Raw genomic sequence first — 144,179 nt, 5'->3', positions numbered from 1 at the left:
TAACCAACCAGTTCAGGAATGCACTGGATCTTGAACAATGTCACCCCTTCCAACACTCTCACTCCTACCACCCAACCCACCCTGTTACCTGGTAGTAAGTATTGTATATCGTGAGTGTGTGTGTGTGTGTGTGTGTGTGGGTGCGTATGCCTCTACTTTGCAATATACACAATGCCTTCTTAACTGACTTCTCTCCCCATTTCTCCCCTTCATTCGTCTATCTCTATACATGGAATGCTTCATGAACGTGTCATCTTATACAGTGGCCAGGCTAGTCTAGTCAGTCTCCTTCCAATTTCAGTTATATGCTGCCCACACTAGCACCAGAATAAGTTTTATTCTGAAGGTAATTTGGTAACTCAGGTAGTGGGTGCATTGCTTTTGGAACAATGATAGCCCTTCCATGCCTTTGTCCCACCTTCCCTTCCCCCACCACCTCATGTCAAAATTTCAAATAAGAAAAATCCCTATTGTCTTAGCAATTACTTTTTTTCATTTATTTTCATTGTAATTAATAGAAGGGTTACATTATATTCACCAGACAGAAGGTGCATTACTACACAAACATTGATACCCTTTCTCATGTCTTGGTCCCAATATCCCTCCCCACCACTGTCTCTTATCTTGTTTTCTCCCCTTACCTATGCGATTTCAAATAACCAAATAAATATATATATACAATATATCATATAACAAGGTAAAATACTGTAACAGTATGAGATAACCAAGGGACAGCAAAAGAGATGAGATATAATATAGTACATTAAGGACAACAATCACTCATTATATGGCTTTTGTTTCTATATCATGGAGGTCTTTTCATTTAGGGTCAGACTATATGACTTTATGGATCAAGGTTTTGTTCTATTGTAAATCTCTGCTAGGAGAGCCCAAGGTTTCTACTGATTATGACGAATGAGGGAAACCATTGAGCCTAAGTTCCTTTGAGTCTGGCTTACTTCACTTAATGTAATTTTTTCTCAGTCTTTCCATTTCCTAACAAATGGGGCAATGTCGTTCTTTCTGACAGCAGCATAGAATTCCATTGTGTATAAATACCACATCTTGTTGATCCACTCATCAACTGAGGGGCATCAGGGTTGGTTCCATATCTTTGCCTTGGTAGATAGTGCTGCGATGAACGTCATTGTGCTAGTAGATTAAGTATGTCCTTGTTTCTGGACAATTGGATAAATGCCAAGTATTGGAATTGCTGGGTGATAGAGGAGCTCTGTGTTTAGTCTTTTGAGGAACTGCCATATTGCTTTCCATAGTGGTTGAAAGAATTTGCACTCCCACCAATAGTGTAGCAGTGATCCCTCCTGGCCATATCCCTGCCAGCCCAGCATCTTTTGTTATTGGATTTCTTGATCCTGGCCATTCTAACTGGAGTGAGGTGGAATCTTAGAGTTGTTTTGATTTGCATTTCTTTTATGGCCAGAGATGTTGGGCATTTCTTCATGTGTCTATAGGCCATTCCTATTCCTTCTTCAGAGCAGATTGTCTTTAAGTCTTTGGCCCATCTTTTAATGGGAAAGTTGTTACTTTGGAGATTAGTTTTGGATTGATTCAATTTTTTGAGCTGTTGATACATTTTAGATATGAGGCCTTTGTCTGTTGTATGGTTGGTGAAGATCTTCTCCCACTCTGTAGGCTTTCTGGTTAGTTTGCTAGCTATTCCTTTGCCATCCAGAAGCTCTGCAGTTTAATGCAGTCCCACTTATCCAGACTTTCTCTGATTTGTTGTGATTCTTGGTCCTTATTAAGAAAGTTTCGATCTGTGCCAAGGAGGCCTACTGAATCCTCTATTCCTTCTTGTAAAGTTTTCAGAGTGTCGGCTTTTACCTCCAGGTCTTTGATCCATTTGGAGTTAATTCTAGTACAGGGTGGCAAAGAAGGATCCAACTTTAGTTTTCTGCAGGTGCTTAACCAGTTCTGCCAGCACCACTTGTTGAAGAGGCTGCCTTTCTTCGATCCTATTTTTTTGGCTCCTTATCAAAGATTAGTTAGCCATAGGTTTGTGGGTTAATATCTACAGGTCCTCAGTTCTGTTCCATTGGTCCTCAGGCATTTTCTTGTGCCAGTACCAAGCTGTTTTGGTTACCATAGCTCTGTAATTGTGTCTAAAGTTTGGTATTGAAATTCCTCCTGCACTCTTCTTTCTGCTGAGAATTGTTTTTGCTATACAGGGTCTTTTATTATTCCATATGAAATTTTGGATTGCTTCTTTTATTTCTTTAAAGAGTGTCATTGGAATATTGATGGGTATTGCGTTGAATTTGTTGATAGCCCTTGGCAAGATTGCCTTTTTCATGATGTTAATTCTTCCAATCCTGGATCCTGGGAGTTTTTTCCATTTCCCCAGGTTTTGCTTTAATTGCCTTTTTTTAGTGTTTTAAAGATTTCATCAAAAAGGTCCTTTATATTCTTAGTTAAGTTAATTCCTTGGTCCTTTATTTTCTTTGAGGCTGTTGCCAAAGGAGTTGATTTCCAGATTTTTGCCTTGTTCCTCACATTGTTGGCATATAGGAAGGCAGTTGATTTTGATGGTTAATTTTATACTCTGCTACCTTGCCAAAGTTTCAAATCATGTCCTAGCAATTTCTCTTTTTAGAATCTATACTCTAAAAAAATCACATACTTATGAATATATTTTGTAAGGGTATTTTATCAAAAAGTTTTTATACATTAAAATACTAAAAACCATCTGAATTTCCTACAGTGTGGAGTTTGATTGAGTTAGCATGACATATGTCATCACAGAGTATCATATTGAGTATTAAATATGGAACATGTGCATATTCTACTGCTATAGAGAAGAGTTCATAGCACTAAGGGAAAGGTCATGTATTAATATTTTTAAAAGCTCTACCAAAATATGAGTGTAGTGTCTAAAAGTATATATCTACATCTATATCAATACATGAAGAAAATTTAAAAGTACATACAGCAGATCACCAAAGTTGTCATTAATTTGTAATGTGCTTTCAGGTAACTTTAAGTAGTTTTGTATGTATTTTTCAGCTTTTTCCACTAACATGTATTTCTTCTGTTATGAAAATTATGTGAATTATCTAATAAACCAAGAAAAAGTTAAGCAAGTCCTTTAAATGAGTTTTTATGGAATATGAAATTTGACAACTCTGTAGTTATGGATTTCTTTTAACTTCACTGTTTTTCCTCCCATACTGGATTCTCCCACTCTCTCTTGGAGTCCTTTTTCAAAGCTGGTGCTCTACAACTTGAGTTTCCCCCTCGACTTACAGCTTTTGCTGATTAACTGGTGATAACATTCAGGGACTTTTCTGCCGAGGCTTGCTTCAAGCTGTGAATCTCAGATCTCAACCTCCTGAGTCTCCAAGATTACAAGTGTGAGCCACCTGTGCCAGGATCTTTATTTTTCACTTAATAATTACTTTCCTTAGCATATAAGGAAAACAATATATTACAATAACTGAGTACATTAACTGAAAAGTACATATCAAATTCAATACAGAGAAGCTACTCAACAAATCTACAATGGCAGATGGGTCAGTGTAAGATTCCAGAAAAGATGCACAATCAGGTCAAAAGAAAAGATAGATCTTACACTGCCATGTAATTAAAAATGAAATGTCTTAAAAGGTATGAATGGGTAGAATACTTTAAAATTTGAACTTTTCTTCCAACTCTCTTGGGAACCAAGGGATAATTTATGGTCAGCAAACAGCTACTATTCCATATAGAAATGAATTCATCCTCTTGGTCTGTCCTGAAAGGAAGTGATATGTCTGGAGACCTGGTGAAAGGCTGGAAATCTTGTGAGAGTTTACAGAAATTGAGCTTCAATTGTTCCCTTACAGCTGTTCATGAAACAAACAAGGTGAAGAATAGTCTATCTTACTCTTCCCCATGTAAGGTCCTAGTGAGAAATTATTTTTTGATAGGAGGAGAATCCTGACATAACCCATATCTAGTGGTACCTCGACCTTGGACTCATTCAGCCATCACAGTGGTGATAAATGAATGCTTATTGCTTAGGCCACCTAACATAAGGCATTTTATGATAGCAACTTGAGTGGATAGATAATCACTGGATGTAAGCAATATAGATTAAAATACCGAATATATAAAGAGTTTAACTAATCCTTCAATTACATACAGGCAATTCACAGAATCAAAAATCTCACAAAATGTCAGTAAAGAAATAAAAGATGGCCAGGGAAAAGGGATCAGTAACCTATAAAGGAAAACAAATCAGAATAACCCCAGATTTCTCAGCAGAGACCATGCAAGCAAGAAGTGACTGGAAGCATATATGTCATACCCTGAAGTCAAATAACTACCAACCAAGAATACTGTACCCAGCTAAGCTCTCATTCATAACTGAGGGAACAATAAAAACATTCCATTCCAGGGAAAAGCTGCAACAATATGTAGCAACAAAACCAACACAACAGAGAATTCTCAAAGATTTCTATACATAGAAATCCAAAATAAATGCAATATAGGGAAAGAAATGGCACCTAAACAGCATACCATCTAAGGACCACAAGAACTGTCAAGACGCAGGCCCTAATAAAAGCTTTTAAAAATGGTAGGAACTAATAAATATCTCTCAATCCTAACTCTCAATATCAATGGACTTAACTCTCCAATTAAATGGCATGGGCTGTCTAGTTGCAGCAAAAAGCAACAGCCATCGTTCTGCTGTCTTCAAGAGACACATCTTACCCAAAAAACAATCATCTTTTGAAAGTGAGAGGTTGGAATAAACTATCAAGCTAACGGCCCCCATAAACAGGCTGGAGTTGCCATTCTCATATCAGATAAAATAGACTTCAAACTAAAATTAGTAAGAAAAGACAAAGAAGGTTACTACATACTACTAAAGGGATCTTTCCTCCAGGAAGACATAACGATCCTAAATATTTACACACCCAATCCCGGAGCTCCAAACTTCATCAAGCAAACTTTACTTACACTGAAACCATACATAGATCGAAATACAGTGATTGTCGGTGACTTTTACACACCACTCTCACCTATGGACAGATCAACAAGGCAAAAACTCAACAGAGAAACCTTAGAACTGAACAACTATATAGACCAACTAGATCTAACAGACATCTGCAGACTATTCCACCCAGCAACAACACAATATATGTTTTTCTCAGCAGCACATGGAACATTTTCCAAAAGAGATCACATCTTAGGCCATAAAACAAACCTGGTCAGATTCAGAAACACTGAAATTATTCCATGCACACTCTCAGACCACAAAGGCATCAAATTGGAACTGAACACACATCTCCACCAATGAAAACCCTGTAACTCATGGAGACTGAACAACACAGTGTTGAATCACCAATGGGTCATCGAAGAAATCAGAACAGAAATCCAACAGTTTATGAAATTTAACAATAAGGAGCACACAAACTACCAACTCCTTCGGGACACAGCAAAGGCAGTACTCAGAGGAAAATTTATAGCACTGAGTGCCTACAACAACAAGTTGGAAAAATTGCAAACCAACAAGTTAATGTCTCACCTTAAACTCCTGGAAAAAGAGCAACAGACCAACCCTAATCCCAGTAGAAGAAAGCAAATTATTAAAATCAAAGCAGAATTAAATGATTTGGAATCCAAAAAAACTATAGAAAGGATCAACAAAACAAGGAGTTGGTTCTTTGAAAGAATTAACAAAATTGACAAGCCCTTTGCAAATCTTTCCAAAAAAAGAAGAGAGCATATCGAAATAAACAAAATCGCAGATGAAAACGATAATATCACGACAGAAATTACCAAGATCCAGAATATCATGAGGGAATATTTCTCAAACCTTTACGCCAACAAATTTGAGAATCTAGATGAAATGGATGAATTCCTAGCCAATATTAACATACCCACACTGAAGAACTAAGCCAACTCAACAGGCCTATTTCAAGCTCTGAAATAGAAATGGCAATTAGAGAACTTCCACCTAGGAAAAGCCCAGGGCCAGATGGATTCACAGCTGAATTCTATAATGTCTTCAAAGCAAAGCTCACACCAATACTCCTCAAGCTCTTCAACGAAATTGAAAATGAAGGTTCTTTACCAAACTCATTCTATGAAGCCAGTATAACCCTCATCCCCAAACCAGACAGAGATTCATCAAAGAAAGAGAACTATAGACCTATTTCTTTGATGAACATCGATGTAAAACTTCTCAACAAAATACTGGCCAACCGTCTACAACAACTCATCAAAAAATTATACACTATGATCAAACAGGATTCATCACAGGGAGGCAAAGCTGGTTCAACATACGCAAATCAATTAATATAATTCAACACATCAACAGGAGCAAGGACAAAAATCACATGATTGTCTCAATAGAGGCAGAAAAGGCATTTGACAAGATCCAACACCCCTTTATGTTAAAAGCTCTGGAGAAACTAGGAATCCATGGAACATTCCTCAATGTAATAAAGGCTGTGTATGAGAAACCCACTGCTAGTATTACACTTAATGGTGAAAATCTAAAGCCATTCCCTCTAAAATCAGGAAGGAGACAAGGATGCCCACTCTCTCCACTACTCTTTAACATAGTACTAGAATTCCTAGCCAGTGCAATAAGGCAAGAAGCAAGCATAAAGGGGATCCAAGTAGGGAAAGAGGAAATAAAACTATCCCTCTTTGCAGATGAGATGATTCTGTATTTAAAGAATCCTATAGACTCTACTCCCAAGCTCCTTGAGCTGATCCAAAGCTTTGGAAGAGTAGCAGGCTATAAAATCAACCCTCAAAAATCAACTGCCTTCCTTTTCGCCAACAGTGAGAGGAATGAGGCAATAATTAGGAAAGAAACTCCTTTCACAATAGCCTCAAAGAAAATAAAGTGCCTAGGAATTAGCTTAACTAAGAATGTAAAAGACCTTTTTGATGAAAACCTTAAAACCCTAAAAAAGGAAATTAAAGCAGAACTAAGGAAATGGAAAAACCTCCCATGCTCCTGGATTGAAAGAACCAACATTGTGAAAATGACAATCTTGCCAAGGGCTATCTACAAATTCAACGCAATACCCATCAATATCCCAATGGCATTCTTTAAAGAAATAGAAGAGGCAATTCAAAATTTCATATGGAATAATAAAAGACCCCGTATAGCAAAAACACTTCTTAGCAGAAAGAACAGCGCTGGAGGAATTTCAATACCAAACTTTAGACTCTATTACAGAGCTATAATTCTCAAAATAGCTTGGTACTGGCACAGGAACAGGCCTGAAGACCAATGGAATAGAACTGAGGACCCAGATATTAAACCACAGACCTATGGCCACCTAATCTTTGACAGAGAGCCAAAAAAATAGAATGGAAGAAAGACAGCCTCTTCAACAAGTTGTGCTGGCAGAACTGGTTAAGCACCTGCAGAAAACTAAAGTTGGATCCTTCTTTGTCACCTTGCACTAGAATTAACTCCAAATGGGTCAAAGACCTGGATGTAAAAGCTGACAGAAAACTTTACAGGAAGGAATAGGAGATACACTAGGCCTCCTTGGCACAGGTCGAAACTTTCTTAATAAGGACCAAGTAACACAACAAATCAGAGAAAGGCTGGGTAAGTGGGACTGCATTAAACTGCGGAGCTTTTGTATGGCAAAGGACATAGCTAGTAAATTAATTAGGAAGCCTACAGAGTGGGAGAAGATCTTCACCAACCAAGCAACGGACAAAGGCCTCATATCTAAAATATATCAACAACTCAAAAAATTGAATCACTCCAAAACTAATCTCCAAAGTAACAACCATCCCATTAAAAATTGTTTCTTCTCTGAAGAAGAAACAAAAATGGCCTATAGACACATGAAGAAATGCTCCACATCTCTGGCCATAAAAGAAATGCAAATCACGGGACCGGGAGTTTGGCCTAGTGGTTAAGGTGCTTGCCTAGCATGCATGAAGACCCGGGTTCGATTCCTCGGTACCACATACATAGAAAAAAGCCGGAAGTGGTGCTGAGGCTCAAGTGGTAGAGCTCTAGCCTTGAGAAAATCCAAGGACAGTGCTCAGGCCCTGAGCTCAAGCCCAGGACTGGCAAAAAAAAAAAATTGCAAATCAAAACAACTCTAAGATTCCACCTCACTCCAGTTAGAATGGCCAGGATCAGGAAAACTAATAACAACAGATGCTTGAGGGGATGTGGCCAGGAGGGATCACTACTACACTGTTGGTGGGAGTGCAAACTCATTCAACCAGTATGGAAAGCAGTGTGGCAGTACCTCAAAAGGCTAAACATAGAACTCCCTTATGACCCAGCAATTCCACTACTTGGCATTTCCCCAACCATCCAGAAACAAGAGCATACTAAATCCACTAGCACAACAATGTTCATTGCAGCACTATTCACCATAGCAAAGATATGCAACCAACCTAGATGTCCCTCAGTTGATGAGTGGATCAACAAGATGTGGTATTTATACACAATGGAATTCTATGCTGCTGTCAGAAAGAATGACATCGCCCCATTTGTTAGGAAATGGAAAGACTTAGAAAAAATCATATTAAGTGAAGTAAGCCAGACTCAAAGGAACATAGGCTCAGTGGTTTCCCTCATTTGTCATAATCAGTAGAAACCTTGGGCTCTACTAGCAGAGATCTGCAGTAGAGCAAAATCTTGATACATAAGGCCAGATAGTATGAAGCTAATTGAAAGGAACTCCAGGATATTGAAACAAAAGCCATATAACGAATGATTGTTGTCCTTAATGTACTATGTTGTCTCTCATCTCCTTTGCTGTCCCTTGGTTATCTCATATTGTTATAGTATCTCACTTTGTTATCTGATATATTGAATTTATTTATATTTGATTATTTGAAATTTGATAGGGAAGGGGGGAAAACCAAGACGAGTGGGGGGTGTGGAGGGGAGGGTAATGGGTACCCAGACATGTGAAAGGGTATCAATGTATGTGAATTAATGCACCTTCTATCTGGCAAATATCATGTAACCCTTTTACTAATTACAATAAAAAAAGAAATAAAAGATGACTTCCTCTTGTTATTACTGGTTGATGCACCTGAAAATCACACTGAGATGCTGTTTTATTGACATCAGTTTGGCAAAGATAGTTTGACTATGTAGATATTGGTTTGAATCTATAGATATGTAGCACATATGGGCTTTCGTACATTGCCGGTAGAAAGGTAAATTGCATTAGTCATCTCCAAAGGAATTAGGCAAAAATCTACTTGCACACACATATTCAAAAGATTTACGTGATGGGGCTGGAAGTTTGGCCTAGGGATAGAGTGTTTGCCTAGCATGCATGACACTCTGGGTTCAATTCCTCTGTACCATATACACTGAAAAAAGTCAGAAGTGATGCTGTGGCTCAAGTGGTAGAATGCTGGCCTCGAAGAAAGCCCAAGGACAGTGCTCAGGCCCTGCATTCAAGCCCCAGGACTGGCAAAAAAAAGACGTACGTGATTACCTAAGGAGGATCAGTAAAAAAACCTAAAATCTAAACAGTTTAAATGATCAGGAATAATTAAGCCATAGCATGTCATTTAATATAAGAACATTGTGCAGAAATTTAAAATGAATGTGTTAGACGTAGATGTATTATTAACATAACACAAAAGATAAAAGCAAATTACATAAATGAAAAATGTTTGCAAGCCTATTTTTAGTATGCACTCTTCTATTGTATTTTGTATGTTCATCAACAAATATGTTACAAGTGCATGGAAATAATAAACCTCAGTGCAGAGAAGTGGTGCTGAAATGTGGATCTGGATCTAACTGGTGCCATATTGGCATCTTGGTAGATGAAGGACTTTCTGAAAACTTCTAGCAGTGAAGTTATTATGGGTTTTTTTGTTTATTCATTTGCTTCCTTGTTTGTTGTGTTAGACACAGTCATGTGACATAACGGAGGTTGGCCTTGAACTATGGTCTTCCTGATTCATTTTCTCAAGAGCTAGCACAGGGGCACACCAATAAACATGGTTACAGCTCATTGCAGAGAAAGGCCACAAATTAAAGTCAACAGAGAGAACAGGCACGTGGCCTGTGGAGTTTCTTTCCTTTGGAGGCCCATGTTTAATATTGATCTCATTTATTCTTTGGTAGGTGTCAGAGCACCTGCCTAAATGACTTCAGCTGCTCTGTGTCCCTCGATCAACACCACGTCCTTACCATGAATCATAATTTCAGTGTGCCTTACCTGTCCAAACAGAAAATTTGGCTCACATCACCGGAATACAAACATACTCTTAACCAGGTATAATAATGCGACGCCCAGAACTTAACTTTCAAAAGACCCGAAACTAAAGCAAGGCTTACCTGAGTGTGTTCAGGATATCAGCAATTCAAGTCTGCTGAGTTAACCATTCCCTGCACGGCTGGAGAGTCGTGGGAGTGCAACATGGAGTAGCCCTAAGTCCACAAAGGACTTCGATGTGAAATGCAATTAAATTATGGACAGGCAAGTGTATGGGTGTCTATTAGGTAGTCCTCTAGACACTTCTGTGCTTAATTGAATACATGCACCAAAAAAAGCAGGGTTTTTGGGAAATGCAACTTCAATCAGATTTCTCTGAAAACAGTTCAGTGTAACAATTGTACTAATCATGAAAATGACTTTCAAAAATTAACTGCACAATCTATGAAAGAACAAATTTTCTTAATAGTAGAAATCTAGAACTAACACCTGTCTCTCCTGGGGTGTTATGCAAACCTAGATTACTTTGCATTGTCCAAATAGTTCCTGGTCTTTGTGTCTCCGTTCTCTCCATAATCACGTCTCCAATCGCTTTGGTTGGGATAAAGCCTTCAGCCCCTGTGTAAAGCCTTGCCGACCCAAATCCAGCCTTCACTGAAGAACACTAGCAATTCGGTGTGTGCCTGATGCCTTCTCGACTTGGGAGCCTGGCCTCCAGTGAGGCGTTGCTGACACCTTTAAAAGATGGGACCTCGTGGGAGGATCTTAGGTCACTAGACAACCCTGACTTGCGAAAAGAAGAAGGAGACTCAAGAGACCCCCACGCTCTCTGGAGATCTACCAGTGTTAGGAACGGGCCCAGTCCCGCGTGGGTTTCTGGCCCTCTGTGTGGAGATGTGCTGTCTTGCTCTTGACCCTGGAGAGGGGGCCTTCGCTAGAGTCAGCATTATGCCTCCTACATGAAGACTTTCTGTTCACAGACGGTCAGCTTTGGGCACGCTGTTACAGCAATGAAAAACGAATGGCTATAGGCAAACTTGGTTGATTATAAGGTAGTATTTACCGAGCAGCAGGAAGCTCTGTGAAGATACTTCACACTCCATTGCTGCATGGGGGTTGGCTGGGTCGTCCCCCTTATACCAGGCAGGGGATTTGAAGACTGCCTGACATTTGCGTGTTAAGTAAGTATGGAGAAGTCTACATGTCTGCCCAAGGTGCTTTTCCACTGCTCAGGGATGCCCATTGCAGTGAGGGCAAAACCCCGCATTTCTCTGAGCCCCAGGATGGAGGGCCTTGTTGGTGACTGGCTCGCTCCCAGGCTGTGCATGTTCCTTGAGGTCCTAAGGTCTTAGCAGAGGGCTCAGGAGACAACCGGGATTAAGAATGTCCCTTAAATAAATTAACCGTGAGGTTGTTGAATAGAGATTCAGTTCTTAAAGAGAAAAAGAATGTATGAGTCAATTTCCATCTAGATACACTATAAAAATACTGTGGAGGAAAGGACAAAACAACCTTTAAGAAGACATGGGTTGGGAGGGATGGGTGAGAAGCTCGAAGGGGATGGTATTAAGATGGCTGTGTTCATCAGCTGCTTATTGATTGGTTGATTTTGATTTTATTGTTGGGGGATGTCCAGAGGGGTTACAGTTACATTCCTCAGGTAGTGGGTACATTACTTCTTGAACAGTGTTACCCCTTCCCATGTTTTTCTCTCGCTCCCTCCACCCCGACCTGCTCGTCTTGTTTCCCTTTCCGTTTTTCAAATAAACAAATAAACATATACACAATATAACAGGTACCAAAGTCAGATATAGTAACAACATGAGATAAACCCTAGGGGAAAAGAAGAAAAAAGAAACCGCTTCATCTAGTCCATTAAGAACAAAGATAAATCTCTTGTTTCCATAACCCAGAGTTCATTTCCCTGTAGACTTATCCCATATGGCCATGTGTATATAGCTTTTGAGCTATTGTGATCCTCTGTTAGGAGAATCCTACACATATATTAATTGTTACAAATGAAGTAAACTGTTTCTTTGAGTTTGGCTTACTTCACTTAATATGATTTTTTTTTCCAAGTCTTCCCATTTCCTTTTGAATGGGGCGATGTCCTTCTTTCTGATGACAGCATAGAATTCCACAGTGTATACATACCACGTCTTGTTGATCCATTCCTCTACTGAGGGACATCTGGGGCGGTTCTATAGCTTAGATATGGTGAATAACGCTGCAGTGAATATGGTTGTGCTGATAAGTTTAATATGGCCTTGTTTCTGGACATTTGGGTAAATGCCCAGGAGTGAGATTGCTGGGTTTAGGGGAGCTGTGTGTTTAGTCTTTTGAGGAGCCTCGATATTGCCTTCCAGAGAGATTGAATGAGTTTACGCTCCCACCAACAGTGTAATGGCGTTCCCTTCTGGCCACATCTCTGTCTGCAGCTGTGGTTATTAGATTTCTTGATCATGGCCATTCTAACTGGGGTTAGATGAAATCTCAAAGTTGTTTGATTTGTATTTCTTTTATGGCCAGCGATGTCAAGCATTTCTTCATGCATGGATATAGGCCATTTTGATTTCCTCTTCATCGAAGTCTCTCCTTCAGTCTTTAGCCCACATTTTAAGGGGATGTTTGTTTTTTTAGGCTTTATTTTTGAGAAATTTAATTTCTTGAGCTGTGAGTTTATTTTAGATATCAGATCCTTGTCTGTTGTGTGGCAATTGAAGATCTTTTTCCACACTGTGAGCTTCCTATTTATCTTGCAGGCTCTGGCCTTTGCCATACAGAAGCTATGTAGTGTAGTGCAATCCCATTTGTCCAAAAAATTTTCCATATATTATGTTTATGAGCCTTTATTACAAAAGTTTGACCCTTTCCAAGGAGTCCAAGTGTGTCTCCTATTTCTTCCGGTAAAATTTTCAGGGTATCTGCCTTTACCTAAAGGTCTTTGATCTATGTGGAGTTGATTCTGGTTCAGTGAGACAGATAAGGATGCTACTTTAGTTTTCTACATGTGTTTAGCCAGTTCTGCCAGCACCATTTGTTGAAAGGGCTATCTTTCTTCCAGCCAGTATTCTTGGCTCCTTTATCAATGATTAGATAGCCATAGGTCTGTGGGTGGATTTCTGGGTCTTCAGTTCTATTCCATTGCTCCTTGGGCCTTTTCATGTGTCAGCACCAAGCTGTTTTTTTTATTACTGTAACTTTGTAGTAAAGTTTGAAATTTGGTATTTATATTCTTACAGTGCTGTTCTTTCTGTTAAGGATTGTTTTTTCTTTTGGGGGGTCATCTGAATTTTTGGATTGCTTCTTCTGTTGGTTAAAGAATATCTTGGGATATTGAAGGGTATTGCACTGAATTTGTAGACAGCTTTTGGCACAATTGATATTTTCATGATGTCAATTCTTCCAATCCAGGAGAAGGGGAAGTTATTTCACTTCTTCAGATCTGTTTTAATTTCCTTTTTCAGGTTTTTAAAGTTTTCATCAGAGAGGTCGTTTTAAAACTGCAGTCTTTTGTACGATTACTTCAAGATAATAAGTAAAAGACGGAGGGGAGGAGGTTTTAAGTTATTTTGTTCTATTTGTATTTGTTTTATTTGTATTTCAGTAAGAACAAATTTATTGAGTAAAAATATCTCAACCACATTTGTGCATTCATTTAATTACATATCAGATTATTTTCATAAAAATATCTGTATTTTTATATAAATATTCCAGTAGTAAATTAAAAATTCAGAATTGTATTTTCATTTAAATTTTTGAGACTAGGGAAATAACCCTTAGCTTCATTCAATCTTGGGCAATGGTGGCTTATATGAACAAAACCATTTCCAAGCAGATCTGAAGCTTCTCATGAATCAGAACAATACAACCTGAACTACCCACTCTTACTTGCTGGTAGATACAATGCTGCAATGGAAAGTGCAATTCTGAGCCCTTGGTACCAAAATTAGTCCTCACAATAGAAATGTCCCAGGGTGTTGGAGCCTGGGATTAGTGCATCCCTTCTCCAAAAGGAAGTCTTGCTTTTCGTTCTAGTGAACCCCCAAATGCCTTCATAAAGGAAGCCCACATCATTTTCTATCAGCCCACCCAGAATGGAAGGAAGAAAGCAAGCTGAAAATTGGTAGAAGAGTTGATTTCGCTACATGTTTATGTTAATAGGGTATTTGACTTTTGAATGCTTCATAAACCTTGTTATGTTCTGCGCTATTTGAGGAGCGAAACAGCTGGAACCCTGCCAGAAGCCTTAATTGGAATCAGCTTAGCAGGGGCTGACAAGGTTTCCCAGCGTTTAGTTTCAAACTTATTATAAAAATGCAAAATGATGTGCTATTTATTTTCTATTCCTCTTTGGTTTATACCCATGAAGGTAAGATGTAGCTGCATTAGGAAACAAACTCATTTTTCCCTTTTCTGCCCCCAGGCGAGCGCTGTGCACTGAGCAGCCTGGGTCTCGTGTCTTCTCATTAACTGTGGTCTCACTTTTCATGCCACAGTGCAGGGGCATGGGGACTGGTCTCCCATGCATTCTGATTATTAGTTAAATGATTGCTCAAATGGCCAGCCTAGGCTGGAATGGCAGAACTGTATGGTCAATCTGTCACTGATACGATGAGAAAGGCCACGGAAATAGGCTCAGAAATAGCATTTGGGCTTTCTTAATGTCTCTTCTACCAAAAGGTCACAGTTATCTTTGGTCAGATACCACAAGCAGCCTCTTAGTTAATTCCAACCAATAAGTAGATTGTTTTTCTGCTTGCTGTCAAATTTTAGTGAACTACTGCTTTTAATTTTACTTTTCAGTTGGGCCTTTCAGCTTCAGTTGGCTTTTGTGCTTCAACCTGCCTATGTTGCTTAGTGTACTGGTGCCTGAAATTGACAAAATAATTTGGTTCCTTAAACATGTATTAAGTGACTACTATTTGCCAGGCAATGTGTTGGATACTAATGACACTGATCGATGTGTGAGACACAGCTTCTGTCTTGACATTATTGCAGGCTGGGTTTGGGATGAAAGAGAAACTTGAACACATAGTTTAGATTTAATGATGAGTGAATTTGGATTCAAAATGTTCTCTGGTGAATGGGGAGCTGGCCAAGAAGGAAACTGCTTCAGATTTTTTTTTTGCTACAGTATCTGTGAGGACACATAAAAAGGATGAAAGCAAAAACCTAAAGCCAGTGCTAAATTTGGAAAAGAATGAAATGCCAAATTAAATTTAAAATTCCTTCCAGAGATTAGAATTTTAGATCAAAAAGTACACACGCTTCACACACAGAAAAGAACATGTGAAACTAGAGCCATCCACTTCACTTCCTCCTCAGCATCTCTCCATGTCTGTGGAATGCTGGGCACAATTGGACCTCCTGGCTTTGCTGCTAAGTTAATGCACCGTATGATTCAATCCAATCGTCATGCTCATATGCACCATTCGATGGCCCTGCCTAACTGCAAGAAGGCTGGGGTATGTGAGAGAGTCCACGGATGCTCAACGAGTCCCTGAAAACCACCACAGCAGAGAGCAGGTTAAGCCATGCTTATCAGAGCGACAAAATGTCCATATATCCAGTTCCATCTTCATAACTATCTCCCTCAGGAATGAAAACTGCATTTGTTTGGATTCACACTTTGTCTTTTTCTGCAATGTTTGTTTCATGGGTGAACATATATATGTATACTGCCTTTGTAATAAAAAAAAACGTTAACTTTGATTCGATACCTAAAAATGCATGTGTGTGCATGTAGTTCAGATGGATCTACTATAGAGCACCGTGAGGCTTAAGGAGAGGGAAGAGGAAGGGAGGAGGCTGGGGGACTCGAGGTAGCATGAACTAAGTGTACAGAAGAGATTTACCAGAGAAACAAATGAGAAACATTCGTGAGGGGAAATTTTGAGAGAGTAATTAATTTGGAAAAGAATCTTTAGACTTTCTAAAGAAGATCCAGGGGAGAAACAAAACAAAGAAACTGGAAGGTAGATTTGGGGGCCTAGCTGAGGTGAAGCTTGCTTCCCGGGGGATGGCTAGAGAAACAAATATAAAGAAATGGCTCGTAGAAATGAGGGAAAAGATATAAAAGGAAAATGGTGGTTATAAAGATGAGGCTACAGAGACCAGCCAAGAGTGTATCATGCAGAAGATAAAATGTCCTGAGCTGATAGTTTATACAGTAGGGAAAGCTGGAAATGGATAGGATCTCAGTATTGCTAAGAAACAAATATTTGTATTGTGTACATATGGGGCAATCCTACAAAGTATGGTATTTTTAAGAGTAGAGCTATATAAGTAGTTTGAAAGTAAATGGGTCTTAGGATGGCTATTTTCTCTATATGCAGAGGGGAAATATAGATACCATTTGAATTGATTTTTGTTGCCAGAAACAATGGTTGTCTACGTCAAAACTAAGATGAGATGTTGGTTACTGACGTTGACAGCCTGAAAAAAGACTGCCTTTACTGAAAAGAGATCCAACTTATCCAAACTGGGACGAATGGCATTTGATGGACCATAACAGGTTCTTGAAGAAACGTATTGCCATTGCTTGTTTATGAAGTTCTCTGTATTCTTTGCTATGTATTCTTTGCTAACCTAAAGCAATTGCTAAAAGGGCTATATTGTACTCAAAAACCAAACAGCTCTTTGCATTTAGCAATTTAGAAATGAGGCAGGATAAGTTAGGAAAAATGAGGCATGGAAAACAGGGCCTGACATTTTGAAATGAATGAATAATTTAATTTAGGAATGGATTAATTATTAAAAACACATAGACACAACTTCGCTTTGCTGTAAGCATCACATTCTCTCACGAAACAGCAACAGACAGTAAAACAATAAAATGAATACAACCATTTTTCTATGACCTTGTATACTTCCTCAAATACTCAGTATCCTGGGGAATGATGAATGATATCTTACAGAAAGACAGTGGTTCTAGACAAAATTTTGATAAAATGACTTATTTAATCACAAAGGTACAAAGAAAATACATTTATGTCAAGGATGGTCACTTGTCTTAAAAGGAAAATCTGATAAAACATATCTTTTATTTAAGTTGTGTTTCCTATGCCTTCCTTCCAACTACCCTGAATTGTCTGATTCTTCCTGGTGAGTTGTTTGTCCTCATCTCATTATGCTCACTGTGAGCTTTTGCTCTGTATATAGATATCTAAACTTCTAAAAAAGGAATATTTCACTTATAGCATTCATTCTTTAGATTACGGGATTAAGGTTAAGTTTATATTCCATCATACATCTACTCCTGATACTGCATTTTCTAATTTCTTATTTTCCCAGGAATGTGAAGATCAGATGATAAGCAGACTGAGCTGGATGCATGGCTAGGCAACAATGAAATTCGAGATCTACTGATTCCAGTCACCTTGCTGATAGTAGCTACAAGACTACAGATAAATGATCAAGCTGCATCCACAAAGCATGGGGAAACTCTATAGTAAACCAGAGGATATTTTTTTTCATCTGGCAAGAACTTGAGAAGAAAGATTAGGAAAATATCCAAATGTTTCTAACTATAGGAATCAAGAAAAGAAAACAAAAATATCCATGAGAACAAAAGGAAGACAGAAGTTGGAAGATTATTTTCTTCTTTCTCTGAAAACTATTTTGTTGTTGGTTTTCTTTTTGCCCTTTTAAAAAACAGAAGCTAAAGGCTTCCTTACCAAGACCTTTGCCTGACATTGCCATTACAGAAATGGATTATGAAAGGAGCAGGAACGCCAGCCCTGAAGGTTCTGTGAAAATACTAGTCACAGGGAGTAGGAATTGGAAGGCAAAGAGTGTGCACAATGAATTTATCTTCTCTGGTGCATAGGCTTTTTTTTTTCTCTTCTCTCCCCCTCAAGCCCATGGGTGGATGCAATGAAATTCACTGACATAACTGGGCCAGTTGCTTTTTATTTCAAGTATGCTGTGAGGAATACTTGAAAGCAATCATCTGTGTGCAGTAATTGGCTGATAAAGCTCAATATCCTCAGCAATTACAGTCACTGTTCATTCAGGAAATCCTCCATATATCATTTGAAAGGAGGGCAAAATTGTAAATTATTACAATACCAATCTGCGCAGTGCTGGTAGAACACGCTGTTACAGGGCTAGAAACGAAGATTTAGATACTACATGGAAGACTCTAGGCAGAGAAATCACAGGTTTTCCTGCAGTTTCAGGAGAAACTGTGAAGGAGAGGGGCTCAGGGAGGAGAGATAGCGTGATGACTCTGAATTATATCCAAAGGAAATTTTATACTCAGACAAAGTCAGCCAAGAAAGAGACTACAGAGGGTCACGATGTGATTTATAAGGACAAATTACAATAGATATCAACTTACCTGAGAGTATAATAGTAAAAGGATGTAGATATTGTCTCTAAAATGCCTATTTAGTCACAGGACAGGAGAAAGAAAGATTACTAATGATTGATCTGAAAATTAAGTGTTAAATGATCTAGTGTCTTCGAAGCAATGAGTATCTGTACACACACACACACACACACACACACACACACACACACACACACACATATTTAACACAGGAATAAGAAGCCCTTAATTTAACTTGGGGTAACAGAACAAAATGATATTCCTTATGTTTAGTTTATAATCCATGAGCCTAAGGCGAGAGAATCTACATGATTTATCCAAGTTAACGCCACTGACAGGCAAAGAGCTGAAATTAAAATTTAGATTCTGACCTCGAGTTCAATTGCTTTTTTCAATGTAAGATATAGTCTTTCTTTACATTGCTCCCTGACTCATTTACTAGTTCAGATTTTTTTCAGTAAACATGTGCTGATTTGAGTTTATGGTCACTGGAGATTTTGCAGAACATCCTAGCAGGTTTTTCATGTACTTTTTTCCCTATAGCTCTCTGATTGTTTAGCTGCATTAAAGATCATTGCACTTTGAAGCATGAAGAATATGATTTTGTCACTCATTCTTTTTTGATCTTTGGCATTCAGGAGCCAGTCTTCTGAATTACTCTTCCCTTTCTTCATCACATCTGACTTACAGGAGGCAGAGAGCAGTAAGATTTGTAGAAACGCTTTATTCCTTCACTAAAATATCTTATGGTGCATTAAGAAAGAGAGCGTATTCTGGGATCTGTAGCAAGTGTGTGTGTGTGTGTGTGTGTGTGTGTGTGTAGTTGGATCTATCACTTCAATCTTATTAAATTTAACTGTGCAGTAAGTCCATATTTCAGCAAACCAGCCAGGAGAACTGTCGCAACCAGCTCACTCAATCTTTAGAGCCTACAGGTGTGCACATATCAATAAATTTGTTGAATTAATATTCTGTTTTTCTAATTCTCTAAGTTTTGTTTGTATGTATAGTTCCTGTGAATAGATCCTTTTAATGTACACATTGTGAAAAGATATTGATGTCCTTTGAGTAAGTCTTGTAATTCTCTTGGTGTATAAATTATTTATTCCTTGATAAGTAACCAGATGTCCTACCCTGAAGCATGCTGATGCCTAATGATGGTCATGGGCCTAATGGAAGAATGGGGCCGATTTCAGGAGTGATTCCTGAAATGAGTCAAATATCCACTTGCCCATCAGACAATTAACCCGAGAGGTAAGTACAACATGTTCAAATGAAGAATTACCATATGGAGGACTGAGTAGGAGGAGCTACTTTTACTGATGAGTCCCATATTTTGTTTTCCCTTGGTCCACCTTTTCTGGTCTTAGAGTTAAAAGGTCATGGTGAGAGAGATCAAAGAAATTAGAGTTTGTGTATGCATGTACCTTAAGTACTAGGCTAATCTTTGAGTACAAGATTTACATGTAATTTAATCAGCCATTCAGTGCCTAGAAGATAAAAGGCACTCAATAATAATGAAATTGAGGAGATCTATTTGACTTCTAAGTACTTTGGCAAACATCTGCTGTTTGTTATTCTGCAAATGTCTTCTTTTATACAGTGTGGGATACCAGTCACTAATCTGTCTTGTCTTTGTTTGTCTTATATGGGTCATTGATCTGTGGTTTGCTGATACAGACATATTTACAGTCTAACCACTGTTGGAAGAACTAACTCTCCGAAGAAGTTCAACTTGGGGACAAAGGGTATACCACCATGGGGAGATATTATTGCTCAGGAGCTTCCAGTTTGGAGAGTCAGGATACTCTGCAGACACACACAAGTGTGTGTTTAGTTGTTTAGCATCTCTGATTTGTGCTACAGTGCGCTAGATCCATGGTAGACAGGATGAGCAAAGGCTGCAAGTGGGGATCCTTTGAGGGGTATTTCCCATCGAGGAGTTCTACTGAGGGTCTATTTGAATTTAATATCAATGAGTAACGCTGAGCTCCCATTTGAAGTCTCTGGGAGGAACATGAGAACCTGTTCTCCCAAATGCCAGGGGGATCTTCAATGACAAGGAGTTCTAGCTTCTGTCAAGGAGAGGAGTTTTAGCTAGCAAAACATGAGGCAGGATGGAGAAAGAAGATATTTAATAAGGAACATGTTTAACAAGGAACAAATGGTGGAAAGAAATAAGGTCAAATGTAAGGGATGAGATGAGAAGAAGAAAAGGAAGAACCATCTAGATGCAATGTCACAAGCCTGTAGCGTCAGTTACTCAGGAGGTTGAGGTTGAAGAACCATGGGCTCCAGGTGAGCTGGGGTGATGTAGTGAGACCTTGTCACAAAAAATGAGAAAGAAGAATGAGTGCCATACCGTGATACCATTCTCAGTGCCATGCTCTCCTGATTATGTGTTAGTATGAAACTATTTTTGATCACAAAAGAGATTTAAAAAAAAAAGGATAAAAAGTTACATTCACAGCTAGGATCCAAATTCCAAGTGCATTTGTGTAAGGAGTTGAACCCTAATGGAGCTCATAAGAGCTTCATTTCATGACTGGCTGACTGCTCTCACATGAAGGGTAAAGGCCGGAGTCCATTTCTTCCTGTTCTTCTATCCCTGCCATGCAAGGAACTACATTCTTCTTCCTGGAAGACAAAGTGTTCAGGGCCACAGGCTCGATAGATGTTCTAGTCATGGACTTCTCGATCTTCAGAAGTGGAAAAAAGAGAAATGCCTGTTCTTTATAAATTACCCATTCTGTCACAGCATCAGAAAAGGACTGAGATATTCATCTTTCACATCTCCCTTATAGTATTAGGAAATCTTTAGAGGATTTTCTGTTCTGCCCAAATAGATATAAAAGGTTGTCGCAGCGAAGCTTCTGGGAAATATTTTATTTTCTCTCTGACTAAAAGCAAAAAGCTCTAATCTTTGATTCTTCTGCCAGCCTCCCTTCTCCATTTCCTGTCTTTGAATGTAGTCATGTTGCTTGGAACTGCAGCTTTGCTGTCAGATCATGAGGTAAGAAGCGTAAGTAATAGATGAAATATTGAAGATGATAGAACTGGACGATGTGAGGTATATATTATTAACTTCACTAACAATAGCCTAACTCTGGTAATTACTTGTATCCGCATATCATCTTTCCTTCCTCCTTCCTCTTCTTTCCTTGCCTTTCTCCCTCTCTTTCCTCTCCCTCTTTCCCTTCTTCTTTCCTTATACTATAAGTAGCAGTAAATATTATATGCTACATGCTGTATTTGCAAGAGCTTTTGCAGAAACATGCAAATGCTCTCAATCTCTCTAACGATGAAATGGAAACAATGTCTTCTCTATAAATACAGAACAGACTAAATAGTCAAATAAAATGTTAGATGAATCTAATTGACTTCACAAGAGGATAAAATTTATTTGACATGAATATACCAATTTTGAAGCACAGATTTCTTCATTAATAAGAGAATGACATTCACTTTTAGGAAGCAGGAGGCATTAATTATTATACCTGTTCTTTCCACAGACTCACTTTGTAACCTTTAGCAAATCATTTAACCTCTTTGACTTCTGTTTCTTTGTTCCCTAGCAAAATTAAAAGCAGTACTTTTCCTACTGGTGTAATGAGCTTGTTCTGAAAATCAAAGTTGGTTGAATATTCACAAACTTCTCCAAAAACCTTGTGATATGCAAAAGTGTATAATATGAGTCTGCCATTAGGGATGTTTGCACAGGAAGTTTGGCTGTCTCCACATATGTCTACTCTGAAGGACTAATACTTCCTCCTAAGCATGTGAGGAAGTAAGTGCACCTTAAATGTCAAGATAGTTAGTGCTTGTGTTAAAGTTAGTCCTTCATATTATTATATAATAATCATTATTCTTACTGTTTTAACATTACTATTCAGTGCCATAGTAGAATAAATAAGATCTTGGGAGAATTTGAGACATGGAAATACAAAGATTTAGGGAGATTCATCACAGAATAAAGCACAATGAATATTTGAGAGCATTAATTAGCTATGTGTCATGAAAAAACCCTCACACAAGTTTTAAGCATTCTATTAAGAAACTATTTAATGTGTTACTTTATGAAGGAAAACTAACAGCCCTCTAGTTTCCTGACGGTACAAAATGTATATAGTTACATATTTCTGTACAGATTATTCATCAGTAGATACTGTGCAGTATTTGCTTATATTAGAACTATACACACATATTATACACATAGTATATAAATGTGCTTATATGTATATGTGTATATATGTATATATACTTACATATATATGTATATCTATATAAATCTATAAAGTATGGTCTTCAATAGGCGTATTTATGATGGTACAGATGTTATCAGCTGACTGAGTTTCCAGATGTTTGGTTTTACTCTTGAGATCACTTTCTGAACTGTGTTTAACTATTGCATGAAACCTGATTGAATGACCACTACTTTCTCAGGTGCGACAGGATCCTGGCAGGTGTTATCTCCACACTCAAGGAGGCAGGCAGCCCAGCCCTATAACTCATGCCGTTCATTCACCCTGGTTCTCAGTGTGAGCAGACAGTATTCTCTAAGAGAACCGAACCTCCCTTTCCTTCTCTGCTCCCAAGCACCAACATTTTCCAGATGGAGCTACCTCTCTGGATTTAGCTGCCCTTCGCATTTCACAGTGACGATGTGCTCTGACCACAAACGTTCCCCGTCCCCTGACTCATTCCCACGAGTTCTGTGAGGGTCCTGACTGCTAGGACAAATTTCTGAGTGCTGTGATCCATCTTCCTTCATATCAGATTGTTTCTAGGAAGCTTTTCTACCTTTCTCATTACCTTCTATCTGCCTTATACCCAGAACGTTGTCATTGTTGGGGACAAGAAGTTATGAGACAGGAAAAAAAAAAGTTCACTTATCCTATCTGGAATCAAACCTAATCCAACTCTTAAAGAATGATTGTTACTACTGTTATGAGAACTGCAAGAAGCAGATTTAAGACGTGAATCTGAACTCTGCCAGTCCATTCGACACCCTTTAGCTCCGGTATGAGATGACTGCCTTTCTCCTGGAAGAGAGAAGCATGTCTGACTCTTCCCCATGACCCCGTCGCTAGGTGAAGGCGCCGTCGTCCTTCCCTCTTCTAAACCATCTTGTTGCCTTGGATGATTGTTACTTTGGAAGATTATACTCAATTGCTTGGTTTTCCATTCCAATTCAATTCAAGCTCCCAAAGAGAGCAATTCAGAGCTTAAGCGCAGGTGCAGCTAGCAGCCATCAACTATTCTTCAATTCACACAGAACACATCCTTTCTTCATGTTGACCTTTCAGCCCTCCCAGAACAGGAGATAGAAGTAAGGATCAAGCAGTGTTCAAATTGCACACAATGATTTGCTGCTGTCTTGAGGTCAGCACTATTTATTTAAATCGGGGGAAATGCTCCTTTTGAAACCCTGTTCTATGCGTTCCTCACTTTTCTTACCGTTATTTGTCACACTCATCCCCTTGATTTACAAGATCTCTTGACTAAAAATAGGCAGGAGAACACGATGATGAATTAGGAGACATAAATTGGTTGTACAGAGTGTTTTAAAGTCTGTTAATCTCAGGGAGGGAGGGAGGGATTATCCTGAACAACTGTCACAAATGCTGAAAGGAATTGTACATAAAGAATCCATCAGTGTTAAGGGGATGAGTAAGCCTGGCATTTTGTTAAGTAAAATAACATCTATTTGGGAAAAGCAAGACGGCTAATATGTGTTTTAGGCTTGAAATTTACCTGAATCAAACCTCTAAATGGACTACCTCTTTATGTTTGGTACTTCTGAATATTCTCATTCTCAGTCTATCCATCCTTAAGCAAACCAAATTACTTCTTGGCACCATTTGAAGATTGATAGAAAATACTCTCTGCTAAACCTCAAAAGTGTTTTTGTTGTCATCATGAAAACAACTCCAAACTGGAATGAAAAGCATTTTTCTTTATTAATAGAACTGAGAAGTGCACCTGGAAAAAAGCCAAGTTTAGATGTGCTGTATTAATTTTATAACTGAAGGCAATGTGTATAAGAAGCAGCAACAGGGCCACATATTAGTGATTATTGCTGTTAATTTTGTGGTTTATGAAGCTTAGTTTTAATTTTTATATTCTGTCCAGTGGTGCACACCAGACATCCAGATCGTACTCCTTACAAGAAATACAAAATTTCCTTGGAATGCACCATTTGTGTCCTAAAAGAAAATTATAAGCAAGATTTCTAAACTTCTTTAGTGGTAATAGAAGTTAAGTTTCCCAAATGAACACGCCCCTTAGTTTCTCATCTCAGTGCTATTGTATTGTAATTATAGATTTCTGTTTGGGCACACTGGCTATTTTTTTCATGTCTGGTTGTAAAAGAACATAACACAGTGGAAACGACTTTCCTTTGAGGAAATTAGCTCCCGAGCGAAATGTGCTACTGCCGCTTTTAATACCAGCTTCCCTGAGAGCTTTGGATATTAACAGCTGAATTTAAACCCAATTTCTCACAAAGAGGAAATTGTTCCAGTCAATGCAATTTTCTCAGAGAGTGGAAGAAATATCTTGAACAAAAGGCACAAGAAAAAGCGAGTAGTATTTCTGTTTTACTTGATGAACAGACCTTGGTTTAGCGAAAGGAATTCCAAACGAGAGCAACATGAGTCATCCTTTTCTTCCTTTTCTTTTTGTAATTCCTTGAAAAATGATGAAGAGAAAAAAAGAAAGCCATGTGTATTACCTTGAAGATATCTGCAACCCCAATAAAATTCTGAGAGAAAGTTGGCAAAGAAACAGTGAACAACTCACCAAGAGGTAGAGAGTTGTCACCTCAATATGTGAATGATTCACCAGCATCTTCACGTGGAGATGGCTGAGGGGTCAAAGTGTGTTTACTCTCCTGTATTGAGGGAAATAATGGAAGTGCTACTTAGCATAGATAAGGTGTCAGAAAGAGGGAAACAGGATTGTGTTGACATTTTGGCCTGACAAATACCTAAAACCCTACAAATGCACCCCCCTGTGTTTAAACCCCTGTCAGAACATTCAAAGCCTGTTCATTATTTCAACAACATATTTTCTGGATTACAGGAAATCTAGAAAGAGAGTGAGAAAACAGGGGGAATGAAACAATGTATATGAAATTTCAATTAAATTATTGGAAATGAGAATATTCATTCTGTGAGAAAAAGATTCTCACAATGCTGGTGAAATTAATGGATAGAGATACATACCAAATATTATGGTGAAATTGAAAAATATGTAGAAATAAGTAATATTAAAATGATAAGTAACAATAAAAGCAAACACCTAACAACTGGACCAACAATAAAACAAAAGCATTCCCCTCCCCAACCCTTAATTGTGTTAAGAAAAGATATGGTTGACATTGTCAAAAGGGAATGAAAAAATAGAATATTGTTTATGATTTATATCACCAAGAACTTACCATCTCTTTTACATGAGACACTCTTAGAGATAATAAAGGAAAGCCTGGGAATGTTGCCCAGTGATAGTTTGCTTAGAATGCACTGGACCCTGGCTTTGATTTTCAACATTGAAAAAGGAAAAGCTTGCCGTGCAATTAAAAATCAGGGTCTAAGCAGATTGATCACAGAAAATCCAAATCGTTTTTAAAAAACTAAAACTCAGTTCTGAATTATTAATTTAAACAAGTTGGCCAAAGAAAAACCTTGACAACTCAATTTGGCTATTGTTGGGTAACAGATCACTCCTCTACATGAGACTGGCTGTTAACTGTAGCAGTCTTTATAGAAGGGATTATCCTGCTGCCTTTCTGCAAAGCAATGTGTACTGAAAATCCGGAGAACCTTCCCCACTGAAAGTATACCTACAGGCAGAAATCACTGTATCTTCTGTTTAACCAACAATCAAATTGAGTTATCTACCCACCCTCCTCCCCACTTCCCTTCATTTTATGAAGATAATGGTTTCTTCATGTTGGTTCCAGAGTATAAACAGTGCAGGAAAAATATCCAACTTGAATGTTCAGTTGCACGTACCTCTCTTTCCCAGGGCTCTGAAACCACTGCCCCACCCCTTGACCCTCCCTTTCTTCTTGCATGACTGAGTCAGGCAGGAAAGAAAATGGTTCCTGAAGCTGTTCAAACCCAACCTCAGAAGACTGTCTACAAGTAAGACATCTTCATTCCAAGAGCAGAAGTACACCTTCACTGCAGCCTGGGGTGCCTCAAAAGGAGTCACCAACTGTGGACGTGCAGCACATGAGAACTTCACCAAATTGTGGCAGACAGCAGTGTTTGGAGGGCAAGAAGGACGACAGAGCTTCCTGAGAGGAGATATTCACGTGGCGTGGGGAGGGAGGCTCTTGGTGAGTGGATCAACGTTTGACAGTGTGTAGCCAGGAGGAGGAGGTGATTTCAAGTCCAGTGACCCTGTCAAAGCATATAAAGACAGGATGGGGAGAAGACCGAGGGATATAACCCTCCTCCATTATTTGTACATGTATAATATGAAAATGTGGAGAATCCTCTATGTGTACAGTGATGGGGAAAAATGTAGAAATAACTCAAATACCAGTTCTGGAGAATTTACTAAATATCACAGATCCATGGTACAATTTATAAAGGCTCCCAAGTCATGTTCCGTGGGGAAATCTTTATTAAGTAGAGTCTGCTTAATAATATATTTTGGTGTCTTTTACAGCTCCCTTGTTGAAACTAAAAAGGAGTAGAAAAGATTCTGATAAAACCATAGCAAAGAAGGGAATTTATTCCTGAACTACGAAGAGGCTCATATAATTAAAGGAAAACTTCCGAGAAAGCAAGAACAGGGCAGCTGAGGGCACCTCGACTGGAGGAGAGGAGAGTGGCTTTTCAGGGACATTGTCAGGATAAATCACCTCTGGCCAATACACAGCCTTGTGGATGGCAACTAATTTGTATTCCAGGAAGAAGTCCTTTCTGGTAAAATTGCAATTGAAGCAAACTTTCAACTAGATGAAGAAGAGGGCAGGGTCCTGTAAGCTGCATACAAGAGTAAGAATAGATATCCAAAGGAAAATTGGAATATTGGTCATAAAAGAAGAAAGAAGTGCATATGGTGTGTGTGTGTGTGTGTGTGTGTGTGTGTGTGTGTGAGAGAGAGAGAGAGAGAGAGAGAGAGAGAGAGAGAGAGAGAGAGAGAGAGAGAGAGAGAGAGAGAGAGTTGTTACCTAGTTGAATGAAATCCCAGTGACACTAGCTGTGTCATGACCTTGGAAAATGTTTTGCCAAGATTCTCCAAAGAAACAGAACCAACAGGATGTGTTACACAGAGAAGGAGATTTATTTTCAGGACTTGGCTCGTACAGTTAAGGAGGCTGCCAAGTCCAAAATTCGCAATGCAAGCTGGAGACCAAGGAAAGAGCCAATGCTGCAGTTCAAGTTCAAGGGCCACGTGCTGGCAGAATTTCTTCTTTCTTTCAGTTAGAACAGATGTTTTTCTTTTTAGGTGATAAGATGAGGCTTGTTCACATTACCGATGCCAGTCCACTTTACTCATTCCATAAATTAAAGATTAACATTACTCTAAGGCAACCATCCAGAATAATATCTGATCATATTTCTGGATATCATGAACCAGCGAAGTTGTCACATAGACTTAATCTTGACCCTAGTATGTTTCCCATCTTTCATCTGTAAATGCTGGTTTCAAGATACCTATTGTAAGGACCTGTGTAGCAGAGGAACCCCATTTTTAGTAACCAAACCAGTCCATGAAGAAGTTACCTCAGAACATAAAGCAGGTATGCAATTTCCTGATAATAGAGCTCAGGTTACCAGGTGGAGACATCCTACCAGAAGGAAGCACAGAAGAATGAAAGCTTCTCCTCTCCTTCCCCCTTTGTCTGCCAGAGTAAGGAAGGCTACTTCCCTTTCTTTTGTCCTTCAGGGCAGCTCACGCCAAAACCCTGCTGAGATGATAGGTCTGCTCAAACAGCAAAGGTATCAGTGGTCAGATCAGTGGTCACTCAAGTAGGTTGAGATTCTGTTGGCCACCTGTGTGTGGCCAAACCCAGCCACATGGCTGGTGACCTACAAAAGTAGCCTGTGAGATTAGCTTCTCAAAAACTTTCCAAAGTTTACTTTTTTTAAAGTGAGGAGTGTGGATCTTAGCTTTTGCACTTCTCAGTTCTTCCCTTCCTGTCGCCTTCTCCAATCTCTCCTCATGAGTGAACATCTCTACCATATGCCAACAGTTCTTTCCAAGGTCATACTAGTACTCAACTTGTAAAAAGTTACTCTATGTCAATTATATGCAGAGGTATAACTTGCTGTATTTTATACATGCATATGATAAAGTTTGCACACATTTCGTCTATTTTCTCCCCCCATTTATTTTCTATAATTGTCATAGGTGTCATACATACTTGTTACCATGTTCTTTGTTTACATGTCCATTCCTGTCATCCTCCGCTCCCCTCACCATGCCAGCAGATTCCACCTTCCTTATTTCCCCTTTTACATTCATGTCTCTTTTTATATATTTCATGTAAGAAAACATATGATAATTAATTTGCCAGGATGAATCTGGCTCATTTCATTTAACATCATGATCTTTAGTTCTATGTTTTCATCTAAAAATGAAATCATGTAATTGATATTGATGGCTACATAATACTCTATTGTGTTCATATACTGTTTTCTTTATTCTATACTTATGTTAATGAGGACCTAGACTAATTCTAAAACTTGGCTGTTGTAATTAGTGATTTTATAAACATGAGGGTCTATTGAATACTGACATAAACTCCTTTGTGTTTATGCCCAGGAGTGAAATAGTAGAATTAAATTGTTGTGTTAATTTTGATATTTTTAATAATTTCCATACTGGCGTCACTAATTTACATTCCCATGAATAGTGTGAAAGATGACCCGCTGCCCTGGATTCTCAACAGTACTTGTTTCGGTTACCTTGCTGGATGATGAACATTCTGAGTGGGTTAGATGGATTTTCAATCATTTTCAACTGGTACGATGAAAACATCTTTTGAAGGTTGTTATCTTTTTAACACAGACAATTTACATTGAGATATTATATAACATACATTAACAAATATATCTTTCAAAAGTGTTATACAATATAAATCATTATCCCATTGTAAACTTAGGTCTTACAGAAAGGCTCAAAATTATAAACCTCCTTATAAGGTAAATGAAGCAGCCATATCATGACTTGAACTTTGTGTTGTCTGACTCCAATGCTAGAAATACTAATACGTTATATGGCCTGTGGTTTACTCTTAAAGTGCTCATTTTGTAGCAAGAAGATGAAAATATGTATACATATTTAAGGAGAAAGATTACTAGAGCCGAGAGAAGAGATAGTTTGCCATGTTCTAGGTTGATTAGCAACTGATCTCTACATGTTTGCTGGACTTTGGGCTTGACTTTGCAGGACTGACAAATTTTCAACAGGTGAAAAATAAAAACAGAAGAGGATTTGAGGCAAATGAAGTGTAGGAAGCATCATGAAGAATATCATAAGCTCCTGTCATACACAGTCGTTGATTCTTTGTGGTCTCATTTGGAGGCTAGATGTCCAGAAGTCTGAAAGGGAAAACAGTGGAATCTTCAGTTCCAGATGATGGAATTTTTTCAGTTACTTGAAATACAAATAAATATCCCTTGTGATATTTGTTTCAGTAAATGACATGTGCCTTTGAAGAAGCTGATCTGTTTAAGGTGTGAAGAATAGAAAGGGGGAGAGAAGGGGCCGTTTGGTTAGGAGCCAAGCTGAGGAGCAGCTGCAGTAATTTTGATGAAATGAAAAAAGAATAAACATTGTTAAACACCTGCTAGGAAAGTCACCGTGCTTGACTGACCAAATTCCATTTTTGCTACTAACCATTTAATGAGGAGGACACACACTCAGTGGAATAAATAAAGCGAGGGCGCGTTAGGGAGAGAGTAGTCACTGATTAGGTACAAAGTTAGATTGGGAAGCTCAGGACTTCTCACTCCAAAAATCCTTAGGAAGTACTGTGTTTCCATGGAGCAATAGGAAGCTCTGACACCAAGAGCTGAGATTCTGACAGATAATCTGTGCCTCTGTTGATAATGTAGGGGTCACTTCCTCTTGTTGGAAAGCCATAATCCAACTTCCTACAAGTCATAATCATCCAGAGGCCACATCGTTCATGTCTAATTTTACCAGCCTATAGAAAAATCATTGAGTGGGTAATGTCTTTCACAAGAAAATCCATCTTATCAGAAAAAAATGATAATGATCTAGTTTGGGCAAAGGATTCATGTCTAGACTAGTGAACTCTACTGAAACAAGATGAGATGGCATGAGAAGAAAACTTTTGTCAGGCCCATTTCTGGCTGGACAGTATTGTTCACGCCTACTAAAAGGGGGTCCCTGTAATAATGGCAAGGAGGATTGTAAGTATAGGAAGAAAAAGTGTTCTCAGGGCTCATCTTCCATTGTTGGCTACTATTTGCATATTTCCTTTTTAATAAAAAATTCCTTAGGTCTAAACTATGTAGCATATTTATCTAGCCACCAGTTGGATAATGATACAGAAGGCAGAGCCAGAGACTGAAATCAATCTGATTACACAACCATAAATGTTTCTGAAATATTTCTGTGAAAGTCTTGCTTAACTATGTTGTACTAATATTAAAATGGCCCTCTCCCCATGGTATTGAAATTCTTGCTTTCAATTCACTACCTGTATCATTGCATTACCTTTTGCAAGTAATACATGTTACACTAGTTTTTTTTCCCCTGTGTTCTTCCTATTTTTCTTTTTTTATTATCTTGAAGTTGTTGTACAAAGTAGTTGCCATTTAACAAAGTATTCAATAAATATAATCTATATTGGTCAATGTCATCCATTTCACCTTTTCCACCCATCCCTCCCCTCCCTTCTCCTTCTGTCGCTATTCCTAATTTTGTAGGGTATATTAATTACACTAAGGAATTTCTGGTTTCTAAGAACACTGGAATGCTTAGTAGTGCTTCACACACCAGCTGCAATGGGTATCAAGATTGAAGTTTCTACACACTTCAAAAACTCAATCAGTACTCAACTTTACCAGGTTACCCAAAACAAACAAACAAAAAATGCAGACTACATAGACATGATGAGTTATCTAGTTTTCACTAAAATGTGTAAATCAAAGCTTAATGTACCAGATGAAAAACATGACTTTGTTGAAGTCTTTGCTCCTCTAGTCAATAAAGTTTGAGGCAACTTGATGTCAGTAAGTGGTCCACAATTGGCCATGAGCTGCAAACCAGTTTAATCACAATTTATGTGTGGCTTCCAGGATAGAATTATATATTCCTAAACAGACTACCTCTCTGTTTTACCTTGCCCCTTGTAGTGAACGAAACTAAAAGAGGCAGGATGAATGACCTCAATATGTGGAGAAGAATAGAGTTGAAGGCAAAGAAAGAGAGGAGAGAGAGAGAGAGAGAGAGAGAGAGAGAGAGAGAGAGAGAGAGAGAGAGAGAGAGAGAGAGAGAGAGAGAGAGAGAACATTGAGCAAGAGAGAACTGGCAATATCCTTTGAGTTCCTGGAAGGATCTTATATTCTAGCATATCAAGTATAATTTCACAGTAACGTTCCTTTTTGTTTAATATAGTATTGGTAAGCTTGCCAGTCCCTAAAATCAAGAAACCACCTATTTCCAGGATGAATTTTCTTCCAAGGTTTTATGCTAAAATCCTGTGAAGGCCAGTTGCATATACACATTGCCAAAGTATGTAACTCTGGGAAAAAATTAAAATTGACAATAGCTTTGAATATCTTAAAAAGCAAGCTCACAATGCACATAATTACCATTCTTAAAAATACACTTCCACGTTTAATTTATTCCTAATTTAATTGTATTTCTGTCAGTCTAAATAATACGTATTCTATTTTCTAAATACTTTTGTGTGTTTGCTTCTCTCTTGCAAATTAAAGTATCAAATACTGTTTGGAATTTCTTGCATCATTTATTAACACATACATTTCATTAATATTTGTTGTATAGGGATTTTCTGATTAAAATATGTTTTTTTAAATTGGGCACCAAATGCCAACAGTTTAATTAATATCTCATTTGCTATCCAAATCTCCAAGCTCTTATATTTTTTGGTGCTCTCGCATTGCTTGATTTGCATTCAAGATTGAGAAATAAAAGGTTTTCTTTAGTTTTCAAGTATTGGAAAATAGAAACAAGGAAATGTAGTAAATTTTGTTAACGAATACTTGTGTTGTGTACTTAAATTCTATGCTCAAATATTAAGGTTAATTTTCCAAGGATAACATGAGTCTGTGGAAAGATACTTCCCCTCTAGTTATAACAGGGGCTGATGGTACACTTAAGTTGTCCTGGTCAGACTACCCATGACTACGAGTTCCCAGATGTTAACTACTCTGACTTCAAACCACTTCAAATCTCACAGAATGTCATTGTCATAATCTCCAACAGAATACAGTACTTCATAGAAATCTTTAGTGACGTTCAAAGGTCCTAGAAACCAAGTCATTGCTCCTAAAACATGTGGGAAAAGGGAAACAATAAATCAGTAATTGTATATTATATTGATTACAATCAATATAATATTCTACCCAAAATGTGATTGATTATAGTAATCTTAGCATCATGACAAAGTTTCAGATAAACTTTTGTTGTACTATGAAAAAGGCAGCTATTAGCAGATTAATGATAAAAAATGGGTCGAAGCAATGCTTCACCATGTAAGATACTTCTGGATTTCTTTTGTAGTGCATAAATTACGTTGAAAATTTTTCACTGTTAATTCTTTACCTTAGCAGATGATAGTATATTCCTTGGCATGTGTGGTTCAACTGAAAACAAACAACACTATTTTTATGACATCTTTTTTTAAAAAACAGACAAGTAAACATAAAATGTCACTGTAGCAAAAGTATCAGAAAACTGTAAAAATTAGAAACTAAAATGACAAACCTTGCACATTTTTCAATAACTAAATCTGAAGGAAAGTAATCTTGTAGTTGAAATTTTCTGATCTATAATGTGGGATGCATCTTAATCAAAAGTATTCTGTCATTACCCCACTTCTGTAACTGTAACTAGACCTCTGTATATAACTATTATCATAACAATACAAAAATTAAAATAAAATATTCAGGCTCAATCAAGTTTATACTAAGGAAAACTGAAACCAGAAGAAAGCACAAAACAATTTACAGGAGAGAGATTTTTTTTTGGAAGAGCTGATAATCAATAGTTCCAAAACAGAAGATGACTTTTGCTTTCATATAGCATCCACATAAATCTCTTTATAAAAGTGACAGGTGTAACATTGTGAATTAAAGCATCCTTTATTTATTCCTTACCAAATGAAAATTGCTGTTACTTATTTCTACCAAATGAAACACAAACATTCAACCTCACTTTCAAATTCACCCATTGGATAAAAATAGCCAGCTGTCCACGGTTTTGGCTTCTGCTTCTTTCTTTTCATTTCTTAGGAAATCTATTCTTTTCTTACCTCACTCATCCATCCACATGGATGTGCACCCTTTCATCTCTACATGACCCAAACTTATTGCTTGTGAAAGTTATCACCTTTACTGAAAAACTTTCTCAAAATCCTTCAGAAGATAATAGTATCGCTCGCTTTAGAACTTTCCTCTCTTAGGAATCATCTCTTTTTTCTTTTTTTCCTTTTCATAACACTGCCTTTTATCTGTAGTGTGTCACATATTCTATTTCTCATTGTCCTAGCTTCTCATGGCTGGACCTTTTTTATTATTCATACTCTCATTCTCCATAGTATAATAATAGTGATTTTCGGGATGTTTTTAAATAACTTTTGAAGGTATAAATAAGTGTGTTCCAAAGAGTACAAAAGATGAAAAAAGTGTATATTACTTTAACAGCTGTATATTTGAAACGCAAATAGGTACCCGAGACCTGATATCACCACTGTCAGAACACAGGCAAGACTACCAAAGAACTTAATCCACATGACTTAGTTGCTTGCTCGTAGAGTCATTTGCAAGATATACTTCAAATCATCAAATATTTTCTTCAAATAATTTGTACAGACCAGTTGATTGGTAACTTGGGCAAACAGCTTACTTGGCAAACACCTTTTCAACATTTTCTTGCTTTGCCTTGTACCAACTGGCTATCGACTCTTCCATCACAACTTTTATCTACTTCTAACCAATTTCCACATTGAAAGACCTAAGTTAAGATTATTTGAGTTTACTTCACGAGTTGCTGCTGTGAAAAAAATACATCATCTATGTTCACAAAACTGACTCCAGCAGCCAGTTACACTCTTAACAAAAGTCAATCCAAAATGGATCTAGTACCTCAATGAAAACCCCCAAATCTGAAAGTTCTTCAGGGATGTATATAGAAGACTTGGTAATCCCAGTACAGGAAAACAGTCAAGAGGCAACCCACAGACGGGAAAAATACTTGCTAGTTCTCCAGTGGATAAATGATTCATATCTAGATATATGAAGGAGTTTTTAAAAATAATTCCTAGTAATAAACTGGTAAAGGAATTAAACATAATTCTCATGAGCCAGGTAAACATTTACCAAGTACATGAAGAAATGGTCAGTATTTCACCTTGTTATCTGATAGTATATATGCGTATTTAGTTATTTGAAATCGGATTGGGAAGGGGAGAAAACAAGATGAGGGGCGGGGTGGTGGGAGGGAAATGGGGACCAAGACATGAGAAAGGGTATCAATGTATGTGAAGTAATGCACCCTCTATCTGGTGAATACAATGTAACAATAAAATGTTACAATAAAAATATATGAAAAACAAAAAAAATGGTCAACATCCTTTGCCATAAAGGAATGACAAATGACAACTGAGTTGATAGTTTTGTCTCAATCAGAATGGCTGTCATGATGAACACATACGTCATATGCTAATGAGAACATGGGGAGAAAGGAATGCTCATGCCCTGTTGGTGGGAATGATAATTCATTCAGTCAATATGCAAACAAGGAATTTAGCCCAGGAACTAAAAGTAGACTAGTCTAAATTCCTGACATCATACCGTACTTGGGGTACATATCCAAAAGAGTGTAAACCAACATACAAGAAATAGCAACTGCACACCTATGTTTCTAGCAGTAGCATTCATAATAGCCAAGATTTATATGGAACCAGTCTAGATGCCCAACAACTGATGATTGAATATAAGAAACATTTTGCTAGAAATTTGTTTGGGATTTGGTTATCACATTGAGTTTAATAAGCTAAACTTCAGAAGCAAAACATTGCACATTTTCACTCATGCAGAATCTAGATCTGAAGTTATAATAAAACAATAGTAAAAAGGGGGCTGGGAGTTTGGCTTAGTGGTAGAGTGTTTGCCTAGCATTCAAGAAGACCCAGGCACAATTCCTTGGTACCATATACATAGAAAGAAGCCGGAAGTGGTGCTGAGGCTCAAGTGGTAGAGCTCTAGCTTTGAGAAAGTCCAAGGACAGTGCTCAGGCCCTGAGCTCAAGCCCAGGACTGGCAAAAAAAAAACCCCAAAAACAACAATAAAAACAATAGTAAAAAGACATATTTATGAAGAAGATGAAGGTCTATCATATATACCTGTATGGAAACAACATACTGAAAGCCACCAAATGTTGTAAAAGAGGAAGGGTTCCCGGAAGGTCAAGATAATGTAATGGAGGGATTGGAGTTGCTTAAAACTCACTCTTTACAGAAGACCCTCAGTACTATTAATGAATCCTAATCTAAAGAAAAAAGAATGACCTGAGTCTAGATCTCAAGACACTTAACTTCTCCATCCTGACTTCTTTTGTGACATTCATAAAATTCTAAGATAGCCTTTGCCCCCTTCATTCCTCCATTAATGCCATCTAAAGGGCATTTGGGAAGGTACATGCATCCTGGAGATGTTGTAGTCGACATAGGGTGTCTAATTGCAATACCAAATATTATAAGCTAAAAATTTCAAACTTCAGGCATATAATTTTAAACATAGACATATTTGGCATTCTATGTCAGTCCTTGCAAATCAGTGAACAGTTTTATTTTCTTGAAAGATACGTTTCTTATGATAGACAGTATGTAACATCACTTTCTGCAAAAGGAATTTTCACAGGAAAGTTGGCAATTTTTTTATCTGATAGATAATATTTCCTCATTTATTTCGTTAGAGAACTGTTGCTTTGAAATGGTCCATTATTTTGAGTTCAGAGAGTCACTGTCAAGTTAGAATGTTTATTTTTGTGTCCATTTCAAGTCTGTTTGCAGTGGAAATCTGATTAAATCAAACTTTATTCATGAAATACTGTATGTCTTCTGCACTCATAGTGGGAAAGAAGTAACTCATAGCTTGCAGCTCAGTATTCTGAATTGAATTATGAAAAAGGTTTTATAAGGAGCAAAGCATTCTCCAAATTTAGTCTAAAAAATATTCCAGAATGAAGAAAAGCCTGACGCTTAAAGAGATATGCAATAATGTCTAATGACTGAATGACAGCTTTTGATCTACAGTTAAAAAGCTTTATAAATGTCTGAATAATTTATCACCACCTTATATTTTTTCACTGTAGTTAAGTTGGTATTACCATATTCTTTGTCAAGAACGGTGCCATCAGAAGGGAAAAGAGAACTAGAGTGAGGAGGAACCTGACCCTGTTTGTGAAGCTAAAGGACAGAAAAGGAGACAAAGACTAGGTGAGCAACCATAGATTTTGCTTTGCATTTTCATTGATGTGAATAATGGTGTGGCATCCTCTGGTGATTAAAGTCACTGAAAGAAATGGTATCTGCACGTTCCAAGTGGGTAGGTGTCCACCCTTTTCATGAATGGTAGTAAGAGAATGAATCCCAAGAATTGGTCATTGGAAGGTTTATAGAGATCTGGGGGAAACTCAGAGTGAATGAGCCCGCTTGCTGAGTTCTTTCTATCTGTCACTTCCCTGGCATTTGCAGAGCCGTTAATGGCTGCTATTCCACTGGCTCACATTCTGAATGACCGCTTACACAGCTTCCAGTCAGAGAGGCTAAGTCACAACCAGATCACTGCTACAATAGCAGCCAGGAAACAAAGACCTAGTTTTATATTATTGAAGAACCAAAGAAGAGCATTAGATTACTTTTATTGTAGGGGTTGTCATCCCCAGTACTGCCATCTTTTGGGGATCTCTTATTCTGATTACATTAGTTCTTTCTAATGGGATAATTAGAAGTAAAATGTTTTCCAGGTGTGTATGTGTAAGAAATTACACTACAAATACACACACAATACACATCATTAACACCACCTTTCGAGCAAAAATGTCTTCACATAGACCATTGCATCATAGATGATGGTTGAACACTTCAATTATTTTTGCATATGACCAAAGGAAGAGCCCTTGCACAAGCAGGGCTGAAATTAGCAGACTAATCTGTGCAAATATGTGCATGGAACAGGTGATGATGGAGTCTCCGCCAATGCAACCAGGAAAATCTGCCGTACCTCTGTTTGTCCCTGGTTACAGCAAGAGGGGTCATTTTGCAGCAAAAATAGGCATCTCGTATGGTACAGATAGCATATTACTACATCAGAAGGAATGATGTGACATAACATGGGTTACAAGGGATGAAAAATACAGTTAGCTGTTATGGGCAAAATTAAAGAAAAAAAAAAGCACTACATGTCCAGTTGTGATACATTCTGTTTTCCCTCAAGGTTTCTTCCTGCCCCTCATCTCCTAGGAATGGAATCACAGTTGTCCTTGGATTATAATTAATTTGGAGAGACCTTCAGGAAAACAGAGTGATCTGCAAAGACTTTCATGCCCTGAAGTGCACAGGATTTTAGTGGAGTGGAGTCTAAAGTAGTTAGCATTAATTACCTAAACATTTAAACTCTGTTTCCCAGGCTAAGTGGGGATTTTAAAGTCAAATTAATTTAGTGGCCCTTTTAATTTTCTTTCTTCTCTCAGGAAAGCACCAAATGTTAAACAAATTGCACTTGACTAAGGAAAGGAGGTGCACGGTAGCTCCAGAGACAAACAATTGTTGGGAGAATTGGGGTGGTTATGGGTAGTGATGAGATGATGACAGGTGAGGGCGATCATAAAAGAGAAGAATTCCCCCTTCATCCTGCATAGACAGAAAGAAGCATACATCTGTGCAGTGGACTTCGTAGATCATGCTAAAAATAATTAGCATCTGTCAAACTGACCTTGCACTGGACCAATACTTATGAGAACTTCATTCACTTTTGTGGAGATGGGCAGGGCCCAATTTACAAGTAAAGGAACCAAGGCCCAGAGACGACACATCTGGTCTACCACCACAGTTCTATGCACTGCATTTACAAGACTCTGGACCTGAGATCTGAGAGCATACCTGTGGCTATGTTGCAGGAATTGTGGAACTCAGAGCCAGGGACTCAGGCAGTCAGCTGCAATTCCAGATCTGTACTCTAAGTTGGGTGCACCCTAGCTTTTCTTGCACCTGGGCCTTGCACAGGGTCAAAGGCTGGTCCCCAGAGGGTGCGTAAAGCTTTGTTCTCCTTAAGCAAACTCTAATACAGTAACTGACTGTGGATAGTTGGTGCCTTGGACTTAAAATGAAGATCCCCAAGGCAGTCTTTCTGTTCATGGGCCTGGCTGTCTTTGTTGACCCTTTCACCTTCTCCAGTGAAGGGCTTTGTAAGCCACACATCTAAGAGAGGAACCTGCCTTGGCAACTCTACTTCAAACTGACTCTTTTCAAGTTTTGTTCTGAAGAGAGCCATGTTTTGATGGGTTTCAAGCTCATTTTCAGCATGAAGGATACAAAGAGGGAAGCATGAAGACAAAACGCCCCTCACTTCATTTGACTGACATTTCCTGCTAAAAATGCTAATCGCCCAGCAGAGAAACCCAGAGTTCTTGAAACTGTGCCCGAGTTGGTTTGAAAAAGAGCAGACTGACCCTTGTAAATGAGTTTAACTTGCTTTTTCACATGGATAGAATCTGTCAGTTTTCTGTCATCTGTGCTGCCCCCAGGAGCTCTTCAAGTTTGGTGTGCCAGGTGACACTGTTTTTCTTTCCTACTCTCTCTCTCTCTCCCCTCTGCTTTCATACCATCTCAAGAAAGTCCTTTGTCTTTACAGGCTCAACAAACGGAGCTCTTTGCAAGGTCCCTGTCTTCTCTCTCCTCTAACATCTCCAGTTTGTGGGTGAGATGAAAGTCAGATCTGCTTCTTGTCCTCATTCATCTGTCCCTCAGCATGACTTCCCTCAAAGTTCTCGGTGAAGCTGCCCTGAGTGGAGAGTGTGGTGACATTCAGACTATTAACGGCCCCCAGAGACTCTCTGCCACAGCCAGGAATTTTCTGTAAGAGATCTCAACTCCAGGGTTGAGCTGATGGCTGACAGGGCTTGGTTCATTTGACCTTTCTGTTTTCTCTTTCCAGCCCTGCTCATAGAAATGACACTGTCAGTTTGCCCCTCCTAGACTTAGACCTGACCTGTAGAAGATGACAGAAGTCCAAACTTTGAGACATTATCTTTCAGTGCTCAGAGTCATAGGTCAAAGCTCATAGCCTTGGCAGTCACAGTGTATACTACAAGGATTATTCACAAAGAGTAAAGGATCCTTTCCTCCCTCTTTGATCCTCATTCTTATGAAACAAAAAAAGAAAAGCAATATTATCTGGTTACTAACCAGGAGCTTCTCTCTTCAACTCATTCAGTGAATCTCACTTCAAAAAAGACCATGAAATTTTTAGACAAGAAGAGTATAGATGTTTTCAACCATGAACTCCAATTATTATAGTAATGTTCAATTCCTTGGATTTCTGATTACCAATATCTTCAGATGGCTTCTAATGCTATTTTTAAGCTGTAAATACAGCTTCACTGATGTGTCTTTGAGGACACTGGTAAGTATTGACTATTTCTGAGTGCATGATAGTGTTAGTTTTATTCAAATGGGAAAATGAAGAGTCATTTTACACCACTTTGATGGGAAGAGATGAAGATTCCAGGGAAATCCTTCTTGTGGAATGTGCGCAGGAGAGATAGTTGTGCCCGCTGTAAAGTCCTGTGCAAATAACATAACTCCCCTGTAAGGGCTTCTGCCTGTAGGTGCGAAAGCAATTATACAATGAAGGAATGCATCTGTTTTTAGAAACTTCATGAACAATAAAAGAAGGTGTCACTATTTAGGAAAGCAATGGGACAAAGAAAAATACCTTCAACCTTTAATCTCTTCAAGAACATCTCTGTCTCTCTAACCAGTAGCAGAGAATGAAGGCATTTGTAGGCTTCTAATTCCCCAGCAACTTGAGAGAGTTGACTTTAAGTCCCCAGTTAATGGCGCTCTCCCAGTCCCCTCACCAGGCCAGCCCCCAGGCTTTCCTTTCACGCTTCTCTGGTTGTGTCACCTGAAGACTAGAGTGAAGAAATATCACATACCTTCTCGATTTTCACCAGGGTAGGTCACAACTCTTAAACATCTGTCACTGGCCTGCAATTATTTCATGACAAGTGACTTCGTGACCCAGGCTGTCACTTTTCTAAGATCGTGATCAATTTGGTGCAAATGCTAACAGATGTTTTTTGCTCCTCTAAATTTTCTTGGGGCTTTTCCTTGCTATCGTTTCCATAAAGTAATCAATTATTTTCTCCCCTCTTGCATTTGTATAGAGAACCCCTGATTCTGAAACTCCAAAACTCTCCCTGTGAAGATGTGGAACATTGTTAGTTTAAGTCCACACCCAGTTGTGATTTAATGGCAGAATGACTTTTGACTTTTAAATTCCAGTAATTTTCTGGTTTAGAAGTGCTTAGTGATCATAGTTGAATTCCACCCCGCCTTTTTTTTTTCTGCCCATGACAATTTCTTCTACTCACGCGCATTTGCATGGTATCAAGATTGTTATTAAGAGTTCATCTGCCCCTGCTGCTGATTCTCCACCTGAAGTTCTAATCCTCAGTTTGTGACAACATAATCATTTCCACAGCAACCAATTGCGGTGTTGCAAAGATGGATTAGACTTCAGGTGGGGAGGCAACAATAAGGGGCTGATGAACTCAACAGAAATATAAAGAGGGCCCATTTATATGCAAATCCCTTTACAGGTGGTAAAGAAGAGTGGTAAGGCAGTGGACAAAAACCTATGAGGAGTAAAAAATAAAATAAAATACAGCCATTCTATTAAATGGACCTGATAAATGTTGATTTCCCGTCTAAGAATTTATTGGGTCTTTTGCTACAGCCAACTTGCTTGTTCAATTAATTTTTTTCATATTCATTCATTCATTCTTAGTTTTAGAGGGCTGGATTTGTAGCTGTTATAAAATAAAGAATGGTTATGCTGGTGTCTGCATGAATGTGTTCTGTGGTGAGGGCTAAAGAAAGGACTTACTTAGGTAAAGTACTATTATTTAAGTAACCTTTCAAAGGATTTTTATGAGGAGAAACTTTGCAAACTTGGGGTCTCTTATTTCAGTTTTGGGGAGTATTTAGGTACAAACAGGATCAGGAGACTTCATCAGTAGAGATTAGGAGGAAAAACAATGAGTTGCTAAGCTTCTGGGGGTTTCAGAAGCAGAATGATTCTGTGGATCCTTTCCTCTCCTCCCCTCAACTCTGGCCAAACAAATCTGCAGTCTTTCATTTCAGTTTGACTCCTGAACTCATAGCTCATTACTAATTCTTCCCATTTCGTGGACTGTTAGGGCAACGTTAATAAATTCTTTTCTAAAAAAAGTAAAGAAAACGAAAAGATGTGCAAGGAGACATGTCTGGGATGTGACTGGAAATCCCAATGGCTTGCTAGCTGACTGACACTGAACGGCAGCCCTTTCCTTCCTAGGCTTTGAGTTTCCCAGACCCCAACATCCTATATCTCATAAGAAGCCAGAATTTCACTGTCATATTATCTACTGGACATGATAACCTCAAAACTACCTCGGGTATGTCTGACACCCACATAGGTGCTTCTTGATTCTGTGCTTTGGTCTGCCTCTTGTTTGAACACTTACATGAAGAAATATGGAACTGCAACTTCTGTCTCTGTGTCAGAAAAAAAAATGTAGGTAAATATTGTTTAAGTCCCTTAGTAGTTTTGCAAATGAATAATAACTTTCTCAAGGACCTTGGAACTAATTGTGTAAAATGTAATCGCTAAAGGAGATGGATTCCCCATCTCCCAGGCTCTGTGAGAAGATATACCTCTAAATCAGCAGAAAACATACTGGATCTGTTAGATCAACCCCTGCTTTTTGTGCCAGTGCAATTGATTTCAGTTTTTCTACTTCTGCAAGAGGCTTTGTCTACTTAGCCTTGTGAATTCTATCCAGTACCATCCCCCACCAGCAACTGTCATTGTCTGAGTTCAAAATCTTGGCCATTCTTGTTGGGGTAAGGTGGTATCTTAGGGTTGTTTTTATTTGCATTTCCTTTATGACCATAGATGATGAGCATTTTCTCATATGCTTTTCTGCCATTTTAATCTCTTCTTCTGATAAGTCTCTCTTTAATTCCCTTGCCCATTTAGTGAATGGTTTATTGGGTTTGGAGGGGATTAGTTTCTTGAGTTCCCTGTAGATACTGGATATTAAGCATTTGTCAGATGTATTGTTGGTGAATATCTTTTCCCAGTTGGTTGGCTGTCTCTCTACTTTTGCGACTATGTTTTTATCTGTACAGAAATTTTTTATTTTTACGTAGTCCCATTTATTGAGTCTTTCTCCAATCTGTTGTGACGCTGGGATTCTGTTCAGGAATCTTTTGCCTGTGCCTATGAGTTCCAGTGTCTCTCCTACTTTATCATGTAGCAGTTTCACAGTTTCTGGTCTGATGTTGAGGTCTTTGATCCATTTTGAGTTAATGCTTGTGCATGGAGAAAGGCTAGAGTCAATTTTTAGTTTTCTGCATGTGGCTGCCCAGTTTTGCCAGCACCAATAATTGAATAGACTGTATTTGTTCCATTGTATATCTTTGGCTCCTTTATCAAATACAAGTTGACTATAGGTATGTGGTTCTATTTCTTGGTCTTCTATTCTGTTCCACTGATCTTCTGGTCTGTTTTTGTGCCAATACCAAGCAGTTTTTGTTATTATGGCTCTATAGTAGAGTTTGAAGTCTGGTATTGTAATACCACCAGCATCGCTCTTTTTGCCTAGAATTGTTTTGGCTATACTAGGTCTTGTTCCATGTAAATCTTTGTATTATATCTTGTATTTCCGTAAAGAATGTCTTTGGGATTTTGATGGGGATTGCATTGAATTTGTTTATCAATTTTGTCAGTATAGCCATTTTCACTATGTTGGTTCTCCCTAGCCATGAGCATGGGATGTCTTTCCATTTCCTAGTGTCCTCTTTAATTTCTTTCATTAGGCTTTTGTAGTTTTCATTGAATAATTCCTTTACTTCTTTGGTTAAGTATATTCCTAAGTATTTTATTCTTTTGGGGGCTATTGCAAATGGGATCATTTTCTTGATTTGGCCTTCTGTTTGTGTATTTTTGGTGTACAAGAAGGCTACTGATTTCTGAAGGTTAATTTTGTATCCTGCCACTTTGCTAAAGTAGTTTATTATTTCTAGAAGTTTGGGAGTGGAGTTTGTTGGGTCACTCAAATAGAGGATCATGTCATCTGCAAATAGGGATAGTTTAATTTCTTCTTTCCCTATGTGGATCCCTTTGATGTCCTTTTCTTTTCTTATTGCTCTGGCTAAGGGTTCCAGCACTATATTGAAGAGAAGTGGAGAGAGTGGGCATCCCTGTCTAGTTCCTGATTGTAAGGTGAATGGTTCCAGTTTTTCTCCATTTAGTATAATACTGGCTGTAGGTTTTTCATATATGGTTTTCACTATTTTAAGGAATGTACCTCTTATTCCTATTTTTTCTAGTGCTTTCAACATGAACGGATGTTGTATTTTGTCAAATGCCTTCTCCGCATCCAGAGAAATTATCATATGATTCTTATCCTTAGCTCTATTGATGTGATGTATTACATTGATTGATTTGTGAATGTTAAACCAGCCTTGCATCTGTGGGATGAAGCCTACTTGATCATAGTGTATGATTTTTTAAAATTTGTTTCTGGATTCTGTTGGCTAATATTTTATTGAGGTGTTTTGCATCTGTGTTCATAAGAGAGATAGGTCCTTTTTTTGTTGGGTCTTTCCCTGGTTTGGGGATGAGAGTGATATTAGCTTCATAAAATGAATTTGGTATTGCTCCTTCTTTACTTTTTCTTTACTTTTTAAAAATATTCGATTCCAATGATTATACCAAAAGTCTGAACCTCACATGTTTATGTGTACAATGCATCTGCATCAAGTTAACCCTCTAGGTGAGTGCCGAGATGCAGACCTGGCACAGGCCTGGCCAGAAGGTTGCCAGGGAAAGCAGCCTCATGAGGTAAGGAACTGGAGTCCTCTTAAAAGCAGTGGATAAGAGGTTGCAAGTACAGAATCAAATACACAAGATAATGAGAGGGGTGAGAAATGTCAACAAACTGAACATTGAATACAAAGTAAAGCAAAAGCTAACCAGGAGTGGTGTTCCAGCTGTCATGGGCAGTGATGAAGCCAGGGCAGGAGAAGCTGTTTCCCAAGACCTTAGCAACCTCGGTGGGGGAATAAAGCATTGGGGTAGAGACTGGATCTGCCTATCTCTACCTTGGTAGAGTACCAAGTTGGTATGTGTGAGGCCTAGGATTCCGTCCCCAGAAGTATACATAAATAAATTAGTTAATATAATAAGACTGTTATTAAACATCATACATCTAGGAAAATCAACATTTCCTTTAACTACCTGATAGCACTTTGGGTTAGGGCTGTTTATGACTTCACAGGTTACTGCTTTGCACTTTTTTTCCTGTATAGGAAATGGAAAATTAAATATTTTTTCTAGAATAATTGACTTAGATATATTAGCATTAGTGGGAGTAGTCTTTTATTTTGATGCAAGGTCTCATGTTTGTTTTGCTGAGGCTATCCTTAAACTCAGGAATCTTCTGCATTTGTGTCTGTAGTATTTGACTGATAGTTCTGGGGTATGAAGCGTATTTCACCACACCCAACACCCAAACTTACTTTGGATGGTTTAGGAAGGTGTCACAATTCCTCAGCGTTTTAAGGATTAATATCCCATTGATCAGTCATGCACAGTGTTTTATTTGCATATAAATTCTTCAGTGTCAGTTCATTCCAGGGTCCAGTTTTAAATAGGGCCATGTTGCTCATGGAAGGCCTGTGAGTCCTATTGGATGGAGGCTCTGGAATACTTTTCTGCTACCTCAGAGCAACCCAGATTATTTCCCTCTCCATCCATGTGAGAGACCATGTGCAATATTCCATCAGTTTCACTGTAATACCCCAGAATTCAACATCCTTGCAGGGCATACCCCAAGTTTCCATAGTTCCTGTGAGTTCACTTAGTGTGAGAGCATGTCACGGAGATTGTGTGAGGGAAGGTGAGGAATGACCCTGCTTCCAGCTGAGAGCTTATGTAACTGTATAAAAATCCATGATGGTGTAAATCTACCACTTGGGCTCAGGTGAGGGTATTTGAAGAACCCTGTATGAGTGAGGCACTCAGAAGTTATATAAGAAGTCTGTTTTAGCTTTATCTTGAATAAGCCAGTCCATCAGTCCTGGTTTGGATGTATCTGTGTGTTCCATTCTGAACAGACAACTCAGAAAAGAATTTATTTGCTGCCCCAAAGCCTTGCCAGTCTCAGACTCTTGCTTTGCCTCAGCATCCTGGCAATGAGTCGATATCAATTCCTGTCCCTTCCCTGGGTAACTAATTGTGTGAGGGTAGATATTGCTAGCAGTTCTCAGGTTTGGTAACTCTGACTAATTTATTAATTCTAAGTTTCTAATATCATAGTCCATGCATGGTATCCTTGTAGTACAATTTCCTACTGGTTTCTATGGACTTAACACAAAAAAGACAGCGTCCTTGTCTACATGAGATTTAAATTAGAGGAGAGGAGACTGAGAACAACCAATGCCACTTTATGGTGAAATAATAACAGGGCTTCAGATAACTTTAGCTGTGAGCATTACAAATAAAAATACAAAGAGGAAGTAGAGAGTGAAGGAGATAAGCATGCTGCCATTCTGGTATTTTAAAACACACTCACCTCTGAATGCGAAGGGCTCACTTGTAAATGGAAAGTTCAATCTAAGATCCTTTTATTTTCCACAACAGTTCCTCATCCCATGATGTGATGGAAGGACATCTCATTCATTTTTACGGAAATAATTTTATTTGTGAAACTTTTCATTATGATTTTATTTATTATTGATAAAGCATAATTACACAGACTCAGAGAGCATAATGTGCTGTTTGATATATGCATATCTTGTGGAATGATTACATTAAGCTAATTAACACATGAATCACTACATATAATTTCTCCCTATGAGAACATTTAAAATCTATTATTTTCAAAATGTCTGTGGTACAGGACGTTATCATTCTCTATGGTTACCAAGAATGCAATCGATCGTAAATGCATTCCTCCAGGTTGACTGAAACTGGACCTTGATCAAGCTCTCTCTGTTGCCATTCTCACCTGTCCCCCCCCACCCTCTGGCAGCCCCCATTCACTCCACTGTAATTCTCCAAATTCTGGACTTACTGGATTCCACATTAAGAGAAATCATGCAGAGCTTGTCTTGCTGTGTCTGGCTTATCTCTTAGTCATTTTAAATCACTACATTTAGCCAAAGGCTGTTACATGGGCCCTGAAGGTGTTCTGTTCATAATTGTGAGTCAGATGGAGGATAAGGACCCCAGTAGCAAATATAGTTCAGTGATTTTATTCTAATCATCTTATCTTCTTCTCTTTTCATTTTGGTTTAAAATGTAAATAGCAGAAACAGTGAAGAGAAACAGAAAGTAAGGCAAAATAGCCTGTTTGTCTTTTGCTGTTGTTGTTTATACTCCCAGTTGTGGTTTTCCTGAGGATCAAAGAAACAAAGTGAATAGAAGAGTCAGATCTCAGACCAGGATCAGGACTGGTTGGGGAACATAACAAGAATGAGCACAATGGTGTTTTCAAAAGTCATGTAGAGAAATAGACAAAGGATATGCAGTATGTAGGATGGAAATGCAAATAAACTAATAATGAAGATTCTAGAGTCAATAAAGCCAGAGAGGTGATCATTACATAATCATTGAGCCACCAACCAAAAGTTGAAAAGGTAGAAGAAATCTGGTGATCCTACAGGTGGTTGAGAAAATATAGAAATCAACTTGTCCTTGGGGAACTGGAAGCTGTAGTTTGTAAAATATGACAACAATTTCTCTTCTAGAAATAAAACTGAGAGAAGATTTCATGCTGTGGATATGGGGAAAGCACCATTAGTGTAATAGAAATCAGAATTACTAAAATATTCAGCAACAAGAGAATAGACATACTATTTTTTGTGATTCTGCACCCTTATAGTATTTAAACACCTCAAAGCATTTAAAAGAAGTCTTGTGGATAAGCTTAACCTTACACAACTCAAATTGCAAAAGAATATATATGCATATATTATAAACCTATATACAAATACATATATAAGTAGGCATAATATATATTATATATCAATATAAATACGTATACTTTTTCTACAAAATAATTATACTTTGCATATAGAACATGCATGGAATCCTACCATTCATACAACTTGTACACCATGCAGATTAATTATGCATGCTTATGTTTTCATGCACGCAAACCATTTAAGTCTCTCACGAAGTTCAGGAAACAAATTACGTCTGGAAGATGAAGAGGGGAGGGTGGCAGCACTCTGTGGGCCTGGTCTGTGTCTGATGTATACTATTTCCTTAAGAAATGAAAAGAAGACAATGGTCATACCTCAAAGCTAGTTTGTAGAGCACTATGGGGGCTTATTTTCTGTGTCTATGTGTTCCGTGTGTTTGAAATGAAAAGAACAATAAGAGAAGAATGCATTATTCTACCTTCTCTGTTACTCATGGCTATTTGGCGTATCTTCACCTCTTTTAAATTTATGCCAGTGTGGTCTGAGGGGCGTCCACTAGGGCAGGACCTTGGCATGAGAGTGGAGCCACTCACCATGTCTACTTAAAATTTATTATTGTTTGGGGTATAACCACAAAGATTTTGTTTTTCTTGATCCTCCCGATCTTTCTGGACCCTAAGCACAGGTAATTCATTAGGTCTGTGCCTGGAATCCTGAAGGAAGAGAGCGGTTGGAGGTCACTTTTACAAGAAATCCAGTAATGAAAGAAGTCAAGAGGTTAGCCGCCTGAGTCAGTAACAAGAACATTTTGTCTTGAGAAGAGACAAGACTTGATATTATTTGTAGGCAAAAATAACATTAATTGCAAGAAAAGCTCCATCTGTCAGAAGCATGTTCATTAATGGATTAACAAGAAAATTGCTTGGGAAATTTTCTTGCCAATAAAAATTTAAATTAGAATATTTAAAGGGAAAAACTAAGTGAGAACTTTTTTTTTACTCTTTGAAGAGGAGACAGAAACTTCTAGGTGAAAAATAAGCAATGTATTCAATGTATTGCTTTTCATTCTAATAAATATTGAATTATGTCAGTAAATTCCAGCAAAGAGAACACAAATCCAAACCTAACATTGTTATTGAAATCAATTTGGATTGCATATCTGCTTGGACAGCTGGCATAGAGCAGAATAAACATTTACTTCAAAGTGTCACCAACACATTGGTTTTCATTTAGTTAACTCCTGCCTGAATGATTCAGAAATAGCGGTCCCTGTATGGGCCAGAGGGGGACACTGGCGCCCTGGCGGCCTCACCAAGGGCAACAGTTTAGGAGATAAAGGCAATTATAAATGATAGGATGCAGAAAATCCTCAATCTGTATTTTTACTGAAACTAGATTCCTCAGAAGAAAATAACAAATCTTTGAAACTCTCATATTTTAGCATCTTACAGAAGATGCATGCTCATCATTGGAGGTCAACAAGTACCACTTTAATTTCACAGAAATGCTGCCCACATAATAGTGTAGAAATGGCTACAAGAGGAAAATAGTCTCTATGGACAACTAGACATTTTCTTTAAAAAATAACAAATCATTGAGTTATTTTCATGTTAGTCGTAACTATTTGCCTAAGATTCACTATTTTGGTGTTATATGAACAGCCACCAGAGACATAAAGGCCCAGAAGGAAGATGGGTCTGCTAACCAGAGGTATTGGGTGGAGAGGCACTGATTCAATTGATGCCTAGCACATGTCAGGAAATTGGCCAGGGGCTTCAGAGTCTCTACATGAAAAGCAGATAAGTTTATGCAAATTTCCCTTTTTAAAACTTGTGGAAATCTCAAATGATGTTTAACATATTGTTCAAAATCACAATGATCTCAAGGAATATAGATCTGAGAAGAAGTCAACACTAAGACCAAATTCTGAATTTTCTCTGCCTTGGGGTTTATTGTTTAGAGCACATTCAGAATGCAAGTACCTTCCTTCTCTTCTAGCTGTGGCTGTAACTTGTAATTATATGTGGGATTCACCTTGTCTTTATTATAATGAAGCTCTCTTTTATTTTTCAAGGAAGGCCTTTACTCAAAAAGGAGTGTTAACCAACACTGATATTGTGCAGCTGTGTAAATTATGACTTACTTTGTGATTAAGGCCTTGTAAGGATGCAGCCAATCTCTTCTCTTGGCAATTACATTAAATGTATGCACTTTTTTTTTCGTTATACGGACTGACAAAATGGCGGCTGAGAGTTGGAGAGTGAACACACTGAAGATCTTGCAGCCTGCTGTGGCAGAGCTAAAGACCATGTGTTTAAATATGCCTAGAATATGTATAATCAACCACAAATTGTTTCCGTGGCGAAAATTTCAGAGCCTTGGTAACTAGCAACCTAGAACTTGCTTGCACAGTTTTTCAACCACTTGTTGGGGATTCGTCATTCCTCTATAATAATTCATTATAATTCTCCCATTGTTACTTGCTTGTGGACAACTGTACTGGTTTGTTTCACTGAGTAACACATAATATTTTTTTTAAGCCAAAAATATCCACAAAAGCATGCCTCAGCAATTTAAAGCCCTCGTTGTTTACAACTGCTCATGGGTCTGTGTGCTTTGGGCATCTTAGACTGTGGCCACAGAATATACGTGGCCTTCCATGCAGGTCTGTGGGGAGCCGGCAGCTTCACTCAGTGTCTCTCTTCTTCCATTGTGCCAGTTGTCTCAGTCTGTTTGTGTTATCACCAAATACCTTGGATTGTGGGGTGTGTAACAGATACTTATTAATTTCAGTTCTGGATGCTGGGATGTCCGAGGCTAAGGTGTCCGCAGGTTCTGAACCTGGCTAGGACCCCTACTTTACAGTTGGTGCCCTGTAGCTGTTTCCTGGCACAGAGGATGTCTGTCTGTCTGGAGTCTCTTTTATATTGAGATCTTAATGCTGTTAATGCAGTTCCAGCCCCAGTACCCAATCAAGCGGATCATCAGCACTACCAGAGCGGGAGGAGTCACTTCCCAAGGTTAAATCTAAGAGAGGGTGGCATTTCTCAGGATGCTTTTGTTCCTGTTGTGTCCTGGAGACATGAAAGATATAGTGCACCAGTCGTTTGCTCTCCCTCTGGTTTTACGGTACATTATATATTAAAAGAGCAAAACCAGTCTTACTCAAAATGAAGTAGTTAAACCCAAAGGAAATAGTTCCTTTCTTCTGATGAGCAATTTATGTCGGGAAGTCATTCAATAAGATATAAATCTGCAATATCGAGAAGGAGCCGGCTCTGCTTCCAATGGTGAGGGCTGGGCAAACATTTCCACAGTGCCAGTTCTGGTGACAGGTAGGAGGGCCTCGGGCCTAGTTCCAGTGGCTCCAGAGTTTCCCGCTGGCTTCTAGCCTTTCTCTTCTGGAGGAACAGCTGGTGGCAGGGTCTAACGATGGGCCCATGGTCCCAGATAGTCCATTACCCTCCCCAGATAGCTATGCCCATCCTGAAACTGACCATCTGCTTAGTGAGATCATCATACTCTGAAGCAGAGCTGTATTTAAGGACCTTTAATTACATTGGCGTATGTGAGTTGGCAAGAAAAAAAAACATGGGTGACCAGCATTCCTTGCCTCGATTCTTCCGAATCACTCAGACACAAATGGGCAGATGGGATGAATTAGTTTCGACTAATTGCTTACTTGTATATTTTTGTGATGATCTCTTGAACCACAGAAAAGTTGAAAATGCGTATGCAGACAATTATACCAATATTCCTTTGTGATTTCTGTCTTCCAAAGAGAATTACCAATCTCTGGCAGGTGTCCTCTTCCCTCTTCTTGGTCCTCAAAGAAGACTGGATTGATGCCAGTGGCTTCAATGAATCATTTAAATAATAAAATAAATGCGTCATTACATGATACTTCAAATTGCTATTTATTCCTCCATAGGATAGCATTATTTGTATTAACAATCATATTAGCACACACAATTATGCTTTCTCTTGACATACAAATTCATTTAACGTGACCAGAATGTAGTTCCCAACTTGTTTTTGAGTAGTATTTACCTGCCTTGTGATCCAGAATTTTCATTTCTGCCATGTTCTGCTCACACTGCTTATAGTCCTTAGAAAAACAAATGTGGTGTTTTGTTTTTAACCTGTATATTTGAACCCTGATTAAGGACAGAGCCAGGATTACTTGCTTTGTATGAAGACCGGGGTCTATCTTCCTGTATACATCTACAGGGAAACAGAGGGAAATAAACAAAAGACATGAACCTGGAAGAGAACCGAGGAGAAAGAGAGCATGGAGAGAAAGGGGGGGAGGAAAGGAGGGGAGGGAGGAAGGAAAGAAGACATTAACACAGTGGCTAATTAGACCGGCATAAGCAATGCAATCAGTCTTATTTAATTTATACCTTCTCCCACATCATAGCATTGTGACTTTGCACAAGTTAGGTAACATTTCTGGATTGAAACACTTTATATGAAAAGTAAGGACAATGGTTAAACCTACCTTCAGACTGTCAGAGATGAACACTCTGATGCATGGACCCATTCAAGACAGAATGAATTGTGTAAATGTTGGTTATAATTGTTAATGTTATTAAAGCCTTAAGGAAAAGCTGATATGATATCTAATTTCATCACATTAACTAATCTTATTGCCCTATATGAGTGTTGCATTTCTGAAATACTTTAATACTCTGTTATTTTTCCCTTTATAGATGTTTCCTTCTATTTGCAAACCTTGTCATTGTTTTTCTTTTTAATTTTTATTTTATAGGACTTGGGTCTTGAAATCAGAGCCTGGACGCTGTCTGTGAGCGTTCCTTGGGGGTAGTGCTCTGCCACTTTGTGCCCCAGCTCCACTTCCAGTTTTATGGCAGTTAATTGAAAAAGAGTCTCATGGACTTGCCTGCTGGGGCTGGCTTTGAACCTGGATCCTCAGATCACAGCCTCCTGAGTAGCTAAGATTATGGGTGTGAGCCACTCCAGTGCCAGATCATCATTTGTTTTTTGACCTTTAGCTTTTCTTTTTCTCTTGTTCCTTCCTTCCTTCCTTCCTTCCTTCCTTCCTTCCTTCCTTCCTTCCTTCCTTCCCTCCCTCTCTCCCTCACTTCCTCCTTTCTTCCTTCCTTCCTTCCTTCCTTCCTTCCTTCCTTCCTTCCTTCCTTCCTTCCTTCTTTCCCTCCCTCCCTCCCTCCCTCCCTCCTTCCCTCCTTCCTTCCTTCCTTCCTTCCTTCCTTCTTTCCTTCCTTCCTTCCACCCCCCTTCCCTCTCTCCTTCCCTCCCCCCTTTTCTCTCCATATTCTCTTTCTACTAGGTTCTCTTCCAGGTTCACTTCTTTTGTTTCTTTCCCTCCGTTTCACTGTAGATGTATACAGGAAGATAGACCCGGGTCTTCATACAAAGCAAGTAGTCCCGGCTCTGTTCTTAATCATGGTTCAAATACACAGGTTAAAAACAAAACAAAACAAAACACCACATTTGTTTTTCTAGGGACTATAAACAGTGTGAGCAGAACATGGCAGAAATGAAAATTCTGGATCACGAAAGCATTACGCATGGAGAGACATGATTGTCTGGAGGGCGATGGACACAAATACAGATTGAAATCTCCCGTGGATAGCAAGGACTGTAATATCCCTGTGTAACATCCCTTCTCCCCTCTCTGGGAAGTGTTCTGCCATCCCCTGCTTGGAAATCCTCCTTCTTCCTGGCTGCTAGCCTCCTGGTGAACAAAACAAGAAGTGAGGCAGGGAGATGAGTCATACACACACAGAGGTCCAGGTGGACAGTGGAGGGTTTGGGGGAGGGTGGGAGGTGGGAGCAAGAAGAGTTTCAACCATCAAATCCATCCATGTGACAAAGTCCCGGACAGGGCTGTGATTCTCACTGCGATCTTACTGTGTAATATTTATATTTCCCCTCGCCACTCATTAGCAAATTATTTTCTTCTAGACTGATATTTTTTGTCTTCTTTCACTGTTTCCAGGTGGATGTATCAAACACTTAGGGATGGTTACTTGTAAGTCTGGTTTCTTCTTTCTCCCTAAGTAATGCCAATATTCTCTGTTATTATTATGAAGCCCAGGAACGAGTGGAGTCCACCAGTTCTGAGTTGTTTTTTTAAATAAAAGAACATGCAATCATTTCCAATAATTTTACAAATATTTCTAATTTATCTTCAGGGTTGATTAAAATGAGTGTATCTAAGTTGTCAAACCCCTTTGTACATGGAAACTTAAAAGAGAAGGCATTCCCTTGCCTACTGAAATAAATAACAATTCATATATTTGAGCTCGATTCAGCTTCGATGAACTGAAAATTGCGTTCATGATGTTGAATTGCATTTGAGGGTTTGAATCATTTTCTCAACATCAATACATCTTCAAAGAAACTGACATGGGAAAAAGCAGACATGGAAAGTTATAGAATTTCAATCAGCAAATTATTACACAAATCTCAAATATGGAAGCAATTACCTCTGAAGTTTTTTTTTAATCAGGCAAATAATAGCGATTATACACATCTCTGGTCTTTTAAGAAGCCCAGTCCTGTGGGAAGCATTCCTTTTTTAGCTTAGTCTGTGGCTCTCGTCCTGTGGGAGAATCTCTTCCCCACTCTGACACACAAACTCTCAATCCTTTGTCTCTCAGTTTGCTACAGAAAAAGGGTGATTTATCAGGTACACATATTTGAGAGTGTATGGCAATGACATTCCTGTGAGATCCAATGACTCTTTTCTCAGTTTGCATGTCTTCCTTATATAGATTTGGAGATGAAATTCTAGAAAGAATGGATTGGGAGGAGTAGGTGAGAATGTTGAAAGAGGTGACTGTGATCAAGATGCATTAAATTAATAAACTGCTTTATTTAATGGCAACTCCTTCATAGAACTATTTAAACATAATAAAATAAACCATGGCTGTTGTGAAAGCTGAGTGAGAATATTATTATAAATTCTAAAATGTGTGGAATAGTGCCTTACATGTGACAAGCATTCAACAAACATTATTTCAATTGGGGAAAAAAGCTAAAGAACGAAAATACCAAAGAGAATGTATAGAACGTTTGAGTCAGAAAACTGCACTTTTTTGTGGATCATGGGATTTGAACTTCAGGCCTGGGCGCTGTCCCTGAGCTCTTCAGTTCAAGGCTATCACCCTACCCTTGAGCCACAGCCCCATTTCCCATTTTCTTGTTGCTCATTAGAGATCAGAGTGTCATGTTTTTTAGTGCCCAGGCTGGCTTTGAACCATGATGCTCAGATCTCAGCCTCCTGAGTAGCTAGGTTTATAGACGTGAGTTACTGCGCCTGGCTAAAACTGCACATTATTGACCATACATGAAAATTTGAATCTAAGTTTTGAGGGAAAGTCAAAGACTTTGAAAATGACCACTGGAGAAAAAAAAAGGTGAAAATTAATATGAAAATGATTTACATTGTGAGGTAGAGGTAATGTCTATCTGGGAATTATCTAGGTAGTTCAAGTAGCTATATAATTCTGAGATAAAGCCTTAGACGAATACCACAGATCAACCCCAATGTTCATAGCACATAAGAGAACCATCAGTTTTGAATCTAACCTGGAAATCTTACCATCCCATAAGTAATCGGCCTCCTAGAACAATTTTTTTTGAACTGGTCCTGTTTTACTGGCCTTCTACTAATAACTAGTTAAATAAAATAGTTTTATAAATGACAGCCATGATTATTGTTTCTCTTCAAGAAAAATCAATCAATAATGATGAACTAAAGATATTGACTCTAGTAAACTTTATGTTAAAAAAAAGACAGGATTTGGTGAAAATCAAGGGAAATGAAGAGAAAATCCCAGAAACAGGTACGATATTAATGGAACCAAGAAAATTTGATTTTATCTGAACTTAGCCAGTAATGAAACTTTCAAGTTTCAACAAATCATTTAATTATTCCAGAATGCTCCATTCCCTGAGCAGGGAGTGTATCTAATAAATATAAGGCTGCAAGCTTGCATTTTAAGGAAATGGAGAGAATGAAATAAAGTGATATGCATTTAAGTACTAAATATAGTGGAAGTGAGATTTAATGAACTGTAAATAAATAGGTAAAGATAGATAAATGTATAGTTGAAAGATAATACCAATTTATTAGATGTTTCTTTAAATGCCTAAAAATTTTTGTTTTTAAAGTAAACTTAAAGGAAGGAAGAAAATAATACAAATGCCTGTGACAAAGTTCTTTAATTTTAAGGGATGATATATATGAAATAACTGTTGTCCCAAACTAGTTTGGAGAATGAGTCACGGATTCCGTGAGAAAGAGAGCAAAGATCACCTGGGCCAAGTGCAGGTATGTGTTTCAGTACAGTGAAGTAGGAGGCATTTGATGTCTGCACATTTTAATTTTTTAAGAGGAAGAGTAATAAAACAATATGATTGTAAATAAAATTCAAAAAGCAAAGAAGCCATTTGCAGGTTCTTTCATCCATTAATATCTCAATTCAGGTTAAGCAAGTAATACGTAAATAAAGATACACCTCTTCATAATCTCTTTTTTTTTGTGGCTTGAATTCAGGGCTTTGGCACTGTCCTTGGACATTTTTTGCTCAAGGCTAGCACTCTGAGTTACAGTGCTACTTCCAGCTTTGTCTGTGTTTTTGGTACCAAGGAATCAAATCCAGGGCTTCATGCATGCTAGGCAAGCACTCTACCACTTAGGCCAAACTCCAGGCCCCTCTTCATAAGCTCTTAAGATAACTTTCAGTTGCTTCCAAGCAGCAAAAGAAAAACACCCCGTTGGTTGGTAAAGAGTGTTCTTCCCTTACGTGGAATGTGTGGCATTTTGTTCTGTTTTAAAAGAGATGTATTAAAGAACAAGGATTTGAGAAACAGGTTGACTTTTTAGTATTTGATATAGGGGTAATGACACGACTGCTGTATGTTAAAACAACCCAGCTAAAAGATCCTTACAGAACACTCCAATTTCCTAATTTTAAATTTGATGACCATATTTTATGTCATGAGAGTGATGCATCATACTAGATACTAAGTAAATTCTTAGTGAATAGTGAAAACATGGAAGAGGAATCATTGACATTGGCAAGTTGCTGCACCTATGAGGTTTTCTGCTAGAATTTTTCTTCTTTTATTTTTGAAGAGGCAGAGATATTATTGTATTTTTGCTCTCTTTTGGAATCTAATTTTGCTCTGGTAAAAAAAATCACAAGAGACTTACTCTCTAGAGAAATTTTTTGAGTACACAGCACATTATTGATAACAATAATATTGTACAGTGGACCTCTAGAGCTTATCTTTCTTGTTTAACTGAAACTTTTTTTTCTCATTAATCAGTAACTTCTAAGTTTATCCCTAGCCACTGGAAACTACCAGTGAATTTCCCTATTCATTCTATGAATTTGATTGTTTAATATATTCTTTTACTGCTAGGATCCTGCAGGATGTACTCTTTTGTGAATAGCAGGTTTTATTTGCCTGAGTATCCTCACAGTAGCTCAATGTTGCCACATATTCCACAACTTCTTCTTTAAAAGAATGGCATTTCTTCTGTGTAGATTCCACAGTTTCTTCATCTATGCAGACATCCATGAACACTAGAGTTAATTTTATTCCATAGATTATATGAATCGATACAGAAAACACTGAGATGCTAGTTCCTTCTTTGTGCTTCTGCTTTCAGTTACTTTGGGATATGTATGTTCAATTTGGACTCCTGAATCATACAGTACCTCTAGTTTTAATTTTATTTCCTGTAAGTTTTTGTACTGCAGGTTGAACTCAGAGCCTCGTCTGTGCTTGGAAAACCCTGTTAACAATGGTGTTAGCAATAATTGGTGATAATTTCATGAATGTGGCCAAAAAAACACAGACAACCAAATTTAAAATAAACACATGGAGTTACATCAAAGTAGAAATTTTAGCAAGTAATCAACAGAATACATTATAGAATTTAATCCTTTGAAACTATGCAACAACAAAACTATATTCTAAGAACTGCAACCTGATATCAAAATCTGATTCGATGTCCTTCTATATATGAGATATGCTTTCAGATAAATTCTTCTCCTTGTACATGAGTCATCTTTAGATAATAGATATATTAGACTAAGAAAGATAAAGCCATGTGGGGCCTTATTGGTAGAGTGCTTGATTAGCAGCCAAGCATGCATGCAGCTTCACCATTAACTCATTAAGCACTGAATTAGGAACTAAATCCTATCTCTGGTACATATTTGTAAGACTAGCTTCTCAATCCTCTATTTTTCTCTTATGATCCAGAGGCAAGACAACCTACTTCTGTGGAACATTTATTAAAATGAATATAAAGAAAGTTTTAGCGTGTATCAGAAAAATAAGATGTGCTGAGTACATTACTTTTAGGGACAGTATTACCAAGAATATAAGTACATAAGAAAAAATTCTCAAAAGTGGTTTGGATATAAACCCCCCCAAACTCTACTAAGATGTTATTTAACAATTGGATTGGATCATCAGCTTCTTGACTTTGTGGCTTAGGTGTTTTGTTTACTTATGAAGTATGGAAGACTGTGATCAGGTATAAACTAATATGTTCTTCAGTATGTACTTGTCCAAACTTGTCAAGATGTCCTCGGAAAGATTTTGACTATCAAACTGAAGCAAAAGTTCAATAATTCTATCGTTACAAATGCACTTTATTCTAGACACTGGAAAACATACTTGTAAGGAGAGACTAATATTTGTTTCACCTCATAAAGAACAGAATCAAACAAAGAATACTAAGTAATCTGAATGAAATGTTAACAAATACATCAAAATTATGATAAAAGGAAGAAATGTCTAAAGGAACAAATGAAGAACAGGAAACTTTCTTCATGTCTTCCATGTACAAAAGTAGAGAGCAAAGATTTTAGATGTTCCATAGAAAGTAAGCAAAATGGAAATATTTTTATAGCTGAGAAACTTAAAACAATCAAAGGAAGAAGATAATCACCTTTTACTTTAAAAAATAAGCAATAAAAATCTATGCAAATTCTACAAAACTAAGAAAATTGAGGGGAGGGGTGAGGTAGGAAAGAATGGAGGAGGCTGTTGGAAGGAGCGACATTGGTTATGATACATTGTATCCATAATCTGTTTTGTTGAATGGAAGCCTCTTTGTTCAACTACTTGAAGAAAATCAAGATTATAAAAAAAATAAACTAATACCCAGAATGAGCAAGAACAAAGCTCCAGAGTTCTACCTCACAGGTCATAAGATACATTAAAATGTACTTCTTCTTACTGTTCGTTTTTAAACTGGTATGTACAATTTGGGTTCCCAAACATCATCACTACTCCTCACCATCATCATCGTTATCAACGCGATTGTCACTCACCATCCGCATCCTCATCACTACTGTCATCATGACCACCACCACTGTCAGACACCTCGGTGACAATGAAAGGAGATACCAAAACATTTTATTATTGTATTATATTTCTCCAATTCTGATACTTTACCCTGTGGTAGTAGATATTAATTTATTAATATATAGCATTAGTAACCTGGCTGAAATGAAGAAACAAGTATATTTCTAGGATCACAAAAAAATATGAATAATAAGTCATCTCCACTACTTTCAGAATTTCGCAATTATTAAAAGTCATTTCACGTGGGTTTGGTGTTTTTGTCTATGAAATAGTCCAGAACTTGTTTTAAAGTGTTAACAGTTTTACTAATTTTTTAAGTTGATGCCATTTTGTGAAGTAGCAAAAAAAATGTTTTCTAAGTATCCATACATGTTTGGACCTCAGTGCCGGTTGAAGGCAGAAAATGTACCTGCACTTTATTACAGAATCAAGGGCATAATGCTGTTGTTTTTGTTTTTCTGACACTGTAAGTGGTTAATGTGTGTCATCCTGGAAAGACCGTAATACTAAAGCTATGTGAAATCTTTCTCATAGAGCAATATGGTGGTGAGAATTCTGTTAAAAGAAGTAGAGTCACATTTTCCTTGATTGCTGAGTGCCCCCATTGTCTTAAAAGAGACCATCAATGTCTCGAGTTTAAAGGAAACCTTGTCAGGGATCTGAAAGGCAACGTACCAGAGGTTATTGTGAGGTCTTTTGCATCTCTGCTCTGGAATTCACTTTTTTCTCTAGCTTCTTGGCCTAAAGCATTCGCGATTTCCTACTTTGGAGAATGGTGGAACTCATGCTCTTCAAACACCCTCATCTTGTCCCAGGGTTATCTTACACCAATGAAGTTTGACATGTTTCCTATATAGAAGAAGAGGGCGGACTGACCGTCTGCACCCAGCACTCCCTCGCCGGAGGACAATCAGACATGTCAGGGAGACCCTTCAAGACAGAAACTCGTTTGTTGAGGAAGTACATTCAGCTAATATAGAATGCAGGAGCCTATCAGCACAACGGTGGGCAGGGCGGGGGAGGTCCACGTGTGTACTCTCACTATAGGTCTCAGCAGAGAGTGATCAAGCAATAACACATTCGTAGCCAATGGTAATCAAGTCTCAGCAGAAAGTGATTCACAATACTGAGGAAATAGTTCAAAGCTAGGCATGGCGTTCCTACATGACAGCTCATTTCTTTGTGCGGTTATCTTACTCAGTGATGCAGATTCATGGGCCAGCCTGACCCTGCACTCGGCTCCCAGCACACATATATATGAACCCTGAGAAATGATTTCTTTAATTTCCATAAATACAATATTTTTTAAAATCTGGACCTGACAAAGATAACTAAATTCTTTACCTCATGCATTCATGCATTTGCAGAGCTGGATTATTTGTAATTCAGTGTTTTATGAAGTAGAAGATGATCAATTCTAAGGCTTGTTTATGTGAGAAAATTCATTTTATTTCAAAATTTCCATTATAATCTCAGCTCTGCCACTACTGAAAAAAGAAATCCCAGACCATTTTCCAATAACAACTCTCCTTCACAACCAATATGTCCTGAAGTCTAGCTCAAATCGTATAGCTAAATAGGATGGCTTTCTCAGTTGTTTATTTTCATGAATAGAAGGGGAGGCTAGTTGATGTGTCGAAGAAGCCTTTACATATCTAGAGATAGTTATGAAAATATTGTGCTTCAATGTGTCCCTTTACACCTAAATGCACATGCTTCTCCATCAGCTGGATAGTTCCTAAAGTGTGAATTCAGGCAGAAAAAAAGATGACTTCTCTGAGAGTCAGACAGCTATTTTTGGTTATCGGCTGTTGTAAATGAAGTAAAGGATGAGAGAAAAATAACAATAGTTTTTCAGGATGACACATAGAAATGTGCCGCTAGTTGCTGGTCCTACAGACTCTTTAGAAAAATCAAATACAAATGTCTGATGTTGGAAGCATATTTTAGGTGGTATTAACTTTTTAGCATATGTCACTAATAAGAGTTTATCTTGAGTATTAGATTGCTTTGTGTCAAATCTTACTCCACTAGTCATGGTGAAATATTTGACAATGCGTATCAAAGTGTTCTTCAGTATTGGAGATCAAACCCAAGCCTCATGTACGTGTGATGAGTGCAATACCACTGTGCTACCTATTCAGACTTAAGAGTAATATACATCTTAAGGTTTAGTTTCCTTATATGCATAATAGAGATGATAATAATATTTTTTAAAAACGAGATAATGCATATAAATTTGTGAACGTTATGCTTAGCACATTATAAAACTCACTATGTACTAACAAAGTCCCATGAACTGTATTGGCTTTACCTTCTGTTATCTTATCACAGTACAATGACGAAGATGACATCCATATCTTTCTCAGGTTATGCATAAGGAAATTGAGCCAGAGAGAAGATAAAAACACATCTAAGGGACCAGGAGTTTGGCCTAATGGTAGAGTGCTTGCCTAGCATGCACGAAGACCCGGGTTCAATTCCTTAGTACTACATACATAGAAAAAGCCAGAAATGGTGTAGAAAGCCCAAGGACAGTGCTCAGGCCTTGAGTTCAAGCCCAGGACTAGCAAAAAGAATTAAAATAAAACAAACAACCAAAAAATCACATCCAAACTCATTCCCCTCAGAGGGTCTGAAATTCTAACTCAGTGTTCTCTATACATACTCCGACTGACTGTTCTAAGGACAGAAGCCTTAGACAGAATGCCTACAAAGCACTGTATCATTCATTCATTCATTCAGTCAGTCAGTCAGTCCAGTAAGAACAGTATGTGATGCAGGCAGGTAAACGCCAATAGAAAGCTGAGTTCTTTGCATTAATTTTTTTTATATTTTTGTGACCAAGTTCTAGATCAACAAAAAGAATTTCTGTAGGTCAAACTCAGTCTCCAGGCTGTCTGCTTTTTTTCCCCCTTTTCAATTGACCATCAGTTATGTGGAGGTCAATTTTTACACTGACCAGGTCAGCCACGGCACACTAAGGCAATGAAAGTGTAGGTCTCTCTTAAGAGCTCCACCTTCTGCTAGGAGAACAATGCATCCAATTTAAGGTTGAGAATTAAATCAGAGAATTCACTGCTGTACTAACCTTTGAGCAATGGTCTAAAGACGAGAGGGAGTGACCCTTGTGTATGAGGAGAAGGGATTGTTCAACAATAGCAAAATGTCTTCTGTAGATGGAGCTAGCTGAGTTGGAGGAAGGGCATTTTTTAAAATATGTTTTAAGTTTTAACTTTCCCTGAAGAATTTTGAGCAAGAAAGTGATATACTTGAACTCACATGTAACCAAACCATTCTGATTGTTGCATCAAGTATAGAACCACCGTGGAATCAGGGAGATCTTCTGAAGATATTTCAATAACTCACATGTGAAATGATGACAACTCAGATCAGAGCAGTGGCAATATTCAATGTGCAAAGGGGTCAGGCTCGAGATACCGAGGGTGAAATTGTCTGGACTGGTTGACAGTTTACATATGAGATGTGGAATGATGAATGATGTTGAAAAACACTCCAAATACTTTTGCCTGATCATCTGAAATTGTGGGGCACAGTGATTGAAAAGGGAGCTTCGAAGAAATAGACTTTGAAAGAGCAGTAAGGAGCTTAGCCCGGACAGGAGAGTGAAAAATACACATTTGTTTCCCTCATTGCTTGGGTAATATTTCTGATGCCATAAAACTCTAGGTGGTCACACTGAAAGGAATAGGAAAGGAAAGAGACCTCCACACTCAAGTCTTAGAACATTTCAGAAGTAAAGGATCAGAAGAGAGAAGCATGCTATTAGAAAGGGTACTATAGGCAGTACCATAAGGATATAAAAAGCAGTGATGAATTCCACACTGATGCCAAGCATCATTCTCTAAGTTAATTATTACCTAGTATATAGTTCATCCAAACACCATATGTCCTTAAATACATGTAGATACCATATGTCAATTTAAATGAATTAATCAAAATGTAAGTGGTCCCATTAATCTTTGGGGAACTGAGATTATCATACAGGGTATTTTGAGTATTGGAAAACTGAACATCCTAGCCCACAAACAGGGTCCTGGATTTTGAAGGCAGGTGTTAAAAATGAATGCAATTTAGGCCACCATGAAACCTTTCTAACTATTGGTCATTTTAGATCTTTGGGAGTTTTGTTTTTCATGGAAAGTACGTTTCTAAAACCTTTAGGTGAGGTCAGCTGTATAGATCTTCATGCCCTCAGTAAGATAGCTCTGGAAATGAGAGTCTGTTGAGCACCTGGGGTGTAGAGCTGACAGGATGACAGCTATGGGGAAGGGACACGGAGCCTTGAGATAGTAAATGTTATTTTTTTTTCACATGTACTACCTGAGGGCTGACCACATGCTCTTCTGTTGATGAAAGTGCATTGGGTTTAATCCATAGATTTAGTCAAGTCTAAAATGTTCCTCATTGGAAAGATTGTAAAGAAGGGGAAATCTCTGAGTTTGTCAAGAGAATTGGAATACAAACCAGAAAAGGACACGCCAGAGCTGTTCAAGTGTACATGCAAGGTGACAGTTCACAGTAGGTCTGGATACCCACTGCCTAGATTTCACCCAAAACATTTAGCATAGTCATTTTCAGCCCTTTCAATCACTGAGTTTTGCATTTTAGATGAATTTCAAAGTAAATTGTCCATGTTCGTTTTTCTTACTTTCTTCAGTATATGCATCACTAAATAAAAGTCAATGCTGCTTTGTGATTTTTCTTATGATTTTCACATAATTGAATGCACAAATTACAGATATACATTGATGACATTGATGGAGGTTTCATCTCTCTTTTTTCTTTTTTTTTTTTTTTTGCCAGTCCTGGACTTAAGCTCAGGGCCTGAGCACTGTCCTTGGACTTTCTCAAGGCTAGAGCTCTACCACTTGAGCCTCAGCACCATTTTCAGCTTTTTTTTCTATGTATGTGGTACCAAGGAATCAAACCTGGGACTTTGTGCATGCTAGGCCAGCACACTACCACTAGGCCAAACTCATGGCCCCTGGAGGTTTCATCTCTTAATCTCTCTCAAAGGATAAGGTCATTTTCTTCAGTCTCTTTCTGGAGAAGGTAGTCAGCAGATATTTTGCTAACTAGTCACCATTTAATGTCCTGTGGAGGCTGGTGAGTTTAACCAGAATGCCCTGTGGTGGGTAATACATTTACTTGCGTCCACAACACAAAAGACATAATATCTTTTCCTAAAAGAGAAAGGGAGTGATGAAAATTCCAGGGGCTCCTTTGGGCAAGCTGTCAGTACTCAAAAGTTGGGCATGTTTCCATTACTATCGTGGATATCAGCTTGCCAATAATACTGGTTCTAGACTGTAACTCAGAGTTCCCAGACAATGAGTTTACTTCCAAACCCATCAGTGGCAAGTCAGTTGTCAGAAACCAGTTCAAAGTTGTCAACAAGAGTCCCAGAAACTCCACACTAACTCAACAGGCAGAACTGAGGCGCGTGGGTACAATGGTATTCTTATCACTTATCTCATTCACTTGATTTCCTCGCTTGCCCATTCCACATTCCTTTCCTCACATCACAGCTCCTCGAGTGTTGGTCTTATCATTCATCAGAGACAAATTCACAGCCAGACCGTGACAAGGGAAGGGTGCACGTTGTCTGCTATCTTCTATCCGTTCAACTCCATGGAATCCCCTCGTTCTATAAGAACAGCAAGTTATTGTCCCTTCTACATGTTCTTGCTCATTGATTTTCATCTTTCTTATTTATTTCCTGTAGGGCATGGAGTTCATACCACCAATTCCTCTCCTGAACTTCTCTGGAAACATTTCCATTCTGATGAAGACAAAATACAGCTATTCAATTACTTCATGTTACTATATCTCCAGCCCACACAAAATATACTAACCATGTTTGGGGGTGGGAATCTAGGAGCATTTGATGAGTGAAGGATGATGTATCATTGAATGAAGGGAACTAGGCTCTTATAGTGACTATGCTGTTTATATTGAACTTTCAATTTTCCTCAGGATAGTCAGAATTACTTGGGATTTTATAGCAGATAACCAGATAACAAGTATGGGGTCTTGCCAATACTCAGGAGTATAACACAGAAGAACCTACCAGAAACCATTCCTTGGCACCTGGCAGTTGTTCAATTGCCCCTCAGCAGGCTCCAGGCAGCATCACTTCTCATTTCTATTGGCTGTGACTTCCTGGAATACATTGTGTTGATCACGACATTAGTTCCAGGAAATTTCTAGTACAAACATGTGGCAAATCTGTTCTCCTTCCAAGATTGCCTCTCTCTTCATAAAGCTTCTGGCTGTATGAGATCAGTGTCCAGAGAGGGCACTTCTGTCCTTTACAGATTAAGTGATTTCTCAGTAGGTGAGCATTTCCATCTCTCAGGAAAAATTCCTTCAGTTTCCCTGAGTGAATCCTTCCCTTACTTACCAGTCTTCAGCTCAGCACAGACATGGCATGACCTTACATTTACTACAACGTGGCTTTTCACAGAGCCTGACGTGTGTAGTCATTCATTCTTTCATTGCTGACTTTGTTATCAACAGGAGATGCCATGCGTGTCTCTAGGCATACAGCTCAGGTTCTTGAATTGCATCTTTTTCCTCCAAACCTTGACCCATAACGTTAGAACTGTAATGAAAACTGTTTGTAAGCTCTAAATTAGTTGACTATATGTATGTGATACCTTCATATCACATGTGATAGAGTGGGTTCCCCAAATAGCCCAAGGAAAACATCACCTCCAGGACATAGGGGTTGTTTGTTAAGAATCAAAATATGAAAAGGAAGGAAAGGCCCAGAAAACAAAGAAGTGCAGCAACATTCTCCAGATCTTATTGTTTGTTGGTTTGGTGCTGTTTTGGTGATAGAGTGGTGGTGAGGTTTGGCAATAGTTGTAGGCAAGACACATGGTTTGGCATGTGTGAGAGGTGCTAGGTAAGAATATGGGTGTGAGTTCATTGTGAAAACCCATCTCATTTATCCACATTCTCATTTTGTCAGACTCCAGTTTTGTATCTGAGGGCAGTGTAAGCCAAAATTCACTTTAAAAATGTGGTCATATAGTCAATGACAGTCAATTTTTAAAATGTAGAAGCTTACTTCCAACTCTAGATGAAATTGAATTTGTCATTTATTTGCTATAGATATTAAGACTGGCATAAATGACGAAATGACAGAAAAATAAAGTTCAATAATCATAGGCTATCAATAGTGAATCACGTGCACACTGAGTACCAGACAGTATGGAAGACGTCATTGCTGTGGAAACTGGTTCATAAGCATTCCTTGGCTTGAGGATTTTTTTTGTTTGTTTTTGCTTTTATCACACTTTTCCCAGAACTCAAAATTTCCACCTGACTGAAAGAGTTAATGCTGACATTCCAGCTTTGAAAACTAGACTTTGAGATACTAGGGTCCTTTGCCAAAATAGAGTTTGCAGGAAGGAATAGACTTTTTGAACTCTACCAAAAAGGAAAGGATGCAAACAATTAGGAGATAATGACTGTACTGCAGGCTTGGAAGCGATCTGCCTTTCCTCTGGACTGGAGTGTTAATGAGCGATGAAAAGAGCAGCGGCCATGTGCAGTGGGGAATCAGCAGGGGTGTGCACAAAGCACGAAACTTCTATTTGTTCCAAGATATTCATACTCTCTCTCTCTCTCTCTCTCTCTCTCTCTCTCTCTCTCTCTCTCTCTCTCTCTCTCTCTCTCTCTCTCTCTCTCCTCTTTCTCTCCCTCCCCTCCCCCCCTCTTATATTTCCAACTTAATAATAGACACTCCCTCAGGGGGCAGTCACTCCCTGCATGGTGATTGTTGGTGATTGTGTGAGTAGACTTGGTTTTTCTTGTTATCTATGCCTAATAAATTTCTGTTTTCTATGTATTTTTGCATTTATGTACCTGTCTACCATCTATTTACCAATCTCTCTCTCTCTTGTTATGTGCGTATAACGGTATAATGTGAAATGTTCGTCCACCCCAAATTAGTATGTTGACAACATACAGTGTGATAGTATTGGGAAGTGAGACTTATAAGATGCCATTGGCCACAAGGAGCAAATCCTCCAGAATAAAATTAGTGGTCTTACAAAAGAAGCCAGAGTTTATATGCCCTTACTCTCCTGTGAGGACACAGGGTCGAGGCAGTGTCTGTGAGCCAGAAATCAGGCCCTCAGCAGACACCACACATGCAGTGCCTTGATCATGGAGTTACCAGTCTTCATAACTGTGGAAAAAAAGATTTGTATAAACTATCTGACGTACGGAATTTTGTTACCGTCACCTGAATGGACTAAGAGATTTCACATTGTCTTAGACTCAGTCATAAAGAAACGCTGAAATGAAGCCTTCCTATTATGCCTCTGCATTTTCCAATGTATTCTTTCTCACAAGAAATTCTTCGGTTGTCAGTGTCTTCCCTCAGGGAGGAGCTGTGTGCTGAATTCAAGACTGAATATTATCCCCTAAGAAGAGCAATTTTATGTCAATTGGAAGTAATACCTTAGTCAAAAGGAATGAAGCTCAGTAATTTAATGCTCTGAGGTGTGTGAGTGCGTAAGATTTTAGAGGCACTGGAGGAAAATAAGAAACATTCCATATAAATACATTCCCATCCCTTCGCTCTGTTCTTGGGAGCAGCTACGAAGTGGTAGGTTGGCTCTGTGGTTGAAAATTCTAGAAGTTCTAGGCCAGATTAGAATGAGGATGGTTCATTGCTGATAGAAAACATAATGATATGACAAAATGCTCCTCTTCACACATTGATTGGGAGCTGTAGATGTTTTAAGACCATAATTTAAGAGCATGTGTGATTAACACAAATTGTGATCCTAACTTTCATTAGAGAAGAAAGTTACACAAACTTGCATGAATATCATATTTCTGCACATTATCCACATGTTGTGTGGAATAACAGATTCCACATAAGTTGAACGATTAATTTAAATAAACTGATTTAGATTCATCTCTTAACTTATGCACATTTAGCATGTTAGTGTTTACTGATGAATAAATTGCACTTTGAGTTAGTCTGAATCAAGAAAATTGCTCACATATTCATATAATTATAAATCCTTAACTCCCTCCCTATTTTTTCAGACTGTGATGTAATGGATTAGAAAAGTAATAAATAAAATGAGGACTGGTAAGAAAGTTACAAAGATTTACTATTGTATCGGTGTAAAGAAAATGATGTTAACATTATATGCTAAAATATTTTTCATAGATTGAATGTTCTTTCTGATTTTCAAAGAAAATTAAAACATTTGTGGCCCTTGAAAGCAATGGATGGTCTCAGCATTGTAACCTAGTACCACCTGGTAAGTTTTGAACAGAACAACTTCATTCTTACGGCTATGGCACTATGAAATTTTTTTTCCATGTCTCTTAGACATAAGATTCTTTCTGTATAAGATTCTGTAGAATAAGATTCTGTAGAATCTGTATTCTGTACAGATTCTAATCTGTATTTTCTGCCTTTGAAGCCTTATATCTTCCTCAGTAGATGACAAAGCCTTTGCTTTAAATACTTAATTCAAAATTTATTTCATTGTGATAGTTGCACATTGTGTAGCATTGCAGAGTTGAAAAGTCTTTCATAAAAGCCCTTATATCATTATTACATGTCTTCCTTAAGACCATTGTGCTTTAGATAAGGTTAGATAAGGTCTGAGTACTTTTTCCTGGGGCTGTTGTAGAATATGAACCTCCTGTGAAGTTAGACTCACTACCATATTTTGCCATGGGAAACTTGGCTTATTTGTTGATTAAAGATTTTGCTAACTTTTTGCCCAATTGGCTTGGAACTTCATCCTCCTGATCTCTACTTTCTGTGTACATGGGATGGCAGATGTGAGCTACTACACCTGGTTTCTCTCCTCTTTATATGGCCTGCTGTTTAGAAGAGTTTTAGGTTGATGATAAGCAGAAATAGATTTTTATCCCCTTTTTAAGCCCCTGTGCACACATTTAGATTTATGGTCCATTTTATGTCAGTTTATACCCATGGTGTGCTCAGATATCTTGTTAAGAATTAATTGAGGTATGTCTGTGACCATTGTGGAGATGAATTTGTTGAATCATCAGAATATTTTCCTTCCTAATATGAATGACCCACAAACAGCAAGATGAAGGACAGAATAGAATGAAAAGACTGATTAAGAAGAAAGTTCCCCTAGCTACTCAGGAGGCTGAGCTCTAAGGATCACAGTTCAAAGCCAGCCCAGGCATGGCAGTCTGTGAGTCCCTTATCTCCAATTAACCACTTGAAAACCAGGAGTGGTGCTGTGGCTCAAGGGGTAGTGCGCTAGCCTTGAGCTGAAGAGCAGGGACAATGCCCAGGTCCAAAGATCAGTCATGGGACTGATGGAAAAAAAATTTAAAAACAAACACATAAAAAGAAGGTTCCCAAGACCAAGTTCTTAGGGTATATTATCCTTTCCTTTTTGTATATTCAAACTGAAACTTCATTTTTTTAGCTATTAGTCATGCTGGATTTTATTCTAGAAATTTCATGATCAACTTTCATCTCAGATGTGCAGATTTAGGCTGCAACTCATCATTGGTTCTCTGAGTCATTACATGTTGGTTATGTCTGTTAGGTCTCAAGCTAATATTTATTTAAAAATCTCTTTGTTAGAAGAGGTTAAAATGGCAGAAAAACATGAAAAAATACTCATAAAGGAAATGCAAATAAAAACAGCCCCAAGATACCACCTTCCTCCAATTAGAATAGCCAACATTCCGAACTTAGCCAGTGACAAATGCTGGTGGGGTTGTGGAGAAAAAGGAACCCTACTGTAAGGCTGGTGGGAATGTAAACTAGTTAAGTCACTCTGGAAGGCAGTTTGGAGGTGTCTTAAAGAACTGAAAATGGACCTTCCCTATGATCCTGCCATACCACTCCTGGGCATCTATCCTGAGCATAATAACCCAGGATACGATGGACACCTGCTCAGCTATGTTCATCTCTGCACTATTCACAATAGCCAGGCGATAGAAACAATGCAGATGCCCTACTGCAGATGGATGGATACAGAAAATGTGGCATATATATACAATGGAATTCTACATAGCCAACAGACAAGATAAAATAATGGCATTCACTAGGAAGTCAATGAAACTAGAGCAAATCATGTTGAGTGAGATTAGTCAAGACCAAAGGAACAAAAGACATGTGGTATCCTTAATATGTCATATTAGATCCATACAGCACAAGAGTGATGACTCAATATTTGGGTACCTAAGGTTATGGACATGATCTTGGAGATATAAACATACCTACATAGACATAAAACTATATGATGGGATATATACACTATAGACAATGTTTTGTTATATAGATTGATATGTATCTATGTCATACAAACCCCCAGCTTAATTTTAATTATGTTCTAAAATCTATGTGCCATTGATTGTATATAGAGAAACCCTTCTTGAATACATGTTTGTTAAACATGACATTGAAATATGCTATAAAAATGAATGTTAAAATCTTAAAAAGTAAACAGAAACAACAATAAAGCAGGGTAAGTTAATAAAAAATCTCTTTGTTTATATATGCTGATGAATATATGTCTATATAAATATATATATATATATATATTTGTTTTTTTTTTTTTTGCTTGGTCATGGAGCTTGAACTTGGCCTGGGCCCTGGCCCTGAACTATTCAGCTCAAGGCTACCTCCTACCCCTAGAGTCATAGCACCACTTCCGATATTCTAATGGCTAATTGGAGATAAGTGTTTCAGGTCTTTAGTGCCCTGGCTGGATTTGAAACCTGATCCTCAGATGTCAGCCTCCTGAGTAGCTAGGATTACAGGTATGAGCCACCATGCCTGGCTGATGCTTATATTTCTCTGCAGAATGTGAGTGTATAAAACTCTTGCCCAGAGCTGTTAACCAACTGACGTGCCCAACCAACATTCCAGAAATCCATCCATTACAGTTCAAGTAGAAAACTTGAACCCTACCCAGTCCAGTTCCTGTGATATCTTTGTCTACAGGTTGCTATCATATGTTGTGATTCTCTACATTTTCTTATCTTTCATTTCAAGTATTCGGGCTATGGATTGCCTTGTGACCTCACTTCTCTGACAGATGGCAGAATTATTCAGTTTTCATTTTATTTAGAGTTTTTCTTGTTAGCATAGAACAAGAACTTTTAAGCTTTTTATGTGTTTTGAGCAGAAGCCAGACATATTTATTTTGAAAAATAGAGTATTTATTTTGGAAATATTTTCCAATATGAAAGTTGTAAAACAGTTCTGAGAGTTTTTGTTATCTCCTACTGAATTTTAGCATTAGATAGGGCTACTATCTTGCTTTATTTTGATTCATTTATGAAATTTGAGAAAAAACAGTCTCAATTATTTTCTATGAACTAAAGTATAGACTATTCTGACATTATTTGTTTTTCCAATAATGTGCTTTTTTCTTGTCCTTAGGTTCCACATTTCACTCTCATGTTCCCTGTCATCTTTGTTGTCTGTGAGAACAATTTATCAGGATTTTCTTCATATTCATAATCTTGATGGTTTTGCTCATCAATTTCCAGATAGTTCGTAGATACTTCTACATTAGTGTGTGTGTGTGTATGTGTGTGTGTGTATGTGTGTGTGTGTATGTGTGTGTGTATGTGTGTGTGTATGTGTGTCTGTGTGTGTGTGTCTGTGTGTGTGTGTGTGTGTGTGTGTATGTGTGTGAAAGTTTCTTCTCATCACATCATTCCTGGGGGATTCCACAGTATTTTGTTGCCAAGATCTACATTCTTTCACCTACATTGAAGATAGAATTTCCTGTTAAATTGATTACAGGTCTATCTTTGAGCACGCAGAATCTTTTAAAAGTACTAAATATTCAGTGATGTATATTGTTTTATAACTCATGGTTTAGTTGACTATCTTTTATACTGGAAAAGTAGAATCTTAAAGCAGTAGACTATGTCTTGTTAATTTGTTCCTTTAGCCTCTAGCTCTAAGTTTAGTACTCTGGGTAATAAAATGCTAAATACAGGTTTTCAAATTTATGTAAAATTAATTAATTTTTGTAACTATTTTCATGTCTTGCATGTTCATACAGAGTTGCTTGCAAGTCACGAAAATCTTAGCTTTAGCCTATAAATAGCTATCTTTTGTGGTAAGTCCCAATGAGATCCAAATTAATGCTCTTTCTTATTCATGTACCTTAGTCCAACTTGATCTTTATATAACTCAGACTTACTAAAGCTGTTATTTAAACCCTATCTTTTAATAGTGCCCTTAGGGTCTGTGCTGGGATTTCGTATTCATTAGACATTATTTCCTTAAGTAGCAAGTGTTCCTGGCTTAAGATAAACTTAGCCTAGCAATTTATGACATTGGAGACTTAATGTGATCGAAGCGGAAGTGATACAAAAGACACCAAATTAGAGAATTGATAAAGATAATGAATAGGGTTGTCAGCCAGAGCAAGTCACAACCTAAATGCCTTCAACAGGGAATATTTACATAAATTATAAGACATTTGTGTAACAGGGTATTAAATAACCATTATCACTTGTGTTTGAAGAAATTTTTAATAGAGTATGCTTGCTCTGAATTAGACACAGATTGTTATAAGAAAAATTGTCATGTGTGCATGCAGAAGAAAAGCACAAAGATGATTCCATGTTATAGTCACTCTTTTCTCTGCTTATATGTGTAACATTTTAGAGACAGGCTCCCTAGTGGCAGAATGCATGGAGAGCTAGAATGTGGACCACTGGTTTCAGTGGTACTGAACTAGTCTACACACATTGTTTTGTAGTGAACAGTCAACAAGGTTTGGCCATGTAGTTTGCTTTAAATAATAAATGATCTCTAAGTTCACATACTTCAATATGTACTCTTAAAAAAAATCTTATTGAAATCATCTTCAATTTGAATAGAAATAATAAATAGTAGCAAGTGATCAAAATATTCTCTCATTTTAAGATTTTATTTAATACCATAAACTAAGCATGCTAAAATCAAGGCTTGTGATTTAATACTTTATTTTAACATTGACTATTTGAACACAACAATGCTAAAGATACCTTATGTAGGATACTTAAACTCCTTTTCTGTTGCACATTTATATATCCTGGACCACTACTTTATTGTGTACAAAGCCTGCCTTTCCCTTCCAGTAAAAGTGCCATAAAACACGATATATGATTCAATTCCCATAGCAATTTCAGCATTTCCAGCTTTTTGAAAATGTATCCTTTCTATTTCTGGAATACCGTGAGACTGTCTAATATCTATCCACTTAAAGTATCTCTCACCATTCGGGGAGCAATTCTCCATTTTCTTTCTTACCTCCCCCTCTTGAGAGAGCTTGTGTTGAGATTGCTGAAGTGGGTGCAAAAAACATATTAATTAACCCAGACACTGTGTCATACCCCTGTGACTACTCCCTTTGTTGATAATTGCTTTAGAACTTGTTTTACTATTGTGTTATGGTTTCTTGTTTAGATATCTTTCTTCTTTAATCTAGAGGAAGGTCCTTGACAGCAAAGTATAATATTTTTATCTACCCCAGGATGTAAAAATCATATACAGCAGACACTAGGGCATTTTTAAATGAAGGACATGGACCTATTGGTAATAGGCACAATTTTTCCTTGTGCAGTTAGAAAATAACTTCATTGTTAGAAGATCACAAATAAAGTGTGCAATAAATGCAGATAGGCAGCAGATGCTGGACCCTATCAAAATATTTCAGAGTGTTTATTCAAATCTGCCATATATAGGCACACTTAGAGTCGATGTGCCCTGGGAGAAATGGCATTCATCAAGGTTTCTAAGCCATTGCTTCCTCTATGGACCTTAGCTGATGCTTCCTTCAAAAAAAATGTGAGAGGCCTGCTAAATTTTTCTAATGAAAGACCAAAGAGGCATGGAGGTTCTAGCCAGAAAGGTCATTGGCGAGAAGATACAGTGGGATAGTTCTTTAAAACAAGACAATGAACACAAATGCTCAGATTATAATTTTCTATAAATACTATGTACTATATGGATATTTGTCTCCTATTGAAGTTGAATTTAAGACTTTCATGTTTTAAAATGAATCAAATAGCTATACCTTTTCCTTAAGTTTTCAAAATAATATCTGTAAAATAATGATAAAAATGATAGGATAGTTTATGATGGATTCTTTTCTTATGGTTATTCCATGTCTTGAGGATGAAGAAGAAAAATAGAAAAATTCTGATAATCTAAGGATTATCAGAAATCTAGCAAGAGGAAGAAGCAAGGATGGAGTTTTCCATCTCTGAGGCCCAGTTTTGATGCTCAGTGAGGACCTGGTTCTTGCCGCACGATCTTGTGGGGAATCCATGGCAACATTTCTGAAGATCTTATAGTAGAGAATCTTTGATGATAAAACCAGAAGGACGTTACATTCATTTTACAAAGTAGAACTATCAAAGGTAGCTTATTCTAATTTAATGGAATAGTCATAGAAGGACTGAACAGCACAAAAACTTTTCTAGTAGGTAAATGAAGCAGGTGAGGAATGCAGTCATAAAATTCAAGGCACATCTTACAAAATTAAGAAAATTGAGGATGTGGGGTAGGGAGAGATGGAGAAGAAGGATCACAGGGGTAACACTGATAGATACACTGTATCCATAAACTGCTTTGTTGAATGACAACTCCTTATATAACTACTTAAATATAATAAAAATGTGTTTTAAAAGCCATGATCTGATACATCATTCTTTTTTAATAATTGTGTTTTCTGCATGTTTTGGGATATTGATGGGTATTGTATTGAATTTGTGGATAGCCATTGGCAGCATTGCCATTTTCACGATGTTAATTCTTCCAATGCGGGAGCATGGGAGGTTTTTCCACTTCCTTAATTCTGCTTTAATTTCCTTTTTCAGGTTTTTAAAGTCATCATTATAAAGGTCCTTTATTTTCTTAGTTAATTCATAAGTATTTTATTTTGGGGGATTATTGTAAAAGGAGTTATTTTCCTGAGTTCTGCCTTGCTGTTTTCATTGTTGGCATACAAGAAAGCCATTGATTTTTGAGTGTTAATTTTGTACCCTGTTCCTTTGCTGAAGTTTGGTATTAGCTCGAGTAACTTGGGAATGGAATCTATAGGGTTCTTAATACATCTCTCCTAGGTCTTCCTTTTGAGCACAGGTCCTGAACACAGATTTCTTTAGTGTGGTACATTCACCTCTAGTGGGTATAGACCAGATAGATGTGTTTTGGTTTCAGTAGGAACTGGAATGATAGAAAGGCTCTCTAAGAAGCGCATGGACCTCACCATCACTGTCCTGATATGAAAATTTGGCAAAGTAACAGGGTACAAAATTTAAGCCTTAAAAATCAATGGCTTTCATGTAGGCCAACAATGAGAAGAGCGAAGCAGAAATGAGGAAAGCAACTCCTTTTGCAATAGCCTCAAAAATACTTTGGAATTAACTAAGGAAGTAAAGGACCTTTATGAAAAAAACTATAAAAACCTGAGAAAGGAAATTAAAGCAGAATTAAGGAAGTTGAAAATAAGCATTTTAATACACAGAGAGCCCACTGATGAGTCATAAGCAACCCACTACCAAGTCCAACAGGCTCTCTCTGCTGTCACCGCACTACTACCGCCTATGGGTGTCTGCCCCGGGAAGGTCAGGCATTCTTAGAGATGAGCAGTCCCTGTTCTGTGTGACTACACATAGCATCTGTATGTGAGAATATTCACTTAATCTTCTGGACCTCATATTTGCTGTCTGTCTCCATTGGGAATCCATAGAAATGTTTAGAAGTAGAAAATGTAGCACAAGATGAACTTCAAGTGAATGAGGCAGATGGGATTACTGAGCTTCGACAATGAGCTCATGTTGGAGAATTTATGAATATATTTATGCTCATCACTTCTTTAGGTTGTGCATTGAAGAGTCTTTGGAAGCCTAAAGTTTTGGGAGCAATCCACCTTTTATCTAAATAATTGGGAGGCAAATCGAAAGCAATCACATTTTGCTAGTAATTTACATAGGCTCTTTAGGGAGAGGCGGGGGTTCTCAAATTGTTTACACAATGGTCTATTTTTTTCTTGTAGCCTGTGGGGTGAGGAATTTTTGACCCATTTAATTCTGGAAATCCTGCCATTTCTCAGTATTTATTTATCCAACTGCTGAAGCAAGACTGGGAGGCTCAGGAAGCAGGTGCTTATGAAGGTAAAAATGTTGCATGTTTTGTTTGTTCTAATTATTTGCTAGCAGCATATGGGGAGAGAGAGTCAATTAGGCAGTGAGGCGACCCACTACCAAGATCTTTATAGATTAAAACTTGCACTTGTTTCCTGATGGGACACAAATAGGAAGCCATTTGTTTAAAGCTCTAACATTTTAACTGCTACCAAATCTAGCCCCTTCTCTGTGGAAAAGCAAGAGCTGTTTAATCGCCCTCAGCACCTCTAAACAACAATTAAGAGCAGGAAGTGAAAGGCACTGGAGTCCAATTCTAACTCCAAAGGCAGTAATTAAGGAGAAGTGAGAGGCTCTGCTTACCCGATCTCTTTTGGTTTTGATGACTGACGTCTGTGGGATATTCACTGTGTACTTCTTTATTTCGACATATATTTTGGCACATTAAATGCATGTTTTCAGCATTGTAAAATTTTGCACAGTAAAAAAAAAGAAGGCTGACAAGTCTGTCATCTTTTACTAGGAAACATTGTATAGAATTAAAGGAAAATAATATTCTTGGATAATTATTCATGATGAACACATACGAAGTAGATGAAGAATTTCTGCTACCTCTCTATACCTAACACTTAAGGCAGTCATTTGCATAGTGAGTGTGATATGGTCTGGGGGTATGAGCCTGGATGTCTACCAGGTAAAGAATTAAGAGGCACAGGAGTACTGAAATACTAAAGCAGCAAGTCTATTGAAAGCAAAAGTAGAGTACAGACCCCAAAGAGGGGGGGACCTGGAGTATGGACTCCTTTACAGTCTTCTTGGAGGGAGGGAAGGGGAAGGGCAACTTCCCATATCTCCTCCCATGGGCTTCCTTCCTTTCATGAGCTTTGCACCAGTTGCCTGGTGGCTTGTGTTTCTGGCACTTCAGTTCTCTGTGTTGGTTCACTTGCGTCAGGGCACAAGCACAGAAGTAAATATGAATGGGAGTCCAGGACTATGGAAGTGGATTTGGTCATCACCTCACTGGTGACACAGGATTTTGTGTGGGAAACTAGAGCTTAGGAGTAAAAGAAATGTTCGTGGCGCCTGGGTCCTGGGTACTATGGGGACAAGATGGATCACACGACTTTTGCCTTGTGTTCTGCCTGCTATTTTCTAACCTTATCTAGCTAAAAATTCCCTCCCCATTCTTTCCCCTCATGGTTGCATAGTGGTATTTACTAGGCTCCATCGTGGCAGTGCCCAGGGTTTAATACTCTCCACTGCGGTTGTTTGTATGAGTTTAAATTGTTTGGTCCAAGACGAGATCCAAGAAATTCTAGTCCACACCTGACCCTTCGATTTGCTTATTTTCAGGTGGTCAGGATTTCGCTATCAGAAAACTTCATTTAGAATGGCATTACTAATGTCATTACAAGGAGTTATGGGTCTACTTTGGAACTATTTATGGAAATTAGAAAGCAAAAAATTTCAGGCTAGGAGCGTGACCTACTGGTAGAGTGCTTGCCTAGCACGCACGGAGACCGGGGTTCAATTCCTCAGTACTAAATCCACAGAAAACACCAGAAGTGGTGCTGTGTGACTCAAGTAGGAGAGCTCTAGCCTTGAGAAAGCCCAAGGATTGGCCACAAAAAAGAGCAAAACATCTCCATGCAATTTTCTCTTACCACTTGATTGGATTTTATATTTTTGTCACTTAGAGTGTTATTTGGGTCACAAACAAGTTGGGCTTTTAATCCAGGGGGTAGAGGGAAATGAGCATGATAAATCTTTTTTTTAACACAGGCTTAAGGTGTGTTGCAACTGATGCCACTATGTGAGTGCCTGATGGGCCAACATACTCCCAGCACCAGACTCTGCTCCGGAGACCACTGGCCTGTGTCATGCTTCAGCAGATCAGTGTGACCCGAAGAGAGAGATCAGATAATTCCGCCATGGCAGCTTTCACCAGTGTCTAGCAGGAGCCGGGCAGTCTTAGTTCTGCAATCCGTACACTGGTGCTCTGAGCTCCCTAGTGTGATTAAACTTGAGTATGCTTTTTTGGTGACTTCTCTTCCTAGATCTATTTCCTTTCTCTACTCAGATTTCCTTCAGCATTGTGGAATTACCTCCCAGCTGTCACTTGCATTTAAATGTTCATCTAAGGATTTGTGTCTAGGAACCCCATTATCAGACAGCAGTCAGCTCTTTCCTTTTCTTTTGCCTTACCAGTTTCATAAGGCGAATTAACCTTGGACTGAAGTAGCATGCTCTCCTGTGCCTTGGGAGTTTGTATGTGCAGATTGTGTTGGGAGCTGCACAGAGAATGTTTCTGATCCAAATAATTCCTCTGCCATGGGACACAGCTATGTTCCAAGCTCAGTTCTCAGCTCAAATCCTAACTTAAACTTTCTTTATTTCAGTCTCCCAAGTTAAATATTTATACGAGGTGCATTTTGATCAACAGCAAACAACCTGATGGCACAACTTGGCAGAACTTTCTCTTCTGTCATCAGATGTCTGTACTCAGGCAGAAATGGGGCTGTCTGCATGAGGTTCACTGGAGGCCCCAAGTTACTCACTAAAGAGGCAGTTAGGAATCAGAGAACTCAGGAAACCTCAGGCTAGACTGGTTCATTAGTGCCTCTGCTGATTAATCAAGACCTGGCTGCCACTTTGCTAAATGCCTCGAGGTGGTGTTGGAGGCAATCGGCCCTGTGGAAAGTGCTTGATTGCTTCTCAAAGTGGCAGTTTGCTTTTGGACATTGTACTTGTGCCTGTCAGATCTGTATAGTGACCTTCAGTCAGGACAATGACCCTTCCACCCAGTGCAGAGGCCAGGGGTCCAGTGTCTGTGAGTCAGTTAGACAAAGGCAATTGCATTGAAGAAACAGCTGAAAAATCTCTGTGTGCAATTATATTTTGGTTTCACAAATGCAGACCAATTATTCCATTTGTCTTTCTTTTGTGTTTAGCTTAGACCAGACCCTCCCACTAAATGTGCCAAATGCTTTCTTTTTGTCTCCATTTTTAGAGTGTACATAGGGAAATTAGGGCTCTCTCCCTCCCACAGTAAACAGTCACATAACTGTAATAAGAAGCTTTCTGAATAATTTATGATTTGCAAACAAAAATTCATCTGATTATGCTGAGATGACAGACACTCTACATAACAGTGTGTATTATCAAAGAGAGCTTCTTTCTTCTTTTCCATTTGGTTACTGATTATTTACCCAAATTAAAGTAAAATAACTATGTAGGCTATTCCCTGTAAATTATTTCTTAATCTAACTTTTAATCTTTCAAAACTAGATGGGAACAAAATGATGATTCTTTGCCAATCACCGAGGATGCATTCAAAAGCTTTTTTCTATGCTAATAAATAAAGCAGGCCTGGACCAAGCTATTCATTGTTTCCTTCTGTTACTCTGAAGGGCAGGTTTTAGGGTTATAGGCCATAAGTATGTCCATTTTTTTGTTATATGGAGGGAAGCATATACTGTGTCTAGTTTACTCTGTATCACATCACCCTTCTCTTGGCTTGATGTAAAATGAAAACATGATTGGCTTCCTACTACTCTGACACAAAAAAAGTCTGCTTCAAATTGGTTGGATGGGAGCTGTACATTTACAAGGATGTATGAAGTTTGGCTTAAAAATGTGGTTTGTGGGGCTGGGAGTTTGGCCTAGTGGTAGAGTGCTTGCCTAGCATGCATGAAGACCTGGGTTTGATTCCTCAATACCACATGCATAGGAAAAAAAAGGCAGAAGTGGTGCTGTGCACAATTGTTAGAGTTCTAGCCTTGAGAAAACCCAAGGACAATATTCAGGCCCTGAGCCTAAGCCCAAGACTGGCAAAAAAATGTGATGTATGTGAATGAACTTTGAAAGGTTGTTAGGGTATGATTAAATTATGGATTGCCATGTGTATGATTGCTCTAGAGTTATGCATCCTATTTGAATCTTCACCTATGATTTGCTTAATTTTTCATATGACTATTGGCTTTTATTTGAAGAATTAATTGGTTCCCCAAATTATTCAGAATAGAAAGCTTATTCCCTTACCTTATTGATTAATACTACATTTCACCTCAGGTTTGTTTTGGCAGGTTGAGTGAGAGTGTGCCAATAGTTAGAGGTTAAGCAGGTAGGCATAATATGGATTTGTGTGTCAGACATCTGTACGCCCAGAGCTCTGTACCAAACTTTCTGAAAATTACAACATTTGCCCTTGTGCAGTACAATATTCTGCTTCCTGGGAACTGAGAATTCAATTATACACAAGACAAAAGTCATTTTTTAAAAAATATTTATTGTTATGGTTAAGGTAATGTACAGAGGGGTTACAGTTATGTAAGTCAGATAGAGTACATTTCTTTTGGGATAATGTTATCCATCCCTTGTTCTCTCTCTCTTGGTTTTCCTCCTGTCCACAACCAAACGTTATATAGTTTCTCATCCACATTCAGTCTAGTGAGTGTCAGTGCTACATTATTCCCCCTTTGTCCCACCATTTCTGTGAGCCCCCAGACAGATAAATGAATAAACAAATTGAAATTTAAAGAAACACAGCAACAAAGAGAGAAACAAACCTCTTGTTCCCATTTCATGGAATTCATTTCAATAAATAATATTTATATGGTAAGATTCCTATAGTGATTGTACCTCTGTGATCTTCTAAGAATGTCCTCATTAGGTCTCAATGTGAATACCTAGAGACTTGTATACTTTATCACGTTCCAGTGTTTGTCTTTTGCCATCCTCTTTGTTTACTTGTGGACTTACAGGCACATTCTAGTTACCACAAATAAGGGAAAACATGAAACCTATGGTTCTTTGAGTCTGGCATACTTTGCCCCATATAATTTTTCCAAATCTTTGCATTTCCACATGAATATCCAATACCATTCTTTCTGATGGAGGAGTGGAATTCCATTGTATGTGTATACCACATGTCTTTGATTCATTCATGCACTGGGGAGCATCTGGATTGATTCAATATCTTGGTTATAGCAAACAATACTGCAATGAACTTAGTGTGACCTTGTTCGAGCTCTATTGGATAAATGTCCAGGGGTAGAATTGCTACATCATAGAGAAGCTCTATATTTACTGCTTTGAGAAACCTCCAGACTGCTTTCCAGAGTGTTTGAACAAGTTTACATTCCCATCAATGGTGCAGAGGAGTTCCCTTTTGTCCACATCTTGCTAACAACAAAATTACTTTCAACAGATCATTAATCCTTACTATTTACATCGAGGAGATATTTATTTGTTTAGTTATCCTTTTATTTGTTTTAGAACATTAATTTGGTGGTTTTCCCTTGGGATGGATGTTCTAGTAATAAATGGTTTGTTTAGCAGCAATAACTACAGAAGACTGATAAGAGAACTCTGGGGTTTGGGTACATTTGAACTAAGTATTTTGGAGAAATCCGTCCAAACTTTTAGAAAGGATTCTGGTGTCTCTTTGACTGTATTCTGTCAGAAGCACAACTGGGTAACGCTCAAGTCAAACAGAATGGTACCACACTTTAGGGCTTCATCTCCACTGTGTCATTTCAGGTGAAGTGTATGTGCTTAGTGGAGGTGCATGATCTGTGCATTTAGTGGATATTCTTTACTCTCTGGCAGCAAGATGGAAGATATGGTTGCTGTCACTCACCAGTGCTTTAATTCTACCAGTTCTAGGATTGGATGGGGTGTGTGTGGCTGTGTTCTGAGAACTGGGACCTACTTTGATAGTGTTCTAGGCTTCATGTATTCCAAGTTCAGGGTCATGGGCTCTAGGCCTGGAACCATTTTGGCCAAAAAAATGCATTGAGAACGCATTTGGCCAGTATTTCTCTGAATATATTTTTACTAATATTTAACTTGGAAAGGAGCCAGAAACTCTTTTTAAACTCCTTTAACAGTTGTCATCAGCTGAAACTTTTCATTTCAGAATATAGGGAGAATTAAACCATGCCATATTTTCTAGTTTTCAAATCATCCCATCTCCTCTGTATTAGCACATTTACTGATAGTCAGCAGTAGGCAGACAGTCCACTAAGGACTTTCCAAATAAGAATGTCAAGAGAGAAGACACCTCCACATTTAGCAGTGGCTAGAGCCTTCTCTCTTACTGTGAGGAATCTGATTTCATAATAAGGAAAGAACTTTTCTGCATTGGAGAAAACTGCTTAAATAATAAATTTATGTATTTTATTGGCCTTTATTCTGTCAGGGCCTTCAATTTCTATGCAGAAGAATCTATTTCAGGCCTATATTAAGTAAGGAAGCTTGTCAAGAGATTCAGAAATGCTCTGCCTCTGTGAAATGCACTGAAGAAGTCAAGACTTGAGCCACAGGGCCTATTTCTCCCTTTTGGTTGACATACCTCAACTTCTCCAAAGTTTCACTGAAGTGATTGATGTTGGCTTGATGTAAATTCTGCAACTGTCCTGCAAAGAAACTTCCATGATTTTAAAGCATCTATTATTGTTCATTGTTTTTGGATGTCTGTGAAGGTGTATCCTTGTGTAAAAGTCCATTGAGCAGGATGGGATCTGGTCACATATCATCACAATAATATCTTTTAAGGTAAACATTTCATTCCAAACTCAGACTTGAATATGAATTCTTGCTGGCCCATTTACATACTAATTTGCTGTTTATGGAGGTAAATTAATAAGATGTTTCCTTGATGGACTTTGTTTTTAAAACAAAGTAGGGGACTGCCAGAATATTGATTGATGATTCAAGTATTGAACTGTTTTTAGTTTTTAGGGTTCTACTGACAAATAATAATAACAACAAAAATACGGGCACACCAGATAGTTCTGGGGTTAGTATTTTAGATTTCCTAAATTCCTTTCCACCACAATTTATGTAGACAGAATGTTAAATAAAATATAATAGAATAATATGCATTTCCATGAGAGAGGAGGTAAATGATAAAGGAAGATATTTTACGGTGATGAAAATTTTGTGAGATTTGTAACTTATTTCACTTTCAGGTTTCTGTCTTCACATTTGAAACCTGCGACAGAACGCAAGTGTCAAACCTATAGCCTGTGGTTACATAACGAGGTTATAAGTATGCATGAGGGCCTGTCCTACCTAAAGGAAGCAAAAGGGAAGAATTGGAGCATTTTTGTGGATACAAAGTAAGTTCTTTGTTATACAGCCCTCAATGCACTTGGCACAGTGAAGAGATTAAGTGCTGTTGTCACTTGCCCTGAAAGAAGAGAAAAGACAGTAGCTTTTTGTAGCAGAGAAATTCTTTTCTTCCCCACTAAGGTTAATAAAAACAACAAAAAAACCCTCTTTCTATACTAATTTAATCTTTGTCTTTCTTGGCAAAGGTGAAGCTCTTTCCCATCTTAGAAGTCATCTTGAATAGTATCTTTTACTATATCAAGGCCTAGATAAATGCAGACAGAAATTTGTTGTTGACCTTTTTCTATTTTATTCAGAAAATAGTACTGATAGGAGAATAGAAAGATAGAAGATAAGATGGGAACAAGTAAACTCATACTTGCTTCAGTAGTTTTGGCTTATTTCTGCTTCCATAGTAAGCGTGTGTTATGCATCTTGAATAACAATTTTAAGCTGGAAGTTTGGTCTTCATTTTACACATTAATGAAATTAGACCCAAAACAAAAAAATTCAGAAGCATTGCTAAAGTAAGAGCATTTGCAGGTGTCCGTGAAGATTTGAACTGGAGTCTCTTGGACCCCAAGTTGATATGATTTGCAGGGTTTTTTTTTAGCCTTCATCTAGAGAGGAAAACATCTGCATACCTTGCTGGCACTGTGTTACCTGCAGCTCTGAAATCTATCAAGGAACTCTATGTCTCCAAAAACATTTCAGCCATAACTTAGTAATGATTTGTTGAAAGAAAAAAAAGTAACAATAACAAAGAGGAAGAGGTGACACAGCCCAACAGAAAGAATTAGGCAAAGTACTAAAGTACTTCCTTTTCACCTCAGAGTCTGAGGCATTGGTTTTACACACCACCTATGACTACTTAATAGTATTTTAGATTTTTATTGACATTATTGTTGATTAACAAATGATCATTTGTATACTTCTACGGGATACAATGTATTGTTTGATCCACATGTGTGTGGAATGACTAAATCAAATTAAACATATATCTATCACCTTGCCAGTCAAATGTTTTATAGTTAGACTCTCTTGTTTTGAAATATGTATTATCCTTAGCTCTAGTAATCCTGTTGTACCATAAGTCTCTTAAACCTATCATATATGAGACTCCATTTTTTTAAAATCAAATTTCTTTTTCCTTTCTTCACCTCTCTGAAGTCCTGGGTAACTACTATTTTCCTCTTTTTTTCTTTTTCTTCTTGTCTGTTGTGGAATTGGGTGATGTCCCTGAGCTTTGTCACTGAAGGTTAGCTCTCCATGACTTTTAGCAACAGTGTCATTTTCTTCTGGTTCATTGAAGCATTATTTACATTATCTAAAATATGCCAGATGGCCCTTAGTAGATGAATGGATCAAGAAAATGGGGTATTTATACACAATGGAATTTTATGCTGTTATCAGAAAGAATGACATCACTCCAGAAAAAAATTATTAAGTGAAGTAAGCCAGACCCAAAGAAACATAGGCTCCATGGTTTCCCTCATTTGTCCTAATTAGTACACCTCTAGGATCACAATAGCTCAACAGCCATGTGCATGTAACCATATAGGATGATGCTAAGCAGCATGAACCCCAGGGTATGGAAACAAGAGCCCCCCCACGCCTTCTCTCCCTCCCTCCCCCCCTCTCTCTCCCGCTCTCCCTTTCCCTCTCCCTCCCCCTCTCCCTCTCTCCTCTCATTTTGCCACTGTGGATTGAACCCATGACATTGTACTTTCTAGGCATGTGCGCTGAGCTACATCACAGCCCTTTCTTTCATTTTTATTTATTTTGTTCTTTTTTTCTCCCTTATGGTTTATCCCCTGTTGTTACTCTATCTGACTTTGGTAGCTGGTGTAATATATATATCTATATATCTATATATATATATATACATATATATATAAGTTTATTTGAATTAGGGAGGGGAAGGGAACAACAAAGACAAAGGGTGAGCCAATGTAACAGCAATATTCACAAGACAATATGTTGGAAATGAACTCTACAACTTAGGAGGGGGCGGGGAAGAGAAAGTAAAACATGGGAAGGGGTAACAATATTCAAGAAATAGTGTACTCATTGCTTCCTGAATGTAAATGTAACCACTCTATACATCACTGTGACAATAAATTTTTTTAAAAAAAGTCTCATGGACTTTCCTGCCTGGGTTGGTTCTGAACCAGTTTTCAGGTCTCAGCCTCCCTAGGATTAGAGGCTTGAGTTATTTCCCCTTTTTTATAGTTCACAGTTTAGGTACCACATAGGAGTCCACAGAAAGGCTTACGTATTGAAGGCGTGGTATCTAGGTGGTGATGGATTGCTAAGTTGATGATATTGTATGTAGAAACTGGGAGGTGGGTCCAGCGTGGAGGAAGTAGGTAACTGGAAGCATACGTCTGAAGAGAAATTCTGTCTTTCTGTCGATTCAGCCTCACCACAGGCCCACAGGAAGAGAGTCCGCAGACCATTGGCTGAAAGTTCTGCAACCAGGAACAAGATCAAATCTTCCTTTGTTTAAATTGTATCAGGTACTTGTCACGTCCGTAAGACACTAACACATACATGCACACATATACACACATGTGTGGTCATGTAGTGGTTCAGTTTCTTGTTTGGCCTATTTCTTTTGGCATAGTATCCTGCAGCTTTAGCCAGACAATTCTAAATGCACCATTCCCCCATTTCCTAAGGCTAGACAGCACTTGGTTAGGCATGTACAAACACAGTACATTTATTCATTTAAGATGTATATGTGGAACAAACCCCAGAATATAAGAGTTGTGTTATTGACCATTTTCTTTGAGGTAAGGGTACACCTGGTCATTTGGAATTTCCTCTTTGGGCCCCTCCTCAAAAATCATCAAGGATCTGACATGGGATGGTGAGCCTCCGAGGGACATTTACCTGGAGTGGAGCCCTAGAAGTTGAGGAAATCCCCCAGTGAGCTTGTTTCACAGCAGACTGATGTCTCATTCATCTTCTGACTTGTTCAAATATACTCCCTTTTTTGTCTGATTGGAAATGAGGTCTTGGTAGGCAGCAGGACCTTTTCTGAGATGCTGCTGGTGATTCTGGTGACCTCATTTTCTGAATCTGAAACATGGGTGGGGCACGGGGAAAGAAATGTAGAAGGCCATAGTTGAATCTGGGGGATTTTATCTTCTCTTTTTTCCTGTGCTACAGAGTGCAATAGCAAAAACAAGTATTTGATCAATGCCATAGGAAAACTTTCCACAGAGTAACATAGAGAGGGAGAGAGAAGAAAGCAGAGAGTTCAGTTGACGTTATAGGTGTTCACAGAATGCTCATTCCACATTGATAGCCTGAATGGTTCATTCGATCAATGATACATCACCAAGAGGACAGCACTGTCCAGCCATTGTTTTCATTCAACAATTAGCTTTCCAAGGTCATGTGCAGCTGTCTGCTTGCTAAGCAAACGTAGTTGTAGGTTAAGTTCCCAAACTGATTCTCCTAATCAGACAAAACCCTTCCCTAAGGAGATTCTGATAAGAGGCATAAAACTGCATCATCATTAACTCATCACAAATTCAGCAATTGAGCATGTTTGTTTACAAAGGTGTTTACATGTTGGTGAGTTTTTACTTGCAAAGAAAATATCCAATTTAGATAGAAGAATTCACAGTCCCACTGACATTCAGTCCTCAAACAAACTATTTTGAAAACCTTATTCTTTCCCATAATGTAAATGCATTTAACTTAATACAGAATGCAATGAAAACAAATCACATTTGTTTTACTTAAATAAATAATAGCTAGATGTGTGGTGGTAGTGTTTGAACCTAGGGCTGAACACCTGCTAAGCAGGTGCTCTACCACTGAGACACATCCACAAATGAAAAGTTGCATTAGTACTACATCATTTTGCATTTCATTTTATTTTGGCATTGGTAATTAAATTTATAATATCAAACTGCAGGAATTGATTCCAAGCTGTAACAGTGACTGGTGAACAGTATTCAACTGTTTGATTTCAGAGGTTAAAAAAGCCTATTATTACAGGGATCATGGAAAGGATATATTTCATATTTAGCTTTGACTTGCAAGAAGACCATACATAAAGGTGGGAAAAAGATAAGTTTTCAGAGATTTACCCTGTGCTCACTTCCCTTTTGTATACTTCTCTGCAGAGAATTTCTCTAACGTCAGAGAACTAATAGCAATTATAAGGGAAATGCTCTTAATTTTGGACAATTTGTGCACTGATAAATAGTAAATATAAAGTAGCTGAAAAGTCAGTATTGTTTAAAGGCTCTCATGGGGAGAACCATCCATGACAATGGCTAAACTGAAAATGGAGGGAGATTTCATGCATATCCTGAGTATACCTCATGATTACATTGCAAATAAGAACAATTTTTGTTTTCTGGGCTAACAGTGTTCTCACCAAATTAAAAGTGGATTATTCTCTTCTTAACTGATAATTTAGACCGGTGGTATGCACAAAAAGGCTAGATTGATTCAGATACATGCATTATGTAATTGAAGATCACATTGTTTACATAGGATACATATGTGCTGAAGAATGCATATGTAGATTGGCAATGTACAATTAATAGGGCGCTCCTTATGTTTGCATTTAAAATGAGTATTTTTTTACATGAGTGAAGTACTTCCAAGATATGATTTTTGAATTTGAACAAATAAGTATAATATGAAAATAATGCCCCTTAATGTTATTATTCTTCTGGTACAAAGGAAAGGAAATCTACGAGCTGGTAGCTCAGGTTTGTATTCCTAACTTCTCAGGAGGAGGAGATGTAGTTGAGATCAAAGCCAGTCCAGGCAGAAAACCAGAAGTGGAGCTATGGTAATAAGTAGCAGAGATGCAGTTTTGAGGAAAAAAAAAAGCTCAAGGACAGTGCCTAGGACCCGAGTTCTAGCTCTGTGACTAATCAAAAAATATTTTTTAAAGAAAAAGTTAATTCTGAAGCATGAGCAAGGATTGGATGGGACGGCTCAGCTTTTATTGTTCCATATTCCCCAGGCAGAGAAAATACAAACTGGCAGGAAAAATAATGAAACCATCAAACATTTAAATGAGCTATGTAAATAGTTGCATGTCGAGATGTAAATATCACCTCATTTCTCTATAAATTTGCATTAAGTGTTTGATCAAAAACAAAATCTATTGAGAGCCAACTCAAGCTTGCCTCTATATGCATCCCCTACCATAATAGCTTTTATTAACTACGCTCAGTCTAGACAAGAAGTTTATTGTTTTGCTAGTTTGCAAAAGAAGGGAATAAATTTACAGTAAAAATACATTAACATGCAATTAAATCCATTATCCTGCTTCATCCCCACAGTGCTGTGTCTATGAAAATGATGAATGGCTATAACAGACAACCATTTCCAACTTTTCCACCATCTCTGTCAAATGTGTTCTCTAATAATGATCAGTCTATTTAGCATCTATAGATACAGATGGGATTTGCTTGAAAACAGGGTTTTTTACTTCTGGAAAAGCTGCTGTTAAATTGGTTTTGGAGTACTAGTAGTATATGCGAAAGCATTTTATGTGTGCATTTTGTTTTGTCTTTGAGTTTTTGCTCTGAAACATAAAAATGGGTTGTTTTTCCTCTGGAGGGTATGTTTTCTTTTTCTTTGTCGTTCTTTCCTTATTTTTCCTGTGTAACTTGGTAGAAACTTTCTGTGCTGAATTGTCATTGCTGTGACCTTTGCTGTAATTTGTTGAAGTAAAAAAAATAGGAAGTGATTTTATAAATATCAGATTTTATTTTACCAAGCATTGAGCAAATGGGTGCCAGCATGTTAAGTATTAAATGATAGTTCAGGTTTTGAAGATTTGAATAGCTGCTGATTATAATTTATGTAAGTCATAAAATTATAGAGTAACCCAGGCCTAAATATTTGACATCAATGCATTTATAACTGGAGATATAACTGAAATACATAAATATTTTGAAGGTAATTAAATTCAACTGTGCTGAATAGCACATTATATGCGTCTCTGAAAACAGAATAATGAAGCTATTACATTATGAGAAAGATGGGATAAGAAAGATTAATTCTGTGAGTAAATATGATGAACATACATGCTCTGCATGTGTGGAAACATCACGGTGAGACCCCTTTGTGTAACTGATACACTCAAAAAGTAATTTGGAAGAAAAGAACAGTATGGGTTAAAATTAGATTTTGTAGTGCAGAAGTACTCCTTTTTTTAAGGTAAACTATAATTTATTTTTCATTTTATTTTATTATCAGGGTGATATATAGAGGGGTTACTGTTATATTCACAAGGAAGTGAGTACAATACTTCTTGAAAAAAACTTATTTTTATTCTTCAACTTTGTTATTATTTTATTTCAGCAACTAATTGGCAGATTTTACATAAATCTATTTACAAATATAGTCAGCCATGTGACATGGACTTGGCAAGGATACCTGACTAAAGAATGTCTGAGGTGGGTTTTTTATTTTCTTTTTTTTTTTGCCAGTCCTGGGCTTGAGCTCAGGGCCTGAGCACTATCCTAGGGTTTTCCTCAAGGCTAGTGTTCTACCCTGAGCCACTGCACCACTTCTGGCTTTTTCTATGTATGTGGTATCAAGGAATTGAACCCGGATCTTTGTGCTTGCTAGGCAGGCACTCTACCACTAGGCCAAACTCCCGGTCCCTCATTTTCTTTTTTTTTTTTTTGAGGTCGTCTTTGGATAATAAAGTCTGCCATAATGTCGCAAACAGCTTCATGTAAACAACATCCCAATCAGCTCAAAAATTCCATAGATGATTCCTTCTGCAACCTTTTGTGTCCTGTGCTTATTTAGTGCTTCACTTTGTAGGTAGATGATTTCTGTTTAAAATCACAAGTGTACAACAAAATACAATGACCTTAATATTTGTACATGCATTTATCCATCAAATACTTGTTAAATTCCTACGGTGTGCCTCTCATTGGACCTGTTCCTCAGCATAAAATAAAGAAGACTTCAGTTCCTTCCTGAAGTGGCCCACAGTCCAATGGAAACACAGATCAGAATGAAGGGCTGTCTTCTCCCCTGAAACAGGGCCAGGCACTGGGACTGCTTTCACTAAGAGATGATGGTAGAAGCTATGGTTGTCCCAGTTCTGAAGAAGCCTTTCAGTAGCCTTTGCTTTTGTCATGCACACACCCAAACTGCTTGACCACCACCATGCTGTGAGATGTTGAAGCCACATAGAGAGGATCTTGAAGCAGGAGAATGCAGACCAGAGGAACTGGCCAGGAGAGCTGGTGTTCGTTGCATGAGTCACTGGATGTGAGGGTGTTGTTCCTGATGGCAAAATTTACATCTCAGACCAACATCCTTGCTGAGTGAGCTGCTCTTTGATTCCTGGGCCAGTAATAATAGCTGACCTTGATTCTTTTAAGGCAATATTTGTACTGTGTAGTTTGTCACACAGCAGTGAAGATTTGGTGCATTAGTGGACACCTTGTTAAATTATCAGGCAAATCAAGAACTGTCTTGATTTTGGAGAATTACGTTCAGGTTTATATTCAAGATGGGTTCTGGCACATTTGTTACAAGAAGGTTCAACATTCTCCAGGGATTCATAAAAATTTTCTTCCTATCCTGAAGGTTGACCCACAGAGTGTTATTTGAAGGAATCTAAAAGCAGTGTCAATCATCTTTCTCTCATTCAAACTATGAATAAAACAACAATATAACTGACACTTTTCTTGTGCATCAGATTCACTTCTGCCTTCTTGATGATTAGGGGTATTACAAAGTAATCATCTTTCAGTCTAAAATGCTATATCAGCCTTCAAATTTTGAATACTATTTATAATCTTCCTTATATTTTCTAAAATACCTTAAATATACTTGTCATTTAATATTCACAACATTGCTGGAGGTTAAATTCTCTGTATCACTTTATCCAATGGGCATGGATAGATAAATCACTAATTTATTTCAAGGGTAGTTGTAGGTTAGATTTTTAGGATTAGAAGTAAAATTGCAGTAATTTCCACTCAATAGATGAAGAATGGCAAAGTCTTTGCATTCCAAGTTGCTTGACCTCTTACCTTGAACAGAATGTGTTGGTATAATCATTCAGATTTCTTAGTATTTACTATTCACAAAGTCTCTCCCACATGTTATCTCAAATAAAATAATCTTCCTAATGTTATTGGGGAGAGAATAGTTTCTTGATAAAGATGAGATAACTGAATTTGGGTGTTTTCCCAAAGACTATCCTTCACCATTCAATCTTTTGATTTCAGAATGTGCTGTCATTTCCATAATGTGACAGAAGAACTGTGACTAACATCCAGATTTGAACTCTTGAGTGAGAATTCTTCAGACAAGTTTCAAGTTAGAATTTCTGGAGGGTCAGCACAACTCCTAACTAATTGATGTCGGTCATGGTACTTAGCTCCTTTGGGCCTTGGTTTTCATAGTTATTAAACATGTATCTGGTGGAGAGATTATCATGTGTTTAGGAAGAGTATATGTGTATATATATGTATATATATACACAGTTCTGAAAAATATTCTGACACACAGATAGATTATTTTCATCCACTTGAAGATAACCCAGTAGGTCACCTGATGAAGACTCAGTCACCACAAGATAAGTGGTCACTTCATTACGAAACATCACTATGTGTGGAAGTTTGGGGTACTGAGCGATGCAAGTCCTTCTCTGAGTTCTACTGTTTATCTGTAGATTGAAACATGTAGACTAGGTTGTGAAGGTAGGCATGGAAGTTACGGAGTAGAGGGTAGACAGAGAAAGAATCATCAAGCAGTGAGGTAGTTCCTAGAGCAACCAGAGCAGCAGTATGGAATATACATGGCATGTAATCACTCACAGACTAGGCGACTTAAATTAGTTTCCTGCAGTGTGGAGCCTCGTGTCCACAATCAAGATTTGTGCAGATTTGGGTTTTCCTCTCATCTGCTTGTTTAATGATGGTCATCTGTCTGTGTTCTGGACCTGTTTCCCTGCCCAGGTCCTGTACTCCTGAGAGTTCTTCCTCTTCTTTTATGTCAGTCGTGGTGGGAGGACATTATGTAATTCAGGCTAGCCTCAAAATTGCTCCATCCCTTTGGCTGGCCTCAAATTCATGATCCATTTACCTTACCTTTTCAAGTTCTGGGATTATAGATAAACAACTATATCTGGCTTCTTTCACTAGGAAGCACACCAGTTCTTTTGGATAAGGATCGGATTTTTCCTTATAAGGACATTTAAGATTAGTGATCTCTTTAAAGGTACTATTTCCAAATATTGTGTGTTAGAGATTTTCACTTTATATATATTTTGAGAGTGCTAATTCCATATATCAGAATGCAAAGTATGCACACAAATTATGGTTTTCTGGAAATGGTAGCTAGGTCTCAGTTGCCAGGAGATAGATAATTAATTAATTAATTAATTAATTTAGTGGTCTTTTATGGATCAAGTCCTTAGTACAAGCTTTGTAGAAACTGGCAAGATGGAAGTAGGACCCTTTCAACATGTGTTGCTATCCACTGGCTCACATGTCCTCAGTCTTCCTTTGCTTGCTTTTCCATTTGCAAATAGGCATAGCATATAATCATTCTTCACATCAATTGCTTTTTAGTTGCTGAGAAGTGGATTTATCATTCCTCAGGATGCTCATCACATCACAGATATAATCACAAATACAAGGGTGGATTTGACATATCTTTAAAATGAATCCCTTTTAGATTCAATCCTAAAGTGAGGCTAATAATGTGAACTATCCATGATACCTTGCTACGCAAGAATTAAGTAAGGCAATCATTCTTGAAAGACAATAACACCAGAGCTCTTGTATCAAGTTATCTTCTTTACTAACTTGAAAAATGCATGTGTAAATATACCATCACCTCTTAGAGTTTAATGAATTCTCTGTGCCTCTGGATGCAAGGAATCCCTCAAGCAGGGAAGCCAGGAAGCCATTCGGGACAGGCTTTTGTCCTTACAGCAGCTGGTACCAGAAATTGTGAGACTCAAAGATCCTTTCTCTCCAAATGTGTGTGTGCTCTGTGGTGGTGTGTGCTACTGCCAACCCCTTGAAACCTGAGAGTGTCGAAGTGATTGTGGAAAGCCATCACCTCTGTCACTTTTCTTTCTAACTGCATTGGCCCCTAAAAAGAATGTCATATTGTACCCAGATTGTTTTTATTTTTTTCTTCAATTTTTGGGAAAGCTGCATGGTTTCTGAAATTTTTTAAAAAAATGGTCTGTGAGCTTATTCCCCCTGAGGGTGAGGTTAGAGTACTCTTTCCCCTCTATTGTCTGGTCATGAAATTGGATGACTGTCATATATACTGTCTTTTGCTTTGGTTTTCATTTCTACTTCTATACACTGACACCTGCTCTACTCCAGTGGTTAAAAATTGGTTCTCCATCAGATTGGAACATATATCCATTGTGTAAATAGTCTAGCCTGCCTTTTAAATAAAATCTCCTTGAAAATATGTGCTGGTAACAAAGGAGGTGGAGATTGACAAGACATGATGGAGCACTATAAAAACGAGGGCACTATTTGCATTGGGCAATATAGATCTATTTTTAGTCCTGTCACAGTTAATTAAGATCAATTGCTGTCATCTTGTCTTGGGAAAAAAGTTCAAAAAGAAAAGCTGAAAAACTTTTTGTGAAAAGAAATATTTTTTTTCTAGTTTTTTTTTATTGTAATTAGTAAAAGGGTTACATGATATTTGCCAGATAGAAGGTGCATTCCATTTATTTAATACATTGCAGGTAGTACATACTGGGTACCTATTGTCTGTTGGGCCTTGCTGGACAAAACCCATATCAACAATGACTTGATGCAGAGAGTCATGCCTCAGAATGCAGAGAAGAAAAGTGGAACAAAGCCTCCTGACATGATGAATGATGAATGCAGCAGGTGCATTCAGCAGAACAGAGAACACGGGACACAAAACAGAGATTTACTCCCTTCCGGGGAAGGTTTCCACATTGCAGCCCTTTGGAGATCTTGGCACCCAAACATTTTCCCCAGGTCCTAATAAATGGAAGATCAATGGCGTCACTACATTGGAAGAAGTTCCTTTCCGAGTTGTATAGAGGGTTCTTTTAGGTCTGTTCCTACATCTGCCCACAAGTTAGAAGTTTAGTGTGCACTCTCACTGTTTCCTAGTATGTACATAGTCCCTTGCATACTCCTGGAAGGAGAAGAGAACATATATGGATTTAGTGAGGGCAGATTTTCTATGTGCTGGAAAACATAAATATCTGTAGTCACCAAAACTTAGCTAAATCATTACCTGGACATAGGTGAAAAATAATTCCTTTCCTAACCTCTCCCAAGGTTCGACTTAAATTTTGGCTTAAATTTTGGAATAAGAATTAACGTTTATCTGAAAGATTTCAGTTCAATATACAAGAAAGATGCCTTCACATACATGCTCATTTCACTTTCATTCACAATGGCCAAATATGGAAAGAACCAGCTTTCTTGGTTCTCAGTCTCAGGTCTTATGTATCTCATTTTCTCAGTGTAGTCTAGCTTCATCATCTTGTTCATGTGGACCAGTCTCACCTGAACATCAGGGTCTTGGCACTTTCTAGAATGGTGTTCCTACTCTTCCTAGAGATTCATCTATGCCACCTGGTTCCCATTCTCTTAATGACGCACCTTAGCATCTGTGTATCGCTTCATTCCACTTGGCATTCCATTATTATTTAATGATTCTCTGATGTAACACTGTGTTTTTATTTGTTTTTTTTGTGTGTGTGTGTGTGTGTGTCTGTCTCCTTTATAGAATTGGATTTCTTGATGCTAGGCAATTTTTATGTTTAGTTCACTTTCCCAAATTTTAGTGGTTGCCAATAAATATGTTTAATTATTCACAAACAATTTGAATAATTAGGCTTTATCGTTTTTTTCCTCCCCAACATATAAATGTGATAAACTTTCTACTCAAGAGTAAATTTTGAGGATTTTAATTTTAAAGGAATTTGCAGATTTCATAGTAACTGCGTATTTCCTGAAACCTTCAGTCTTTGGGTATAGTATGAAACTATTGAGGAGTATTTTGTGACAGATAATGATAGATAATGACCGGGTGAACTACACGGAAGGGAGAGAGGGGATTCTAAGATTTCAAATAAGTTCTCAGCTCCCTGGCTTTTGACTAAATCCAGCACATTCTCCACTGAAGAGACTGCTGAGCTGGATAAAATGACATGAAAATCATTTCTGGCTCACCCTACAGGGTAAAATTTGCGGTAAGGACATTTCAAAGAGAAACTCTTATCACCTGGTTCCCAATTTCTCAAACTTTCTCCACTGGAAGCAATAATATATAGTTGCAGTTAACACAAGTGTAAAACGATGTATCAGATTTCATTTTAAGGGTGTGATATCTTAGTCCACTGTACAGAAGAGAGTAAATCTCTCAGATGAAAGAACATGTTTGTTAGCTACTCCTGCTACTGCAAACATGGAACTTAATGTCTCATGCTAAGCCCAACCCCTTCAATGTGACAACTGCAAGCAGTTCATCTGTGAGCAGACGGTGGCTCTTTCCATGCTTTTTCAGATGCACCTATGGCAGGAACAACTTGGAGATACCTTAGGAGAAAAGCTTCTCTTCTACATAACAGTGCAAAGTGATTTCACAAAGTTCATGGGTCTGGAACTTGAGTCCTTTACAATCACCATGGAAGGCTTTAAATTACAAATTGCTGCATCTTACCCATGGCTTTTCAAAAATCCCCTGATGCTATAGATGATTGTCTTTTGCTCAAATCATACTTGTCATTCTAAGTTTTGAGCTTATTGAATGAGCACTGGATCTTGAGCAGAAGTTAGGTTATGAGGCCCCCAAACACACAGGAAACGTGTGTTCCCATGACAGAGACCCAAGAGATTTCCCTTCCTTTGCTCTGTAGGAGGACACAGTATGAATCCATCTGTAAACTTGGCACTAAACACCAAGCCTTGATCCTGAACTTCCTAGTCTTTAGCAGAATGATGCTTCCTAGTCATGAGTCTGTGGTTTTCTCGTACCAGCCTCAGTGAAATAAGAAAATAGGTCTCAGACCTGGAACTCATTTCCTATCAGTCTCAATGTTGAAGGCAATTCTGAGGATCAGTTCCTAGGTTATCCTGCTGGTCATGTTTGCACTGCCAACTTCAAACTTCTTTTGCATTTTCTTGTAGATCTTTGAGGTTTATCAGAGAAATGTCAAGGAGCATTTTCCCCCCAACTCAAGTTCTAAAACAGTAAGTTAAATCTGACCAAAGTAAAAGTCTCTTCCTTTCCTAGTGACCTGAACTTTAAAATATAGACCTGCTCCCTTTGTTTATAGGACAACAGGTTCACTCTTCTGTATTTTAGAAGAGTTAATGGCCTAAAGACCGTAAAGAATGCCACTTCTCTCCATGCTGTCTATTTTATGAGGTGGAGACTAGTAGGGAATCAAAAAATTTCAGTAGAACAAAGGAGCTGCTAAGTTCCTTTGCTCTGGGAATGTGGAAGCCACCCACTGTGAGAGAAGGAATGAGACTTGGGGCCAAAGCCTGAAAAAACAGATCCTTCAAGTTCACTTGGTTATGCGAATGGAAAATGGGGTAGGTTTCCACCCCTCCGACTAGAATATCTTGGAGTCTAATGCCTGTGACAAATCATATGTGGCATGGACATAATCTGCTCACTCTGAACTAATTGGAGGAAAATTTAGGACAGGTCTATCTTGGCGAAAAGCAAGAATTCAGCAAATAGCCCTCATCCTGGGAATATGAGTTATGGTAGGAGAAAAATAGAAGTAGATAGCAGGATTTAACTCTGTAGGATTTCAAGTATGGTATAGACAGACCCTGGCCAGGGCCAGGGCCTGGGAGTTATAGAGTGATATCAAACTAGTGCCCACTCTATTCTATGTAGGCAGATGACTGGCTCAGCTCACAGTCTTTTCTTGTGTGTTTAGTAAGGTGTTGGGGAAAATTAGATACTCCATATTAAAAATGTTTATATAGAAAGAATGTCCTTCTAAATAAATTGCATACCCATCATCAGACACTTTATGAGAGGTTAATGTTTCAAGTCAGGCAGGAAGGTTTTGTTTGTTTTATTGCTCAAGGTTAGCACTTTACCACTTGAGCCACAGCCTTGCTTCTGGATTGTTTTTTGATGATTCATTGAGTTAAGACTTTCTGCCTAATCTGACCATCAGATCTTAGCCTACTCAATAGCTAAGACTGCAGGCTTGAGCAACTGGAGCCTAGAAATGAGGCAGGTTTTAAAATCTATTCACCCAAATAGCCTCTTTTAATTGACTGGTTAAGGATGTGTTTAGATAGATATATAGACAGACAGACAGACAGACAGACAGACAGACAGATAATGAATGATAGAGAGGCAGCTAGATGTGGATGGCTATTCATCACTACCACAGACACTCTGTGTCTCTATACCCATTAAGTTACACTCTAAAGGTATTGTATGTGCTGGATTCATTTAGCAGGAAATGTGATCCTATTTAACTGCCTCGTTTTTAAAGTAAAAATGTGTTCACATTACAAAAACCACTGTAGCAAAACTTCTATTAAAATAGCCCCGTTGCTTATATTTAATGCTTTGTAGATTGCCATGTGGCTCGGAGTGGCTGTGAGTAGCCCATGAAGGCATTGGAGTAATCATTAAAGATCAAGGGCTTTCCAATTATCAAGTCAAACTTATTGACAAAAAGCTGAGATAAATGAAGCAGAGCTTGACAGTTTTTATATTCGAAATCAGAGATTTTTTCAGACAAACCTTATGTCACACATACATACATACACACACACACACACAGATCCCTAAAATTCTCCTGTAATTCCCTGTTTCTACTCCTTTAACAGTTAGTAAAAAACATTCACATGAAATTGTTCCCTATAATAAAGAGTCCAGGGATATTTTGATTACAATTTTCACATTTTCCCATCAGATCTCCTAGTCTAAAACAAGGTTCATTATGACCCTGTTAATGAGAATGTCACAAAGCCTCAATTAACCAGGATTGTGTTTAATAAAGTAGACATTTGGAAGAAAAAAATAGTTATACCAGGGATTTTATTTTCCAAAAGAGTGACTTTCAAGGTATGTCCTAGGGTCAAATAGACACAGACCAATCTGGTTTATTCTTTATATTTACAGCACTGTACTACAGTCCTGGGAACTGTGAATGATCCCCTCAAGGCAGAGCATGATGCTCACTAATCAGAGAAAAATTCAATTATATTTGTTGGACAGCTTCTGCGGTGCCAGAAACGAGGAGTGATATGTTTCAGTACAGTTTCAAGGATCAAGAGAGGTAGAGAATGGCAGGGCTGGGGAGTCTTTTTGTCCCCAAATGGCGAGACTGTTCTCTGCAGAGAGCTACACAATTCTCATTAAATAGTGACTTAATTACATCAAATTTAAAGGATTGGTGGGTGTCAGCCAATCAGGGCCATCCCATCTTCCAGATAGCTTTGGCTCTGCTCTTTTCCGCTCTTGTGAGAGCTGACTGAGATGAGACATCCTCTTGGTAGGTGAATTGTGGGCGTTTCTTTCAAAGTTGCTGGAAGCATCTCGAATTCCCATCTAACTCTGCATCCCACCCATCCAACAAGCATCTACACAGTTACAGTAAACAGGATTTTCTATCTCTACAAGTTCTTCTGACCCATCCAACAGTGATAGGGTCCTTACTGCATATTGGAAAGATGCATTCTTTACATCACTTAATTTAATCCTCACAAATATTGCTTAAGACCATTGCTTATTTTTAGGGGAAAAAGACAATTTTTTATAAAGTAAACATGCACTGTTTTAAAAATAATTATACATTTGTGTGTATATATGTATAATGTATACATACAGGACAGGAAATACATCTCTCTTCTCAGGATTTCCCACACTGCCATGCATTCCCAGTGACTGTATAGTTTCCAAGGCTGAAGACTTCTCTGTTGCTCTGCCTGGAGAATTGCTCTATGCTCCCGCCTATCCTCAGACTCACGTCCACAACACGCTGAGGTTTTCTGTTATTCTCCTTTCTGTTGGCATACCGTGGCCCAGATAGCCTTGCTCTAGAGTCTGAGTACCTTTTATTTATTTATATTTTTGACTCTGAGCACCTTGTAATGGGCTCCTCATTATTTGGTCTCAGCTCAGTTCTTTGGTGAGACATTGGTGCTTTTCAGCCTTTTCAAAGAGCCTCCATTGGGAAAGAAACTTGAACTTCCTCAGTTGAGTAGCTCTTAATATTCTCCTGGTTTAGGAGAATAGTCTCATAAATTGATTCGAAATCATTCAGGACCTTTGATAATCTGGTAAAATCTGGGCGTGTCTTTCATTTCTTTATGAAATCATAAAAACACATAAATTATGTCCAATGTTTTTAACTTTGCAGAGGTTTCCACAGGGGAGTGTATGGGTGATCTAAACGGGTATAATGATGATATAATTAATTCTAAAATTTCAGGCAGACATTCAGAGAAAAGATGGCTATTGACTACAGCCTTGAAGGATGAGTTGGTGTGGGATAGGGATGGGTAGGAAGAAAAAATAAAAACAGATTTGGGAGGCTCGAGGAGATGATTGATGGCTTGTAAGAATATTTCTGACTTGTGATATCCATTACTTCTTTTTATTTTGATGGCAATTAAGTTCATGGGTAGTTTCTGACGAACTCAAACACCCTTTCTGGAATGTTCTTGTACTTTTTGCTTTGGGAACTTGTAAAATGCAGTTGGTAGAGTATCGAGTACTGTACATGTTAGTGAAATCAGTGGCTGGGTTGACTTTGAGGACAGTTTCAAAATGTGTTCCATAATCTGATGTAACGGAGGGGCAGCTGTCAGAATGAACATGAAAATAAAGTTGAATTGTAATACTCTTATTGGAGGAACATTCAGGCTTAAATATTCCCTATCATTTGGCAAATATTCTGCTTGATCATAGTTGAGTTGTGGATAATATCCAATCCTGTTGCTCAATGTATCAATATTTAATAACATCTTGGAATGGTTTGGTGTTTGATCCTTTGTACTTCCTGGTGAAATTGACCCACATATCTATTTGTTAAAAGCACAACTTAACTTCCTAATTTCTCCTCTCCTTTTTCAACAGAGAAGGTTCAGTTTTTTTTAGCCAAATGAGCTTACATTGCAGGAATATTTTCTGTGTGCACAACTACAACTTTGTTTCATTAGGAACAAATACTGCTTCCTGCAAGTAGTTGATTTATAAATACCCTATGATTTAGCTCAGAGTACTATAAAAATGGCATATAAGCAGAGGTTTAGTTCTCATAATATGGGACAATAATGTTTTGAAGTCAGAGTGGTGCATGGTAGAGTTCTGGGTTCTGGTACGGTTCCACTTAGTTTGCATACTCTATTATTAAATTTTCCCATCCTAGAAGTGACAAGACAGCTTGCTAATGTCCCTTCGATAAAGGCACTGATATTATTAATGAGATCTGTACCATTCTGACCTGAGTATCTCTGAAAGGTAATAGATTGTGCTACTGTCCCTGAGGGTTTGTATTTTAAGACATGTATTCTTGGAACCTGCCATTGATACATTATGTTATGGAAACTACTCTAATCAGAATTCTTACAAATGAGAATTCTTTACACACACACACACACACACACACACACACACACACACACACACACACCTTATTTCGGTTAACATTGCCTCCCAGGTATCCACAATAAAATATCAGATAAACTATTTATTACTCATGAATTAAAACATAGAAAGGTGTAACAATGTTCAAGAAGTAATACACTCATTACCTTATGAATTTAACTGCAACTCATCTAGACACCACCCTGACAATAAAACAAAATTGAAAAAATTCCAGTTAAAGAATTCCTCTTATAAGCTTCTTTAATTTTGAGCCAGTGTATATTTTAAACATGAAAAAGAATACTACTTTTCAGAAATGTTTCATAGACTCTACTGGCTTTTTGGAGTTATGATCACAATTGTATTTTCTGTGTTATTCAGAATTACTGTCTGAGCACAAATTATGCGATAATCTTGTAATATGGTGGTTATCATCCATGAAAATCTGTTTTCCAAATAATAAAAGTCCTAGGAAAAATATTTACTGTTAATGACTTCCCTGCTTTCTTTATCGTTGTAATGTTCACTTTACCAGTTCCTGTCAGTTAGGTTTCAGTTCATTTCAATTTAGATCAAAGCAGCAGACATTTAGTAAATAGCCACTGCATTCCAGCTGTTCTTTTGGAGGCTGAGGCTACAAATAATAAATAGGGAGTCCAGTGTGTTGCTGTCCTCTGTAACCTTGAGCAACTTACATTAGGAAACAAGAGTCTTTGGGTGATGATAGCTTAATAGTCCCTTTATCTGGGAATGAACTTCAATTCATTCTTGCGAGCAAATCCACAGATTCTACAATAGTTATTTTTCACACCACACTTTTTTTTCTATTTTATCTAGGTTCAAAATGTCCCCTGTATGTAAGTCAAATATTACTATTTTAAGATATACATCGAATGGCATTATTTTTCTCTCTGTGCGTTGAGACTGAAGTTCCAGGCTCCCTCCACCTGAGTCGTCATGGGGCAGAGGGTAGACATGAGTCTCAGTAATTCCTTATCTGCTGAACCTGAGATGTCTTCATCTCAGGAATGCTCTGGAACATCCACACGATTCCTACACTACGAAGGAGGTGGGAGAGGAAAATATCATGGGTATGATAATGAAGGTACTATCAGCAGCAATGATAGCTATCGTTGGCAAAAGCCTGTACTACAATTTCATGGTAAACTATAAAATATGGTTGCTTCTTTTATCTATTATTGGTCTCCCATTATTGGTCGCACTGAGAGCTTCTCTATATTATACTTTTTTTTCAAGTAATGCTGAAAAAATATGAAACTAAGTCATTTAAGTGATTTCAATGATGCTCTCTTGGGAGGAGATAATTTTCCGTAAGTCCACTTTCAGACAATGTGATGACTACAGTGGAACAGAAAAGATAGCATGATATATTCATACAGAGAGAACTTTACACAGTACAGCTCTGATCATGCATTTCTCCATCATGGCAAGATTTGCTAATATGTCTCCTTCTCTCTGGATCATTTCCTTCTGACTCTTGATCCTTTGTCCTCTTGCCAGACATGCAACAAGAGAAACCAAGAATATAATGATAATTTCGGATTCACATATGAGTAGCAGTCATAACAAGGCAGCAACACAAGAGAAATAGAAAGAGGGAAAGGAGGACAAGATGAGAATGTGGAATTGGCATGTGTACAATGGAGCATAGATAAAGTCACAACAAGAGAGCCCAAGTGTGTGGGTGAGGAACGGGACCCATATCTGCTGTCTTAGGGGGTGCTTATTATGAGGGGAAAAGCCACATCAGAGGTCACGAATGAGATATCTTCTAGTTGCACAGAGTGAATTCTTAGCTGAGCCGCACCAGAGAGAGCCAGCAAAGTATGACCGGGTCAATGTCCGGGTTCTGTGTGTCCATCTCGGTGTGATGTGGAGAGTTTATGACATTTCCAAGGCCAGCAATAAAGGTATCAATAAAAGCAAGCAATAAAGGTGACTCATGCCTATAATCCTGTCAACTCAGGAGGTTGAGATTTGAGGCTCATGGTTGGAATCTGGCCTAGAAAGGAAAGTTCTTGAGACTCTTATCTCCAAATAACTACTCCCCTCTGCGCCCCCTGCCAAAAGCCACAAGCAGCCCTGGTGTTCAAGTGGTAGAGACTTTTGCTTTGAACAATAATGCTCAGGGACAATGCCCAAGCCTTGAATTCAAACCCTAGGACTGGTACAAAAAAAGAAAGAAGGCAGGGGGGAGAAAGAAGGAAGGAAGTAAAGAAAGAAAAGAAAGAAGGAAGGAATCAAGGAGGGAAGGAAGGAAGGAGAAATACAAGAAAGAGAACAGATCCAGACTGACAACTTGAAGAATCATTTGAAGAAACAATACCTTGATTATTAAGATTACCCAGAGCAAGTACCTTTTTGAAGTCCAGTGAGAAACAGAGGACAGAACTTAATTCATGTCATGATGCTATACATAATAGAGCCTTCCTTAATACATAGTTTAGAAACTTGCCAGAAATGATAGCAGCCACCGTAGCATTGAAAGGCATATTTTACCCAATCACAACCTAGGAGTGACAAAACTAGATTAAACAAATGAGCACTTTCAACTTGTGAGGAGCCTGTTCTTGGCTTGCCAATGCTGGAATCTAGTCCTGGGTGTTAACTTGAGTTGAAACAAGAAAATAAAGAATATGCGACTTTTCACATTTGTGTTCCTGTCTATTTTCTTAGCTTAATTAAGTTGGCTGGGCTTTGGTGTGTTTTTCTGCACAGGACCTCCACCTAGTTTTGGGATTGGGATCTTTGGATATTGGTGAGCAATGACACCAAGCATGGCTACCGATATGAATCCTGCAGTGTCGCCCAGTAGGATTCATGATTCATTTTTTTTTGTTTTATTTTACAGTAACACACTGAGTGAGAATGTGTGGCTGTATAATGTATTTCAGCATGTCAGTTAATGGTATGTACGCGTGTACAGATGCAGCCTCACCTACTCAACAATTTAAATTATCATACACTGTTAAGGGTCTCCAGGATGAATTACATAGTGCCATATATTATCAATATCTTTTGTGAGGTAGAAAATGGGGCTTTGCCAGGCTTCCTGAAGTCTAATGTTGTTGACGTAGAAATTTTAACAGCATACTTTAATGCTGTATGGTCACTTCCCATTATTTGTCTCTGTTCATTTATCAAGATAAATGTTTTCAAATTCTTTTTATTGATCATTTTACATCTTTGTTTTTTTTGTCGTAAAAGATGAAACAAAAGTCAAATGTCAATGGAGATGAATGTTTCTTTGTTTGCTTATAAATTGCTAGTGAATTTTGTCCCCTGATTCCATTGTTTTCAATAGTAGAGGGAATTAGAAAATATTTTAAGTATACAAGCTATGCTTGTAAACTATTTTATTATCAAGATATCAATCACCAGCTGTAATACTCTAGGATCTTTTCTAAAAACTATACAATTCAGATGCCCTTTGTCTTTCCCATCACTGGCATGATCATTATTCAACAGATCTGTATGTCCTTCAAAACCTGTATAGCATCTATGACTCCCATGTTTTTCTATTATTTCACAATCTCAGACGTCTAGAACATGTGTGCTGGAATAGACACTGAGTGAATAAAGTCATAAGCTCCTTAGTGAACCTAATTTTCAGGGTTGGATCTTGAACTTTTCTATAAAGGAATTGGATAAAATATGTTTCAGAGATTGTTATCTCATTGCAACAATTTAAAAATGCTTTAAAAATATGAATGTGCTTCTCTTTGTAAATCCTGAGGTGAAGTAAAATACACAAGTGGGCTAAAGGGAAATGTAGTGGAAAAGAGCATGAAGTTTGGAATAAGGTCATATTAAAACTCTTCTGAAAACAGACATGAAAATGTTCTTCTTGGGACATGTGGAATATTGTTCTGGTAAGCCACATTTTTTAAATTGATTAAGTTCTGGAAACTGGTCCTTGAATTTAATTGACAGGGAAAATGGAAATGAAGATATTTGTCTGGCTCAGAGGGACTAGGTTAAATGGAACAAATCCATGGACTCCTGAGTAATGGTGACCTCAAAGGAACATCCAGCAATTCCCAGTGGGTGATAAACTTTGGGGACAGCAGAGGTGGCATGTATCCTGCCAGATGCTGAATCACTTCATTCTCTCTCCCACCTCTCTGGTCTCAGCCTTCAGTAGGGCTTTGCTTCCTTTACTACTCAGGGCAGACCATCTTTCCCTCTGCCTACAAGAAAGAAGAACCATGATCACAGTTTGGAGCAAAATAGGACTGGAGAAAGTAGGCAGAACATGGTGAGTTCAAGCACTTTCTGCTAAGCTTGAAGGATGACTTAAAAGGGAAGAAGATCCTTCTGTCATGCTGCTGACCGTGTAAGTGAGACACAGGGCAGGGAGCTCAGACCAGAGGCCCTAACACCCAAGGCAGGAAAAAGAGACAGAAGCTTCTCGTTTTCAAATGTTGTGTGATCTGTACACAGCCAGCTCCTGTTCTTGTCTCTCTTCCCTCTTGGGTCTCGGCATTTCTTTCCTGTTAATTCCTGCCAGCCAGAATTCTAGGGAACCATTTTACAGACAGCTGCTTTCTGTTCTGGCCGCTTTGATCTGTGTGACTGTTTTGCGGATCCTCTTGAGCCCTGGAAGTTTTTATTTTTCAGGATGGCCCCCTAGGATGGAGACGGATGGCCAGTCACTTCAGTAGTGGAAACCTGGTCTTCCTGGAAGCCAAGTTATCCCCATTCCCATTTCAGAGCCCTCTGCTGGATAGGTTATTGACTCTTTCCATAAGCTTCTTGACCTTTATAACCCATGGTGACCAATTTATGGCACGATTGTGACTATGTATGAGTAGTGTAGCAGAGATACATGATAGATAGATAGATGCTAACAAAACAGAGAAAAATATATTGTTCTCCACACCTTTTGTTAGCAAAGGCATGGTTCACTATTACCCTTCTTTACTGATTTATCTATAAATCTTCTTTTCTCACTTAATAAAATGCCCCCCCATTGCTCCTCCAAGCCTGACATCATGTTTTTAAAATCCATTATTAAATCCATGTCACATTCTAGAGGCAGTGTACTTGGAGTCTCACAACAGTGTCATTTTACCTCCTGTAATTAAGACATGCTCAAATGGTATCCAGGTCTCTTCCTCATTATTCCACACAACTTACTTGGTAAGCCTTATTTTAATTATTTTTATACTTTTTGTGTACCAGTTCTCAGGCTTGAGCTCAGACCTTTGCGCTCTCTCACTTGGTTCCCCACTTCAGCCACACCTCACATCCACTTTTATTTCTCCCTGGTAAATTGGTCTTAAAAGTATCATGAACTTTACTTCCTGGGCTGCCATCCAAACTTGATCTTCAGATCAAGCACTTGGAATTACAAGCATGAGATACCAGTACCTGGCTGGTAAATTCAGGTTTTTTTAAAAATCATTAATTAAAGCTTTGAAGATAAATGTGTTCCATTCTTAAATGTTTTCATTAAAACAATTTGAGGAAATCAATAAATATGAACTAGAGGACTTGAGATCACGAGGTATGTCTTTTTTAAAATATATTTTTATTGTAATTAATAAAAGGGTTACATGATATTTGCCAGATAGAAGGTGCATTAATTCACATACATTGATACCCTTTCACATGTCTTGGTACGATATGTCTTTCATTAAACTTATAGTCCAAGGGATTGTTTATATGAGAGTCCTGGACCCATAAACTTTGAATGTCACTATGAATCTCTGGCTCTTTTGCATATGTTCTTTAAGGAGATGTATTAAATTAATGATGGGTTATTTCTTTCAGTTTTTTTAAAATCTTTTTTCCTTTCTTCTCAGGAGAAAAACACGACATCATCTTGCTTCCTCAGGTCTATGGCTCTGTGCCTCCTGTTTATGTTCAGGATCAAGACTCTAACATCAGCATATAGCAGTGTCAGAGGACACTGAGTGGAACGGGAAACACATGTCTGTAGAGAGGTGCAGAGCTTCATGTTGTGTGGATATGGAGACGTAGCCATGCCAAGAATGGTAGCTGTGATCCTGGGTAAGGTTTTTGAGGAGCGATGCAGAGGCCTTGGCCTCAGCTTTGTGAAAATGATGGGTGGAAACACAGTGGGAAAAGTTTCATTCCACATCACCTTAATCTAGAGCTCCAGTTAACAGTTTACATTTTTGTTTCCCAAGAGAAGCTATGTTTTCTGTTTTTTCCTTGGGTTGATGACAATTAATCCGGTCCCTGGGGAAGATTAATCTGATGATAATGAGTTAGACAGATGAGGGAGAAAGGCCAGAAGGGAAGCTTATCAGCTAGGAGAGTGTAATAGCTCACGCAAGTGTAATGAGGACTCTACCTTAGAAAACAAAGATTTCCTTAAAGGATGGAGGCAAATGCAGGAGACCCGCTGGTAAGCAGGACTGAATTATTCCAGATAAGTTTAGAAACTGCCATGCAGAACATAATGAAGGAATCCAAATAGCTCTGTCATGCAATGTAAACATGTCACTCTCTCAAAGCCTGTTATCCTAATATTACATGACAGTGTCCTCTGGGTTATTTTCCATTACAAAAAGTTGCAGAAGCTGATAAGGCTGTGACTAATTTAAAATGTAATTGTTGTTCTATCTTCTGCAGACATAGTTTGCCTTTCATTTCCTTAAAGTAAGCAGCATAAGGTGGAGCAGTCAAGTTCAATATTAGCAGCCCGATGGATGGAAATAGCAAAGGTTTTGAAAAGGTTGCTCGGTATAAAGCAAATCTGATCTTCGTGTTCTCATCACCAGCCCTTGCAGCATGCTGAGGCTGTGGGTGAAGACCCTCTTCTGGGTTGTTTGCTCCTGGCACAAGTGAGCATTTTGGTTAATGCCATCAGTCAAGGACGTGATCTAAACAAAGGAGATGTGGTCACTGCAGGAAACCTGTAGGTTCGTAGGTCATTCCAAATTCATTTGGAGAAGAGATTTCATAAATCACATAACATTAGGTCTGGAAGGGATCGTAGAGATAACCTAGGTATGAATTTTGGAGTCAAGTGATTTGATTTCCTGGCTCCTCAAGTGTATGTCCTATATTTTGCTCGTCAGCATTTCTGTAAGATATCTTTTCCTCCGTATATAGGAAGTACACAAACATGCCTCCTCCCCCCCTCTCTCTGACAGTGCAATGATTAAATAAGTTAATAGATAAAACACTTCATCCAGTTCATGATAGACACTTAGCTGATAAGAGAAGTCAGATTGGAAGTGCAAGTCAGGTTTGTGAAATGTGGAGATCTTGGCCCTTTAGGCCCTAGCCCCTCTCCTCATATGCCCTTGTGAAAGAACTACAAGGTTGCCAGTTTTGTCATGCATGTTGCTATTGCTTTCTTTGTCAATTACTTCCAACAATGCTAGGAGTCTATTAAAGTCCAGTTTACCTAATAAATCATTTAAAAATATATTGAGTACTTGGCTCGATGCAAGGAATCCGCTTCACATGACAAATGACATGCCAACGCTAAAAGCTTAATTATTACCTATTTCCCTACAAAATATTAATCATGATTATTGTTTTTAACCAAGACCAAGGGGGTCCTGTTCTGTAATGAATACTGTGGGATTTGAGAGTGTGGGCAGAAATTAGCCCTCTGGCAAGGGTGCAAGTCACGGCCATCAAGCGTTAGCTACAGATTGGAAGGACACATTCTAGTTTTTGTTTTTTTTTGTTTTTTTTTTAAGATAGGTCTTAGGAAGAATGCAGCTTCTTTAAATAGCAGAACTGATTATTCAGTTGAGGAAGATTATCAGTGGTATGTGGTAGAGGCAAATGATGAGTAAGCAAATGAAGACAAGAAAAAAGAGAGAGAGAGAGAGAGAGAGAGGGAGAGGGAGATGGAGAGGGAGAGGGAGAGGGAGAGGGAGAGAGGAGAGAAGAGAGAGGAGAGAGGAGAGAGGAGAGAGGAGAGAGGAGAGAGGAGAGAGAGGAAGGAAGAAGGAAGGAAGGAAGGAAGGAAGGAAGGAAGGAAGGAAGGAAGGAAGGAAGGAAGGAAGGAAGGAAGAGATGGAAAAGACCTGTGTTCACTCTGGTTCAGGCTCAATTCAAATGCTGCAGTTTGTCCTGAAAATATCTCCAAGGAATAGGCGGCCTTACTTTATTCATATTTTCATTGAGGCCTCAGCTTTCCAGCCTCAGAAAGAGCCAATGTTAGCCTGGAGTATGAACTCAGATTCATTTGATGTGGTAAATTTCACTTCCTGTGTCTTTGATAAACTCACTTAAGGTAAACATCCAGCAGAGTTACAGGTAACTATAGAAGTCATGAAGAATTAAATTTAGACAAGAACACTCCTTGCAGACCACCCAGGTCAAGAAATAGAAGTATTCCATAGCTAGAGAACCATCCTTTCTCTCTTCAAAAAGAAGCATTACTTCGAGACTGAAAATACTTGACTTCTTTGCATTTGTATATGATTTGAGTGCTAAGGGATCATCCCCTGGGTATCCTTTAGTTTCTACCTTTTGAAAGCAGCACATACTGTGTTTCACATATCGAGCCCTTTCAAAAAACTGAAGGTGTTCCCCTTGCAATCTCCAGTAATCCAGATTCTGCTGGTTATATTTACTTGGCACCTGGCAAATCATAGCTCTGTTCTTCATTTCCTGTCAGCTGATCTCTGGATCTGGATGCTTGATCAGATTTGGATTTGATCCTTTGGAGGCTCTTTTAGTGGGGGAGAGTATTTTTGTTTGTTTCTCACCAGGAGACATAAAGCACTTACTGTCTGGGCTTTACTCTTTCTCTTTTCTGTATCCATTCATGTTCAATACCTTTATCATTAAGTCATTAGAAGCTGAAAATGATGAACTTGGTCATTTCTTTTTCACTTAAGAATTCAAATAATGTTTAAAAGCAAATACTTTGTATCTAATATTTGTTAACCAGGAGTACAGCTCACCTAGAAGTAGAAGAAGGCATGCTTCATCTTTTCCTTTATTTACAAAGCGTTTAGGTATGTTTGACATACTTGGATCTATTGTAATTCTCATTCTTGTTGAAGGTCACATGGTATGACCTTTCTCTTGGGTCAAGCACCGAGCCTCGTGGATACTAATCCAAGAATCTACACTGACCAACATCGTCAGCCCTTCGCATTCCCCACTTTTTGACCTTAGCTTTGTTTTCCTTGATATCTCCTGAGACAGAATTTTTGCCTATTTCAGACTGATTATCTGAAATCAAGCGTTTTGTTAAGAAGCTGATTGTTCGAAATGAGGTATAGAATTTTGTGATTGCAACAATGAACCTAGAGATGTCAATTACTACTAGGATATTGTTGCTAAGTGGGCTCTGTAAAGTTGGACATGGGAAAAGTACCTTGTGATTCAATACTGAGATTTCTAATTAAAACATACAAGGCTGCTACTGACTTTCTTTTACATTTCCAGATAGAAAATTCTAATTTTTGAGGATAGGAAAGAATGAAAGAATTAGAATGTACCATGACTGGATATTTGCTTAATCCTACATTATATAAAGATAAAGTTTAATACATATCCCCATTTTCTCCATTAGATCTACTAGTCTCCCACCATATTTAGCCATCTTCAGATCCTTCCTATAGGCATCCGAATGGATACTTCTTCATTTTTAACTCTCTGAACTCTTGTTAGTTCTATCTGTGACATCTATAACCAAAGGACATAGTATTCCCAGCATTAGAAAGCAAGTAAACAAACACTATAATGTTTCTTTTATAATTATTTAACTTATTTTCTTTAAAAATAACATATTGGTGTAAAAAAGCTCATAGGCGTATGCTTGTCTGTCCCTTATAAGTTACCATGACTTTGGTCAAGATTCCAATACATATTTAATGTTCTTTTTAGATTTTGTGAAGTTTGGCTGGCTGATTTTCAGAGTCCTTTCCAATGTGCAGGTTAGACATATTCACCCGACTTCAGTATTCATTATTCTGCGTAGATACCTTTTAATCTTTTCCTTTTGTTATTATATTCTTCCAACAGTTCTGACTTCATATTTCTCCCCCTCCCCTTCCTCTCTCTCTGCCTCCTGCTTTCAGGACTGGGGATGAAAACCCAGGGTCTTGCACTTGTGAAGCAACTGTTCTATCATTTCAGGCATGCCCAAAGTCCTTTTGCCCTTCTAGTTGATGTTTGATGATGATGAGGATGAGGATGAGAATGAGGATGATGATGATGATGATGATGATGATGATGATGATAATGATTGCCAATCCCGGGGCTTGAACTTGGTACCTGGATGTTTTCTCTGAGCCTCTTAGTGTCCAGGATAGCTTTCTACCACGTGAGCCATGGTGCCCTTCCAGCTTTATCTGGGTAGTTTATTGGAGATAAGAATGTCACAGACTTTTCTGCCCAGGCTGACCTTTAACCATGATCCGTAATCTCAGCCTCCTGAGTAGCTAGGATTACAAGTGTGAGCCAGTAGCATCTGGCTTCTAGTTGGTTGTAATCACTGACTTTTCCCAGTTTGGCCTCAGACGTCCATTTGATTTTCCCAGACCTTGGCTTAAGCTCAGGGCCTGAGCACTATCCTTGGATTTTTCTCAAGGCTAGAGCTCTACCACTTGAGCCTCAGCACCACTTTTGGCTTTTTCTAAGTATGTGGTACCAAGGAATCGAACCCAGGTCTTTGTGCTTGTTAGGCAAGCACTCTACCACTAGGCCAAACTCCCGGCCCCTGCATCTCATCCAGTTTTAATGTGAACTTTTCCCCTGATATTTCTAGATCCTCTTCTACTTCAGTTCCCTCCCCACCACCTTAACTTCTGTTTTTCTTATTCTACTTCAGAACCTATTTCCAGTGGTTTCTCTTCACTGTGATGTCTGTCCTGAGAGTAAGCCGGACAATGTATATTCAAGCATACAGTTGATCTGAAGCGTTATGACCCTTCACACTTCCTTAAAACTCTTTCATTTACTCACCATTTGAAGCAGAAGTCCATTCTCATTTTGTGCTTCTCTTTTCAGACTGCCCTGACCTCTGCATTCCAGTCTTACTGATGGACAAGCCAGGTGTTTTTTTTACTGTTTCTGTTTTCCTTAATTCAGATGTGGCTCTGTGCAGCCCAGTGGTGGTTTACCCCTAACCCTTTGTCTCTTGAGGTATTTAGAGATAACTTTATACCTAGTTTTAATGCAAGGCTGGTGTGCAATATTTCACTTTGCCACTAGGTTCTTTTGTGGTTGTTTGTTTATTTGTGGGGGTTTAGGAGGACTTGGCTGTGCATGTTTACTAGGTCAACTATTTCAATAAAATTCAGTTGTTCAAATCCTGAACCACATTATCAACATGCTGTCATCTCCTACAGGTGAGATCAAGATCATAGCTCAACTATGTATTGCTTATGCAAATATGTCAGAATCAATCTACGAAATGATGTCACTGAATATATTCTGGTGAATGCACAAGAGATAGACCTAATGTAAAACCTGCTGTAAAATCTGTGGATTCAGATGGCTTTTATATGATTTTATCAGATTAGACAAAACCTTTACTGGGAGAATGTAAAGAAAGGGTGTGGATATTGAAACCAGTGACTGAATGCAATATTCTCATTCTACCAAATACAGCCAAGATATTTAAGCCTTGAAATGATTAATTTTTTACAGATATAACAAAATATTTATTTTATTGTTATAGAATTAAAAATGATTAAATGCTTTGTGAGTTATACCAAAGTATATCTGTGTCTGTTTGACTAATCATGTATTAATGAACTTCAGTTCCTTTCTTCAAAATGGAGAATCTTCTCATAATTCCTTTTCAGTAAATTCTGAACTCCTAATTATAATTTGTTTTGTTTACTGAAAACATAATTCTTTTTTCTTTTTTTTCTGTGTTAGAATTGATTTGTTTTTACCTGCTCAGTTTTTGGAAACATGGTAAAGGAAGGAAAACAGTCTAAAAGTTAAAATCATATTACATAGATTTAAGCATACATCACAGAATGCTCTGTGCAAACCAAGGTAAGCCTTATTCTCTTTGCTTATGTTGGTTGTTTCTCCTTACCCAGATGTTTATGTTGTAAATTAGAAATGTAACTCAACTTCTGTGAATTTCCAGAACTGAGGGCAAGAGTTGCACAGAAGATAGACAACTATGATTTAAATGGTTTGCCAAACACTAACTTGGAACAAGCTGTGGATTGTAACTATAAGCAGAAAATAGCATGTTCTCACTCTGTGCAGTCACACCTCTATTTGTCAATGGAATGGTTGATAAATCAGTGGAAACAAAATTAAATGTAAATCAAGCTCCTCATTTGCCCACTATGACATTCTCTAACTCAGTCCAAACAATTTGTCTTTGAGAAAATTTTCCTCTGAAGTACATCAGATTGATACCCTGAAAGGATCTTCCCAGTATTCAATAAGGCAATTTCAGTTCATTTAGCAAATAATATTGGGTAAATATTGGATTCAGTAACTACATAATGCTGAGCAAACGTCTTGATCTCTGTAGGATTCATAAATGTCATAGATGCGTAGTATATTTGTTTCTTGATTCACTTTCATAATATTGTTATCTTTAATTAACATGTGGCTTAGGGACTATATTATAGGAGTTTATACTTTGGTAATTGTTTCCAGTGATTACATGCTTGGGTATGGAAGACTCATTCACACATCACCTTCACATTACATTTGGCTCTCTAGTTGATGATGTGGAATGAAATGAAATTATGAAAATTAAGATGGAATTATGAAATTAAATGAAATGATGACAGTTACTTCTCTGTATACTCAGATATAACAAGCCATTTAGAGGAAACATATCATGTTCAAAAGACAGGCCCTCTATTGTTTCCTCTCTGTAATGACTCAGAATTTCCAGTGGGAAGGCCAGAATGCATCCACTTGGAAGCTCATAAAGAACGTCCCAGAACCTAAGCATTTTCATTCACACTTCTAGAAAGAACAGGCGTTGGCGTCTATAAGGTGCCTTTTTTTTTAAACTAAAGAATGAAAGCTGGTACAAAGTCACATCTCTAAAATCAGAGGTGGAAGTAGAGTTGAGATGGAAGATATTTAATAGGATGGGAAGAGGGAGAATATGAGTATCCATACTAGCCAAATAGTGGGATAGTGCTTGAAAGCCACCAAGGTGTTCTAACATTCTCCATTGTGCTATCAACAATTTCCATATACACAGACACACACTCATATATATTATATATAGGTGTATGTATATAGATGTAGATGTATGCATACATACATCTACATACATACACGTATGCATACACGTACATGTAAACACAATGCATACATCTATACATACACATGTATGCATCTACATCTATATACACAGATCTACACACACACACACACACACACACACACACACACGCACGCACGCGCACACACACACACACACACACACACACCACAATTGTGTAGTCACTTAATTTGAGCTTCTATGACCATGTGGCTTTTTGCAGACTAGGCACAACTTGTCTGCAAAGGAGCTAAGGGTAAAGCATTCTTCTGAGTGACTGCACACGTGTGCTTGGACAGTATTTCCTTCTTCAGATGGGATGTGTTTGCATTTTAACATTTGCTACAAAACCCTCTAATTTGAGACTTGTAAATCCTGATTGGGGAAAATTGGTCCAGGAGCCTCTAGATCATTATTCTTATGTTTATGACATTTGGAAAATAAAGAACACCAGAGACCACAGATAAAAACTTAATAGGAAAGGAAAGAGACTCTGAGCTAAAGCATGAAGATTAATATGAGTATCAGTGGCTTCGCTTTTGTGTGTGTGTGGAGGAGACTATTTTTCATCATGATTATTGACTCATGAAGTTTTTAACCAAAATCAGTTGTCAGGACTTCCGCACAGTTGTACTCATGTCCTGCATTTACTTCTTGTCTCATATTTCAAAGATGCACATTTGTATGTCAGCTTTTCCTAAGTATTTAGACATATTTTAGTAGCTCCATTTTTATATACGCAGAATAATATATATATATATATTCACTTTTCTTTTTTGGCACAGAAGCTATTGTAAATATATGATTTCTTCCAAGCACTGTGTGAGCATAGAAAACTCAGTGACAGGATCAGTGTCATTCAACGAGTCACAGCACGATCAACGAAAGCCCATTACGTGACTGAGGAAGCACTGGGTGGGTATTTGTGAATGAAACATAGGAGACAGCACTTACGGAACAGTGCCTGCGATGCGCCAGCACCTGGCTCATACTCCACATCGAACAGACATCCACAGCAGAGCAGGAGAAGTGGGAGTAGCCCACGTAGCCTGCTCTTTTTGTTCATGTCAGATAATGGACCTGAGAAGGATGGGCCTCTTTTGACACATGAACCCCAAAGAGTTTCTGGGCCAGTATTCGGAAGACCAGCAAGTGGAGAACACAGATGGTAATGGTAAGAGTCCAGCCAACCTAATGGAAAAATAAAATAAATATATTCACATTTATAAAGTAAGACTAAGAAGTAGATTGTATTGAATACATCTAAGGGCAGAAATATAAATGTAACTGAAAGGCGATTCTTCCAATTCATCAGAAAATGACTTGACTTTTAGTTTTCTTTTTGCTACTTTAAAATAGGTACAGGGGCCGGGAGTTGACCCTAGCATGCACAAAGACCTGGGTTCAATTCCTTGGTAGCACACATAGAAAAAGTTGGAAGTGGTGCTGTGGCTCAAGTGGCATAGTGCTAGCCTTGAGAAAAGCCCACGGACAGTGCTCAGGCTCTGAGTTAAAGCCCCACAACTAGCAAAAAAAAAAAAAAGACTAAAATAAAATAGGTACAATCCTTAGTGGATCTCTTCATCTTCCAACAAGTCACTTGCAGAGCATTCAATCACAGCATTTACATTTTGCAGCTGGCAGGATAAACAAAGAATGAATTGATCAGAATGAGGCACTACATCTCTGCCATTACAACCTCATATGGAGACCTCCTGTCACCTCTCCCACCCCAGTCAGAAAGCCATCCAATCTTCACCAAAGGTGAAGCTTGGTGATGGTGAGAATGACAGAGCCCTTCATTGGTGGTCTCTCTGTTGTTGTAGTTTTGACTGAGTCATTTATTTATTTATTTATTTAGCCAGACACAAGGACTGAAGTTGTTTAGCTGGACCAAACTTTCTGGTAATACATTTGCTGTGTTGGTCGGAAAGTTAGGGATTGAGTCTGTCTTCCCCTGTCTTGGTCTTCTCAAATAGTTCTATCGGCAGAGCTACATTTTCTGTGCAAACACCAAACAGAGAAATAAAGCAGCAGCAGAACTATATATCCTGTATTCTTCCCACTAATGTCTGTTTTTACAGTTACATTTGGTATCCTCTTTAATACTGGGGATTTTGTTTCTAAGACCGGAATAAAGAGTTCCATTCCAGAGCGAACCTTGGTTTCCTGGAAAATGAAGATAAAATATTTATAGAGACGATTACCCTTTAAACTGTATTTAAAAATAATTTAACTTTATTTTTTGCCATCATGAGCACAGACTTCTAACTATGGCCACATAATGAATTCAAATTCCAACACAGCAACATGGGACTTTAAGTAAAGCTCATGGGTGTCCATTGTGGCTTATTTGGGTAGGCAGCTTCCAAATTTGTCCAGGTGTGACATCCTGAAGTATGAATTTATGGTTGCTTTCTTTTAATCATCATCATCATCACCAAAAGTGTATTGGGTTAAGTATTCTAGAGATGAACATTGTATTTTCTCTTTGCTTTCCTATCAAATTCCTCTCATCCCTGATGTTTCACAGGGGCCAGAACTTTCTCAAATACCTGTGCTTTCATATGACCTTTTCTCCATATTTCAGTGTCATTCTGCTCCCCACGAAAGGAAGTTGCTCTGCCCCAGCACATTTTGATGGACAAGGCAATCCATTTTATTGTCTCACATCTATATCAAAGTTACAAGAGAATCAGTGATTTTATAGCTGGGAAAATTTTCATTTCATTAATGAGATGAAGACAACATTTCCATTAGTAATACTAACAAGCATTGTCAAGAAATTTCCCAACACCTCGTGTGTGTGTGTGTGTGTGTGTGTGTGTGTGTGCTAACATTTTGAAATCACCACATATTTTAATTCAAATTGTCTATACACAGTTTTGGGGGGAAGTTATTTAAGTATATGTTCGTACCAATTATTGGAACCTGCATGCAAGGAAGCAAGGATGGGTCTTTTTTTCCCTAGTCCTTGACTGAATACAATAAAGTGAAAGAAAAGAAAAGAAAAGAAAATTATCCTTAGTTGGGCACAGTGAATGGAACTTGTAATCCTAGCTACTAGGGAGGCAAAATATGTGGGAAATAGGGGAATCACAGTTCTAGCCTAGCACAGGCCTGATGTGAAAAGTCAGCAGACTTGGTCAAATACCTGGGCCTGACACCCATAATCCTAGCTATTCAGGTGAAGCTGGACTTCACCCTTAAATTCTGAATTAAACAAATCTCAATCACACTGAGCATCTCTTTCACCTACTTATTCAAATAGAGAAGAAACCAAGACCATGTCTCTAAGTATCTACCTTTTGGCCCAGCATTTTACGAACTTGTATCTCATGAGCCAAAGGCTTCCTTTGGCTTGATAATCTCACAAATGACTTTAAACCAGGAACAGTCCAGGAGTGAATCCCCTTCCTATGTGTCTTCACACATTTAAAACATCTTCGTTATTTCTGGAGTCCACATAATAAAAAGTTTTTATAGTTCAGTAAAAATAACTGGTGATGCATGGCTTTCTGAATTGTCTCAATAGTTCATTTTGTCTATGCAGAATGGAGCATATACTTTAATTTTCCCTTAAAGCAATTGTCCATCTATGTGTCAAAATGATAGTTGGCCTTATGGATACATTTACTTTTGTAAACGGACCAAAAGTAAGGAAAGTAGCTGTTGCTTTAAATCAAACTCAGTTATTCAGATCATTACTTGCTAATACTATGGAAAGAATGAAGGTATTCATGATAGATGAAATATTTTCCCAATCAATGTCAAAAAAAGTTTCTTAGTGGTGGCCCTGGAGATCAAAGCCCTGACCAGAAGTACAGGATAAAACATTACAAACTGACAATTGTTAAAAGACATAAAAAAAATTGTCAGAAGTCTGAATAGCTCCAGATGTGAGCTTCAGCGTGTCTTTTGGCTTGCTTGTCAGTGCACTCTTCACAACAAAAATATCTATTCTGACCTCATGAAAAGTTCCATGGGAGAGAGACCATGACTTTCCTGTTTATCCCTTGTACATTGTACCCAACCCTACTAGTTACTTGTGCCGTGTTTAATCAAATATAGCCACTTCCCTGTATGCTGTCATGTACGGTGGAGAAAGATTTATTTCTCTTTTATCAGGGAATATAGTAACTCCCTTGCATATCCTGGATGAGTAGAAGGAGTTTTTTTCTTAACTGCATCACATCAGTTTTGTTGATTTATTTAGCTGAATATCAAGTTGGGTAAGAAGAAGGACTGCAATTTACTCATGATTTCAATTTTCCTTCTTTTCTGCTCAGTCCTGGGACCTAGTGCCTCTAGCTTACTAGGCAAGTGCTAGTCCTTAGAGTTTTGCTCTGGCTGACACTAGCACTTTAAAGTAATTATAATTTATATTGGGACACAGTATATCCTGTTTTACTGTTGCAAACTGATAAAAAATATTGGCACACGTGGTGATTTCAATATGTCATCCTTGTGCAGTGAAGGCTACGTTTGGCATTAGTGTCAGATTCACCTACTAGGTAACCATAAGCATATCCTTCCCCTGCAAATGAGTTTGCAGACAGCTGTTCTGTGCATAAGCTAATCTGATCATACTCTCTCCTCCAAGCCACTGAAATATCACCTGAAAAACAACAAATCTCGTTCTCTAGATTTCTCATGGATAGGTTATTTAAATATAAAACTCATATCCAATATTGCATTTTAATTTTAATTAATAGATATGAGAGGCTTTTAGTGAAGGTCCCTCCACATGAAACTCACAAAAGAACTAACTCCTCCATGTGATACGAAACTTATAGCACATTGGATCAGCGATTTTGCAGATTTACTCTTCCTACTGGTTGCAAGATAGCCTTTTATTAAGAGTTGAAAATTAGGAACCTAAATGTGTTCCAATAATCAAAACGACTCAGAAAACGGATTCCTCATTTTTAAAACTTGGTTTGAGAAAATGTAGAAAAGCAACTGTTTCAGCTGGGTAAAAATGAATCATTCACTGATGATTCTTTTCTCATCCTCAGAAATGCCAAATTCTCTCTCATTACCCAGTGACATAGATCTATGAGAATATAACAACCTGACAGAAGCTAATTTCTCCATTTACAGGAAAGAGGGGAGAAAGCATATGTTTCCGTGGTTTTGGCACAGGGAGGTGATGCTGGAAAGCTCTGGTTTTCAGACACATTCTAAGTGACTTCTGTGTGTGTTTCCACTTGTGCATCTCCCTGGTGTGAAATTGATTAGGAGCAGCATGACTCTGTCACAGGAAGACATGGTGCCTGGAATCTAGGGGTCTTCTGCCTGTTTCTGTTCATGTTGTCCTGTGACCACAGCCCCCTTCCTACATGTCCCTGTCGGTGGATGTTGTGAATTCATGTGCCAAGGCTTCTCAGGGATAGATTGCTTCTCTGAGAAAATACAAATAAAAATTCTCCCCACTTTGTCGTCTGTGAATGAACAGATGGGGTGATTAAAATGCTTCTCCATGGGAGAGTGAATAACCATGAATCCCTCGCTGAGGACAGACAGAAAATGCAAGGAAGCTACTTAGCAGCAGCTCACATAACCACTACCATGTCTCTTCCTGACCTGACACTGATCCTTTCAAAACCATGTCATGCTTTATATTCCTTCAAGTTCCTGGAACTCAAGAAATTTCAAATGGTTCTTTCATCCTATTATTTCCCATTGGCAAAAATGTGTTGCAGTGTCGCAGAGTGAGGTTAAGAATGACATTAGATTCCACGGCAATGGTCTGTTACCTCCCAAAACCCCTCCAACATGATAGATTGCTCTGTGTTCTTGTTGAATCTTCTTAGAAGAGCTAAACCAAAATATCAGAATACTAAAACCTAGTGTGTGGTAAATGTGTTTGAAATCCATTTGGTTTGTATCTACAGAAATCACTTAATAGTTTCTTAAACACAAGGCATGGTAAAAAAAATGAACTTTAACCAGTAATTCAATAAATAGAATAGATGCTTTAAATGCAGACTGGAATGCAAAATTATTCCTTGAGAAGAACAACTATTTTTGTTGCATTTGAAAAAGAAAAGAAGAGCTGTGTTTTACAACTTTTAAACATCAGTGAATTGGTGCATATTGAGCCCAAATCAATCAGTCTCTGGGCTGGAGTCTGAATGCCAGCTTAACAGTGAGGTAGGAGAATGGGAGACCATACTGGAGTAGGAAGCCATGAGCAAGAGCAAACATTGTGTGACACAAAGCTGATTTGCTCACAGGAGAAGCTCTACAAACATCCCAGAAATTTTCTAATCCATCTTGACTTCTCTGCTTGTCACCCTGAAGTTTAAACCTTTAACAGATACAAATCATCCACACTCCTATTTTCTCCAAGCTTAAAGGAAAGATTGATGGTGTGCATGTCTGCATATCTGTCTCTAGGTTTTCCTACTGACGATTTCAAGCCACTGTTCCCCAGAATCACTCTGAATTGCTTCACTCCTTCCCTGCCCTTCTCCCCCCTTCAGTCAGTTGTAGGGCCTGACCTGGGCCTGGGCGCTGTCCCTGAGCTCTTCAGCTCATGGCTGGCCCTCTACCACTTTGAGCCACAGCTCCACTTCTGGTTTTTCAAGTGGTTAATTGGAGATAAGAGTCTCAGGGAGTTTCATGCCCAGGCTCACTTTGAACCGCAATCCTCAGACCTCAGCCTCATGAGTAGCTAGGATTACAAGCATAAGCCACCAGCACCCAGGTTTGTGTTTACTTTTTGGGCTCATATTCCCAGCCACAGAAGCTACCTGACTTTAGGTCATGCAGGCTGAAGGTCCGGCCACACTGGCTGTGGAATAAATATGAGTGGAGAAAAAAACATAAAACAAAAACAAAAGAAAAAAAAGAAAAGAAGATTTGAAGGATCAGATCTGGAAAATTCTAACAAGGTATGTTGCTGTGCCATTTCCTGCACTGCCTTTTTCTCCAACAGTACACAGATAGAAGATCACTCAAAGCTTCTGAGGTGACTCCTTGTCTGCTTAAGTTATTGGGTGTTGTATAGTTATCTCTATCTCCAGCACAGAACAATCTGATTCTTGCTGATTTCCCATGTACCGCTAAATCATAGTGCTGAAGGGGAGGATAGAACTTATAAAGTTCTCATCTAGATTGGGGAAAAAGGAATGTGATATAGCACCTATTCTCTTACCCTAGTTATGTTCCTCATACCGCGGTTAATGTTGCTGCATGGTGGGAAGTAGGAAACTTTGAGTTTCTCCTCCTACCCCCCTTAGCACCTGGTTATCATTTATTATTTATGTGTCATCTTGGGAAGGTAGCATATAAAGAATCCTTCAAAAGAACTTAAAACAACTTAATGTTTGAACTCCAGAGGAGTAGACTGACACAGAAAGACAATAGAATATTGCCCCTGGCTTCTTAAGCAAGATGGAATCAGAGCATTAACAGAAGTGGTTTTATGTGGAGGAAATTTATACAGAATAATATAATGTATGGAGGTGGAAATCTTTCAAATGTGATTCTCCACTTTTTTCCCCTTGTAGTTGGCAAAAAAGAGGACTCCTGTTAGGAACAAAAGTGGATTTTCAGAAGAAGATAAATGTAAATGTTTTCATTAATTTAGGGGAAAAGCCTCTGCTTAACAACTCACAGTATTCATCTGGATTTGATTTCCCGACTCTTGCCTTTTGTCCATCATTTTAGCAAAAATGAATAGAATTTACATAAGGAACAGTATAACTATTTCCCCACATTTCCATAGTTTTTTTCTATTATCCAAAGCTTAACTTTTATAGGACTTTGCAATAGCATTTATCCTCTAACGCATTTTAATGATGGATTAATATTGAAACATTTCCTTTGCTCAACTTCTATAGGCCCAGAGGACTTTCAATCAGAACACATATTTCTGTGATGGTTTAGGAATCCCTGTACAATCTGGATATAATTCAGAGACCATCATCACTGGGTGTTAACTACACATCTCACCAATTAAAAATTCCAGTGCTCAAGTTGGAAGTCTGTATGTTCTTCTGTTGCTCTTTTCTAAGTTAGGAGCTTCCATTCTCAATGATTCCTTTCTGTTTCTTCAGGGAGAAGGAGGGGAGGTGGAAAAGGTGGTGAATTTGATGTGTATGATATGATGTATGGGAATGACATAAGGGAATCTCTTTTACAGCTATCATATACTGTCAAAATACTTTAAAAAGTATCCTAATTGGAGCATACTCTGCAAGGTCAGTATGTTTGCTTCCTTTTGTAATAAGGCTCTGCCTCCACATCTTTCCTAATAGTTAATAATTAGAGCTTACAGAATTTAGGATAAGACATTGAAGAACTCCAGATTGAGAAAACAAAAGAATGTGTATCTTTTTCATGTTCTTAAATACTCTTTGCCAGGTCTGTACGTTTTGTAGTATTCTGTGACAATGAAACAAGATCTAAATCAGGCAATGTGTTGTTAAGGAGTGAATGAGCCCTGGAGGGCACAAGACTGTCCTAAGGACAAAGGCAAAGTCCCCTGTCCCTGTGCTGTGTTTCTCCATCCAGGACCATGGACTTTAACACCCTGGCTGTCATGAAGGTTCCATGGTTGAGGACGTGTGGAATCTGCTGTGTTACATTTGAACTCAGGGAAGGGGTTCAGATGCCACATGGGCTCTCCTATGGGATTTCCTCCCGTTACTCTTTCCTAAGTGGAGAAAGAAGGGAGGGTGACCACATTCATCCCTCAGGACAGGGGCTTCCTGGGGAAAGCGGTAAACTCAGCGAGATGCCTCTGATCTCACACACCACAGGGCTTTCATTTCCCTTTCCCCTAAGAGGCAAATCGGGAGAACTGGTCACTCCTCAGATTCATTTGCTCTGTTTAATCTCCACTGATTAAGTTTCTACATTCCTTTTTAGGCAGTGAACTCTCCTTGACCTGATGCGTCTTTAAATTATGGAGAGGAATTGACAGTTTTCAATATTTTATATTTTTTCTCTCCCAATTCTTTATCCTCTCTATTGATTTTCCTGTCTTAAGTTTGCTTTCTTTTGTCCCTTCCCTCCATGCAATGTCCTTATACATTATAAATCTCATTGTCTAAAGTTTCTGTTTTTAAACTTGAGCTTCTCTCTAAGTTTTTCTCAAAAGGAACATTTGGAAACATGAATTTGCCAGTCCCAAAATACGTCCTGTGTTTATTTCTCATGTCAATGTTAAAAAAAATCTATGTGAAATTTATCTTTTGAAAAGTTTTCGATCTGCTGAAAAATATCATGTCTGCATTGGATGACAGTCAACTTTCCCATAAGCACACTTATCAAATGAGAAAAGTAAGTGGTAAACAGATAACTCTTGTCAATTTTTAAAATATTTTTCAATAGTTTATTTTAGAGTATCCCTGCCCTGATCATTTCATATTTAAATTATAAGTGACATTATTATGGGCATTCTTCATATTATATAATGGCGAGTAAAATTATCCTGTGTCATTGACCATTCTACTTATTTTTGATACACATGTAATTTATTGCTTTTCAGGTTATTACTGTAAGATTAGGTAGTCTTATGTTTTACTCACACAAGATTTTTCTAAAATAAATTATAAAAGATTCAGTCTTGCAGCTTGAGTCCTATTATAGTATTTATCATTTATGTATGGTTACCTGCAAAAAAAATGATATCAAGGCTGTTTACAAAAGAGAAAAACCCGTTAAGGATTTTTTGCCGTAGCATTTAAGTGAATTTTGCTGATACTTCATTTTCTATTACTTTTATGCTATTTTTTGTTTATTAAGTTGTATTATTTATTTTCACTTTTTAAAAATTAATAGATATTAATGAGACCAATAATTAAAACATAAATCCTGAGTATTTCTTTAAACCCCAAGATCATGAAATATATACATATATATGAATATATGCATATATATATTTATATCTTCATGAGATGTTTTCTGTAATGTTCAGGAATGTGAATACCTGCAAAGTTTATAGATACTATGGTCATATATTATTTCATCAGGAATGAAAAGGTTAATGTCTATCTTTGCCTCAGGAAGGCATGATTTACTGCACAAACCCCCAGAGTATTGAGCGGTCAGGTAATTGCTGGGAAAATACTCCATAGGGAAAAATGAGAAAGAGTTTAGTTTCTAGCTAATGTCTGTTAAAATGAAAGTGATTGCAGATTTGAAAATCAATTAAAAATCTTGGACTTAATGCATAAATCACCAAGATTCACCAAACATTAGCTGGGCTGGCTGAGTAGAAGATGGATGTGATAGTCTATTCAGTCTCTGTAGGAATGAAAGCTACAGACATTCAAGGAAGGGCAGGGCTACAGTGAACAACAAAGCTCCTGATAACTGAGGAACACTGCTATATGGAATTTGGAAAATGGACCAAGCGTGATTAAGATAAATTTAAATAAGAGGATTGGTTTTTGGCATGAATTTTTTTAGGCGTTTAAAAAATATTTGTTGTGAGTAGCTATATAAAGGAGATAATTCTCAACAAGGCAGTTAATGAATGCAATGCATCTTTTAAATCATCTAGTACAGAAATCTTTGAAGTTGGGGTGATAGAAATATGTGACAGAGGATATATAAGTTCCCTTTCTGGTTCCTGTGTGAATTTGAACAAGTCTATATGCATAAAATATTGCGTTTGTGTATGTAATCAGATGCAGCGTTTCATCTCTATAGAGGGAAGACCTACTTGAGTTATGATAGAAATGGAGAAATTCAGCATGGAGTTTTGAAACCTAGCTTTAATTTTTGGTCCTTTGGCTCTCTTTTGGAGAGATCTCTTTCTCTCCTAAATCATCCCTGAGTTTGCCACAGTATATCTGGCATAGAGGGCAAAATATTGAACATCATAGTACGGAATGTGAATTTCATATAATCTTTACTCTCACCCTTGGGATTACTCTCCTTTCTGTTGCAAATATGGAAATATCATATCATGGAGGAGTTGTTCAGAAGTCTATGGATGTTCTGTTTTGGAAGTGTCTCGGGCTTCCATCTGATGAGAACGGCCATCTTGCTGAGACTCCCAAGGAAAAACAGCTTACCTCATGGCAAAAGGCTTAGAACATACATGTTTGTCTGTCCAGTGTCTGTCTCCTTTCTTATAAAGATATCCAGGTCCCTCATGGAGGTCTTCCTCTAATGAATTTGTCAGACATCTCTAAACAGCAGGGACAGATCGTTTCTTCCTTCATTCTCAAATTCCATGTTGTAGTTCATCACATGCAGCTTCATGTGCGTTGTGGGGGTTGGGGTAGAGTTGGACGCTCACATTATGTCCAGATCACAGGATACTCGTTACAGAGGAGGAGAAATGGCAGAAACTGACATCCTGGAACCATCACGTTTCTTCCAGGCATTTCTTCCTACTATGTTATGTAGAAAATGTTCTGAGTTCGGTGAACTAATAAATGAGTAAGCAAAATGGGGCAAATGGAGTATGTGTCTAGCCTCTGCTGGTGTCCAGATTCCCAAGGCCCTTAAATAAATATGGGCTTTACTTTCTCATAATTAGTCTTGTGGTTCCTTTAATACAAGCATATTTGTATATGTGGTACAGCAGACTCTGTTGCTTTAAAAAGTAGGAAAAAGATGATTTTTCTCCTCATAGTTGCTGTGCAGACCCTTAACTCTCAGTGACTCTATTTCCCTTGTTCCCAATAGTAATTTGGTCTTTCCATGGTTTTTAATATATGTTTTCTATCTCCCTGGAGCATCATGAGAATTACCTTCTTTTAGGTCTGATTCTGTAAAAGGCACCTTCCAGGTCCAAGGCAGAAAGGTGCTGTCCATAATACACATAATCCCATAATGATGCATGGTGGAAATATTGCAAGGAATAATTGAATGCTGTCAGTAAAAGATGGCGAGCTCCTCAGAGAAAAGGCACTACTGCTGTTTTCTTCTGTGTTACTAAGCTTTCTGGCTCATAAACAAAACTGTCTGTCTCTTTTCACACAGCTGGTATTTCTTTTTTATTTGCAAATATTTTGTCTCTGGCCTTGAGATATATCTGAAATAAGAATGAAAGCAAGAATGCTTTTAAATGATAATCACACACATTTTATGGTTGGTTAAGTAGCAAAATGTAAGGAGCCTGTAGCTTCTAACCTCCTTCTGAATCTGGATGGCTGTGCCTCTTCAAGAAAATAGTAGATCTATAGGAATCTGAGGGTCTACTGTGTTAAGCCAAGGATAGAGGTCATTTATATTTCCAGCTATTTCCACATTACTCAATTTAAATTCTGATTTCTAAACCTAGATGTCCTTGGTGGAGGGGAGAGGTTATATTTTAGTTTTTGTTCATTTTTTAAAATTCCTAATCATAGACATGGTACAAAGCAATGGTAGACCCTTAGTCAAAATATTTGTTGAATGCATGTGTTACCATACAAATGCTATCATGAGTATTTGTGAACTAGTATTTCAATCCAGAAATCCCCAGGATTAACATCAGAGACAGCACTTACTGTTCAAAAGACAACCGAGAAGTTGATATCATTAAGAGATTCTCTGGGGAAAGCAATAAAAACTGTCAGACAATGTCATATGGACCAGCTCTGAACAGATGCTGTGCTGAAGATTCTGGGAAAGAGCTCCATGAATTACATTCTAAAATTAAGTGTGTGAAATTATATGCATTTCTGGCTGTCGAGTGGAAATAGGTTTGTACAGTTGGTCCTCATTGCTTTGGTTGGAGTCAACTTCACTGCATGAGCCTGATGGCAGCAGTGTCACAGTGAGGACCTGAGTACCTGAGTGCCGCCCGAGCAATCTAACAACTTCTGCATGAGTCCCATGGAACCAACAGGCTGCATTAAGTGTTCACTATTTTTTTTTTGCCAGTCTTGGTGCTTGAACTCAGGGCCTGAGCAATGTCCTTGAGCTTTTCTCAAGGCTAGAGCTCTACCACTTGAGCCACAGCACCATTTCCAGCTTATTTTTTTCTATATCTGTGGTACTGAGGAATTGAACCCAAGTCTTTGTGCATGCTAGGCAAGCACTCTACCGCTAGGTCAAACTGCCAGCCCGTACACTAATGTTTTGAACAGCAACCTTGGACAAGCAAAGATGTGTATTATAGGTAATTCCAGGGTCTAGATTATGAATGGGTATTTTGTTTAGTCTTCTGGATGCAAATTATAAGTTACATAAAGAAAACAACAGCAAGCAGAAGGATCAGAATTCTCAGCTGAGAGTCTATGACTCGGTTTCCCTTTTGTATCTTCACCTTCCCCTACCCCTAAACTTCCTTTACTTTCTAAGAGAAATCATCACTGGGAAATGACAACAGTAAGAAACATTTGCTTGTTTTGTAAACAGATACGGGAAATTTATAATGACATTTGCACAAAACTGAAAATTCTAAGCCTGGGGTCAGAGCGTGTACGGCAAAAAGTATGTGAAAATGGAGAATATAGATATTGTGGCATACATGGGTTTTAAGAAAGAAATCAATTCAGGTGTGGATGGAGAAAGGAAAGAAATTATCCAGATAATGTGTTGAAAGCTACGTATGAGTTCTATTGTAAAATCTTTGGACTTTGGACCTTCGTATTAATTTTTTTATTAGCTTTTCAGCACACGCACCAGCCATGTCTGTGTAACGTTTGCCCAGATACCAGGAGGGGCTTCTCATATGTCAACACACGTTCCTGGAGCAGCCATCTATGAGTAGCTTGACCTGTCTCTATTCTTGTGGGGGAATGACGCCCAGTGAATTAAGAACATGTGTCCCTGTGGTGTTTCCCTCATTCCCAGTATTGTTTCTGAACTGTTTCACCAACTGTGGCCTCAACCATAGCGGTTTTCCATCCCTGTTTCTCTAAAACCCCTCAATTATCAAAATAGATCATCTGGAGTGCTGCTTTATTTAATAATATCCATAGACATAAAATCACATTAGATTCGTACTTGAGAGATTGCTTTTACCTCTGTGCGAGTGCATATGGCTACACCGATAATCCAAAACATAAAACTTAAGGATGTATAGATCTACAGAAAGCTGAGCATTTTACTACATCGGGCTATCAATAATCATGACAGAGTGAACTTAATCAGCTAAATATTTTACTGCCTCTAAGGGGATGCATCACAATATCAGTTATTGATCCTGGGAGATAAGATGAGAGTCCAGCATGGATGGTATTTTATGAATTTTACAACTGTAGTTGATTTTTTAATATTGCAAAGAATGATGAGGTGCTGCTGCTGAGTCTTATGCACATTTCACAGGAGTCCCTGTATATCAATGGTGGAGGTTACAACATAATAGCTGCATAAAACTTATGCTAGTGAGGAGACGCTAAAGAGAATCATTTGTTTTCCTAATAGCTGTCTTTCAGCAGACCATGGCCTTTACAGAGAAATGCCCTGTTAGCAAAGCTGCCATCCCACAGTGACCTCTGGAACAACCATCAGGCACAGACAAGTGCAGCTATGGTGGAATATCATTTTTCCTTTATTTTTCAAAGAATCCATAATATGTATTCCATTTTCCTTTGGCTATCATGGACTAGAATTTGAGTCAAGGTAAAAACTCATTCATTCAAGTGGGGAATTATGCACTGGAGAAATATTTACTAGAGCACTTTAATCTTTCCAGGGAGAGTACATTAGATTTTCTTATCGTATCTACACACTTGCAATTGATAGTGTATATTTCCTTCTCCCCAGGTCACGCTGTGAGAGAATAAGGTCATTTAGTTTATAAATGATACCTTGGGAATCAGTCATTATGTGGTACCAAGTTAAAGATAGGGAGGTGCTGTTTTGGCAGTCTACAACAGATCAACCTTCTTCTACACCCTTGACCCTAGAGGGATGCTGAGGGGGATATGATTAAATGACAGCTCCTTGCCAGAAATCCATCTACAGTTCTCATCACCATAGAATTATTTCAGATTCCACACCCCATCCTTGCAGTCTTTACAAAAGGCTCCTGCTCAAAGCGCTGTCTATACCTTGTCTGGCAGAATGTCTTTCTCTTGTATACTGGTCTCTAGATAGACTTGTTTCTCACTATCCACACACACACACACACACACACACACACACACACACACACACACACACACACACACACACACACACACACACCACAGTCCTTTCTCATGGAATTTGCTTAGCTATTTCTTTTACTGATCTTTCCATAAAGCGTTTTCTTGATTTGATCTTCTGTGTCAGTCAGATATCACACTATATGGTTCTCATTACCTTTGAGAAATTTTATGACCACACAGTCCAGTGTAGTCTCTCAGACACTCCATTTAAAAAAATTTTAAATTTACTGTTAGGTAATATACGGAGGGGTTACAGTTATATAAGTAAGGTACAATTCTTTTGGGGCAGTGCCACCCCTCCCTCATTTTCTCCCACTTTTTCCCCTTATGCTTTCTTACACCTTAAAGTTGTATAGTTCATGTCCTATGTGTGTGTGGTAAGTTTCATTGCTGTACTGGTTCACACTCTGGCTGTCACCATTTCTGTGATTCTCCTTCCCTTCTCCAATTCAGATAAACTTCCCTACAAGACAGAAATAAAAAAACTAAAGGAAACAAAAGAAAGTGGTAAAAGAAACAAAACAGCAAACAGTACAATAAAAAAATCTTGTTTCCATTTCTTGGAGTTTATTTCAATAAGCATCATTTTATTTGGTCATATGCACGTAGGTATTGAGCTATCGTGATCTCCTATGTATATCCTAGCTATATTCTAGTTATTGTAAATGAGGGGAACAACAGAGCCCATGTTTCTTTGGGTTGGTCTTTCTGTGCTGAATATAATTTTTTCAAATCTTTTCATTTTCTTACAATTGAGGCAATGTCATTCTTTCTGATGGAAGCATAGAATTCAATTAAATACATATACTACATATTCTTGTTCCATTCATCCACTGAGGGACATTTGGGTTGGTTCCTTATCTTAGCTATCTATGGAAAATAATGCTACAATGAATATGCTTGTGCTGATACCTTTATTGCAGATGGGTTTGTGGTTCTTTGGATAAATGCCATTGCTGTGTCATAGGGAAGAACTATGCTTAGTTTTTTGAGGAATCTGCATACCACTTTCCAGAGTGGTTGAATAAGTTTACACTCCACTAACATCCCACATCCCTTCCAGTAACTGTCATTTCTTAATAATGACCATTCAAACTGAGATAAAGTAGAATCTGTTTTTTTAATTAAAGAATTTATTACTGTTGATTTTTACATCATATTTTAAATGACAAGTTTAACAAACAAGTGTTCAAGAAGGGAATCTCTATTTACAATCACTGGGACTTATTTGTATTTCTTTTATGGCCAGAGAAGTCAAGCATTTCTTCATGTGTCTCTTGGCCATTCTAATTTTTCTTCAGAGAAATCTCTCTTTAAGTCTTAACACATTTACCAATGGGTTTATTGTTTCTTTGAGGATAGGTTTGGGGGATGGAATAACTTTTTGAGTTTTCAGTATATTTTAGACATTAGGCCCTGTCACACTCACTTATGTTGTCCCCCTTTAACATTAATTACAGCTACTCTTTTATATATAATTTTTGCTTCTTTTCTCATCATTAGAAAATAAACTCTGTGAATTTAAATTTCCAGTTTCACGTTGTTAAACTTTTGCCAGTACTTTGCAGTAATGAAAATCTGTACATAATTTGGGCTTATTAAATGAAGTAGGGTTTCAATCTAGACAAAATGTACAAAATGAAAATGACTCTCAGTGCATTCATTCTTTAATTTCACATTTAAATTACTTGAAAAACTATAGCAAAGAGGAGTTTCAATTTCCTTCATACAATGGATTAAGTTAGAGGAAACCGAATTTGTAATGATTTGACATCTTGGGTCCCAGGACTCAGACTTGGATCTACATGCAGTAGCACTGATTGAGTTTACAAAGTCTGGCATTTCACATGAGGTTCCACATAGGCTTTGTTATTCTACTATCTGCAGAGGTTTGCAAATCCCTTATGGATGTTTCCTGATGGTTTCAATAGCTAAGAGATGAAGCAAATATCAGTAACCCAAGGATCCTGATGAAATGTTATGCCAATCGCATTGTTTGGTTTCCTGAATTTTTCTTTTCAAACCGGTGGGCTCGAAATCCAGTTTCAGTAAATTCTTCTTCATTATCTAGTTATTTTATATGGTCACCAATGACTCATTAAAAAAGTCTAGTTTAGGAAATAAAGTAATAAAAGAAATCCTGCTCATGAAAAAAACGGATTGTGAAATGCTAGATCCTATATTGAGATAGGTTTTATTTTTCCTGCTGTGTAATTTTCCCTCTTACAAGTGTCATCTGTTCTTGTATGACTATACTTGCTTTAAAGGCCAAAGAGGAAATAAATGGGAAATGAAAATAGTTGTATCTCTATGATAACTTATTATATCAAAGTTGTGGGATTATGTTAATTAGAAAAAATATAGTGTAGATCACTATTAGAAAGTAAAAGAAGAGGAATAAAGGAGTACAAAGAGGTAAGGAATAAATAATAGAATACATTCAAATATACGAAATAAACGTTAAGGTTAGCAAAAATAATACAATCAAAAGCAGACTAACTAAAAGTTGCTTCTTTGCGGTGATATTAACACAGTTTTCAAAATGACATAGTCTTGTGGGATTTCCTTTTTACTTTTTCATGTTTGTTCACAATATATGCCAATCAATCTCTCTACCTCCATCCTGCTTCCTTTCCCAAAACAATTTCAGCATTTCATTGTGCTGTTTTTAGAATGAAAATCATCTGTTCTCTCTCTATTCAGCATCCTTGTTACCAAGCTCACTCCTGCTACTACTCACCATCTATCTACTATAATTTTAAATTTAAAAAAATGAGAAGACCAGAATAGGAAGTACTGGAAATGAAAACTAGCTGAGATCAACTGAAAAAGTAGTAAGAAAAAACTATGCAAAGATCTAGGCCAAATAGCAACTCTCATGAAGTATCTTTAATCATATGACAATTCTGAAATCTTATTTAATGAGTTTTATATGTAATTAGACACAATCACTTTATTAGTCCATTTTTCTTCATTATAATGGAGTATCTGAAACTTTATGAAGAAATTGGCTTCTTTAGCTCACAGATTGTACAAAGGAATTGTCATTTAACAAGGTAGTTTGTGAATACAGTACAGCTTGACCAATGTGATCCCTTTCAACATTCTCAACCATTATTTCCCATACCCAACCCTTCCCTTAGCCTTCTTAATTCTGTAATGTACGCTAGATTTTTGTTTGCATTTTCAGGTATCCATAACTATTATTTTATTGATCTTGAAGTTATACAATCTTCTGTCCTTCAACCACAGAGCTAGAAATGTCAAGTCATCATTTTTTTCACTCCTAGGCTTTGTTGTAGAGTTATTAGTTAGCATTTATTTTTTATAAGCACTTTGGAGTCAACAATTAATTCTCAAAACAGCTCTTCTAGAGAGGCCCTCAAACTATTTTATAAAACTAATGAAATTCATCTCATGCCTACTTAGGAAAGTATGCAAATAATTTCCCTGTTGTATAAATAGGATTCCATATCAAGTTTCAGCTTTATAAATAGAGTAGTGTCAAGAGCACACGTACTAATTAAGCTTCTGTTTCTTGGTTTTATTGTGGTGTGTAATTGTTTATTAACCTCCATAGGATGCTATGCCAGGATGAAAAATGTCATTTTTGTAAAATTGATTGAGAGAGGCTTAGAAATTGGGTGGGAAAAGTAAGAGTGAAATAGAATCAACAGATATTTGGGAAATTTAAGCTCATTATTTTGTATTCTCAGACACTAATACAGGTAACAAATGAAGTAGGATCTGGTATTAAAAAAGGGTTCCCTCACCTGATGAGAGCAATAAAGCATGATTCAAATGGATGCATTGAGATCCCTTAGCTGAATTCCATCTTCAGAATAAATGGATATTACATGTAATGGATCCCAGCAAATGTCTGCATGCTGGTTCATTTCCTATGTGAATTATAAACATCTCAGTAACACATGGTTTCTATGGACCTCCCACAAAGGCATTGCAAAATTACAAAATATTTCTCATTGTAATTATTTTCTGTGGATGTTATTACATTGTGTCCTTCAGCTCTACTTCTTTGTTCTGGGAGGACCTTTTTGAGCAGTGAGAAATCACTATGTATTGTACTGAGAAGTAGTTATAAGGAAAAGTAAAGAGATCCTATCCTCTCAGTTCTGGGTATCTATCATTCCTAGCTCTGTGAAGGCTCCTGTGGTAGGATAGGGTACTTCTATATGTGCCTGGATTTTACCTTGAATCTGTGCCTTAGCCATAGCAACTGAAGACAAAACTCTTGTCTCACTGCAGTGGTGTGAGGATTTCAAAAATGCTTAGGAAAACATGCTTTAAATTACAAGGTGCTACAAAGTTTTGTCTTTTGAAATAACCACATCTGAAGAAATTGGTGTTAGTCTCCTTGCAATTTCAGGTAGATGAATTTTCACTGTCACAGTTAGACTGCAGAAGAAAAACAAGAACAGGTTTTGATATTTAGTAATAAAAATAGCCTGTTTGTGCATGAACACAAACACAGAGGCACATACACAAACACATACAATGGCAAAACATCTTTTAACTCTCAGAAATGTACCATAGAACATCTCATAACATACTGTAAAGAAATTGGCCTATTATTTATAGATATGGAACCAAAGTTACCTCACTATCCCCACAGGAAGCTTACTAATTCACATTGAGATAATAGAGAGGAAGTTCACAAAATGATATCATTAAAAACAAAATAAATAAAAACTTCCAAAGAAAAAAACAAACAAGATCCATACTGTGCCTTATCCAGGCTCTGGTAGCTCACATCTATTAACTCAGGAGGCTGAGAACTGAGGATGAGGGTTGAAAGCCAGTTAGGATGGGAAATCTGCTGAGAGAGATTCTTACCTCTAATTGACAACTAAGACTACAAAAAAGCTGGAAGTAGAGCTATGGCTGCAGTGGTAGAGCATTAACCATCACTGAGTGATTTTTCTTGAGTTCAAACGTCAGGGCTGGTAAACACACACACACACACGGAGACACATTATTACCATGTTTTATCTTGGAGCTTTCGGATGAATTATTCTTCCCTTTTACCTCCTTTAATTCAGTTTGTTACCTGCAATCTCTTTTTACCTAATAACATGTTATCAAAATCAGAAATTATTTCAAATCAAACAGAAACAATAGAAATTTAAATAATTTCAAATCCTGCAACGGTATGAAACAACACAGAAATGTTTGCAAGCAACTCCTTCCTCAATAGTCTAGTAGTTAGGATCCATACCAAATATGAGGAAAAATGGGAAATGCATTGCCAAAATGAGCTTGCTGAGAGCACAACTAACTTTTTCAGAGAGATGCAGGATACTCCAAACACTTCATCTGATGCAAGGACCCCAGGTCCTATCTGCAACTCCTTTTTATCCCTCATTTATTTCTGCATTTGTTTATTATTTATAGCTAGTCACATCCAGTCGTTTTATTTTTTATTGTCTTTAAGTAGGTGAACAAAGAATGGTCATTTGACAAAGCAGTCTATGAATACAATAAAGGAGTCTATGAATATAATACATCTTGATATAATACCCTTTTGCCCTTCTCACCAGGATCCCCCTTATCTACTACCCCTGCCTTCACTCTCCTTAATTTTGTAAAATATACTTTGGGTTCTTAACTGTATTCTCCCCCTCCTCTTCATTTGTTAGCCTTTTCCCTCTTCACTCACCTCACCCCTTTCTAGTACCCACCTCCAGGAGCTTAGTTTGTTGAAATTTGAGACTGTGTCTTTCCAGGGACTTCTGCTATTTGAGTTTGCCCTTGAATCTTACCGTATTTCAGCTAATACTCACCTCTAGAAAAAGAGCCCATGTGTGAATGGGGCCATAAGCTGCATAACATCTCATTCTGAGTTGCCAATGTTCTTTTGTACCGGAGATTGTCAACAACAGTTCCTGTGGTTTATTACATATCACAGCACAAAGGCATCTTTCCCCAGATTGTTTTGTGTTCAGATAGTAATATTTCTGGTCCTCCAGGAATGACATGTTTGGATTACTGAGCTCAGAGAAGCCTCTGGACTTGGATAGAAGATTGAGATTTAGTGGGCAATAAATTTGCCAGCCTTTTTCAAAATTGGAATGTCACTTTTGAACTTTACCAGAAAGCACACTGTATCTTTAATGCCGGCATCAGAAAATTAATGAACATATAGTTACACCTCATTTGTCTGCTTTCCGCGTAACTAGAAGGTCACAGATCAACTTTTAAGAAAATATTATTGATCACAGATGGGTTCTTGGCTTAATGGCATTATTCAATTAAATGGAACTAGCTAGTGAATATATACAACCTATTAAATTCACATATATACTTACAAACACAGTCTTATCTGAACACCTTCAGTGTCTTGACTGTTATTGTCCAAGAAGGAAACTACCACAGAGCAAAGGCTTAATATGATTCTGTTACCATGGAGATACTTATTTGTATTAATCACAATTTAAAATTATACTTAACAAATCTTGTTAATTAACATGTGTAATTGTGCTTAAGAGCACCAATGAAAAGTAGCTTCAATTTCTTTTGGATGTCACAAGTTTCACATATTACAATGCATTCCTACTTGTATGCACACAGAATTTAAACTTGCTGTACATAGATGTTTGCCTGAAGTACTATGCTTACAAGATCATTGATCTATTTTCATGTCAGGCAATTAGCCTCATTCTACTCAAAAGTCAGAGATTGCATTCTGGATCACGATCGCCTGTCTTGTGTTTGTCATGTGTCATAGGAGGAATCTGGAGCCAGAAGTAAATGAGGTCACCACACAGTTTCCAGAAAAGAAAAATAATGCAGAGATACTCTGACTGGCAGTGAGTTTGGGGAGGCCAAACTCGGAAGTGGAATGGGAAGTTAAGGAGGTTTTTCTTCAGTCCAATGACAAGATGCCATCACCAAAAACAGCAATGACTTGTTATATGCAGCTCACAATATGCATAGAGAATGTGGCCAGCTGAAGACAGCTGTACATCCATGGACAGCCTAAGCTTTTGGATGGTGACAAATTCATGATGATTTGACTAGGGAATTTTTGATGAATAATTGAAAACCTATATAATTCGCTGTGTCTTTGGTGAGGAGTGAGATGAATGTGTTTGTTAATAATGAAGACTCATATGTATATATATGCATATTTAAATTAATTTGAAGCTCCACATTTTCATTAAAGAGATCATTATTACCAAGAGGAATAAATGACAATAAGTCATTAAAATATTAGCTTTATGATTTCTTATGATTTCTTAGTTCTTTTTAAGTTGATGCACTTCCCTATGTGTGGGTTTACAGATGTAGGAGGAGCAAAGCATGAGAGAATAAGCACAGGCTGTGAAACCAGGAAAGGTTGCGTGACAGAAAGAAGTGAATACTTACATAAATCCTCTCGAAATAAGCAGTACAAATTAATGGTTCAGATTTTAAGAAATATGTATTTTTCTTCTCAGCGAACTAATCTGGGATACTATTCAAAAAGGATTAGTTGTTGTTCCATGTTTCCTTTCAGACATTAGGTGCCTATTTTCTATATAAAGTACTGTGGGTATCATTGTTCTTGATTTTCTTCCCTTTTTAATTCTGTTTTTATTATCTTTAGGAAGTTGTACAAAGGATCTTCCCATTCAATATGTTAAATTATGAGTATAATGCATCTTGATCAATATCACTTCTTTGTTGAAGAATTTTTAGTATATTATTCAGCAAATATTAATTAAAACAAAATACCTTTTAAAAACGTAGGATTTTATTCTTTCCAAGATGATATTGTTGTTTTGTAAGCAAATGTTATTATTCTTCTCATTTCACCCAAAGTTGCAATGGTATCTGTTCTAAAATTCAATAAAATAAAAAAGAATGAATTCTTAAAACTCATAAAATGAATTCTTAAAACTCGTAAATTTTCATAAATACTGTACTTATGTTAACTATTGTGCCAAATGCTGAGAATCAGAGGTCTGTAGTGATAAAAAGGGATGTCAGGCTGTGAATCTTTGCCAAAGTGAGGAGGAGAATATTAAGAAGATTTGAGAAATAGTCTCTGTATTGAGCATAATGGTGTCCCTCTAAAAGATATCTTCACAGTTTCAGAACCTCTGAGTATGAAAATCGTTCTCAAGTGAATTTTCACAACCGTAGATAAAAATTCGAGTTGACAGTAGAGTAGCTTGTATCTTCCAGGTAAGCCCTAGAACGGATGCCAAATGTTCTGGTAAGAGAAGTGAGAGGAAACTCAGTCACCATGGGAGTGGAAAGGGGAGGTGAATGTGAAATTATGGATCCTACAGATGCTAAAGACGAGATTAAACTAGAAGAGAAATATTCTAGAACATTCAGTGAATGTTTTTTGAATATGTGAAAGAGTGAGAGGGAACTCATTTCAATGCAAAGGACATCAAAGACGTTGAGGCCAAGAAAGAAAACAGGACTTTGGGCCAATCACATAACTCTCCATGGCTCCTTTCTTTTACTACTTGAAATAATTATCCTCTCAGCGATAAATAATGTTGCATCATTATGATCATTATGGTTGTTGTCAGTACTAACAGCATAGCAATCAATTAAAAACTCTTGCCTTAGTTCCTAGCATATGTTCGTGGACTCTTACTCCGTTCATAACAATCTGAGAAGGATGTGAAAAATTCAAAAACCAGTGAACTGAAGTGGCAGATACAAAGACATTTGGTAAACACGAGTAATCTCAAAGTTCTTTCTAATGAGTGAAGCAATATTTGATAAACGAGTAATCTCAAAGTTCTTTCTACTGAGTGAAGCTATCAGATAATGGAAATGCCTTTGGTGTTTGCTGTTGTTGTTTGTTTGTTTGTTTTTGTAGCAGAGTGGCCATCCAGTATATTTATAGATGGGTTCAAGTAAGCATTTTATTATGATTAGGGGGAAGGATAAAGGTAGGGAAAATTCTTTCAGTTAAGTAGAATATTTAGAAAGATGACAATTGAAGTCTCTGTTAAGTCTGCTATTGTTTGGTTTAAAATTGTTTTACCTGGGGGTAGGATTTAATTCCCTTTTGACATCATTTTGACATTGAACCCAGCAGTCTCTTAGTCTCAACAGGAACTGATAGGGGAGTATTCTGGGAGAATTACCTTGGGGAGAAGCAGGAAATTAGGGCGTGAACCAGAAGGAGCCCTTTGTTGCTAGGAGAAGGATGATAAAACTTGTTAAAAATTAACTTTGCCTATTTTAATTTTCTTAGGTGAGAATTTGCCTTGTCTTTTGGATATTTAATTAGAAATCTAATTATCTGTGTGTGAGTGTGTGTGTGTGTGTGTGTGTGTGTGTGTGTGACAGAATGAATGGGGTAACTCTGCTATAGGAGAAAGCTTTCAGTGAATTGATCATACACCTAGAAAAAAGAGAAAAGGAAAAAAATGCATTGGTGTTACAGGCCTAAATTTCTGAGTTCTATACTTGTAGACCAAATTCTTGAACTGAACTGAACTTGAACTGAAGTTTCAGACCTGAAGCCTAACTGTAGCAGGTCTGCTATGTGAACAAAATAAAGAAAGGACAATGGTGAAAGGCAAAGGAAGATATCACAGGACATTTTCAGCTATGGTGCGATAGGCATGAGTTATATAGACAAAGAACTGGGGGCAAGGAATAGAGATTATGCATAATTATTAAAGCTTTCATTATGAGTTCTCCTCCCTCCCTCCCTCCCTTCCTCCCTCCCTCCCTTTCTTCCTTCCTTCTTTTTTCTTCCTTCCTTCCTTATTTCTTTCTTTTGTTCCTCCTTTTCTTTTCTGCAATGTAACTCTAAAATGCTGTGATCTGATGGCAATGATGTAGATTTGATTGACAGAGTAGGCTTATATTAAGTTATATTGGAAAAGGCTGACTCTAGAACTGTGTTGCTCTTTCTCTGTGTTAACAAATAGAAAATCTCATTTGATAGCCAAACTATCACATGTTGATTTAATTATTTGTATTTTACTTAATGAATACTATGTAAAGGGTCATTATGTAAGTATAAGTAATACTGAGGCTAAGACAAAGGATATATTATTACATAGGAGGATGAAAAAATCAAATTAAATAAAATTCAATGGCAGAAATATGTAAGAGTTAGCAGTTAGAATAGTCTATTATTGGTAATGTCTGGCTGAGAGTAGTTGTTAAAAACCAGGTGGTATTTTTTTCATTGTATCACAAAACACTTCTCTGTATTTTGATCTTTCTTCTATTCTTATCACCTCCTCCCTTCAACTCAACACCACTTGAGTGTTTGAAAGAAATTAATTTGCACAATCAAGGCTTCTGGTTGCTCAGAGCTTTGTCTCATGGTGAGAGGTGATAAATGGGGAACAGTGAGAAAGAAAACAGCTCTTTACTGAACTCTGCTCCTTCCCATAACCCTTCTAAGGCTCAACACTGCTTAATTAACCAACTAGCACCTACTACACTAACTTAAGTGGCCGAGGGCCTGTCCCCAAAGCTCCACTTTATTTGTATTTTCTTTACTAAGCAACAAGCTTGCCAGCTTGAAGTGTTTGTGTGATATGTAAATTATGCCCCCGAATCATTTTTTTTAATATTCATTCTGCTTGTCACTGGGAAAGCAGTTTCAGGGCTGTCATCTCTACTGAGAGATATCAAACCTCAGATGTCAAGTAAGATTCTCAATTTAATTCTGAAAAGCTGGATATTTGCTTCCTGGCTCTCCCTGATTTACTTCTGTTTGTTTGCTTTATCTGTGATGATGTAAAGGTTATGGCTGCTGTTTTCACCCTACAGAACCTCAGGTTAATTAGTCTCCAAGGACATAAGAGTTTGAGGATGTGGTTCTGGGGTCAGGTGAAGGTGTGGAAGACAGGTGCAGAGATACTAATGCAGTGGGAAGGTTGAGAAGGTGAAGGGGACTGGGTGGGGAGATACCACCGACAGCAAAAGCAAGAAGCTAAAGGGTTCAGTTCCTTCCTTACCCCATGAAAGGAAGACCTCTGCTGGAAGATGCTCTTCTTTGTGAGAAAGACCCCAAATCTCAGTAATAGCACCCCAAACTGCAGTCTCTTTATAAGATCCATGAGTGTTTGGAGAAGGTGTGATGCAGTAATGTTGACCTAATGCTTGGGCTGTCTCCAATCAGATATGAAACTTATGAAGAGAGGGATTACGTTTTAATCCTTGCATTCCCCGCTAAGGACAAGTAGCAGACGCCCAGTGAACTCATTCCTTGAAAGCTGTTCCTAGATGGTGCTTCCTCCTAGGGTTTCCCATACTTTCAGCAATCGATTCATCTTCTGCATTTGTGTTGTTCACCAAAGATTTGTGTGACTCTAAATGTGGGCTGACCAGAAAGACAATGTTATTCAAGGGCTTACTTGCAACATATGTGAAATATCACCTCTTCCTCCTCCTCCTTCTCCTCCCTCCTCCTCCCCCCTCCTCCTCCTACCCCTCCTCCTTCCCCTCCTCCTCCTTTTTCTTTGGTAGCACAGGAATTTGATTGCTGAGCCTTGTGTACAATAAAGTAAATAAACCATGAAAGTCAATCATTCCTAGCCATCCTCCTGTTTTTGAAGACCGGTTGTGACCTGTGAGTGAGGGTGAGTGATGGCTAGGTGTGGACACATACACCTCAGAGAACTCCAAAGGCTGTGTCAATGAACAGACTGTTGTTCTAGCAGAGGACCAACCTGTGAGTTCTCTTGTTCCTGACTGAGAAAAATGGTGAATATCTAGAAATGCCCTGTGTTTTAATTGATCTCCCTTGAATTTTGCTTTTCTCCCTGACTCTGGCTGTCTTCAGATCAACCAACTAGGTTAACCAAGGTGTTTTTTTTTTACCAGTGGGAGGGAAACTTTCTCAAAGGCCGAAAAAAATCACCGCACAGAATCACTCATGTGCACCCTTCCCCTGTCTCTCCAAGCTCCTCTGCCTCAAGCAATTAAAGGTAATATGTATCAAGTGTTAATTACAAAATCACTGTGCTCTGCTGAGTGGTGCACGATTATCAAGCAAGCAGCACAAATATCATCAAGCCACAGGGCTGGGTTTCTACCATACATGTTAACCATTTTTGTGCTGAGCATCAAATGTCTATCAATTATGCATGTATCTATATGCATCCAGCGTATGTGGGGACGAATGGAGAAGTGTTGTCTTATGAGAGTTATAAAAGTGAATGCCTAAAAGTCAAAAATTCCTGGGCTCAGTCATTCTCTAGGGCTATTTACTTACTCATTAACACCATCTTGTAATGGACAACTTAGGCTATAGTCCACATAGGAACATAAAACGGAAACTTTGCCTATTGGTGTTTTGGCCTTTGTTTTTAAAAATCCTGGGACATAAATGACTGATTGTTCATGTTGTAAATCAGCAGCTTGCAATTTCATGCTCCAAAATAAATCAGACTGATGGAAAGTGAGAAAATTAAGAATCAAAAGGGAAAGATTCAGTGTTGATTCTTCCAGCCCAATACAGTTGCCTGTTGGGTACTTTGGATTTGTTTGTTCCAGGTATTTGAAGGGTGAGTCACACTGACAGCTGGAAGAATGGCATTGGTGATGCATAGACCTCTGAAGTACATTTCTATTGCTGAACGATGTTGGTTCTGCAATCTGCACATGAAACTTGAGATCTTTGTTAAGGGGAGCAGGGAGTGTTAAGAGCAGGGACTGGCACCATCTGGAATGCCTAAGAGTTCCCTGCCCCATTGTGGAAGGTCAACAATGGTACAGCCCAGCGACCTTTGCCCTTCCAGGGAGGGACAACCTTGACCTTCTCCCCACCCACCAGGAGGAGGGATATCTGCTTGGGTGGGGGTGGGCCTGCTTTGTGTGGAGACCTTCCCAATTTGGGCACCAACTCCGACTAAGGTGATAGGTAAATTCAAACACTGGTCTGTAACCCTATTGGCTACCTGCGTGTGGCTGGAGCTGGCAATGGTCCCTCTGTGTATGTAACTATCCCATTGGCCACCTGTGTGGCCAGGTTCACCGCGTGGGTTTTGCCCTTAAAAACCCAGCGTGAGAGCTGCTCAGGGTCACAGCGTCAGCTCCCGTGTCTGCACTGTGTCCCTGGCTGGTCAGTTCATCATCTACTTCCCCAATAAACTCACCATTTTATATGAGACTGCCTCTGTGTGGTGGACTCTGGTGGGCCGTGGAATCCCCACCTGGAGGGGTGTGGACTCCTCTGCTCTTGACCCCATAACAATCTTCTGGCCTTCACTGGATCTGTTAGAGCTGTTTCACAATGTAGTTTCAGTACATGCTAAATAATATGACAAATGATAAAAGTGAAATTAAATGTCTTTAAAGGAAATAATGAGTAGGTACAAAAGGCTCACTCCTGCAATCTTAGCTACTTGGGACAGTGAGAATGGGAGGATAACAGTTTAAAGCCATCTCAAGAAAACAAGAATTAGTTTGCAAGCCTGCTTCTCAACCATAGCTAGGTGTACTGGAGTATATTTTTCATCCTGGCTTTATGTGAGCATATGAATAGAACGTTCAAGTTTTCAGGCCAACCAAGGCAGATAGGTCTGTGCAAGCTCATCTCACCAGAAGCCAGGTGTGGTGGTGTGCTTTTGGCCCTAAGGTCCACTGGAAGCCTAAAACAGGTGGATATGATCAGGAACACGCTTGGCAGAAAGTTGAGACCTCATCTCAACAAACGCTTGGCAGAAAGTTGAGACCTCATCTCAACAAATGACCAGAGGAACTGGGCACCAGTCACTCACACCTGTAATCCTAGCTACTCAGGAGGCAGAGATCTGAGAATTGTGGTGTGAAACCAGTCCAGGCAGAATAGACTTATCTCCAATAATAAAAATAATAATAAAACTCAGAAAAAGCTGGAAGTAATGCTATGGCTCCAATAGTAGAGTTCTAGGCTTGAGCACGTAGAGCAATGCCCAGGCCCCAAGTTCAAGGCCCAGAACCAGCAAAAACAAAACAAAGCAGTGTAGGAAAGGGCTGGAGGCAAGACTTAGTGGTAGAATATGCCTATCAATTGCATTTCCTTTTGAACAATAGCATCTCTTCACTTACGCTCTCCCAGTTTTTCACTTGCATTAAATGGTTCTTTGGTAGCTGGCACATGAACTTAAGCTTATAAATGATTATTGTTAGATAGAAATTTGGTCATGTAGAATCATGTAGTTAAATCCAAACAAGCCAGGCTTAGGATTGTCTGATGGATTGTCACGAGTGGACACTCATAAGCATACAGTGTGTTTCAGTGTGTCTGGTCATGAGCAGAACAGAACAGGCTTCTGGTGCTGTTGATTCCTCCAGTCCAGAGTCTACTCTTTGAAATCATTGCTTCTCACATTAGCTTCATCCCATCCGGGTCAAAAATTCTAGAACCACTGCTTATCCACTGCCAAGGTGGAATTCACAAGGAGAAAATAAATGATTAGCGCTTCTTAAAGCCATCAACATGCTTTGAACACATTCATTACAAGGAAAAATTTTAATGGACTATCTTCAAGTCAGAAATCATCTCTGTTTTGGTTACAGAAAGAGTTCACAACAGGCTCTGATGCTTCCATTAAAGCCAAACACTGGTTCTCCCTTATTAACAAAATTTATTGCTAGTAGAGTTTTTATTATTATTATGTTTTCAGCATTCTTATGGATTTTGCTACATTTGATTTCTGCTCTCCATTTAACTTACATTTCACAGTAT

This window comes from Megascapheus bottae, chromosome 19 (genome assembly GCF_031878675.1).
Source record: "Megascapheus bottae isolate mThoBot1 chromosome 19, mThoBot2.hap1, whole genome shotgun sequence".
Taxonomy (NCBI): Eukaryota; Metazoa; Chordata; class Mammalia; order Rodentia; family Geomyidae; genus Megascapheus; species Megascapheus bottae.
Note: the sequence above shows the minus strand (reverse complement) of the source record.